A 144,179-nucleotide genomic window follows, 5' to 3' on the forward strand; every position below is an offset into this window, starting at 1 on the left:
GCACAATAAAACTTGCTCAGGTTAGTCGCAAAACTGTCAAAAGGCTGAGCACAATCAGGTGTAAGAACTCATAGCTGATTGTGCTCAGCCTTTTAGCACTTTAGTATATGTAACTTTAGGTTAAAACGGACCTGAACTCAGAAGAACTTCCTTTCTGATAGCCAGGCTATTAGGGGCATAAAGAGCTAATTTGCATATTCAGTAGTGGTGCATTTTGGGTAACAACAGATGTTCACTTTAAGTTAAATTATTGTAAGTTCCTTCTGTTTTAAGAAGGCAAACCAACCTAAGCATTGCTTTTTAGAAGGAGGGCTTTTTGGTCTCTTTTAGTCCCCTATACTCTCCTTGTGGTTTTGGGTCACCCCAAGCTGCTTGGTTACTCTGTTTTACTGGTCCAAGCCCTATCCCATAGAACCATATCAATCCCTGCCATACACTGATGAGGACCAAAAGTCCAAAACAGGCTGTCTGCATGTGGGGAAGATCTATGACGGAGACGGAGCTGTAAAATGTAACCACTTGAGGACCGTAGGCTTACACCCCTTAGTGACCAGGCTATTTTTTACAATTCTATGCTGTACAGCTTTAATGGCTTGCTGCAGAGCCACACAACTAGGCATGCAAATAAATCCCCCCCTCCCACCCCACGCCATTCTGCCCAACAACAGAGCTTGCTGTTGGTGGGCTCTGATCGCTGCTGCACCTTTTTTATAAATTTATTTAATTATGATTATTTTTGTATTACACCAGCCAATGAGGCATCAACCTATGAGAGCCGATCACTCTTGAGCCTCCCTAGGGGACAGCCGAGTGACACGGCTGTCCACAGTACAGCACTGTCATAGATTGCAGCGCTGTACAGTGTAAATAGATGGTGGTTTTGCCATCTAATGGTCTCTTAGCGCCGTTCTTATTAGATCACCGCTGGTAGACTGATGACGGAGCTAAGCTCCGTCATTCAAGCGGGGATGTGCGTGCATCGGTGCGCGATACCCTGCAAAACCCCATCCCAGGACTTGACGCCTGTCGGCATTAGGCATTCCTGGGGCTGCCAGCTTCCTGACGCCTATCATCGTTAGGCAGTCGGGAATCAGTTAAAGCTATAGGCTTGCTAGACACCAGCAGTTCTGTATGCTAGCCTGGCTTTCAGGGACATAAAGAAATAATGTGCATATTCAGTAGTGGTGCATTGTGGTAACCACAGATGTTCACTTTAAGCTGAATTCCTATAAATTCCTTCTGTTTTAAGAAGGCAAACCAACCTATTAAAACACACAGGTTATTTTCACAGCATGGACAATTGCTTTGTGAGATTTGCACTTTCAAACACGTTATCCAGAAATTCACAGTAGAAAGTGCTTTACAAGACAGACATGTGAACATGGACAGTGTGCTCACACCCATCAATGCAACATGCTTTGTGAAAATAGTTTAGGTCCATTTCTGCACTTCATCTCACTACATTCAAGTTCTGTTTTTCCACAATTTTGGAGGAAGGGTATAGTGGTGAGAATTACGCGCTGCAGCTGCAAAATACGACTTAGTGTTCATATGAACAGTTTTAAAAATGCCAGCTTAGCAATAGCAAATCCTTGCAGAGGTTGATAGAAAAGCCTGTGTTATATTTTCCTGGAAACACATCAGTAACAAAGATGGAAATCAGAAACTGATCTTTTGATAAATCAAGGCATTCACAGGTTCCATGGAGTGAAGTTTCATGTCAAAATGATAGGCAGTTATTAGCATATGACATGCATATTGAAACAAGTTCTAGTAAAAATCTTCTGTCCCACCCTTTGAACTGACAAGCTTAGTTATTATATGCCATGCATGGCTTTAGGGATTCATATGCGATCGGCGGTAAACTGCAGCATGCCAACTAGAATAGCAACCGGCATGTGATTCGGATGGCATGCTATTGATGAAATAGGCAGCATTTCACTGCGCAACTCAGATGTGGGGAAACGCTGCATATTCCACACAAGTGGAAAGGGGCCCTTATACTTTCACTTCTACTCAGGCTGGAGCGTGCACAGGGCCATCTCTGCCAATAATCTAGCTTGTGAACAGCCCTTCTCCCCCTCAAGAGTTCTGGAATGCAGGACAGTGTTGGCCGAGCACATTGTTCCCCTTCTTACTTCTCCTGCTGGAAGACATTCTGTCATACGCCATGTCTCCTCCTCCTCCCTCAGTAGCAATGCAGCATAGGCTTGTTATGAGTCTGTACAGCACTCAGCCCTGAACTGCCACCCAAGTCCTGATCCCAGCTGAGGACAATATTAGTGCATGTGTTTGCATCTTAACTTTGGCAGTCTGTGTGGCATATTTACTGAATATATTTACTGAATACTGTAGTGCATGTTGCACAAGTTTTTTTTTCTCATTATATGGTCAGTTGCTGTTGACCACGATTGCAGCATGTTTACTTTAGAAGTGATACAGCACTGTGACTTCTATACATTAAGCATTACCGCATTTGTTAATGCTGAAAACAGCTGATTTTAAGGAGCATTTAGTAAAATGTTAATTCATAAAGGCTGTTACCGGATGGCAAGCTGAAATTACCAAGCAGTGAGGTAAATTATCGACTTGTGTGGTAAACACCTCAATAAATGTCAGTAAATGTCAATTCATGAAGATTAGAGCATGCGGTAAAGCCCAGTAACATGTGCTGTCATTACCTCCAGCTCTGATGTGTGTCGGAAACCAGCTTCATGCGCCATAACACATGACTGACAGAAGTAGAGAGGCAATAGGATCAGCCTTTCTCTCCTGCAAGTCCCTCTAATACACTACGATACCTTCTAGGGAGGGACAAGCTTCTCTACCACCCAGACAGTGGAGGAGAGAGCCGGCACAAAAGAGATTTCCCCTTGTAACCCTTCAGACGTTTAACTCTTTAGGTTCCTGTTTGAAGATGCCGAGGAGCAAGTGCTGAAATCACCTGAGCATGACATGTTTGATGTTTCTTGAAAGTTCATCTTAACTCTGACAATTAAATAAAATGTTACGAAAGACTAAGAACAAACATGTACATCTAAATAAATAAAGGGCTGTTGGGGATGCCTTTTACTATTGTAATGCCTGCAAAGAAGTGGGAGAACAGCATGTAACAAAACAGAGACAACTCCACACTCTTCTGCTGTTACTGAACAGGTTTTTGTGAATTCAAGCCCATTTTTCTTAAATTACCAAACTTCTACCACACCTGTGAAAATCTTAATGAGTTAGCAAAAAAAAACAACAACTCTAAAATACCGAATGCAGTATTGTCCTGATTTTTTTTTTTTTATCAAATAGCCCTTGATGTTGACTTGAAGCCTATGCGAGTTTGCAGTCCTCTATCCAGCATAGTGTACGGTATATAGTGGATGAATGTCAGTATCCCCAGCTGCTGGATGGTTGAGCTGTGCCATTACTATGCAGTTCAACTGCATATGTAAACTTGGCTTTATAGGTGACTATATTCGAATTCAGAAGGAACAGAATATAGTTTTTGCCAAGTAAAATCTGTGTTGAAAGGGAAGTCCTGGAAATGCATGCAGAGAGAAATAGTTTTGCACTGGGTAAGCCATTTTTTGACCTTTGCATAAATTACTTTGTTTGAAATAAAGATTATGTCAACGCAAGTAATAGAGTTTTAATGAGATCACCATTTTAGGAAAGGAAAAAAAGGCTAATTCAGTATGTATTTTTGAGTGGCATTTCAATGGCCCTGAAGCAATATGAAGGTTACCATCACCAATTTACCATATGACCTATCCAGGGGAAGAAATGTGTTACACCATTACCTAAGGGCTTAATGCCTAGATGGATAGGAGAACATGCAATCAGATTTTTAATTAATTTTCTTGTTGTATGACTTGGACTTACACAATGCCTTCTGGTAACTATAAAAGCCTGCAAAAAAAAATAAAAAAAAGATTTTTATATTATACAGGCTTTGTGTGCATGACATTGAAAAGTGAACAGAAGATTTTTTTTAAAAAAAATTCTGAAATAAGATTTGCCTTTGTAGCCCACAGCAACTAGTCTGGGTCTCCTGTCTGTTCTCACTGTCAATATGGGAAGAAGTCTTGAGGTGCGTACACACCTTTGATGGATGTTGCCTGTCGAGGATTGGCACCCAATCGCCTTGGGTGACATTGCTGGCCCGGGCTGCACAGTGATGACACGCTGTGTTGCTATGTGGGGGAGCAGAGGGATGCATGCGTGACCTCACGTGGTGGATGGGGGAGTAGCGTGCACAGTGAAGTTGCCCATCGCTGGAGGTGAGTTGATCCGCGGGCGGATTGCTCGTGCATCGTGGGTCGGTCGCCTCTGTACACACACCTGATTAGAATCAGAATCCTTTTATTTCGCCAAGCAAGAGGGGTCATGCCCGGAATTGTTTTTGGCACAGTACAAATAGCTTAGGAAGAGTACATAGAGAGAGACATAGCTAGGTAGCAGTGAACAACAGGCATCAGGTTAACAATACATTGTAATATACATCACATTCCCCAGTGTGTCACTGAGATGTCTAATAGTTAGTCTTGTGGGCTGGTTGACTGATCGGCCATAGCGCAGCCGGCCTCGCCGCTCGTTGGAGCTTGCTTTGATGGTAGAATGTGGAGGGAATTTAGGAGGCTGACTGCCGAGGGGAAGAACAAGTTCCTGTGTCTCGTGGTCTTAGTGGAGATGGCTCGTAGCCTCCGGCCCAAGGGCAGAAGGCTGAAGTAGCGGTGGCCTGGGTGTGAGGGATCATTTGCAATCCTTAGTGCCCTGGATCTAAGTCTTTTGTTGTGTAGTAGGGCAAGTGAGGGGAGGGGGCACCCAATGATCCTCTCCGCTGACCTGATGACCCTCTGTAGTTTGTCCTTGTCATCTACTGTGGCTCCAGCATACCACACCAAGATGGAAGAGCAGAGGATCGACTCAATGGTGGCGGAGTAAAAGCTGGTTAGAATTTCTTGAGTCATGCCGAACTTTCTCAGCTGGCAGAGGAAGAAGAGTCTCTGCTGGGCTTTCCGTTGGGTGGCAGTGATATTGGGCTTCCAGCTGAGGTTCCTGGAGATGGTAGTATCTGCTGAGGCTGTCGTTATTGGCTGACTCGGCTGACTTTAGTCAAGCGTGTGTACGAGGCTTTTGACTGGTGGTGTCAAGGTGTCAATTTTGCTATAACCTAGCAAGTTTATTGGGAGGAAAAAAGTTTTTTCTTGAAATACACCTAATCGGATATGTAAACCCCTTTTGTGGCTTATAAAATGCCCTCCCTTACTGGAGATGTATATGTCGTGCGCAACAGGTTACCGGGGGGAGCAAAACGATTTGGAGTGAATAGGTATATAGGTGGCCAGGTACAGTTATTGGGTATCTAGATATAGTTGCCCCCAGTATAGGTAGCCAGTATAGTTGCCCCTGTATAGGGGAGTATAGTTTCCCCAGTATAGGTAGTATAGTTACCCCAGTATAGCTAGTATAGTTGCCCCAGTTCAGGGAGTTTAATTTCCCCAGTATAGGTAGCATAGTTACCACAGTATAGGGAGTATAGTTGCCCCAGTATAGGGAGTATAGTTGCCCCAGTAATGCTAGTATAGTTGTTCCAGTATAGGGAGTATAGGGAGTATAGTTGCCCCAGTATAGGCACTATAGTTGCCCCAGTATAGCTAGTATAGTTGCCCTAGTATAGGTAGTATAGGTGTCCTAGTATAGGTAGTATAGTTACCCCAGTTTGCCATATAAATCCAAAATAATTATAAAAATCAACATATATTGATGGCAGCTAATGGGGCCATGCCCGAAGTAATGTTACAGCTTCCCAGTCAATCAATCAAAAACGCTGACGCCAGCGATTTTCAATTTTTTTGCGCAATTTTTTTCCTTGCTTGCTTACTTGCACGTTGCGCTTTTATGTAAAGCGCTTTTGAAGCACTTTTGCAGAGCGATTTGTTCATTCATTTCCTGACGCAAGCCAGGAAGTGAACTCTTTGACCGGAAAAGATTCAATATAATGCATTTATTCTTAAAAGCACTGGAGAAATCGCTATACCAAGCGCTGTTTCAAGAGTTTTGTGATTTCCCTATACCTGCCATTATAGGCAAATCGCCCCCAAAAATGGTACAGGCCGCTCTTTGGAGAGCGGATCGGAATTGAACCGCTCAGATGTGAACACTCTCATAGGGAATCATTGCATAAGCACTTTTAGGGCGATTTTCAAAATCACCGGCGAAAACCCCTTAGGTGTGAACAATCCCTCAATTTATATAACTTTATATACCTGGACTTCTTCACTTAGGCCGGTTTTACACTACTGCGCTGACAGGATCATGTGCATAGCGCCGCACCCCATTCAGTGACGTACTCCCTTCCTCGGCAGGAAATACGTCACTAGGATTCCCGTTGATTCACATGTGTGATGTGCTCCAATGTTTACACTTTCTTTGTCGCCCATAGATTTCCATTACCCAGAGCACTGTGCGTTAATTGCAGTGCTTGCAGTAACACGCTGCAGCAGTTGTGACCGATTGGATACTTCTGGTGCACCACAACAGACCACAATGGGTGTAAAAATCTCCATAGACTTGAATTGCTGTTGCTGCCCCTCGAGGTAAAATAGGGTAACACAACTCAGGTTTAACCTGCAAGTATAAAAGAGGCCCAAGAGTCACACAGAGCACCAGCATACCAGCAGAGGGTACAAAGGCTGCTAACTTGCCCAAGGCCCTCCTTCTGCCACTCTATTAGTTTTTCTTCGGTGCTATGATCACCTCTATTTGTCCTTTGAATAGTGGTAATCATCCTCATACTGTTCCCTTCCTCTGCAGCTGTCATTGGTGAGCAGAGTTTGTTGATCTTTATCATGCAAATATTATATATCCAGTGCCTGGCGGTTCCCACTACAGAAACCTCACTGGGGCTTATGGCTTGTAGATGTGCAACTGACACAACCCTATGATTGGTTGGGCAGAGGTAAGTAATCTTGTATATTAAAGATAAAAATAAAACTACTTTTTTGTTTCCAAAGTTCTACTTTTACTTTTTTGATATCCTTGTAATAAACCCAGAAAATTATATCAAGGATAATTATAGCTTACTTTCTAGCGAACTCTCAACATTGTTTAAGTTTGTTTTCACCTACCCCAGCCTCAAATATTAAATGTTTAAAGAAAACCTGAACTGAAAATTGAAAGTCAAAATCAACCTACATATATCATACTTACCTCCTGTGTAGTTCTATTCACTAATCTCTTTCTCCCCGTCTGTGTCCTGCTTGTCCACTGTGATCAATGGAATTCTATTTCCTCCATTTTAAAATTGGCGATGAACCCATAACAGCTTCCGGATTAGCACACTGTTAAACTGTAATATCCACTTGAGCCATAGAAAAACATGGACATTACCTTGCACACCAGTTGTCCTTTCAGTTATAACTGACAGCAACTGATATATTTCAGTTCTGACAAAATGTTAGTACTGGAATGAATCATTGTAAGAAGAGAATGGTGGGCTTCTGAGGGAAAATGAATGGCAAGGTAACTATGTAATATTCATTGTAGGTACATCATAGGTTTATGCTAAATAATTTGACTCAGTTCAGGTTCCCTTTACGAAGCCTACCTTTTCTGTTACAACAGCAGGTTAATGAATGCTAAAGGGAAACTTGTTAGTTTCTAGGAGAGGAACAGAATATGCAAAATGGATGAAAGAAACCCATACAAACAGCACCACTCAACTGATAAGTTTGAAAAAATATTTACATATAATCTTTATTATATATGATTGGTCAAAACTGACAAAAAACACACTTCATAATGGTTCAATCATAAAAACCACAATAAAATCATACCCCATAAATCACAATGCCAATCAATACGCCATATGCAAAAATAGTGTTATCAACTGCACATAGAGCATATGTATAAAATAGAATCATCAGCACTGGGGGGTCAATAGCTCCCAGGTGGATGAACCTGAGTTCAGTGATAATGTGAATTATGAAAAGTGATATGAGCCCCAATATAGAAAAATCGATGTGATAAAACTTAGTGACAACACACAAAAAATACAATCATATGCAGTGGCGTAGCTAAGGAGCTTTGGGCCCCGATGCAAGTTTTATATTGGGGCCGCCCAAGCACTCTATACATACAATTGATACGGCGCACCAAACCCTGCCAATGGCAACTACAGTGTCAGAGGTGCAAGAAGGGGATGGGGAACAGCCTGTTAATGATTACCACTATTAAAAGTATCTATAGAAGGGATTATTATGAGCACAGGACCAATAGAGAGCTAATATTGTGTTTGACGGGTGGGTCCCCCAGGGCTCCTCTGGCCCAAGGGCCCCGATGCGGTCGCTACCTCTGCAACCTCTATTGCTACGCCCCTGATCATATGTGCATATAAACCACATTAATACTGAAAAACAAAGTGTGAGTGATAAGATATTTGCATATAATGGAATGGCCTATAGAGTATAGTGAGTATATAATCATGATTTCAAATAGCAAAAGGGCTCCACGATTTTAGGTGGTATCACCAATGTTGTGGTTTCTACTATTGCTCTTGACGCTCCCGATCAAGAGGGCACATTTGCGCGCATGTGCAGAAGGCGCTATCTGTAGCACGTTTGACGTCTAGATCCTACTTTAGTGTGCTGCAGATTTGTGCAGCACACAGCTGAAAGCTAAGCCATGCACAGCATGAGGACCTCTGTTGTGAAAATCTTAAAATTTTAAATAGATGTAAACATATACAAATAGGAAGCATGTTTCTTCCAGAGTAAAATGAGCCATAAATTACTTTTCTCCTATTATTATTATTATTATTATTATTATTGATTTATAAAGCGCCAACATATTCCGTGGCGCTGTACAAAGTAAGAAACAAACATGGAGTACATAATAATACAGACAATGGTGTACACCAATATACAAGATACATAATTAGTGACAAAATACTAAGAATGATACAAAATACAAATTATCGAATTGGTAATGACAGTGATAAAATTAACATGATGAATAAAATGTATAATGGTTGCCAAGACACAAAAGGGGGAGAGAGCCCTGCCCTTGCAAGCTTACAATCTAAAGGGAATGGGGGGGGGGGGGGGGAAACAGGAGGAGGGGTAGTATGCAGCAAATATATAGAGGCTTTGTGTTTTAGGATACCTAGTAGGAGTGCAATTTGGTCTTAGTACAAAGGGAAGTGGCCTAAGGTAGAGCATATGCTTGTCGGAACAAGTGTGTTTTTAGAGAGCGTTTAAAGGTAACAAAGGTTGGCGAGTGACGGATGTGTTGTGGGAGGGCATTCCAGAGGAGGGGTGAAGCGCGTGCGAAGTCTTGTAAACGTGAATGTGAGGAGTTGATTCTAGAGGAGGACAACAGAAGATCATGTGCCGATCTGAGATTGCGATTGGGTTTGTATCTGGAGATTAATGAGGATATGTACCGGGGAGAGAGATCGTGGAGAGCTTTGTAGGTTAGGGTAAGGAGTTTGAACTGAATCCTCTGGTTAATTGGCAGCCAGTGAAGAGCTTGGCAAAGAGGGTCGGCAGAGGAAGATCGAGAAGAGAGATGAATGAGACGAGCAGCTGAGTTCAGTACTGACTGGAGCGGGGCCAGTTTGTTAGACGGTAGTCCACAAAGTAGTACGTTGCAGTAGTCCAGACGAGAAATTATGAGAGCATGTACTAACATTTTAGTTGTGTCTTGAGTGAGACTGCATGGAGAATTCACTTCTGATTTTGTCAATTTTATCAGTGAAGTATGTTGCAAATTCTTCAGCTGATAAGCAAGATGAAGGAGGAGGAGGAGGGGGATGGAGAACGGAGTTGAAGGTGCTGAACAAGCGTTTTGGATTGTGTAAATGGGCGGATATTAGGGAAGAAAAATAGGATTTTTTTGCCACAGAGAGTGCGTTTCTGAAGTTGTTCACGGCAATTTTATATAAGATGAAGTCCTCACTTGTGTTACTTTTCCTCCAGCGCCGTTCAGCTGCTCTAGAGCATCTTTTTAACTGTTTAGTGGTTTTGGTCATCCAGGGTTGGCGACAGACACGGTGAGGGCGGGCATTGACGAGGGGGGTGAAGTCATCCTTGACTTTTGTAATGGAGGTGTTGTAGTGTATGGCAGCCGAGTCTGGGTCAGTGAAGGATTGTTTGAGGAGAGGTGCCAGGGCATCAGAGACAGTTGCTGTCACTTACAGTTAGTAGTAGAAATCTGACAGATTTTGGACTAGCAAATACTTAATAGAGTATTCGGGGGATTTGTATAGGATGTTCCCTGAACAGGGTTAGGCCCCTAGCGCACTAAAACATAACTTTTATTAGTTCTATTAAAATCAGGTATATCAAAGGTACAGCATTTATAAAACAAAAAAAAACTGTGTTGGTGTTTGACACTATTGTGTCACATATGTATCATATCACTGTGATGGATCACTTTCGGGCAGATAAAGATTATACATCTATGTGCATGTGTTAATAGAACTAATAAAGGTTATGTTTTAGTGCGCTAGGGGCCTAACCCTGTTCAGGGAACGCGTATCCTAGATTTTGGACTAGCCCATCTTCTCATGGGGGGTTCTCAGGGGTTTCTATATTTTAAAAGCACTTAGGGCTCATTCACACTAGAAGCACTTTTCTGAACGTTTTGCGATTGATTAGCGTCTTTTAAAATATCTCCCATTCAGTTTCATTAAAATTGCGTTAAAAATCACAGAAAAATCGCCGCAATTTTTGCGTACACGATCGCAATGATTTTTCCCGCGATTTTAATGAAAGTGAATGGGAGCGATTTAAAAACCGCTAATCAATTGCAAAACGCTCAGAAAAGCGCTTCTAGTGTGAATGGACCCTTAGTGAATGGCAGTTGCTCCATCTAACTGCAGCGAGCAGGGAGGCTAGCCAGCATTGCATTTGTGGGGTTTCTATACTGCCCTGGCATTTTAGGGGCCCTAAACCGTGAGGAGTAGTCTTGAAACCAAATGTCTCAAAATGACCTGTGAAATCCTAAAGGTACTCATTGGACTTTGGGCCCTTCAGGGCAGTTAGGGTGCAAAAAAGTGCCACACATGTGGTTTCGCCGTACTCGGGAGAAGTAGTATAATGTGTTTTGTGGTGTATTTTTACACATACATATGCTGGGTGGGAGAAATATCTCTGTAAATGGACAATTGTGTGTAAAAAAAATCAAAAAAATCTCATTTACAGAGATATTTCTCCCACCCAGCATGGGTATGTGTAAAAATACACCCTAAAACACATTATACTATTTCTCCTGAGTACGGCGATACCACACGTGTGACACTTTTTTGCAGCCTTGGTGCGCTAAGGGGCCCAAAGTCCAATGAGCACCTTTAGGCTTTACAGGGGTGCTTACAATTTAGCACCCCCCAAAATGCCAGGACAGTAAACACACCCCACAAATGACCCAATTTTGGAAAGTAGACACCCCAAAGTATTCAGAGAGGGGCATGGTGAGTCCGTAGCGGATTTATTTTTTTTTTGTCACAAGTTAGCAGAAATGGAAACTTTTTTTTATTTATTATTTCACAAAGTGTCATTTTTTCGCTAACGTGTGACAAAAAATAAAATCTTCTATGAACTCACCATGCCTCTTAGTGAATACTTTGGGATGTCTTCTTTCCAAAATGGGGTCATTTGGGGGGTATTTATACTATCCTGGAATTTTAGCACCTCATGAAACATGACAGGTGGTCAGAAAAGTCAGAGATGCTTCAAAATGGGAAAATTCACTTTTTGCACCATAGTTTGTAAACGCTATAATTTTACCCAAATCAATAAATATACACTTATTGGATTTTTTTTTATCAAGGACATGCAGCACAATAAATTTGGACAAAAATGTATATAGAAATTTTACTTTATTTGAAAAATGTCAGCACAGAAAGTTAAATAAATCATTTTGTTTACAAAATTCATGTCTTTTTTGATGAATATAATAAAAACAAAAAATCACAGCAGCAATCAAATAGCACCAAAAGAAAGCTGTATTAGGGACAAGAAAAGGAGGTAAAATTCATTTAGATGGTAGGTTGTATGACCGAGCAATAAACCGTCAAAGCTCCAGTGGTCTGAATGGAAAAACAGTGTCTGGTCCCAAAAATTGCATCCTGTTTTTTATCATCCTACAAGTTCCAAAAGCTATTCTAATGTGTTCTGGCTTACTGCAGCACTTTGTACTATCACAGTCTCTGTAATAAATCAACTTATCGCTCTCTTGTCAGACTTGTCAGCCTGTGTCTGGAAGGCTGCCAAGTTCTTCAGTGTTGTGGTTCTGCTATGAACTCCCCCTTCCAGGCCCCTCTATGCACACTGCCTGTGTGTTATTTAGATTAGAGCAGTTTCTCTCTTCTCTCATCTTTTACAAGCTGGATAAATCGTCCTCTGAGCTGGCTGGACTTTCACATAGTGAGGAATTACAGACAAGGGCAAAGCTGTTTGCAGGAAGAAAAGAGCAGCCTGAAACTTCAGTGCATGAGAGATGCAGGGGGAAATAAACACACAAATGATCTCTTGAGATTCAAAAGGAATGCTGTATACAGCCTGCTTGTGTATGGATGTATTTTCTATGTGTGGACATACTGTACATCAACCTACTTCCTGTTTTGGTGGCCATTTTGTTTGTTTATAAACAAACTTTTTAAAACTGTTTTTAACCACTTTTAATGTGGCGGGGAGCTGCGAAATTGTGACAGAGGGTAATAGGAGATGTCCCCTAACGCACTGGTATGTTTACTTTTGTGTGATTTTAACAATACAGATTCTCTTTAAATGGTCGCATAGGGTTGCTATTTTGGCTGGGAACGCGTAGTATCAGCCGCGTTCCGCAGCCTGACGGGTCCTGACGGCGAAACTGGAAGTGGCTGCCAGCGGGACCCGGAGCATCAGAGCGACTCGTCGTGGGCACTGTTCAGCTGCAGGGGGCTGAGGTAAGCCCCAGGTGAGTAAAACGCAATTTATTTTTTACACTTAAGGTTCACTTTAAGGGGTTTTATGACTGCAGTCCTTAAGTGGTTAAGCGATTCGGGCTGCAGCCGTTTAACGGGAGCCGCAGCAAAATCGGAAACGGTCACGACTCCCACTGGAAATAGGCTCTAAAACTACATAAATATGGGAGCCTCCATGTACCTCTGGCTTCAAATTCCAGGTTGCAATTTTCTTAAAAATAACACTTTGTTGCAGTCTTGCAGAGGTTTACACAGTTATGACTTCTGCACAGAAATCCGTTGTTGTCTATCCCTTGTCATTGCCCTGCCCGGTATAGAAGCTCCAGTCACTGTCTGTGGAGCTCAGCTGACATTTTATTGCAGTGTTGTGGTGGAGATAGCAGGAGCAGCAGCATGATTAGTGGTGTAGTGAGGCTGCCAGTGTTTGCAGAGGGAGCGGGGCTGAGTAAACAATGAATGGGAAGAGCCCTCGTTGTGCACATGAACAGCTCACAACAAGCAGCGCCTGGCAGAGTCACTGCAGCCAGACAGCGCCAAATCCACAGGCAGGGACGCCCCCCTCAGGGCACTTCCACGGGATGAGATCCTATCAGCACACAAGTACAGCAGATCTCTGGCACAGATAGGCAGCTGAGGAGGGAGATTAAACAAATGAGAGGGAAAACGGTTCAGGATATCCTAAACTGAAGAATCTCCACGTGGTTCAGTCACATAGAATTGTTGTTAACTGTGCTTTGTGTGGCAGTGCTTTATTAACATTCACATAGCATTACATGGCCCAATTTCAGGCCTCATTCACACCTAACAACGCAAACGCACGAGTTTTGCATTTTTGTGCACTTTTTCCCCCTCCCGGCGCTCCCCTGCGCTGCATTTTTGGTAAACGCTTTTGTAAGCGCTTTTCCAGAGCGGTTTTGTCATTCACTCCCTGACACAAGTGAGGAAGTGAACTCTTTGATCCGGAAAATAATAAATACAATATATGTATTCTAAAAAACGTGATCGCAATCACCGCATAAACGGTTTTGTGAGCATTTAGCGATCTTCCTATAACTTCCATTATAGCAAAAACGCCACAAAAATGGTCCAGGCACTGCTTTGCTGAACGCACAGTGCACGAACTGCGTTGATGTGAACCTTCCTATAGAGATTCATTGCACAAGCATTTTGTGGGCGACTTTAAAAATTGCCTGTGCTTGAAAAAAGGCTGAAAACACCCCTAGTGTGAACGAACCCTTACAGTGTTTCAGGTCCAGTTTATAGGTATGGTTTTCCAGCATTAACATGCCCCTCAGCTGGCACACTGGCATCAGTGACATCTCCAGTATACCCAAGAGCATTTGTATGATGCCACTACTGAGGGTGTGCAAGTTAAATGCTGGGAAGTGATGCCAAGCAATTCATGCCTCCAGCCATCCACTGAACACAATTACAGCATTTGCATATGGTGGTTATAGGTTTGTGTGTGTGTGTTTTGGCATTTGTTGGGGGAAGCAGTAGATTTGGGCGCATGAGACAAGTGGACAAAAAGGGCGCCCCATTCACTTTCATTATAAATATCGTTTAATGGGCGCTGAACGGGGAAAATAAGGCGCCGGAGATTTTTAAGGATTTATAACGGCGCCCGGAGATTTTTAAGGATTTATAACTATGTTTGTGATGATTTAAGTTTACAAAATGAGCCCGTGACGAATAACGTTTATGAAGATAATAAATCACTATTTTTAAAACATTTCTAACACATTATTATCCACCCAAAAAAATAATTTACATTTTTTTTCTTTACATTCTTTATTTATTCATGTCTGTAAAACATTATTATCCATAGGGGGTTTTAGGTTTAGGCACCAACAGGGGGGTCTTAGGTTTAGGCACCTACAGGGGGGTCTTAGGTTTAGGCACTAACAGGGGGGTCTTAGGTTTAGGCACCAACAGGGGGGTCTTAGGGTTAGGCACCTACAGGGGGGTCTTAGGGTTAGGCACCTACAGGGGGGTCTTAGGTTTAGGCACTAACAGGGGGGTCTTAGGTTTAGGCACTAACAGGGGGGTCTTAGGGTTAGGCACCAACAGGGGGGTCTTAGGGTTAGGCACCAACAGGGGGGTCTTAGGGTTAGGCACCAACAGGGGGGTCTTAGGGTTAGGCACCAACAGGGGGGTCTTAGGTTTAGGCACCAACAGGGGGTCTAGGGGTTAGGGATAGGTACAGGGAGGGTTTTTAATAAACGAAAATATAAGTTTCACTTTACAAACAGGGAAGATTAACGTTTTAAGAATTGCCGATCTCATACACATTATTTAGTGATTTATACATTTTTAAATCACTATTTATAAACGAAATTCTACACAATAATTTCTATAAACGATATTTCCATTTATCGTTTATACCACGCGCCCTTTTTTCCCGACGCCCTTTTCGTACGTACGCTTTGTTGGGGAGCCGTTTGTGACAGAAATCGATACACATGGGGTTATGTGCAAATCTATAAGATTATTCATAAGGTGGCCATTAATGATGTGATTCTTCAGACGATCGATTCTCCAATTCAATCATAATATCGATCGTTTGCGCCCTCTAACAGAAGTAAAGCTGCTATTCATTCGAATCGGAAAATCAATTGTCCGAAGAATCATATTGTTAATGGCCACCTATGTTCATACACCTGGTTTACACACAATGCTACCAGGCACAATAAACACTTAAAAAACAAGTGAAATGTGCTTTTCCAGGCATTTTAGAGCAGGTTCACATGGATGGCTGCACTGCCTAGTTATTGCATTGTTCAGCAGCCAGGGATTGAGCTGTTGGTTGCAACTGATTGTCGCCATCTATAAACACAGTTGGCAGGCAGTGAACAACCCCAAAGTTGAAACCATTGCATGTAACATCTGCTGGGTGGCTGCCTCTCTCTTATATGCTAGTTTAGGGCCTGGGCACACTGCTGTGTCATAATACAATACAACTGGTCATGCATTTTGCAGAAATACATTGCATCTCAATTGCAGTGCTGACCCCATTCAACTGTATGATAGGAGTGCAAATTACTGACCTGTCATACTACCCATATTTTATGCCGATTCTTAAAAAGGAACTTCATCGCCATGGTATCATGGTGGGTAAGATAAGGGATTTGTAAATCTTTGTAGCCCTTGTCTGTTGCATGACTGGATGCACTCCTTCATCACTTCCTGTCTGTGCACCAGAAGTGGTTGTATGCAGAACACTAGGATGCAGGGATTTAAACCAGAGGGATCTTGTAACAATCTCCAGAAATCACTTCTTCAGCAGGCATTCACAGCATGTGCGGCTGACTGACACTCAGGCACTTGGTCCATAGGTGCTGGTTATAATTCTGGTGGCTCAGCAGCCCGGAATCCTTTCAGCCACGCTTTGGAATCCCCCGGTGATTAAAAAAAACAAACAAACAAACGCTAGGCTGATGAAAATGGATGGAGGTGGAGCCACAGGAGCGATTGCTATTATTCCAAATTGCAATTGCGAAGCATTTTTGGAAGGTTTGCTCCAATGAAATTGGCTCCTGACCGATGCACGGGCTGCTGCGATGACAGAACGCCGCAAACGGCAAGAACAATGGGATCACATCTCTAGAGTGATTGATATCTATGCCCTGGCAGCAATAACTGCTCCCAAACAAGGCGTAGATTTCAATCACTCCCTTTCAGAAGAGCTTAAGCACTTTTGTTTAGTTTTTTGAAAAGTGCACATATAGTATATGTGTTTTGTTTACTGTACAGGGGAAGAGGGGAGCACAACAAGGCGAGAGAAGCATTTTTGCATGTAAATGGTAATTAATTAATACATTTTTCGATGTACTGGGAAATGTACAGCTTGCATGGAGTGGCAGTAAAAGTCTGGCTATAGGTGGTCAGAGGCCCCAGAAACTATGTCATATCCAATAGGCGATATGTCCCCGAAGCAGTTCATTGCGCCCAGCGTAACAGTAATTCAGGGCTCCGGAGGTAGCCAGACCCTGAATTACATCTCCCTCTGGACTGGATAGGGCCTGATCTGCTATGCTGATGTGGAAGAGCGCTGCAATGTGATAGTCTGTGCCTGTGTAGCCGTAAATTGGGTGCTGGTGATAGACCATGAATTAGGTGCATGAACCCCCCCCCCACCACCCAACTGACTGGTGGTGTACTAATACGTGTGTGACTAATACATATGCGACCCCTTAGGGCCCTCCCCAGTAACATCATAATCTCTTTACTGATGCTGTTACTGTACTGAAAAGACTCACCTCTGTATGTGCTCTGAATAGAGGTTCATTTGTGCTCATAAGTTTTCACACCGCGCTAGAATTTATGATTTTTGTAATGGATACATGAGAAAAAAAAAAATGCTGATCTACTTACCTGGGGATTCCTCCAGCCGTTTGAAGTCTCTGAGTCCCTCATCGCAGCTTTGCTGGAATCCACTCTTCTGTGGTCACCTCCATAGCAGGTTGGTGGCTTCTGCGCATGCGATGCTCTGGGCCGTGCTCACGTGACCGGGAACATTCTGCGCAGGCGCAGTAATCCTGGCTGTCAGTGTATCTACTCACACTTAGCGACGCCAATCCCATTGTTTGTGCCAATCCCCCACCCGCTACGTGACATCACACGCATCCTTCACGCATGACATCACACGCATCCGTTGCGCATGTGTACACACCTTATCCAAAACCTTGCCTAATCTCAAATGTTAATATTTAAAGTGAACCTGAGACGAGAAGCATTTCAGCTTCTATACTACCCTGGGGCTTCGCAGGCGCAGATCACTCCCAGGGACAGGAGTGCAGCGGAGGAGCGCGCCTAACCGGCCCGCGCATGTGTGATGGAGCGCTACTCAACCAGGCTTTTAGGGGGCAATTGCAGGTGACAGGAGTCACCCAGGGAGATGCCGAGGGAAAAGCAGCCCTAATGGGGCTTAACGTGATCCAGAGATGAAGAAAAAAAAATCTGTGAAAGATTTTTACTTACCTTACCCGGGGCTTCCTCCAGCCCCATAAGCATGGATACGTCCCTCGCCGTCCTCCCACGTGCCTCCATTAAGCCATGATCAGCTCCTGGTATTTGTCTCAGTTGGGCCCAGTCTGACTTAGTGACGTCAGTCGTGGTCTTCTGCACTTGCGCAGAAGGCCCCCTGCTGACGTCACTGAGCCGATTACCGGAGCTGATTGCCGCTTAACGGAGCCACTCAGGAGGACGGCAAGGGACGCATCAGTGCTTATGGAGCTGGAGGAAGTCCCGGATAAGTAAAAATCTTTAATACCGGTGGTCTCTGGAAGCCCCAGGTAAGTATTGTACCAGAGACGCTTCTCGTCTCTGGTACACTTTAAGGTAGAAAAGTTATTACCAGCCTGATTTACAAAAACGAATAAAGCAATATTTGGCCTCTGAATTCTTCATGCTCCCTGTCTGGAGGTGTGGTGGGGAGTGTCTTTAGCCAAATATTTTTGCACTGAAAGATGTCCTTCCTCCTCATCTCATTTTACTGTTGGCTAATTGCTCTCGTCTCACATAATCGAGAGATAGGATACCTCTGTGCAGGATTATTTTGAGAGATAAATGAATGTCTTCACTATTTTACACCTGTTTTCAGTACACAACAACTACCATATCATAGTGCAGTCATTTGTAAAATTATGATGCTATTGTGCTGCAGAGAGTGAAAGTAGTAAAAAGCACGAGTATTAAAAGCACGGGTATTAATGGCATAAGCCTTCCCGATAGAGCAGCACTCTTTGCTGCATGCGCTATGGCGCTGTATAAACAGACAGCAGCAGCGATGGGTGTGGCCGGGGCCGGGGTGTGGTTAGGCTAATACATAACACATACAGCAGCAGTGGGAGGCGTGGTCAGGGTGTGGTTAGGGTAATACACCACACACAGTAGCAGCAGAGGGAGGAGTGGTCGGGGTGTGGTTAGGATAATCACGCTGAACTATACCTTGTCTGCTGAGAGTGAGAGGAGGTCAGTTGTATTACTGAAGCTCTGTGGACAAGTGAGAGAGATTTGTGTCAGGACTATCCAGGGTGCTGAGAGGGAAGCCCCCCTCCTGTGCCTCTACCATGGGCTGGGATGTGCTGTGTTTGCTGCTGCTTGTCACCTATCACACAGGTCAGAATGGGAACTGTTTACTTTTTTATTTCAATATTCTAGCATCAGATGTTTGTGAGTTGTAAAGTTAGTTGTATGTAGTGCTCACATCACTAGATTGCATTGCCCCTTGGGCTGTGTTCACTGAATGTGGATGTGTTCACTGAATGTGGATTCTGTGCATTCCTAGTAGCAGGATGTCCTGCATGGCAGATCTGCAATCACCTCGTGTCCTGGTGTCATTTATAGGCTATAGATGTGTTGTCTTGTATGCCTTGCCACGTCTTCCTCTTATGGGACTTTCATTATGATAGGACACAGTCATGGGAAATATTATGCTGTGTGTGATCTTGAATGTTGGATTGTGGGAAAGCCCTTCCCAGCAAGCAAAGGGTTATATTAATAAACTGATCTCACTATCTAGGCATAGACTGTTTACACCTCCCTGTAATTATTAACGTGATGCAGGTGCTGCTGGCACAGTAGTTGTTTTATGTCAGACAACCCCCTGGCTCTCCAGCTGCCTCAGAACTACAAGTCACAAGAACTCTTCTTCCCAGCCAGTGCTGCCATCACACTTTTCAGTGGTCATCATTTCATGGAACTTTGAATCTAAAAGAAGGGTGGCATCTGTGCAAAAAATCGAATTGAAAAGTTAAGAGGAAATTTAAGGGTTGTTTCACGACAATCGATAGCCGTTTAAAAAAGTCCTAGGTTAATAAAATTAAATGGGCTATTACATTCTGGGATTATGTGTTTTTTAAAAAATCACAAAAGCGCAGAAAGTATAGAAAAGCAAAATTGCTGTGTAAATCAAATTGATTGCATATCGCTCCAAAATTGCAAAATGTTGCAACTGGCTTCTATAATATCTGCCTGGAGCTGCTGGGCATTGTAGTTCCAGGGCAGGAGGCAGATAATGTGATAGGTACAGGACATGAGATAAATGCCAGGTAATGGAGAAGCACTAGGATACTGGAGATGTTAGTAGAGTCAGACTGGTACTTTAGATGCTGTTAGAACTGCCAGGCAGGTGACCAATCGGTGGGGAGGATTGCAGAAGAAACATTGTAACCGATGCCAGGGGGCAGTTAGCTTCATTCTGTACTATTGATGACACACAATACCACAAGTATGCCAATATCCTGCTGATGTCTCAGACACGACTCTGTCATTTGCATGCTGAAACAACTTCACATTAGCTGCCAGAGAAAGCATTGAATTCGCTGTGTGAGGGTCACTACTGGCTGTAGAGGAAAGACAATACATTTGTGTTTGTGTTTGTGTGTGAACTTATCTGTAGTAGAGGATTGGTGGTCATTAGCCTGAATGACCAATATCTTCTTATTAATTGTCAGTAGTGTGCTCAGACTTGGCAGGTCATGATGTACACATGGTTATAGAAGGGGTTAAGTCTTGTATGTTTAGCAATTACAAGTCTCTGTGATAATTTGCATAGTGACGGTTATTATTAGCATTGATTTATATTACAGGAGATTCTAATAATATTGCATTGTGTAGTCGTTCAGTTTTAATAACACCGTGTACTGTGTGAGATAGATATTAGATTAATAGCACTATACTATTTCTTGTTCCACTTTTACACACACCTGTAGCGGAATGGTATATATCATGTCATTAGAGATGGAATGTCGCGAGCAGTTTGTAAATAGATCTGTTGGTGTTTTCTTGCTGTGTCACTTTGGTGCCTTGGAAGGTTGCCGTGGAACTGAATGAAAACTTGCCTGAAACCCTAGACATGCCTTTGTACAAGGTGCTGCAAAATGAGTGCCTTAACTAGTTGTTAAGGTTACAAGACTGGAGATAAGGGAGGCTGAGACAACAACACAAGTGGCCCCACAGATAACCTTCTTCAATAGATACTTGCAGAGCAAATAAACATTTAAGAGGACACTTCTGTGAATGTGGGTACCGCTTAATTATACCACAGCCATAAAGAGTTTAAAATGTGTTGAGGCTGCCATGGAGATTGCCCACTAAAAGAAATGAGCAGCCAGAGGTCACTTCTGAATAGAATGTTAACAGAACCCACCATAACTTTTCTCTGTGGCTTGATGGGTGAACTAGACCAATGCACTGCACTCTCTGACTAAAGGTTCATATTGACGGCACAGTTTTTCACACTATTCTTTGCGATGAACGATTGTTTTTGCGATATCGGGCAACAGCACTTAATGAAAATGTGTAAAATCATTTTAATGACAGTAGATTACCTGCTACTATTGTTCGTTTTGAACGACCGTCATGTCAGATCGCCGTGCAACTAAATCGGTCAAATTTTATTGGCTTTAGTGAGAATTTGCGCTGTTGCGAAAAATTTTGTGTGTGTCCCGTTGTTCATTTTTGCGACCCACGATTTTAAATGAATGACTGTCGCCACAGATACCCCAATTCATCTTTCAGTGGGTACTTAACTTTAGGAGCCGGTCCGTAGATATTCCAGCAAGCATACTAGCATATTATAGCTATAAGGTGTTTAGCAAACTTGTGTGCCAACTTGGGGTCATAAATTTGAATCCTACGTGCTCATTGTATGGAATTCCGGTAGTTCATATGGGTGCCATCACCAAAACATTCTAGGCTAACTGGCATCTGAACAAACTGACCCTAGAAACTAGGACAGTGCTACTTTAAATCATTAGCTCCTGGGGACAGGGACATATGTAAATGGAACCTTGTACTCTAGAGGAGAGAAATAAATAATTATATATAGTATTGAGCACTAAATTGAGCTCCATTTTTTTTTTAATGTGACAATCACAAAAAGTAGTCTTGTGAATTCAAAGTCGGTTTGAAAGTTGAACTTACCAGTTTGGATACTTGTCTCATTCCCCACTTGAGTGCAATGCAAGTCTTATACCTTTTTATATACCTGTGTGATAGAGACTGGAGGATACATGACCAATATCAGACATTGGTAGAAGTTTAGCAAACTAACTTGACTGCAAATTTAGTTCTAAAACTGTAGAGCGTGGCAATGAAATAATAAAGCAAACCGAACTTACAGAAAGGTGTACTTAGACTGCACAGCATAAGGAGTCATTTTGTTGTATTGTAAGGTTCTCCATCATGATAACACTGCAGTCATGCTGTCCATGTGTTATCACAAACTTCCATTAGTAAACCATTGGGAGGAAGAGTTATCATCCACATTGGAATTCAGCAGACAGTTTGTCGTTATTGCACAGATTTGTGTCTCAATACATTTCCATTAGTAGTAAGAAAGATCTGTAGCCCTTCACTCCATGGGTGCACGCCATACCTTTTTTTTCAATGTTATTTTCAATTCAAGAATTACAATACATGTTTCTGATTGATTCAATCAGATTTCTTAAACAAATAAAAACAAAATCAGTTGTTCTGTACAACTGGTGGTTTCAATCAAATTGCCATAAAATTGGATAATTTTATTATATCGTATGTGTGTGGTCGCATTTATAGCTATTTCAGTCATGTTTGCAGTGTTGCTTCTTTCATCCTGTTAAAGAGGTCTGTTAGTGCAGATAACAATGCAAAATGCACTGAAGACTACTGGTGTCTGCTCATGGACAGTTAATGTATTCTTCTTCTCATCATATTTACCAGAAACTCAGAGCCTGGCTTGCTTTGTGCAGACACCTACAATTCTGCATATTGTATTTTTCCAGGTAGTTATAAGGGGGTTGTCAGTGATTATAAGGTGCCATAAGATGCAGCTGAGGAACCCATTTTGGGTACTCGGAGTTGGAGTCAGTGGTTTTATAAAATTGAGGAGTTGGAGTTGGATGATTTTTGTTTCGACTCCACAGCCCTGGATTAGAAGGATAGAGCTTGTGTTTTTTAATCTTCCTAAAGGACTATTTCAGCTATACATTTGTACCCCTGCTCAACATGCCATACACTAAAAGTGTAAGTTGCATTGTTTTATATAGGGTCATTCCCCATATGTGCTGTACACCAGTGGTTTCTAGGATTGTACTTCAGTGTATTCTCTTGGCTTGGCTGTGCTCCACAGTATAACACATGGACTCCTGGGTTGCATAGTGCAGACGGACCCCTAAAATGCTGAAACATTTTTTTGGGTGAATGCAAAGAACTGTAATGGCAACTGAAGTCAGGGAACCCTGTGCAGTCCAGCACTCCCGCCAGCAGATGGCAGGTATACGGGCTGACTGGGGGATGCAAGTAGCGCCTATATGAGTTCTGAGGCGTTGATGCAGGGATCAGCAACAGGGGCCCATATGCAAGTCACTTTTTATCCTGGATTTTCTCCCAGGAGATATTTGTTCAACTTCTTTTTAAAATATCTTTTCAACACCTTGCAATTGAAAAAGTACCAAAAAGTAGTTGAAAAGTACTATTCAAATTATACTGAGTATTTTCATGCTTGGTGGTGGTTTAAAACGCATTTTCTGACAAGGTATGAAAACATCACCTAGGAGAAAACCGAGAGAAAAAGTCATTTGCATATGGGCCCATGTGTTACACGTGTTTCAGGGTACTGACCCAGTTTTGTGTCCAGGTAATAGGCACAATATACATAGGTAATCAATCATTTTTTTAGGCTTGCAGAACGTCTTGTTTTGTGAAAACTACAAATTTATTTTATAGTTTTAATTGAAAATCCTAAATTCAGAAAGTATCAGAATTAGAAAATATTGCCAGTTTTGGAGCTTTAGTTTGCCAAATCAGTTGGAATCATGTTAGTTTCCCAAGAAAAACCTCTACATATATTGTGATTCTGTAGAGAGACTAAATAAAAGGTGTTGTGAGCTGCTGTCTGAATCAATCATTCCAGTCACAGCTTTTACAGCATAGACTGTACACTCACCATGAGGTAGATGCTATTGTTAGATGGTTGCTCTGATATTCATCACATCCCTCCTGCAGGGGGCATTTGATGCTCAGCAGAGATCATTGACCTCTTTTCCATGCTCCCCTGCAGTCAGTGGGAAGTTGCCCTTTACTAGGGACAAACCTGAGGTACTCATACAATATACCAGTTTACGTGATATGGTAAACATGGATTTTTCCCTCAGGCCCCTTTGCGGTACTCTCTCCCGCTGCAGCTCATACCAGTGGCCATTAGTCTCTATGAGACAGGCCACAGTACCTGCAGTAAGTGCTTCGAGCTAATTTTTTTAAATGCTAATTTTTGTGCTAATTTTTTTAAATGGTCGCACCACGGCTATAATGTGTGGTGCGACTTTCCTAGGCCATTGCTAACACTGGATGATCGCACCATGTACAACCAACCTCAATTAATAGTGATTGTTTCCCTACTATGCATCACTTGATGTCATTGTTATTGATTCACCGTGGCATTTCTTGTTGCCTTGTGATACCTGAAGTAGTACAAAGCTGCACAGATGTTGAGCACATGAGGAACCCCATAGCCACTCAACTGATAAAATAAATATCCTTTCCTAATCAATGTTTGCGCAGCATTTTGGCAAAATAAATTCAGAGCACACCTAGTTATTTACAGTATGTCTAATAGTGTGTGGGTTCCTTAAAGTGACTCTGTAACAAAAATTACAACGTTTTTTCTACCATCCTACAAGTTCCTAAACTTATTCTAATCTGTTCTGGCTCACTGCAGCACTTTGTACTATCACGGTCTCTGTAATAAATCAATGTATCTTTCCCCTGTCAGACTTGTCAGCCTGTGTCTGGAAGGCTGCCAACTCTTCTGTGCTGGTCTGTTCCTCTATGCACACTCCAGTGTGTGTTTTATTTACATAAGCCAGCAGCTTCTCTGCTATCTTATCAGTGATAGAAGAGAGCTGGATAAAAACCCTCCTCTGTTATAGGCTGTGAAAGTAGCTGGCTGACACATACTGAGGGATTACAAACACAGCCAGAGCTGTCTGCAGGAAGCCTGTAATGTTCAGTGCATGAGAGAAGAAGGGGACAGAAGGTAAACACACAAATGATCTTTTGAGATTCAAAAGGAAAGCTGTATACAGCCTGCTTGTGTGTATGGATGTATTTTCTATGTGTGGACATATTGTACATCAATCTACTTCCTGTTTTGGTGGCCATTTTGTTTGTTTATAAACAAACTTTTTAAAACTGTTTTTGACTACTTTTAATGCGGTGGGGAGCGGCGAAATTGTGACAGAGGGTAATAGGAGATGTCTCCTAACACACTGGTATGTTTACTTTTGTGCGATTTTAACAATACAGATTCTCTTTAAAGGGAAGATCAGAGGTCAAAAAAAAAAATACAACTTACCCAGGACTTCCTCCATTCCCTTGCCACAGCTTCGCTCCCAGCCAGTGGCCCAGGGTCCCCTTCATTGGAGATGCTTCTCCAGGTCGGCATCTTTGGCACCTGAGCGAGTGCCACGCTGCTGGTGATTGCACTAACATGGGCTGGAGCGTTCTGCGCAGTACACTCCAAGCCACGTGTGCGCAATTGTGAGCAGCACGGCCACATGCTGGTGCACGTGCAGAAGATGCTGACCTGGAGAGGTCAGCATCTCCAACGGAGGGGACCCTGGGCCACTGCCTGGGAGCGAAGCTGTTGCTAGGGACATATCGGCTGCAAGGGGGCTGGAGGAAGCCCCAGGTAAGTTTAACTTTTTTATTTTTTTGACCTGGGGTCTTCCCTTTATGAGCTAATCCGATGATGTGATAAGTTTCTCAATTGCTTCCAATAATGCACAAAAGCGTAATGTTGGGAACACACGATGCAATTTTCCACCTGATTAATGGGTGATCGGACAGGAAGTCGTACCGTGTGTACAAGTCCAAACTGCTCCCAATCGACAAAGGAATTGATTTTCCAATGATAACTTCGCAAAATCAATTTCTTTCTCGATCGGAAACAGGACATGTCGGACATAATCGTCCGATTCTCATCGATTGAATGGGAAATTGCATCATGTGTTCCCAGCATAAAACAGGCTTTGAACCCATATGTTTGCCTTTAGTAACAATACACTTGTGCTGAATGCAAAAAAAGCGTCTTTATTTTACCGTTCCCCATTTCCTTTGTGGTGCCCAGGTTAATAAGGGCATAAAACACAAGTTAAATCCTGTATGGATGGCTAGCTAATGGAGGCATCAAAGGCTAATAGCCAGTCAACTGTTGTTTGTATGCTATAGTCTTCTAAAAGCAAATATGGATTGGAATTTACAAGCAAGCTTTGTACATACACATACCTATTGTGCATTCAGGTAATGGGAATTGGTTGTATGCATGGATTAAACACATACCTGTACGTCTTGTTAGTTAGACCACAAGACTTTTTTCCTGCTCGCGTAATGAAGGTAGTAAATGTAAACAGGAACCACATGACAAGCCTGCGATTGCTTAAAGAGAGAGATTTAATATGGTGATTTAATAAGTTAATTAGAGCTCTGGGTAACCTAGGTATATGTGCTGCTTAATAGATTGTGATTGTAAAGTATGTTTCAGCTCAGAGCTCCATTGTGTTGTGTTGGTTTTACTGCCTGTAGATGTAAAGTGTCTGTAGATGTAAAGACCTGCTATTAATATAGCTTCTTCTACTCACTCCATCAACTCCAGTGTAGGAAAGGGACAGACTGCTTACTGACATGTTACAAAACTGATTTCAGCACTAAATAGTGTTTTGCTTGCGCATGCCTGTTATTACTTGTAAGGTTGCCCCTGACGTTAAAGGGAACCAAAGTGAGAGGATTATGGAGGCTGACATGTTTATTTCCTTTTAAGTAATGGACATTCCCTGGCTGTCCTGCTGATCCTCTGCCTTTAATACTTTAAGCCATAGAACCTGAGCAAGTATGCAGATCAGATGTCTATGACAAAGCTGACTAGATTAGCTGTATACATGTTTCAGGTGTGTGATTTAGACCCTGCTGACCAGCAAGATCAGCAGGCTAGCCAGGCAACTGGTATTGTATAAAACGAAATAAATATGGCAGCTTCCATAGGTTTCACACCACGGGTTCCTTATATCAGTTCTTGATGACAATGCTGGTAAAATTGGGCAACATCTGACTTCCAGGTACTAGAAGGACAGCGATCCTTCTGTATTAAGTGTCTGACTCTGTGCCTGTCCTAGCAACTAGTCAGTTTCTTATTTTACTGTTTCTTGGGCTAGAGGATGTTAATGGGATGGATCTGCAGTTTTGCAGCTAAAGTCTGTCATCCGGATTAGTCCATGGCCAGTCTTTCTAGAGATATCTGTAAAGCTTATGTGCACATACTAGACTCTCATTGCCAAAAAGGATTGTTCACGGCAGTCTGTTATGTGTACATGTGACCTCATTTTCAGCAATGTGGGTTGGAAAATCCTTGGCCACAATGGCCAGTTGTACCCTTGTTTGCCCCCTAAAGATCTCCAGCTCCTTATCCTCTCTCCACAGGACAGAGGAGGCTGCTCAACAGAGAGCCCATCTTCAGGTGTGTACAGTGATCATGGGTAAATGATTACAAAAGACCTTCTCAGGTGATCTATATCAATCATGTGTGGTTTTATCCAGGGCTGTGTTACGAGCAGGGCTATGGAGTCGTAGTCGAGGAGTTGGAGCAATATTGGGGTACCTGGAGTTGGTGGTTTCATCAACTGAGAAGTTGGAGTCAGATGATTTTTGCACCGACTCCCCAGCTCTGGTTACAAGGTGTATTGACATCTGTATCTAAAGACACCTGTTGCTTTAAAGAGGAACTGTAGCCAAAGATTAAACTCCATCCCAATCAGTAGCTATTACCCCCTTTCCCATGAAAACTCTTTACCTTTTCTCAAATAGATCATCAGGGGAATCTGTATTTCTGCTATTGTGTTGAAATCCCTCCCACAGTGTGATGTCATGACCAAGGTCCTTACAATTTGCTGTCTGTGAACCTTGTTGCATTGTGGGAAACAGCTTTTTCCAACTGTCAAGCAAGCAATTGTTCCCTCTGTGCATAGAACTCTTAGCAAACGTATAGATTACACAGAGGTGGGTTTGTGTAGCTCAAGCCTGTACTATTATCACAGGAAATCATAGTTCCCCAAAGTGACTGCTGGTATCTGGGTTGTTACAACTGGCTTACTGGTTCCATCTTTCTTTATGCTGTTTTCTATCAAATGGAGATGAATCAATGAACTGATTGCAAAATAGGAAACTGCTCTTGTCTAAGTCCCATTTCCAGCTGAGGAAAATTTGTCTTGGCTGGAATAATCCCTTTCACTAGAAATCTTCATCATTTTCTAATGACTTGCTTCTTAAAGCCTTTTAGTGTTATAACATGTTCTGTTAATCTCTAACCACAGAGCAAGTTGGGCATAGTTCTGTATAGCCATAGGCAACTGGACAGCCTGCTTTTGTTCTGGACAGCTGGAAAACCACAGGCTCTGCCCTTTATGTAACCTTTGTTTATAGGCTTGATGTCCAGTTGTTTTGGAGAGACAGTAATTCTTATGAGATGTTTCATCCATGTTGAAGGAAGGTCTCTAAGATTAAACAGTCTGGTCCACACAGTATTATCATCAATATCCTATTACAACCTAAGAACAAAATCAAGGCACAGACCTGGCAAACAGTGCTCACAATCTAGCAGCACTTGCTTAAAGCGGAATATAACCCTGCATTTCAACTTTGCTCTAAAACATTATTTACAGTATATTATGTGCAACCAGCATTTTTTCTTTACTAGACCAGCATTGGAAGGGTTACACAGAGCTTTAAAGTTCCTCGACAGAACTGCAGACACATCTGAAGCTGACATAGATACATTTTGTTTACATAAATGTATCTAAGTGTGGCATGTGACTCACTCTCTCTGACTGAGAAGGAGCTGGAGGACAGCCAAAGAGTGTGTAACATTTATCACTTGTTACATTTTATGTAGTTAAATGTATCTATCTGAACTTCTGCATATCTCTCCACGGAACTTTAAACCTCTGTGTTTAACCCTTCCAATGCTGGTCTAGTAAAAAAAAAATGTTGGTTGCATATAATATGCTGTAAATAATGTTTTAGAGCAAAGTTGAAATGCAGGGTTATAATCCGCTTTAAAGAGAACCCGAGGTGTGTTTAAAGAATGTTATCTGCATACAGAGGCTGGATCTGCCTATACAGCCCAGCCTCTGTTGCTATCCCAAACCCCACTAAGGTCCCCCTGCACTCTGCAATCCCTCATAAATCACAGCCATGCTGTGAGGCTGTGTTTACATCTGTAGTGTCAGTCTCAGCTGCTCCCCCGCCTCCTGCATAGCTCCGGTCCCTTCCCCCGTCCCTTCCCTCCAATTAGCAGGGAGGGAAGGGATGCAGGCGGGGACCGGAGTTCTGCAGGAGGCGGGGAGAGCAGCAGACTGACACTATAGTGATAAACACAGCCAGCTCTGACAAGCTGTTTGTCAGCAGCGTGGCTGTGATTTATGAGGGATTGCAGAGTGCAGGGGGACCTTAGGAGGGTTTGGGATAGCAACAGAGGCTGGGCTGTATAGGCAGATCCAGCCTCTGTATGCAGATAATATTCTTCAAACCCACCTCGGGTTCTCTGTAAAGAGAATCTGTACTCTAAAATTCTTACAATAAAAAGCATACCATTCTAGTCATTATGCTCTCCTGGGCCCCTCTGTGCTGTTTTTGCCTCTCCCTGCTGCAATCCTGGCTTATAATAGCCATTTTTATCCAGTGTTTACAAACAAAAGACAGAGCAAGTGATACGCTGAGAGTAAGCTCAGTGTGTGAGTCATACAGAGTGTGCAGGGGGCTTGGAGAGGGTGTGTATAGCTTCTATCCAATCACAAGCAGCACAGCACATTCCAGCCTGGCTGCCTCAGCCCGACAGAGTCGACAGAGGAGAGAAGATTAGAACATATAACAGAGATAACACAGCCACTGTGTAAATAGGAAAGTCTGCAGTTAGACAGAGCACATTAGAACAGGTATAGGAACTTAAAGGATAGCAGAAATAAGGATGAACATTTTGTTACAGAGTCTCTTTAAAAGTAGCAAAACAATTCAGAGGGTGGCCACAGAAACCACTATCTGGTTGGAAGTGCAACATGTAAGAACTATGCCTGTTCTGTCATTTATGTGATGGGTTTGGTAAAGGAGGACCCATTTGAGTTACAGAAGTAGGGTCCGCTCATCACTGGTACAGTTAGTGATTAATTTTTTTCTAGCAGGAACACCGGTTTCAATAAAAATCCAAGAGAAGATCTAACACTTTCCTGCTCTGTCAGTAACTACATTTAGGGCGCATTTCCACTTGAGCGGAAACCGCAGCGAATCCGCAGAGTTTCTCTGCAGGTGAATAGTGCGGGGAAACTCTGCCATAGGGTGCAATGGTAACGCCGGCCGAATCGCTACCGCTAGCGATTCGGCTGGCTTTTCCATCCGAATCGGCGCGGGAGGCTGCGGATCCCATAGCCGTGCATGGCACGGCTGATGGGATTCGTCTGCTTTCCCCGCAGACCTGGAAGAGCCGGCGCGCGTCTCGCAGACGCGCGCCGCTCTAGTGGAATCACGCCCTTAAGATTTCAGCAGGAGTTTAAAAATTCAACTTGCAAACCATGTAGTTACTTGTCATTTTAGTCTCCTGAAATGTTTAGTCATTTTTGGGGCTCTTTTAGACTGCGCTGCATTTTGCAGACATCAAACCAACAAACTTTGATTCCAGTGAACTAACTGTACGTACGCTGCATTTTGCAATCTGATTCTGATTGCTGAAACATTACAAAACACAGGGTACAGTTAAACCAATGGAAATGGCGGCGACCACTTCCATAAGTGCGATCCGTTTGCTGCACAATTTTTCCCGAGTGCAATTTATGTCCTGCTGTGCTTTGGGTGGGATTGCGGTCCTATACTGAGTATAGTAGCTCAATTGCAGTAGTGAATTTTCCAAATGCATGCAAATCGCAAGTAGGCAAAATAAAGAAAATTGCAGGAGCCCTTTTATTCTAGTGCGAAGCAACTGCGATCCGATTTTACCTGATTACATAAGTCCTGAATGCTGCATTTTTTTCTGCCTTTCTCCTTGTATTCCTGCCATCCATTGAACATCACAACAACATCGTATTGTGTTTGTGTTTTGTGATTTACAGTATAAAAAAAGCCTTCCTTTGTCAAAACTCTTTTCCAAGCATTTTGCACAAGTAATGTAAACCATGAGGTCATTGTTTTCTAGATAATGCTAGTTGGCCAGGTCACTGTGCAAAACGTTTACTATGGGTACTTGAGGCGTCTCATGCTTTAAAGGGACACTTAAGTCAAACAAAAAAAAATGAGTATTACTCACCCATGGCTTCCAATAGCCCCCTGCAGCTGTCCGGTGCCCTCGCCGTCTCCCTTCGATCCTCCTGGCCCCGCCGGCAGCCACTTCCTGTTTCGGTGACAGGCTGGGGACGCGAGTGATTCTTCGCGTTCCCAGACACATTAGCACCCTCTATGCTGCTATATGGTATATGATATATGCTATAGCAGCATAGATGGTGCTATTGTGGCCAGGAACGCGAAGAATCACTCGCGTCCCTAGCCTGTCAGCTCCTGTCACCGAAACAGGAAGTGGCTGCCGGCGGGGCCACGAGGATCGGGGGGAGATGGCGAGGGCACCGGACAGCTGCAGGGGGCTATTGGAAGCCCTAGGTGAGTAAAACTCATTTTTTTTGTTTGACTTAAGTGTCCCTTTAAGGTTCACACACACCGTCCAACTATCTGTCCAACTATCTACCAAACTTGTCTGTTAAGCCCCATTCACACACTCGCGGTCTTTTATGCAGCACAACTGTCAAACAGCTTTTGTTGTGAAACAAGTTGAAAAGACAAAAAAAAAGTATTTTGCCATTGTTCAAAAAGCTGATAAGACTGATAAGAAGTCAATCCAACTGTTGGATTGACTTCTTATCAGTCTTATCAGCTGTTTGAACAATAGCAAAATACTTTTTTTTAGTTGTTTCAACTTGTTTCACAACACAAGTTGTATGGGGCTTAACAGACAAGTTTGGTAGATAGTTGGACAAATAGTCAGTAGGTGTGTATGAACCTTTAGGCTATCTGCAGCTGCAGCACTTGTATTGGCTTGAAGAAGTGGGGGCAGTTGACCCACGAAAAGCATTGCCTGTGCAATTACATTTTTAATGAGCTTGTCAATATTAAGGGAAGCCACCACACCGTGTTGATTTCAGTGTTTTTTAACTATATATACCTTTTTACCCTTTATATTTACTATGAGTAGTATGTCCGGTAGCCAGTTCCTTCTCTCCCATCTCTGCCCAGTGCAGGAATGATTTGCATATCCCTGTTCTTTCTGTATAGTAGCTGATTGCCTGATTTCTGCTTTCTGATGCAGATTGCAGGTGTGAATTTATTGAGGAGTTCTGACAGCACAGAAGACAAGAGGCTTGATTTACAGTTTACTTGTAATCACAAGCAGTGTTGGTGTTAATGGTTGCTTGGGCTTCACTGGTATTTTTGGAATCATGACCCCAGTTAAGCGTAAAGAATCGTTCTCTTTTAGTTAAGAAAGATGATGCTGTTTTATTTTTAATGCTGAAGTAAGTTGCACTGCTCTGTCTCTTGAATGCTATTATGGGTAGTAATTGGGTAGTAATTGAGCATCGGTTTAATGACATAATTTGACTTTGGGGGAGCTGGCCTCAGTCTGAAACCACTAAGCGTCTCCACTGTGCAATCAAGAGGGGTTTAAGTGGACAGTAAATGTTAATTGGTCCTTGAAAACCTCTTGTTATTAGACATTCCTGCACTGACCATACATGTATACTAGCCTTTTATGTGTCTTGCCTTGCCTGCGGTCCAGGATTGTAAACTGCAGAGCACAATCTAGCAGAAGGGACTCTGCGCTGGCAGAAAGCTATGCACGCGCTAACTGAACAGTCAATAAGTGTTGGCTTAGACAGAAACACTATTCTTTATTTCCGTGTGATGATTATGAGGTAACATTGTTGCTGTGGGTAAAAATCATTTCCTACACATACCTGGTTTGCCAGCACTCTACCTGCAGCCTGCCTTCTCCCAGCCTGAAAAGATTGCTGGCATGAAAAAATAGAAAAGACTCAAATGCTAAAACAATGTTAAAGTTACATACTTGTGTAAGGAGAGGGAAGCCTCTGGATCCTAATAAGGCTTACCTCGCTGTCCTTTGATCCCCTGTTGCCAAGCATGGACCTTTTAAAGATTACCGACAAGGGCTTGTCAGTAATCTGATCAGCTTTGCGCTCCTCTTTGAGCAGAAGCGCGGCTATATTATGCCTGTGTGAGTACGGTTCTCCACGTGATCACTCCTCCCTACAGCTGACTGCTGCTGCCTCCCACGTGATCAATCCTCCCTACAGCTGACTGCTGCTGCCTCCCACGTGATCATTCCTCTCTACAGCTGACTGCTGCAGCCTCCCACGTGATCATTCCTCCCTACAGCTGACTGCTGCTGCCTCCCACGTGATCATTCCTCTCTACAGCTGACTGCTGCTGCCTCCCACGTGATCAATCCTCCCTACAGCTGACTGCTGCTGCCTCCCACGTGATCATTCCTCTCTACAGCTGACTGCTGCTGCCTCTCACGTGATCATTCCTCCCTACAGCTGACTGCTGCAGCCTCCCACGTGATCATTCCTCCCTACAGCTGACTGCTGCTGCCTCCCACGTGATTATTCCTCCCTACAGCTGACTGCTGCAGCCTCCCACGTGATCATTCCTCCCTACAGCTGACTGCTGCAGCCTCCCACGTGATCATTCCTCCCTACAGCTGACTGCTGCTTCCTCCCATGTGATCACTTCTCCCCCACAGCTGACTGCAGCTGCCTCCCATCAGATCACTCCTCTCCACAGCTGCTGCCTCCCACATGATCACTCCTCCCCAGAGCTGACTGCTGCTGCCTCCCATGTGATCACTTCTCACCACAGCTGACTGCTGCTGCCTCCCACGTGATCACTCCTCCCCAAAGCTGACTGCTCCTGCCTCCCATGTGATCACTCCTCACCACAGCTGACTGCTGCTGCCTCCCACGTGATCACTCCTCCACAGAGCTGACTGCTGCTGTCTCCCTCATGATCACTCCCCCCCCCCCCCCCCCCCCCACACCTAACTGCTGCTACCTCCCATGTGATCATTCCTACCCACAGCCTTCTGATGACTCATGCTGTCAGCTTTCTAGAGAAGAGAGCATGATTCATCAGCATGAAGTGGACAAGCAGTAAAATCACAGGGGTGCAAGTTGAGTTGAGCTGCACAGTTTTATTGCAATTTTGAGTACAAAAAGGCAAGAAAAGTGGCGCTATGGTTTTAAGCAGTAGATAACAGCATACAGCGTGTGCAAATTGGCAGCAAACAAGTACAATGCAAAATAAAAAGTGCTATACTTATGCTTGCGGGCTGTGGATGGGTGATGGGGAGGCAGCTGTGGGTGCCAGAGGGTGCACGGCTCTACAATGTTTCACAGGGTAACTGCCAAGCTTCTACTGAGGCCGGTGTGCACAGTTTTTATTGCAGTTTTGATTTGAATTGATAAAAGAGAACAAAACACCAAAGGAAGAGGCAGCATCTGGACTTTCATTCAACATTTCTGTGTCAGGAGATAACTGTGAGTTTGCATGCACAGATCCGCTACAGGATCACTTTAATTGTTGCTCCTTCCTGTGGAACTTTAGGCCGCTTTCAGCTGCTCGTGTCTGATGCATAACCTGATTATTCTCTTTTTGGCAGAGTATTTCTTGGCTTGATTGACTGTATTGCTTCCTTGACATGTTGTAGAGCAGCTCGGATTCCCATATACTGCCATTGTCCTTTTGGCAACAAGTGGAGTGGAAGCCGCCTAGACATCCAGCGCACAGCAGTCCTAAGAACTGCCTCCGTTATACACTTATGAATAAATAGTGGCAGCGGTTTTCAGAGAAAATGTCTTCAGTGGCTTGTGAGCAGCAGACAGCAGTGATCACAATTACTGTAAACCATTAGGCATTTCTACAGAAAACCAGCAGCACCCACAGACCTCAGCTGGCACATAGACTTGCCACTATGTTTTTACACCTTTTGTTCATACCATACAGACACATGGCACATATCAGCAACGTGACTCATTTCCTCCAACAAGACATCAGGAAACGGCATTCATAACATCCTGGATGCTCATTGGCTGATCCACGCTGGTGCACATTAGCAGGGAAATGTCTGTCACTTTGTTTCATTAGAAGCCCGTTTTACATAGGCAGATCATCTGGGGGGAAACAGAGAAAATACAGTTTTTTTCAATTGTTAATCTTTCATTGGAGATACGGTGTACTCGTTAATGCGGCTAAATCATCAGGGCAGATAAGTTGTTCTCCGAATAACACTGTGCTCAGTACTTCTTGTATCCTGTGTGCTTTTTTCATTTGGTTGTGACTAGATTCTAACTGATTAGGAGAACCGACTAATTGTTATTGCACGGGTATGTCTGAACATGACTGGACTTTTCTATGATAAGCTGAGGTCACTTCCAAGATGTCTGGCTTTCTGCATTGTGAAGACATCACATGACACTTGGCCTAAACCCCTTCCCGCTTTTGCAATAGCTGTACAATATATGCAAATGTTACAGCACAGCTCCTTATACTCTTTAATAGTAATGGAAGTTGGAACTGTAACTCAAGGAGTAGGCAGAGCGGGTAGGTGGCTTTGGCAGAGGTGCCACATACTTTGTCACAGGTGAGAGAGTGCCGTCACTGTTATAGCTGTGTGCTGTGGGGCCCTTTCTAACGCCTTTTCAGCATTTTAGAAAAGGCATTGTACAGAGCCACACTAATCCAACATGCATATAGACTGTTTCAGACTGGTTGGTCCTCATCAGTGCATGGCATGGATTAATGTGGCCAAATAGCCTCATTTTGAAACAGACTCCAGACATTACAGCAGAAAACCTGATTAGGCTTGTGCACCAGCCGGGTAGCCATACATCTCACAGAAGAGCAGATGCGTTGTTGAGTTAAGGTGTGTAAGAACGCTGTTCAAGTATCAGAGAGCATTCCTAATTTCTTGACCTGGAACTGTTGGGACTGGTCTGGAATACCTTTCATAGAACTCAGATTTAGCGCCATGTGGCCATTCTGGGCCCTCCCAGAGCTGAAAAAAACAACTATGCAGAAAGTATTTCTACTGAGATGATGAAATGAAAAACGCCACAGGAGCAATACTAAAAGTGATGGTTTAAAACTGTCCATTGCTTATCTTTGAGTTATTTTTGTATTCAATGTGAAGAACACTAAAAGAAAGAAAAAAATGTTGCGTAATCCAATTCTTAGTTAAAGATTGAATCACAATACTTTTCAATTAGTCGTCGTACCTCCACCTTTGTTTTGTTAGACACGACCCTTCGTAACTATCCATTATAACTTTTTTGTTTACAACAAAATCCGTTTATTCTAACTTTTCTAGAGCTCAAGAAGTCATGTATGAAGATTCTCTATAGCCGCTCACAGCAGGATTGTACAAATATTGGCCAGCCCTCATCATTGAAAAAACTGACGATACCTACACACCTCTCTTTTGCTTATTATTCTTTGTCTTGATGGTTCTTAAGACACCAGAAAATCTTGTGTCGAGACAGCTGTGAAGAGTCTTCTCTTACTATGAAAGGCAGGGAGGAACTTTTCATAGACAACTTGTAGAATATAAACAGTGGGGAAGGGAGGTGCGGCGTGCGTAGGAATTGGCTGTCAGGGTTTATTAACTTGAAAAGATGGAGGGATCTGAAAACAGGACGTTCAGGTGTAACACCATACAAAGCTCATTAAGGCTTTTACGGATCAGCCGCATTGCAAATGTGCGACAAGCAAGAATAGTGTAGGCATTATTTGTAGTAAAAGTCTAGTTGAAAAACCAAATCTGACATTTTCGCTAAGAATAGAAAATATGTTTTGTCCTCTGTATACCTCCCATCTTATGACACGTACACGCATCACACTCTGATTATCACGCAAAGAAAACAATCTTCAGTCTTGTCCAAAGAGGTTTACAGAACACGGCTTGTGTTACTTACTCGGAATTTGATGCATATCCTATAAATTGATTAAAATGGAATTCTGTATGAAGGGTCATGAAAGAGACAGTGAAGAGGAGAACAAAAGGCATGTTCACTAACTCAGATTAACGTTTACTGTTGCTTATCTCCGGAAAAGGGAACTTGTGATCCATCGGGTGTCAGCTTTACATAAACAGTTATGCTTTTATCCTTCACTAGTTAATGTGATACAAGAGACTGCACTTTCTTGTTGCCCTGCTATAGTCACTGATCATATACTTTTTGTTGATGTTGTTTTAGTGTCAGAGCTTTTGTTAGACCTTTATTGCTGCGAGTGCCCTGTTGGAGAGAGATTTCCTTGTTTCCTGTTCTTGGTGACTCTGTCTCTCTGGGCCAGGAAGTAAGGAGAGGATTTCAGTGATCAATCAGAAAGCTGCAAGAACCATACAGATGTTGTGCCCATACACTAGACAACAAGACACAGAACATTTATAGCACACTTTTCTCCTGGCGGACTCTAAGCTCTGGAGCTGCAGCCACTAGGGTGCGCTCTATAGGCAGTAGCCGTGCTAGGGAGTCTTGCCAGAGGGGTTGTCACTGAATAGGTGATGGCTTACTGAACAGGAAGAAGCAAGGTTCAAACTCTGGTCTCCTGAGTCAGAGTACACAGGAGCACATCTGTACACTATGCAGCCACTAGGCGATGCATCAGCAGATAGACCATGAGATAGACTTCACTCTGATCAAATCAGCCTACGCATACACCACAAACCAATTTTCAATAGATCAGAAATCGACCTAGCGCCACTGTATGCCTTGCAGTATATAATGTCCCATAGGATGCTTAAAGGAGTCATCAGGGGGATATGAGGACAATAAGTGCTACTTACCCGGGGCTTCGCCCAGCCCCAAGCTTCCAGCATGTCTCTCGCTGCAGCTCCGCGGTGAGCCGTTCGCCTGTGAAGCCTCCCGCTCCCCGGCGATGGCGCCAGATCGACCTGGAGGTCGCCTGCGCGAGCGGTGCTGTCAATCACTGCCACCTGGACCGGAGGGTACTGCGCCTGGGACCGGGAAGCTTCACAGATGACTCCTTTAAAAAAGTTATTTTAGGAGTAGGAGGATAAATATAATTGTTTATCTCATCAGTTTTCATCTCGGGTTCACTTTAAGTGAGCAACTGTGGTTTCTCAGAATGCATCACTCCTGAATATGCAAATTAATTCTTTATGCCCTTGAAGCCAGGCTTACATCCAGATCCGCTGGTGTATAAAGCGTATAGCTTATACATTTGCAGTCTCATCATCCCAACATGCAGACAGCCTGTTTCTGACTTTTGTTCCTCATCAGTGAATGGCAGGGATCGATATTACTCTATGGGATAGGGCTTTGACGAGTACAACAGAATACCCAAGCAGCTCAGGGTGACCCAGAACCACTAGGAAAGTATAGGGGACCAAAAGAGACCAAAAAGCCCTCCTACTAAAAAGCCCTCCTAATTTGCCTTCCTAAAACAGAAGGTATTTGCGATGTTTCAGCAACTGTGGTTTCCCATGATTAAATCTTACTTATGCTGGGTACACACGTTGCGATTTCCCGCGGGATCGATTGGATCAATTCAATTATTTCCAACATGTTCGATCGGGTTTCGATGGATACAGCCGTCGATTTTGTATACTTAATATCCAAAATCGACGGCTGCATCCATCGAAACCCGATCGAACATGTTGGAAATAATCGAATCGACCCAATCGATCCCGCGGATCGAAAGGGAAATCGCAATGTGTGTACCCAGCATAAGACTTATCTTTAAATAACATCTTCCCTGAGGTCATCTTGTACTTGGCCATCATTTCATACGTGTAGTATTTCCACACAAAGAACATTCCTGGTACACATATTCCTCAGCAGTGTATGGGATGCAAAATACAATGAAACGTGTAAGCTACCTGTGTACGATATTATAGTAAGAACTTTATCATTGTTCCCAAATTAAACATGGCAAAATCCTGGTACCTGTTTGCTCGTCACATGATTGTTTGCCAGTGCGCTGCCTGTGTGTACTGAGCCAACATGGCAGAGTCATGAGGTGAAGTCTGCATGGGCGGAGTACAAGTTGTTCTGTAGCCATCATTTCATCATTTTGGACTTTATGGTTATTAACTGTGTGAATTCTATAAACCTACTGTGTTTTCAGCAGGCAAATCATAAGAGAGAGGCAGAGTTACTGCATGGAGTGCTGATGTCACGGTGCTAGTGCATTTTGTATGTGAACTTGTCATCTAAAATGACAGCTTCACTTACATTTCATCATATGGTAAGAGAATCCATCGCTTCTGATACTCAGAGGAGTTTGTAATGCTACAGAGAGGGAATCAATAATAGAAAAGATGTTTTGACACTTCACGCATGCATTCCAATACTATGGAGGCCGCCATAATGTCATCATTTGTATGCACTGGGACTTTTACATTCAAATAGGGTAGATAAAGAAGGATAATAATGTAGCACAGTGTAATGCTGTGAAATGGATCTTAAAAGCTTTGGCTAATTCATCTTAATATATATAATATTCTTAAGGGGTGTTTTTAAAGTCCCACCGCAGTCACTAATCCTGCCTTAGTTATGTGTAGGTACTCAGTTGCAGAACTTATTCTTTCTGTATAGAAGCTCCTTGATAAGCTGTAAATTACCTAGTCAGGAGCCCAGACTTTGGCCTTGACACGTTCCACAAACTGGCATTGCTATAGGCTGCCGTTTTCTCTGAGACATTCAGTCTGTGCCTACCACACTTAAGGTGGCCACTAATGATCCAACCTTTTTCATCCAATCTTACCATTTCTATGTAATATAAGGTAACTGCCTGAAGTATCCATTCAGTATATTTACTCAATGTACCCTTATAGTACATAGATTTGGTAAGATTGGATGAAAAAGATTGGATCATTAGTGGCCACCATAAGCAGGATAACACTATCCAAACAGCAGTGCCATGCACAAAGCCTATAATTCTCCTACTCACCTTACCCATTCCATTATTTTCCATGCCCTAAATGGTGTAACTATAGCAACCATGGGAAGCCCACTACTTCCCTTTCTGCAGAGTACCCCACTGGAGTAGTTTAATATTTACCTTCTCCATTACTTCTTTGGGTCACCTATGACCAGCCACATGCTCTGTTCTGCACACCTCTGGCTCCTGAGGCATGTCACGTGATCGGGAGAAGGTGGTATGGTAGCACAGAGCGTCACTGCCAGGAAGAACAGAAGAGACACAACGCATCACCGGAGCAGATAAATATCACACTACTCCACTACGCTAGTCTGCTATTTGGGGATATGGTGTTGGGGGGGTGGGGGGGGTTGGATCCCTGAAGGGGGCCCCATGCTAATTTTGCTAGGGAGATCCATTGGGTTGTTAATGCACCCACGCTCAAACTGACAATATTTCAGCCAGAAACACTGTAACTGCACTGGTGTGCTCCGCTGGATGGGAAGGCAGTGTTATCTGCGGTACTTTTACTGTTTTCAATGATACACATTTAAAGTTCCCAAGGGCCAGATCAAATAGTAAGAAGGGCCACATTCGTCCCTTTGAGTTTGACACCTGTGATCTAGGCTAAGAAGCTTTGCTCATTGTCTTTACAAACACTCTTTACAGCTATTTGTATAAGATTGATATACTCTCTCCTTCCCATGTGCTTTGGGATACAAACACAGAGTTAAAAGAGAATTGCATACATAAGTACCATGGAAGTGAGAAGCTGGGACAACCTGTACTGTTTTCAGTAGTCTGAATCTGCATATGGAGTATCTGTTCTCTATGCATACTAATGCTACAATATGCAGTGCTACAAAAAAATGGTTTTTTTTATATTTAAAGGGAATCTGAAGTGAAAATAAACTTATGATATAATGATTTGTATGTGTAGTACAGCTAAGAAATAAAACATTAGCAGCAGAAATATGAGTCTAATATTGTTTCCTCCAGTACAAGAAGAGTTAAGAAACTCCAGTTGTTATCTTTGCAAAAGAGCTTCTCTGATCTCTCCAACTTTTAAAGTTGCAGAGAGCTCTGTCTTCTGAAGCTTATCATCTCAAGTGTCTATCAGTGTATCTTGTTTTTTCTACAGAGAAAAGTTCAAAAAATCTTTAGCCTGCTCTGCGAAATCATTTAGAATGCGTATTGTAGTGTGTAAACTACAAATATTAGAGATTGATGCAATGTTATAAAAAAAAGCGATATAACTGAAAATTAAAATGAGGCTAATTTCTTTGCTACTAATACTCTATTAAGTATCCATCCTACACAACCAATTCATTATATCATATTTTTTTTTCGCTTCAGTGTCATTTGAAGCAGATCAGATCACAAGATAAGACCAGTAGTAGGAAGTGAGGGATCAAAGAATTTCTCTTTTAAAACGATGCAATCACAACTAACATGAGAGTGTTCCAAATAAACAACATTTTCCTAAAAATTTTGTTTCTGAGTTCTTAAAACACAGACGTTAAACTGACCCCCCAGCTTGAAACAAAAAACTGCTGAAGTAGAATAAGTATTTTCCCACATGTTGTGTTTGAAGACCTTCATTTTAGACGTGAATTTGAGGGATTTGTTGATTGGTCTAGGGTTACATAATATTAAATAGCAGAGGTATTCTGTGTACGCCTGCAAATTTATTGCTGGCTTAGAACACCTGTTGAGAGCGTGACACTTTCAATTATGTGTAATTTTACAGTGCATCAGTGTAATTCATTATTTGCTTTTCTTTTCCTCATCTGTGTGTTTCTGAACTATGAGTTATGGCGCCCAGCATTAGGGTGCAGTACAACTATCGTTTCTCTTCATCAACATCTTTGTTTCTTGAAAGGATTTTCTTTCATTAAAGGGTGACTCCACATGACATGGACAAATGGTGAAAGGGGTTAGCAGGAATGTGGTGCAGCCATTCATTGCAGTGCCATCTCCTGATCTCCATGTCACAAGCTACAGTTCAGACTCTTCCTATACCCAGGAACAGCTCTTCTGTGTCCGGGAGTAGGAGGAATATGGTGCAGCCAGCATTGCAGTGCCATCTCCCACTCTGCTGATCTCCATCTCACAAGCTGCAGTTCAAGTTCTTCCTATACGCTGGGACAGTTCTTCTATGTCCAGCGCTGGGAGGAATGTGGTGCAGCCATTCATTGCAGTTCCATCTCCTGATTTCCGTCTCACAAGCTGCAGTTCAGACTCTTCCTATACCCTGGGACAGCTCCTCTATGTCCGGAGCTAGGAGGAATGTGGTGCAGCCATTTATTGCAGTGCCATCTCCCACTCTCCTTATCTCCATCTCACAAGCTGCAGTTCAGGCTCTTCCTATACCCTGGGACAGCTCCTCTATGTCCGGAGCTAGGAGGAATGTGGTGCAGCCATTTATTGCAGTGCCATCTCCCACTCTCCTTATCTCCATCTCACAAGCTGCAGTTCAGGCTCTTCCTATACCCTGGGACAGCTCTTCTATGTCCGGAGCTAGGAGGAATGTGGTGCAGCCATTTATTGCAGTGCCATCTCCCACTCTCCTTATCTCCATCTCACAAGCTGCAGTTCAGGCTCTTCCTATACCCTGGGACAGCTCCTCTATGTCCGGAGCTAGGAGGAATGTAGTGCAGCCATTTATTGCAGTGCCATCTCCCACGCTCCTTATCTTCATCTCACAAGCTGCAGTTGAGGCTCTTCCTATACGCTGGGACAGCTCTTCTATGTCTGGTGCTAGGAGGAATGTGGTGCAGCCATTCATTGCAGTGCCATCTCCTGATTTCCGTCTCACAAGCTGCAGTTCAGACTCTTCCTATACCCTGGGACAGCTCCTCTATGTCCGGAGCTAGGAGGAATGTGGTGCAGCCATTTATTGCAGTGCCATCTCCCACTCTCCTTATCTCCATCTCACAAGCTGCAGTTCAGGCTCTTCCTATACCCTGGGACAGCTCTTCTATGTCCGGAGCTAGGAGGAATGTGGTGCAGCCATTTATTGCAGTGCCATCTCCCACTCTCCTTATCTCCATCTCACAAGCTGCAGTTCAGGCTCTTCCTATACCCTGGGACAGCTCCTCTATGTCCGGAGCTAGGAGGAATGTAGTGCAGCCATTTATTGCAGTGCCATCTCCCACGCTCCTTATCTTCATCTCACAAGCTGCAGTTGAGGCTCTTCCTATACGCTGGGACAGCTCTTCTATGTCTGGTGCTAGGAGGAATGTGGTGCAGCCATTCATTGCAGTGCCATCTCCTGATTTCCATCTCACAAGCTGCAGTTCAGGCACTTCCTATACTCGGGGACAGCTCTTCTATGTCCATGAGTGTTAGCCACAATACACTAAAAAAGTATCTTTAGATATCTGAAAACCCGATCCTCAAGCACTGTAGGTTTTTGTCACTTTATTTAGGGAGGAGCATTGTGTAAGTATGGCAGTTCCACCCAATTATACATGGAGAAACCTGATTCTCCCCTGCGTTCACACACCTTCGTCCAAAGCTTGTTGGCTGGAATAGCTTGGCCCTATTTCAGGAGACATTGGTCTTCAGTGTCTGTGGGGTGGTCTGCAGATTGTAGGTGAGCTGTAGATGCTTGTAGGCCTACCATACACAGAATTAAGGCTACCATAACCAATATATCACTAACCTTGTAGACAATCAATACTTCCCTGATTGAAAACCGAAAGGGGAATACAGTAGCTATCATTATGCAGCTCTACATCACTTGATATCAATTCGTTTTCAGCAGAAATTTGATCGAATAACCATTGTAATGCCAGCACTGCTCAATGCAGTGCAAAGCTATGCAGCTGTCAGTCACCACCCCACTCCTGGCCACGGATCCCTACACTGCCCCACTCGCCTGATAAATGACTGAACCTTTACAGTTAAGTTTTAATATTTTGTTCATAATCTATTAAAGATATTTTTTATGGAATTGTACTTTCAATCCCATCTATTTAAAAGGTCTAATAGTTTGTGGTAATCTTAAAGCTTTAATTGGGTGGCTACCTTTTTTAGAGACCACCTTTTCTTGTGTTTGATACATTACAGAGGAACATGATCTGTTCCTATGCAAACTAGAACTTTGGCACAACAGAACCAAGGAAGACAGGAAGTGTGTAATTTGCACACCATACTTACCGTCCTCCCTCTCAGTGTCCCCAGCATATGGCAGGTGTGTGTGTGCGTGTGTGGCACGTTGGTATGCCAATTGTTTGTCTTACGTCTTCAGCAATTAACTTAATGTGCCTTGCTCTTTGTATTTATCTTGGAATATCCCTTGTTTACTTACAGTTATAAATGAGTGGTTCAGACGCCTAGCGTTATTATAATGTCCCGGAACTGAAAATGTTTTCATTCAAATGTCGAATACATTTCCTGTAGTAATTTTAGTAACACCCCCCCCCTCTCCTTGTTGGCTGCCACCCCCATCCTCCTTCCATTGTTGGTGTGTTTGACAAAAGGGCCGAGTGCCAGAATAGGCTATTCAGGTCTTTCCAGGTTTCTGAATATGCTGGAGATGCAGTCTGAAGATTCTGAATGAAAAATCAGCTTTCAAAACCAAACAAGTGACAGGTGTTATATTTTGCACTAATTTTGGTTTGTCTGCATAGAAGGTTTTTTTGAAATGACTTGGCAGTCGAGATTCTGTGCTCTTTGTTGTGGATGGTAATGATGTGTAATGGATGATTACACATAGCTTACCAGAGGCAAGCATGGGAACAGTGTAGCACACTACTTGCTACCCCTTTCTGGGAGGTGGAGAAATACACCTGCAGTATATTTGCTAGAAGCAATGGTTGTGGTATTAAATAAAGCCTTTTATTCATCGATTTTGGTTGGCTATATGCAGCTGTACTGCTGGTTTTAGTCATACCGATTTATACAACTCTGAAAATCGGTCATATTTTTAAGCCGGTTTCACACTATAAACTAGCGTCATCGCTGTGCCGCACCGCCAATAACAGGCCTTCAGGGAACACTGCATATTAATGCGCAGTTCTCTGAAGGCCTGTTTTTGGTGGTGTGGCCACCAGCCAAGCAGGAAGTGACACGCGCTTGTGGTCACTTCCTGCTTCGGGAATGTGGAAGTGCACAGAAGCATATTGTAAAAATACGCTTTCATGCATGCGTGTCATAACGTCGACGTCAGTATTTTTAAAATCTCTGCGTCGCCCTAAACTAACATGACTTCCGGGCCACCACAGATCGCCGCAGAAGCTGCACGGTAATATAGTTTTGCGCTGTTAGATCGGGCACTTTCGGCCTAGCATACCGCAACGTGGGGATTGTGAACTCCCCTATAGGGATACACTAGGCTGAGGTAGCAGTGCACCACGCCAGTGCAAAGGAGCCCTTAAGCCTAATTATAGGAGGAAAATAATTTTGGTTTTGAATAGCATACTAAGTGGATAGAGACTCTTAATGCTGTCTTTACTCTCCATGTGTGAGAATTTCCTTCACTTTCTCAGAAAGGAAGTGGGAACATCTCTCCAAGAGTCACAGTTACAAACTTTTTCTTGTAGACTAATTCTGCCTTCCTCTGGGACTGCTAGTTGTCATATTAAAGAGAACCCGAGGTGTGTTTAAAGAATGTTCTCTGCATACAGAGGCTGGATCTGCCTATACAGCCCAGCCTCTGTTGCTATCCCAAACCCCACTAAGGTCCCCCTGCACTCTGCAATCCCTCATAAATCACAGCCGTGCTGTGGGGCTGTGTTTACATCTGTAGTGTCAGTCTCAGCTGCTCCCCGCCTCCTGCATAGCTCCGGGCCCTGCCCCCGTCCCTTCCCTCCAATCAGCAGGGAGGGAAGAGATGCAGGCGGGGACCGGAGTTCTGCAGGAGGCGGGGAGAGCAGCAGACTGACACTTTAGAGATAAACACAGCCAGCTCTGACAAGCTGTTTGTCAGCAGCGTGGCTGTGATTTATGAGGGATTGCAGAGTGCAGGGGGACCTTAGGGGGGTTTGGGATAGCAACAGAGGCTGGGCTGTATAGGCAGATCCAGCCTCTGTATGCAGATAATATTCTTCAAACCCACCTCGGGTTCTCTTTAAAGCCACAAAGCTCTGCGTGGCCCCAGAGACAGGAAGCCAAAGAAAATATCTGCAATAGGGACATGGGCAGCAATTATTGCCCCCCTTAAAAAAAATCTAACCCTGTTCTTCACTGTTTAAAACTGGGAAACAGGCCTAGATTTGGGCTGCTAATCAACCACAAAGTTGGCAGTAAATACATTACTGGCAGATTGATTGAACATTCCCAATCATGGCTACCTTAATATGGAATCTAGAGCCAGTTCTTTATAATCTGAACTCAGGAATTCATACAGTCATTTAATTGGGGAGAAACAGATTGGCAATTCAGAGGGCTGTCTTGAGACGTAGGGTGGGGATGAGGAGACACAAGATTATTATTTGGAAGTAATCTAAAAGAGTAATCGAGCACTCAGTACAGCACAGCTGCAGTATAGCCAACAGTCTTATGGTGTGGAGTGCCAAAGGTAGAATCAAATGCATAATGCCACTCCTGATGTAGATCCGTCAAATATAAACTGAAGACCTCCTCAGTTAATTGTAGCAACTTTATTGCGATGAGTAAAACCTGCCAAAGTTTGGAGACCTTGCAGAGGTCCAAACAGGTAGGATCATGGACTGCGTGAGTGCACCGCTGCATTTTAACTATGTGCACTGCTCATGGTATTCAGAGGTGAATTCACCCCATCCATGATCCTACCTGATTGAAGCTGTTTTGATCCTACCTTATTGGAGCTTTTATGATCCTACCCAATTGGAGCTTTTCTAGTCCTACCTGATTGGAGTTTTTTTGATCCTACTTGATTGGAGTTTTTCTGATCCTACTTGATTGGAGCTTTTCTGATCCTACCTTATTGGAGCTTTTTTTGGTCCTATCTGATTGGAGCTTTTTTACTCTACCTAATTGGAGCTTTTCTGGTCCTACCTGATTGGAGCTTTTTTTTTACTGTACCTAATTGGAGCTTTTCTGGTCCTACCTGATTGGTGCTTTTCTGATACTACCTGATTGGAGTTGTGGGGATGACTAAAGGTGCCCATTAATGGTACAAGATTTTTATCAGATGCAATCTTTTGATGCAATATTTACAATCGAATTGTACACAAAACAGAGCAGTGTTTGGTGAAAATTGAAGTGAAATGATTCTTTGGTCACTTGGAACTGAAAATTCAGTTAATCTGAAAGTTGGATTTTACGGTTGCATCTGAAGAGTGACTGGATAGAGTACTGGTTAAGGGCTCTGCCTTTGACATGGGAGACCAGGGTTCGAATCCTGGCTAGGTCAAGTACCTATTCAGTAGGGAGTTCAAGGCAAGACTCCCTAACACTGCAGGGTGGCCTCTTGAGCGCGTCCCAGTGGCTGCAGCTCTTGAGCGCTTTGAGTCCGACAGGAGAAAAGCGCTATATAAATGTTCAGATTATTATTTATTATTAAGAGAGAAAATGTCCTAATACCTGTTTATGGAAATAATCGAGTATTGCTTCCTGATTGCTTTTGATTGTAAAAATCACATCAAAAGATCACATCTGATGAAAAAATGGTAGCGTTAATGGGCAAGTTTAGGTTAGTGGCTGCCCATCTTGTCACTGTACAGCAGAGCATGGCTGGAGGACTTTGCTGTAGTGCTTGGGTGGGAAGGCCGTGTTACTGTCCCTAAACCTTTCCCAGTACATTCAACTCTGATGGGAGTTAGGACAGTAAACGTGAAATTGTTACACTGACAGTGTTCTAAACATATCTTTTTATTTGTAATTACGGCAATATTGTAGTAAAATGCTGCCCTTTTATTGCATTCAGCTGTGCATAAATCATTGCCATTGTCATTAAAAATGTTTTATGGTGACACACAATCATTCTCTGTGTCCAGGGCTTCCATCTAGAGAGCAGGAAGGGGTAGCACGACTGTTCCAGGTAGTAAAAAAAACTTTACAGCATATTGCTGCTGTATTCCAGCATATGTTTCTGTGCATCCGTGTCTTTTTTAAAATTTCATGCAATTAAAATGGTAATTGATTTGCATGTCACGGATCTTTCATAAGGCAGTAGCATGAATTGCTGGTTCACTTTTCTACTACAGGAATGGGAACTGGGCTGCCAATATATGGTATGCTGTGGTTTGTTTTTCCATTTAAAGTTTGCAAGAAAGCTAAACAGTACACAGAGCAGTAATGTACAGAAATAACTGCCAAATTACTACTTAACAGGGCAGGTGAACTGCTGGAAAGCAATAATTAGCCGGGTGACCTACATCAATTTACCTGAAACAGTTAGCTTTTATGTTTTTCCTCAGTGCTGCAGGGAGAATGATCTACTGGCAGGATTGTCACCATAAAAATCAAATTTCAACAGCAGCTGGTCCGGAGTGTATTAAGTGATAAAGATGCTAATCCTGCAGTCAAATCTTTCAAAACTTTGTCTGCTGTTGTGATTTGGAGTTATAACATACCTTAGGAGCACTGGCCCTTTAATTGCCATTGGCTGGTAAAACAGTTGCATGCTGGGGGATCTTTTTATCTATAATATATTCCTCCTCTTCTCTTTATTTCCCACTCCTAATGACATAAGACAGTGCACTTCCTAGTATAGACCTCAGTGGGAGTGTCTGAATACACTGGAAGGAGGGCGGATAACAAATACACAGTTAGCAAGAGGAGAAAAAAGTGAAGGAGGAAATGATGTCAGGATTAGCTTCATTCAAAGGTAACCAAGATGGAAACTGTCTAGAATAGGATTCTCTGCTTTTCCTTTGTAAAATTCAGAAGAATCATAAGGTGGACAGTGCAATACATCTGTTATGTAAGTAGAACTAGTATTTATCTACTTATATATGTGTTTTTTAATTCTAGGTTAGCATCGGTGTCACTTGTTTTTTAAAGCATGAAGTTTTAAATCAGGATGATACCATTTATTGGCTAACTACAAATGAATAAGAATAAACAAGCTTTCGGCCTTGCAGCCTTCGTCAGGTTTATATCCTGTTAGTTTGCAAGCTGGTGGTACAGACAGCTTATATACATGCAACATCAAAAGGAAAAACAGATATTTTTTTCAAGCATAAATACATCATTAAGATGCCTTAATACAAACAGACCATCTAAATGGGGTAAGATAAGGATCCTTGTTTACTTTATTGCTCCCAGACCTGGTATTAGGATTGACCCAGAGGTATCGTAAATTCTTAGTTCACAAGTTCAGCTAGGGTGGCTGAGACAGTTCATATATCATCCATCTCATACCAATATAGAAAGTTGTTGTCCTTATTCAGACCCTTCTGCACAGCTTTGAAACAATTTATAAATTTTGTTTCTGCTATTAATCGGTCATTTGACGTTTTGAAGCCGCCCTTCAGGGCAGTGACACGAAGATCATCCATGCTGTGTCCGTTGGACCGAAAGTGTGTAGCAACTGGGAGTCCAGATTTGGTATCATTAATAGTGTGCCTGTGTCCATTCATACGTTTGCGCAGAGTTTGTCCAGTTTCTCCCACGTACATAACATTGGGGCATTTAGCACACATGATCAGATATACCAGATTGGTGGACCCACAAGAAAATTTACCTTGTATTCTGTACTCCTGTTGTGAACCTGGTATCGTTACCCTGTCAGTGGAGTAAATGTGTCTGCAGGTCCCACATATTTTTTGTCGGCAGGGTGATGTTCCGTTTTGTTGAGGCCTATTCAAAGAGCTCCTGACAATCATCTGTTTTAGATTGTGTGGTTGCCGATATGACAAGAGTGGAGGTTTAGGGAATATCGTTCTCAGTCTGTGATCCTTGTGTAAAATGGGATGAAGTTCCTTAGCAATCCTCCTTAAGATTTCCAGGTGTGGGTTGTAGGTGACAACCAAAGGGACACGTTCCTCTTTCTGGTTTTGCTTATATTTCAGGAGTTCAGTCCTGGGGATGTTGCTGGCTTTCCTGATTTGGGCCTCAGCCATGGGAGGACTGTAACCTTGTTTAATGAAAGTGCTCTTAAGGTGATCCAGGTGCTTGTCTCTGTCCATCCTGTCAGAACAAATCCGGTTGTACCTTATAGCTTGGCTGTAAATTATAGAGTTCTTAATGTGCTTGGGATGAAAACTGTCATATCTTAGGTATGTGGGACGGTCTGTAGGTTTGCGATACACAGAGGTTTGTATGTTGTTACCCCTGATGTATATGGTGGTGTCCAGAAAGTTAATCTCTGTGTGAGAGTAGGTAAGTTTCAATTTGATTGTAGGATGGAAGGCATTGAAGTTCCTGTGGAACTGGAGAAGATCATCCTCACTTGCGGACCAGATGATTAAAATATCATCAATGAAGCGGAAGTAGGCCAAGGGTTTTATGCCACATGCATTGAGGTATTCCTCTTCGATTTTGGCCATGAATAGATTTGCATACTGTGGAGCGAATCGCGAACCCATTGCCACGCCCATCTGCTGTAAATAGAGGTCCTGTCCAAAAGTGAAATAATTATGAGTGAGAATGAATTTGATCAGTCCAGTAATAGGCTTTACAGGTATGCCCTGACCCTGAAGATATTTACGGCAGGCCGCAATACCATCATCATGGGGAATGTTCGTGTACAGGGACTCCACGTCCATCGTGGCCAGTATGGTTCCCTCAGGTACTGGGCCGATGGCTGACAGTTTGTTCAGGAGGTGGGTGGTATCCTGTAAGTAGCTGGGTCTTTTACAGACAAGAGGTTTCAAAATGTTTTCCAGCCACCCTGAGATGTTCTCTGTAAGAGTTCCGCTCCCTGAGATTATGGGCCTGCCAGGGTTTCCCTCTTTGTGGATCTTGGGAAGCATGTAAAAGCAGGCTGTTCTAGGCTCTTCAGGGATAAGGGTCCTTACATGTAGTCTGATGTTTGCAGGCAATCTGTTAACCATCCTATTAAGTGCCATCCTGTAGCCTTTTGTGAGGTCCCCCTGTAATTTGGCATAGTGAGCGGTGTTGGATAATTGTCTTTGTGCCTCCTGGATGTAGTCACTGGTGTTCATTATGACTATGGCACCACCTTTATCCGCTGGTTTAATAATAATGTCCTTATTCTCCTTAAGGGATCTGATGGCCTGTCGCTCCTGTGGTGTTACGTTCTGGGCCAGTGTCTTTCTTTTGCTCAGGATCCTGTCAGAGATTCTGCGTCTGAATTTGTTTATGTATTTATCCAGGGCCGGGTTTTTTCCTTCTTTGGGGGTCCATCTTTTTTTCTTGCACAACTGGACAGCGACATCTTTTTCTTGACTACATGCAAAAAGGAAAAACTTATACCTCAAGGACTAAGGATACAGAATCCCACCCTGCATACATACAATAGCAGGTTTGCAGAAGAAATCTGCAGGAGGAGCTCGGAGAGAATACGGAATAACCTTTTAAGAGTCTGCTATAACCGTAAGAGGATTACAAAGGATGAGATACAGAGCCTGAAACTGTCTCTGAATGATGACCACACTGGATATACATGGGATCAACTACAGACCTTCTATGTGAAACTACAGAGATTCCTAATTAACAACAAAAAGAAAAAACTTCAGAGACTTAGAATTAAGAGTGGACGCCTGGATGCACAAGCAGCAGAAAAAGAGCAACCCACAGGTGTAATGAATCTTTCCTCTTATCAGGCTACTGAAGCTGAAATGTCAGTACTCTCCAAAGGCCTGTCATTCTGCCCTGCGAGACCCATAGACAGGATTGCACTCTGTGGAGATATGGAGGAATTTTTCAGAAAGCTGCGACTCAAGGAACACTACCATGATAAGGAAGCCTGTGATACAATGGATAATGGACCAAAACGCACCAGATCTAAAAAGAAAAAAAAGAAAAAAAGATGGACCCCCAAAGAAGGAAAAAACCCGGCCCTGGATAAATACATAAACAAATTCAGACGCAGAATCTCTGACAGGATCCTGAGCAAAAGAAAGACACTGGCCCAGAACGTAACACCACAGGAGCGACAGGCCATCAGATCCCTTAAGGAGAATAAGGACATTATTATTAAACCAGCGGATAAAGGTGGTGCCATAGTCATAATGAACACCAGTGACTACATCCAGGAGGCACAAAGACAATTATCCAACACCGCTCACTATGCCAAATTACAGGGGGACCCCACAAAAGGCTACAGGATGGCACTTAATAGGATGGTTAACAGATTGCCTGCAAACATCAGACTACATGTAAGGACCCTTATCCCTGAAGAGCCTAGAACAGCCTGCTTTTACATGCTTCCCAAGATCCACAAAGAGGGAAACCCTGGCAGGCCCATAATCTCAGGGAGCGGAACTCTTACAGAGAACATCTCAGGGTGGCTGGAAAACATTTTGAAACCTCTTGTCTGTAAAAGACCCAGCTACTTACAGGATACCACCCACCTCCTGAACAAACTGTCAGCCATCGGCCCAGTACCTGAGGGAACCATACTGGCCACGATGGACGTGGAGTCCCTGTACACGAACATTCCCCATGATGATGGTATTGCGGCCTGCCGTAAATATCTTCAGGGTCAGGGCATACCTGTAAAGCCTATTACTGGACTGATCAAATTCATTCTCACTCATAATTATTTCACTTTTGGACAGGACCTCTATTTACAGCAGATGGGCGTGGCAATGGGTTCGCGATTCGCTCCACAGTATGCAAATCTATTCATGGCCAAAATCGAAGAGGAATACCTCAATGCATGTGGCATAAAACCCTTGGCCTACTTCCGCTTCATTGATGATATTTTAATCATCTGGTCCGCAAGTGAGGATGATCTTCTCCAGTTCCACAGGAACTTCAATGCCTTCCATCCTACAATCAAATTGAAACTTACCTACTCTCACACAGAGATTAACTTTCTGGACACCACCATATACATCAGGGGTAACAACATACAAACCTCTGTGTATCGCAAACCTACAGACCGTCCCACATACCTAAGATATGACAGTTTTCATCCCAAGCACATTAAGAACTCTATAATTTACAGCCAAGCTATAAGGTACAACCGGATTTGTTCTGACAGGATGGACAGAGACAAGCACCTGGATCACCTTAAGAGCACTTTCATTAAACAAGGTTACAGTCCTCCCATGGCTGAGGCCCAAATCAGGAAAGCCAGCAACATCCCCAGGACTGAACTCCTGAAATATAAGCAAAACCAGAAAGAGGAACGTGTCCCTTTGGTTGTCACCTACAACCCACACCTGGAAATCTTAAGGAGGATTGCTAAGGAACTTCATCCCATTTTACACAAGGATCACAGACTGAGAACGATATTCCCTAAACCTCCACTCTTGTCATATCGGCAACCACACAATCTAAAACAGATGATTGTCAGGAGCTCTTTGAATAGGCCTCAACAAAACGGAACATCACCCTGCCGACAAAAAATATGTGGGACCTGCAGACACATTTACTCCACTGACAGGGTAACGATACCAGGTTCACAACAGGAGTACAGAATACAAGGTAAATTTTCTTGTGGGTCCACCAATCTGGTATATCTGATCATGTGTGCTAAATGCCCCAATGTTATGTACGTGGGAGAAACTGGACAAACTCTGCGCAAACGTATGAATGGACACAGGCACACTATTAATGATACCAAATCTGGACTCCCAGTTGCTACACACTTTCGGTCCAACGGACACAGCATGGATGATCTTCGTGTCACTGCCCTGAAGGGCGGCTTCAAAACGTCAAATGACCGATTAATAGCAGAAACAAAATTTATAAATTGTTTCAAAGCTGTGCAGAAGGGTCTGAATAAGGACAACAACTTTCTATATTGGTATGAGATGGATGATATATGAACTGTCTCAGCCACCCTAGCTGAACTTGTGAACTAAGAATTTACGATACCTCTGGGTCAATCCTAATACCAGGTCTGGGAGCAATAAAGTAAACAAGGATCCTTATCTTACCCCATTTAGATGGTCTGTTTGTATTAAGGCATCTTAATGATGTATTTATGCTTGAAAAAAATATCTGTTTTTCCTTTTGATGTTGCATGTATATAAGCTGTCTGTACCACCAGCTTGCAAACTAACAGGATATAAACCTGACGAAGGCTGCAAGGCCGAAAGCTTGTTTATTCTTATTCATTTGTAGTTAGCCAATAAATGGTATCATCCTGATTTAAAACTTCTTGCTTTTACTGATGGCTAACACGGTACAATACCCTACTGCTACTTTTTAAAGCATGAGTCTAGCCATAGGATATATATATAAATTTAAATTATATATGAAAAAGATTTGTTAAAATGTGTAGTGTTTTTTAAAATAAAAAATACTGCACCAATTCATAGACTGTCCTCTTCTCTTCAGCAGTCTATACTCTAGTCGGTCTGAAACACTCCTCCCTTAGTCACATGATCATGAAGGGGGCAGCGAACGGTCTAATGCTTCCTTGCCTAATGCATGTAATGCCTCTATGGCTGTCAGGCGTTGTATGTTGTGCTTGATATTATCAGTGTCCAATAAAACGACCAAATCATTTCAGAATTAAAAGTGAATTCTTCAGCATGCCGGGAAGAAATAGCTGATCACTGAGTCTTGCATCAATTTTGGCTCGGACGTGCTGGTAAATATGGATGGATTGAACGCTTGTCTCACTGAATGCATGTGTGAATTGTGATTGACACGCAAGGAGGACGTTGGGAATCTATCATGTGTACTGGAACCTCCTGACATCACCTAAAGATCCAGCAGAGTCTGTAGACTAGTAACACGGTTGTATAGCACTTGACCCCAAAATGACATCCAGGGGGTCAAATCCTGCTCCCTGTGGGCGACAGTGTATGTTCGTACCTTCAGAGCCTGATTTATCACAGTCCAACCCTGACCCTCATAGACTGTGTGATATGAGACGGAGAAGATCAGAAACTTAGGTGTGATACACAACATACAATTTTCCGTCAGATTGATGTGTCAAATCAATAATTTCCGATAGGTCCGATCAGCTCTCGATGACGGGATCGATTTTGTGCAGTAGTGATCAGAAAATGGATCCCGTTGTCGATTTGCACCTGTCGGAAATTATTGGTTCGACCCACCAATCTGATGTTGAAATTGCATGGCCTTTAAACGAAAATGAAACTTCTAATTGGCATCTTCAGCAATTGATTGCAAGGGCATTTCAGGTTTCTGACCACTACTACTGTCACACCATGCAAGGATTACATGATTTGACACCAAGATATATAGTCTGGTAGTTTACCGGCGAATGTGTGCCTTCAGTAACTCTACGCTGAGCACAGTACTGAGTTTTATTACTGGTGATCTTTTCAGAGTTCTGCTTTAAAATAATTCTCCTCACAGTATGCTCAATGCTCACAGCTGATGTTATGATGTCTGAAGGCTGCTCTATAGTCACGCTTTTGTATTCGTTCTACTTTGATGCCCTAAAGCTGACCAGACGAATTTATATATACATTATCCTGTATGTGAAAAGTTTAATTGTAAATGTTGTACAAACCAAATAAAGCTGTTTTCATCTGGAGAATAATGCTCTGTATTGTATGTATTCAGCCAGTATTGCATGGTTCTTATATGTGGCCAGACTTGCTAAATGCATTTTTTTTTCACATTTTAACTTTTGTGTCTCTTCGCTATTTCTCTTTCTTTGGGAGATCATTTTTATATATAAACCAAAAATTGATTTTCACAATGCAGCAATTAATTCAATCATACCTTAAAGTGGACCTGAACTCTTGCACAGGACAGAAGGAAAACAGAGACAGATGCACCCTGTGTGTATATAGAGCGAAGTGTAGTTTAGCCTGTCTAATCCCCCCTCGTCTGTGACTAATCACTACTGTAAATTGATCCCTGTGTCAGCTGGCTGCCTCTGCAGAGCAACTAATCTGTAAAAACAGGATGTTAACCCCATGTCTGCTTCCATAAAAGTTGGAAGTAGACACAGTGCAGATTTATTGTAGGATTTGTGTCAGTTGTATGAAAGAAATGTTTTTCTTTAAAAGTTATTATGCTGCTGCTTATCTTTTAGAGCAGAGAGGAAGTTCTCAGCTCAGGTCCACTTTAACCTGCTGCTATAGAAGTGCTTCATATAAATGACCACTGAGTTTTGTGAATATTGTAGGATTTTATTAAAGGAGCATAGCTTGTTGAGTAAGAATGGAAGGCCTTTGATTGGACCATTTCCGAGCTGCATCACTTTGCATTAAATTAGCGTGAAACTTGAATCAACCTGATATTATTAGCATCTCCTTGACCATTGCTGTTGGTGGATGATATATGTTTTGTCAGCAGCGGAGCCCCCAAACTGATGCTGTTTCTAACGCATTGCATTGTTGCAACCATAAGGGCTCGTTTCCACTATTGCGGTGCGGAATCCACCGCTGACGAAATCGCATGCGGATGCGATTCCGCATGCGTTTTTTGCCGCGAATTCGCATAGGTGAGTGTATATGCGATTTTAACCATGTCACTGCCTGTGTGAATTTACATTGGTACCTATGCGAATTCGCATGCGAATTCGCGGCAAAAAACGCATGGGAAAAACGCATGCGATTTCCCTATTAAATACATTGTGTGCGATTCGCCTGCATTCCACATGCAGGCGAATTCTGAGGGCTCTGCCGTGCAGAAAAAACCTGCACAGAAAAACGCACAGCAAAACTGACAAGTGGAAACAGGCCCATCCACTTGTATTGGCTGTGCGAATCTGCATGCAGGAAACGCATGCAGATTCACGATAGTGGAAACGGGCCCTCAAGGGCTTAAGCCATATAATGATTTGCAAATCAGTGGGCCCCATACCACTACTATTTTCCTAGTGATCCACTAATCCAAGTGAGTGGAGTTTGCAGGGCTGTGGAGTCGGAGTTGAGGAGTCAGAGAAACAGAGTTGGTGGTTTCATGAACTGAGGAGTCGGAGTCAGATGATTTTTGTACCAACTCCACAGCCATGGGAGTTTGACATTGCCACTGTAGGATAATTTTGGTATGGCGAACAAAGCATTTATTGGCATCATAGAAGATCTGCTCACCCACTTATTTTTCTTTCATCTCTAAATGATGCAGTTTTAAAACAGAAGCCTGAAGAAGTGGCAATGAGATAACTTGGCAATATAGGCCCCCTATATAGAGGATATACCTTTTAATGTGTTTTCTCCAATAGTTCCAGAAATAAAGAAACATTTCAAACTCCTGGCAGTGCCACTAGTGACCTCTGCACTGTGGCTGGTGTGTGTAGCACCCCTCTCCAAACTCCTGCCTGCAGCTGTTTGGGGGTGTTTTAAATGAAGTACAGGGATCAGTGTCCTCCTAGGTGACCTTGTCATGACATGTAAGTTTGTGCGAGTCCTTAACCTCCTTAGTGGTAAACCCCGAGTTAGGCTCGGGACGGAAATCCTGTGCCTGAGTGCTGCAGATCCATCTGTGGTATGTTTTTTTTTTCCTTCTTGTTTTTAGGGTCTAAAAGCTTGTGAAAAAATTACACGGCTTTTAGACCCTAAATCTGGAAATAATTATAATGCCAGGAAGGTTAAAGTCATCAGTATTGTGTATTAATATAGTGCTGACATCTTGTGATGCACTTTTACAGAAAATAGATAGTGATGTCACTAACTGTCCCTCAGAGGAGCTCACAATCTAATAGTTATCCCTGTCATATGCCCCTATCGTAGATGGAGGATCATTTTTAGGGGAGAACAAATGTTGTCAGTCTCCATATTCACTTAAAAATATATGAAATGGTTGGTGCTAGATTGGAACTGGAAAAAGTGTGGCTGACTTTTGATTGTGCTTTTTTCAATGGATGGCATCAAGCACTCTTATGGTGGCCACTAATGTTCCAATATTTTTCATCCAATTTTACCAAATCTGTGTAGTATAAGGGTAAAATGAGTGGATATATTGAATGGATAATTTCGGCAGTTCCCTTCTATTACATAGAAATGGTAAGATAGGATGAAAAAGATTGGATCATTAGTGGCCACCATTAGAGGTTTCACTGTACAGAGTATTCATTGTCTTTCGCATGCCAGTATTTCCATCACAGTGGAGACATTTGAACATTTTATTTTCTATTTTGCAGCCTATTCTTCTCCTGTGATTTCTGGTGCTAAAGAAAGGGAGGCGGTGAAGTCCGGGATGCGGTTTGAAGTGAGCTGTACTGGCTCTTCTCAGCTGGAATGGCTTTACCAAAAACCAGGAAATCCCAGGAGGCAGAAACCTACGCGTGGCTTGATACGGAGAAACGGCGATGTGCTCCTTCTCAGTTTCACCAAAGTGGAGCGCAAGTATGCCGGGAAGTATATCTGCTTTGATAGAAAGACCAGCAGCAACGCCTCCTTTCATCTCGCTGTTAAAGGTGAGATTCCTTTAAATGCATTTGTGCCATTATGAAGAGAAGCGCTCGAGTGTAAAGTGAAATGTTACAGAATACAGATTGAAAAGATCAGTTCAAATCGGCTCATAAATTTGTCCAACTAAACTCTAAACCAGACAACTTTTTAAAGTTCAAAACTCCCTGATTGAAGCTGGGTTTGCCTGCAGCTGTACACCTATTCATACTGGCTTATAGAAGATCATCCAGCCAAAATTCCTTGCGGATGATAGCTTCCATTGTTCTCCTAAGATCAGGCTGCTGTTGGGGATTTCTGAGAAACCAAAGATGCAAATTCATAAAACATCTCTTCATGTTTGCTAAACAGTTGCATCCAGTTTCCAATTAATGTCTTAACTGAAAGAGGAGCTGCAGCGAAAATAATGTTCTGGAAAAGTGCTTAATTTTTATGATAATTATTTATAAATGATTTAGTCAGTGTTTGCCCATTGTAAAATCTTTCCTCTCCCTGATTTACATTCTAACTTTTATCACATGGCGACATTTTCACTGCTGGCAGGCAATGTCTGTGGAAAGAGATAATTTATTTTTGGCAGTTGGTAAAAGCTGTTATTTCCCACAATGCAACAAGGCTCCCACAGTGTGATGTCAGCACTCTGGTGCTGACATCACACCGTGGGAGGAGTTTCTCCACAATATCAGCCATACAGAGCCCCCTGATGATCTGTTTGTGAAAAGGAAAAGATTTCTCTTGGGTAAGAGGGTATCCGCTACTGATTGGGATGAAGTTCAATCCTTGCTTACGGTTGCATATTGTAATGGGCACCTTAACTTTAGCCCTCACCAGTGAAATACTAATGAAGAGTTAAAGAAACGCCTTACTGTATTATATTAGTTGTAGAACTAAATTGTTGTGCACTGGGGTAGGGCATATATACTGGGCAACAATGGGGAAGCATGATCCCTTTAAGTGTAGCTTGTAGAATCACTGTTTTTGCTATAAATTGATAGGTTACGCTTGTTTAAATCAGCCTAAAGGATTCAATGAACTAACACTAATGCAAGCTCTAAGCAAATTATAGATAGAGTATTTGTGAATCATACTGTAGCCAAAGAATATTAGAATGCTACACTGCTACAGAACATACTACAGCCAATATCTGTAACCAAATAATACACTATGTAAGAGCAAAATACAAACAGTTGTTCTAAATTGAGTAATTCCAAATTGAGAGAAATTAAAATTTGAGAATATGCTCATGATTTGGATCTCCGATGAAGCGGCTTTCAATCACAAAATGCGTCAGGACAGGTGTATTAACTTGCAGCTGTCAGTAGCTGGTATTACTGTCTCCTGCATTGCTATATACCGGTATGTACATTGTATAACTTTGCATTGTTATACATTATATAACACAATGGGCCAGATTTATCAAAGCATTACCGACAGTTTTTTCTTCTAAAGCTGTTCTAACCAGCAGAAGAACAGTTCTGCATGTTAGTAAGAACCTTCCCAAAGCCTATGTAATAGCGGCAGCTTAGCGTGGATTTCTAGAGCTACACTGCAGTTAAGAAAAGTGTAAATCAATTCCTTAACTGCTGCAGATTAAGAAGTGCTCATTAGCAGTTCTTCAGATAGTGCAGGCTAGATGTGATTTGTGAAGGGCTCCTCCCCCCCTCACTCAGAGCTTGCTGGCAGCAGGTGTGTTGGTTACCTCAGCAACAGCAATTTCCCTCACACACTGCACTGCCTGAGAGACCTTCCTAACTCCTTCTATTCCTAACAGGGTAAGAAGGAATCTGCACTATCTAGCGATTTTTTTAGGCTGTCTGAGACAGTTCTGCACGGATTTCTAAAAACCTACTAATATTTTGTCTTAGACCCTCTTGATAAATCTGGCCCTATGTTTTCTGTATTCCATCTGACAAGAGTTCATTTTACAGAGCGCAAATATTTCAGTGCTCTCACCTGTTTAAGAATAATTGTTTCTATATATGACCTATTATACTGTATATTCGCTGTGTCACATCATTGATTTTATACTGATTTTCAGTAAAACTGTGTTGCATTTTTAAAATAGCCATGTGTCAGTTGATACATTTTTAGTAAGAGGCTACTTGTATATACAATTTGTAATACAATGTTTCTCTTCACCAATACACTGCTTTATAGTTTTATAGCTAGTTTAGAACTTCTTAGCTCACTTAACTATTTCTGTTACGTAGTATATATTTCTTCTTCAGATATCACCCCATTCTTCGAGGTGCTATACTACTTTGATGCCAAAGAAGGCCAGGATGCCACTGGTGTCTGTCCCCTCTCTGATCCAGATGTTTCTGACTACATCATTAGAAAGTGTGACTACTCAAATCTACCTGCTGGCTTTACCTACGAAAGCAATACTGAGAATGGCATCACCATAAAGAATATTAGGACTACATTCAATGGTTGTTACGTCTGCTCTGTAACTCAAAATGGGGAGTTGAAGACGACTGTTAACTTTGAATTGATGGTCACACCTGGTAAGGAAACAAGATGCATTCTATTTGTCTGAGCAAAGGTGACTGGACACCATTAGATGACAATCACATAAAGAGGAATTTTACTGAACAGACACACACACACACACACAACCACACACACGGAGATGCTGCTTGCTTGACAGTTTGAAACGGCTGTTACTTCTCACAATGCAGTGAGGTTCACAGGCCGGAATCTTTTAGGGCCATGGTCATGACATCACACCGTGGGAGGGGTTTCACCACAATATCAGCCACACAGATCCCTCTGATGATCTATTCCAGAAAAGGTAAAGATTTTTCGTGGGAAAAGGGGTACCAGCTACTTATTGGGATGAAGTTCAATCCTGAGTTAAAGCTTGCTGATCAGAAATGGCCTGTGTGTGGCCTGACGAAATAAAGCAACCGGCATTGGCCAGGATAACAGATTCAGTTAATGGTGGCCACAGAAGGTCATGTGTGTAGTTCTCGAGTATTTGGTTCCATTGTTTTTCTAATGATGTGGGTATGTTCAGACTGCCCACATCTGTCAGACGTGAGCATCATTGTAGAGAGCTAAACGTCCTGCAGATCTGCCAGTTCACAGCTGAGTAGGAGAAAGGTTAAACAGTCTAAAGTGCACCTGTATGGGCAGCGGAAATGCTGCACTAGTAATGCAAGAAATACTAAAATACTTATTATTAAAGTGGTCCTTAACTCTTGCACAGGACAAAAGGAAAACATAGAGAAATGTACTCTGCATGTATCTAGAGAGTTTAGCATGTCTAATTCCCCTTCATTTGTGTCTAATCACAAGTTGTAATGTGATCTCTCCCCTGTGTCACTTGACTGCCATGGCGAATAAGGCAGATAAGCTCATTTGAAAGCACAGAGTGTTAACAGTATGTCTGCTTTCATGAAAGCCAGAAATAGAAACAGTGTAGATTTATTGCAGAATTTGTATCACCACAAAGAAACGTTTTTCTTTAAAGGTTATTATGCTGTTGCATATCTTTTAGAGCAGAGAAGAAGTTCTGAGTTCAGGTCCGCTTTAAAGTAAAATCTCATTATGCTGTCTGCTGCTAGCAATGGGAATGTCACTATTTGTTTATTTATTGTATTTATAAAGCGCCACCATATTACGTAGCGCTGAATGCCTTACCACTCGAAATTTTTCCCCTAAAGGGAGTCGTTTCTGCTCAGTTTTTTTTACAGAAATGCGCTCTCCCTCTTACTCTCTCTCTCCCATTTTAACATGGAACATAACACCGTAACATGGTATATCTTATTTTAAAGAACACATTATAACATTTAATTTAATACCTTATTTGGACAGTTTGGCTTCTTCTATTGGCTGTTAGGCCTAGGGCACACCAGAGCGGTTCTGCTGCGGTTTGAGATCCGCTTGCGGGTGCGGATCCACTAGGGTAATGTATTTCAATGGGCTGGTGCACACCAGAGCGGGAGGCGTTTTGCAGAAACGCATACTCCCGGGCTGCTGCAGATTTTGGATTGCGGATGCGTTTCTGCCTCAATGTTAAGTATAGGAAAAATGCAAACCGCTCTGAAAAACGGCACTTCAGAGCGGTTTGCCAGGCGGTTTTTGTTACAGTAGCTGTTCAGTAACAGCTTTACTGTAAGAATACATGAAATCTACTACACCAAAAACGCTTCCCAAAATCGCAAAATGCTAGCTGAAACGCTACACAAAAAGAAGAAAAAGCGTTTCAAAATCTGCTAGCATTTTGCGGATCTGCTAGCGTTTTTTGGTGTGCACCAGGCCTTAGAGAGGAAAGCCAAGGTATGGTAAATTTTACAGCAATTTCCTGGGTGTAATCCTGGCTTGCATGAGCAAGTTTTGCAATAATAGGTGGTTTTATGCCCGCCACCCGGTGTCTTCATGTCACTACACACGATGCAATCTTTGGTATTGAAAATTAGAGCAATGAAATGCTGGCTACTATTTAGACGCTCCTCCACGTCCATTACATAAGATGCCATTGCTCCTCTATGCAACTTTGCAAGCAATCTGCAAGAAATCTGCAATGGAATCTGCAAGGAATCTGCAAAAAGGAATCTGCAAATAATCTGCAAGGAAAATGCAAGGAAATTTCAATGCATTTGTCACTTCCTGGTAGCGCAGATTGCGCACTTCCGGTTTGGGGCAGGGGGGGTACCACCTATGTGGGCATGTAGTCTTACATGCCCACTAAATATGGGGAGAGAGATTGGGCTTTGCTGGGGGCCATATGCGCTGCAAACCGCCGCTGAAAAAATGTCCCGCATAGTGCAACAGGACATTCGCAATGTCCCACAATGCGGGACATACGAGTGGAAAGGGTTAAGTTATGATGGCATCTTCAGTTATTATAGATGGATAGATTCCATATAATTTTTAATAGGCCTCTTTTAGGAAAACGGCAGATAGCTATACGCACTCATTCAGGACATTTACCTAGCCCAAATCACAACTGTTGGTAGAGAAATGTGTCTTATGTTCATGTGTGTGTTTAGTGTTACTTCTGTCTAATGCTCCCTTTATGCTGGTGTTGAATGGCAGATAGCCTATCTTTCCATAGGATAGGTGATGAGCTTCTAAATATAATCAGTGCCTGTACTCCCAAGCTGCCAGCACAATAGCTTCTCTTACAGTTCATGTAATGAAGTCATGATGCTGTAGTCACTGTAGCTCGGTCTTATCATCCATTAACACGTGACCCCCAGTTACTAATGATCCTAAATTTCTCCCAGGGGTATAGAGCAGTCTCTACTCTCTAGCAATGGGCACACAGAGACTGAGTTATCTTTCCAGGCACTTGTGAGCAAAACATGTTACAAGAACATGTTGCTTTTCACCTATCTAGCTTACTGAATCAATATTTGTTTCATTTTTCTGGCTCAGGAAGGGTATGGTGCACTTTATAGTATTCCAGAGGTCCATGTGGCCGTGGCAGGGACTTGTTTGTCCTTCTTGTGTTATTATTGTTGTTATTTAAAATGAACCTAAGGTGAAAATAAACTGATGAGATAAGCAATTGTATTCATCCTCCTACTCCTAAAAATTAACTTTTTTAGATATCCCATGGTTTTATTTTATTTTTAGGCCCGGTTCACATTTGCGTTTTTAACCAAAACGGACTAGATGTCCGGATCCGTTCCGTCCATATCCGGTCCAGATGCATCCGGTTGCAATCAGGATCCGGTCCGTTTGCATCCGGATTTTCATCCGTTACGGATCCGGTTGCTAACCGGATCCATTTTTTAAAGAGATATCAGACTATATAAATGACTGGGGTCTGGGAGGTCTGCAGAAGCCCTGGAGTCATTGTTGGAGACAGCCTGACGTAAAATACATGACAATTAAACAAAGCACAAATGAAAAGCCACAAGCCCCCCCAAACAACACTTGTAGTCAACATACCCCATGCCGTTTTCTCTTTGCAGGGCAGGTCGTCAAACCCCTCGACATAGGACTTGGCTATCTGCTCCCCCAGTCTTTTGCACAGCCTGACATTGCTGTGGTCTTGGTGCCCCTTGTCCCACAGGGCAGGTAGCTGCTGCACCTGTTGAATCAGGTCCTCAGGTGTGAAAGTCCTCACCTCTTCTTGTGACATGTCCCAAATAGCTCCAGCAAGAACTCACTGCTGCTCCACTCCTTAAATGCTGGGCCCATGTGTCACCATCCAAAATGGCCGCTATCACCATAGAAAACGCTACGGAAGTGGGGTACATAGGCCGGATTTTATAGCCAGTGTGTTGTGTGATTTCAGTTTCTCATTGGTTTCTGCTGTGCGGATGGTGTAGTCAGGATCCGGTCCGGGTGCGGCGGCCAGATGAAACGTACCGCAAAAATAGAGCAGGTTGGAAAAATCCGGACCGTAGCCAAGAGTCCAGATCCGGTCAGGATCCGGTCAGTGAGGAACGGACGAGTGTGTACGGATCCATAGTTACATTGGATCGCCGAATGTCCGTTCCGTTTGTACAGTATACGGTCCGGATCCGGTCCGGAAAATCCTGACGGCGAACGCCAATGTGAACCAGGCCTTCAACATTTACAAAGCAGGTTCAATGTTTTGTTGTCTCTGCTCAGTTGCAGCCTATTAAGTGTCCCTAAATGAAAATACATGAACTATTGACCTTTTTTTATCTCTCCCTGCTCTCAAGTTGAATTCTGCCAGGAAAACTTTGCTTATCAGTAATGTTTACTATATTCCCGACAAGGTGCTAAAAAGAAAAAAGCTGTCACTTCCATGCCTAGAAATTAACTCTTTCAAGCAAGTAAAACAGCCTGGTTATTAAGTTTTGCAATGTACATACACATGTTTATCTCATCATGTCACATGTCACCTTGGGTACACTTTAATGGAGTATAAAGTTGGAGCTACAAGCTCCTCATGCTGCACTAACTGCAAATAGCACAGAGTGCACCCGAACAGCCTGATTTACCGCTGTAGATGGTGAAGAAACGTCAGACCCTGACTGGCTGTTTTGTCATTTGACAGAAGGGCTGATGTGTCTCTGGGTATCTGCAGGCGTTGTTAGGATTCACAGCTGCTCAGTCTCCTATATTGCTGTATAAGCAAAACTATAAAACACAATTCAGCTGTGTCCCTTTTTGCTAATATCTTACTCAAGCAAATGGGACACATTATGGATACTGTATTATTGATCTAAGGGGCTCGTGTACCTTGGTCTAGTATTAGCTGTAGGCTTTCGGTAACAGGACTGATTTTCAATCCCTATCCTAGTCCCTGTGTGTGTAGCCATGGTAACTGCTGCTTCCAAGGCCTCAGTCATGTGATTAGCAGAGAGGTGGAGTCCAACTGCTAAGCTACTGTATATCCCATTTATAGGAGGGTTCCATGAACTTTAATTGGATTGGGAATTATTTTGAATTACAGTTTTAAATTAAACGCTTTATAAAAGTTTTTGTAGCCAGTTGGACGACTTGCTATAAAAAATCCATAGATATAGATGAGTGTTACACAAGTCTCTTTGCAGTTTGCTGTTATTAATAAATAAACATTGTTATTTACAACCATGGTAACAGCGTTCTGTTTGAAGTACTGTTGCCATAAAATTGTGCAGAAACTCCAGCACATGGCAGCTGCCATTGTTACGTATTTCAACGCCTGGACTAATATACTGACTGTCAGTAATCTATGACGGAAAAAAAAAAGTTTCAATAGAAATGCTGTTTCAGCAGTATTCTAGAGCCTAGGTTCTCAACGTGTGGTACGTGTACCCCACGGGGTACTTCTGATGGTTCCAGGGGGTACTCGGGCTTCATATACTTAGCCTAGAATAGTAATAGTTTTAGAAAATTACAAATCTCATATAAACAACTCCAAATTAGTATTTTAGCTAATTAAAAGCAATATGAAATGCTTGGAAATTGTTTAGAACCAATTATCATGTACTATTAAATATATATTTCTCAAGGGGTACTTGTGATAATGTTTACTATGCTAGGGGGTACTTGGTTAGTACAGGGTGTTAAAAGGGGTACATACTGATAAAATGTTGAGAAACACTGTTCTAGAGCATCTTATAGGCAATGGATAAAACAGACACTGAAGCGGAAAAAAAATATATGATATAGTGAATTGGTTGTGTACTATGAATAATTACTAGAAGATTAGCAGCAAAGAAAATATTCTCATATTTTTATTTTCAGGTATATAGTGTTTTTTTCTAACATTGCATCATTCTCTAATATGTGCAGATTACACAACACTCAGCATTCAAAATGATTCTTTCAGAGCAGTCTGTGAACTAATGACCTCTCCTCTGCTAGAGGAAATTAAATAGTTCAGGAACAGTTGAGATAATAAAAGTCAGAAAACAGCCCTCTCCACGACTTTCAAAGTCGTAGAGCTTAATAGCTTTTTTGTATAGAGATAACAACTGGAGTTTCTTAAGTCTTCCTGTACTGGAAACAATTAGACTGATGTATCTGATCGTAATGTTTTGTTTCTTAGCTGTACTACAAATACAAATCATAATATCATAATTTTTTTTTCGATTCAGTGTCTCTTTAAAGATTATTAAAATAAAATAATTTGTGGGCTTTTGGTTTGTAATGGTTTATGATTTGGTCTGTGAAGATATAAACTGACTATATCCTGTTGTTTAGGGTGAACCTGAACTCTTGCACAGGACAGAAGGAAAACATAGAGAAATGCACCCTGTATGCATTTAGAGAGTTTAGCCTGTCTAATTACCCCCCATCTGTGACTAATCACAAGTTGTAATTTGATCTCTTTCCTGTGTCAGCTGGCTACCACGGCAGATAAGCGATAAGCTCATTTGAAAGTTCAGGATGTTAACAGTATGCCTGCTTCCATGAAAGCAGGAAGTAGAAACACTGGGGATTTATTTCAGGATTTGTATCATCTATAACTAAGAAATTTTTCTCTTTACCTGCTCTACCTGTTCAGTAAGCCAGCACCTATTCAGTAGGAGACCTTGGGCCAGTCTCCCTAACACTGCTACTGCCTATAGAGCGCGTCCTAGTGGCTGCTGCTCTGGCGCTTTGAGTCCGCCAGGAGAAAAGCGCGATATAAGTGTTCTGTGTTTGCTTGTTTGTTTGTCAAAGTTTATTAACGTATCTCTTAGATTTAGAGCACAGAGGAAGTTCTCAGTTCAGGTCTACTTTAAAAGTTATCAGTATGCAGATGTTGCTGGCAATAACTATGGTATGATTGTTTTTTATGTCACCCTTATTTTTTATTGTTGTTTTATTTATTTCATTATCAGTACAAAAAAAATTACCGGTGGTTTTCTTAACCAAGTCCAAGCTGGTTGTGAAGACCGGCGAGGCGTTCCAGGTGACCTGCGCGGCAAAGGACGTTAACACGTTAGAGGTGGACTGGATGGATGCGCCGAACATGGTGAGTGGCGTCTTACCGTTATATTCCTCCTCTGACTTCGATTCAAATTGGATGTGACATTTCCCACAACGTATCAATCACGCTGCCTTTGTCAACAACATCTCATGTTGTATCACGGAATGAAAACACTTCTTTGAATAATGGCCTGCAAACAGTGCTAAATTATTAAAGCGTGGTTGTGGCGCTTACGTATTAATTTGCTGCTTTGGCCACATAAAAGCTTTTGTGATGTGAAAGGACCCTGTAATGGAGGGAGGGACGGCAGTGTGGTAACAGCTGCTGGGTGTCTCAAATTCTCAGTGCACTATAAACACCAGTCTGCAGATTTAGTGCTGGGCGCCCTGGAGTGTACTTACATGTGAAAACAACACTTACTTTTGTCAGGTCTGTTTATTGTCCGCTATGCTTGGGAAAAGTTATTAGAGAAAAATGCAAGTCTGTACATAAGTAATGGCATGGTGATATTCCATTAATCTGATCGTTTCTGAGGAAGAAAACACAACCCAATCTGAATTTCCATTTTCAAATTGTGTGAACGGTAATGAGAACCTGTCTGCTTTGCTCAGATGGATCTCCGCTTTGTCAGCATCTAGCTGAGTTTTCATATTGTGATTGGTGTGTATGTATCCTAAAGCACAGATTTCATCAGCAGAATAAAAAAAAGGTTGGGTTGATGAATTTAGATGCCTAAACCTACATATAGATGCTCGATAACTGTCACCTGGGATGATCGTTAGTGACAATGCTGGTTGACAGTTTTCAGAATGATTGCTGCACAGGTTGTCGCTGACTGGCTTGTGCTGTTCTATAGAGAAAGGAGGAGGAGAGCAATTAGAAAAGGAAGAACAGGATCTCCTGCTTGCAGCGCTAGTGTCCCAGGCTCAGATGTGGGCTAGGATGCTATCTGCATGGAGTTTGTATATTTTTCTCCATGGGTTTCTTCCCACATCCAAAAAACAAACGGATAAGTTAAAATGGACCTAAACTCTTGCACAGGACACAAGGAAAGCATAGAGAAATGCACATTGTATATATTTAGAGAGTTTAGCTTGTCTAATTCCCTCTTATCTGTGTCTAATCACAAGTTGTAATTTTATCTCAGCTGAGTCAGCTGCCTGCCACGGCAGAGCAGTTAATTGGTAAACGCAGGATGTTAACAATGTATCTGCTTTCATGAAACAGGATGTAGACAAGCTGCAGATTTATTGGAGGATTTTATATCGGCTGTATTGCTGGGAATACACCATGAGATTTTTTGGCAGATAGATGGTTCGATAGATTAATATCCGACATGTCCAATCTGATTTTCGATCGTTTTTCTGATTGATTTCTCATAAAAGTCAATGGCAATCCAACAGAAAAATTATCAGAAAATCGATCAGAGAAACTATCGGAAAATCGATCGGACAGTAAATCTCCTGAAAAATCTCATTGTGTATTCCCAGCATAAGAAAGAAGTGTTTTTCTTTAACCTTCCTGGCGGTAACCCCGAATGTAGTTCGGGGTGAGCTGCGCAGGAAGTTTTCATTTTTTTTTTTTTGCTGAACGCAGCTAGCACTTTACTAGCTGCGTCAGCTATCCGTCGCGCCCCCCCCCCCCCCCCCAGACCCCGTGCGCTGCCTGGCCAATCAGTGCCAGGCAGCGCTGAGGGGTGGATCGGGACTCCCAATGAAGTCGCTGACGTCGGCGACGTCATCCCGCCCCATCGCCATGGCGACGGGGGAAGCCCTCCAGGAAATCCCGTTCTTTGAACGGGATTTCCTGATCATAGATCACCGAAGGCGATCGAAGCGGGCGGGGGGATGCCGCTGAGCAGCGGCTATCATGTAGCGAGCCTTGGGCTCGCTACATGATTTAAGAAAAAAACAAAACTGCGCTGCCTCCTGGCGGAAATCATTAGACCGCCAGGAGGGTTAAAGGTTATTGTGCTGTTGCTTATCTTTTAGAGCGGAGAGGAAGTTCTGAGTTCAGGTCCGCTTTAAGATATTCCCACAAAATTGGCATTAGGTAAATTTAGGAACATTAGGCTATGATAGGGATTAGATTGTGAGCTCTTCTGAGGCACAGTATAGGTCTATACCCATGTGTAGATTTTTTATCCGATTTTTTTTTTTGTTTTATTTTTTTTGTGATGTGCAATTGTTTTTCACAACATTGTTTAATGAAAAATCGTTAAACGATGTTTAAAGATGTCCAATTACCAAAGACGGATGTTTGTTTTGCATAATTGTCATTGCAGACAACAGTCATTAAGATTTACGCTAAAGTCGATGGACTTATGTGGAAATTTGAATAATCGTTTAAACAATCATTCACATCCCGTCATTTATTTTCGCAGTTGGCGATTATGAAAGATGGATTGGGGAATGATCATTCGTTGGTGCAAATTCCCTGATCCATCTTCCCATTGGTACTTAGCTTTACTGAGATGACTAGGTACTCTGTAAAGTGCTACTGAAGATGTCAATGCTATGTAAATGCATAATAGTAATAACAGTTCCTCATGTAGAATCAGTGATCTGTTACTACATAATGTTGTGGGATGCCGTAGTTACGGTAGATTAAAAACAAAAATCTATCGTTTGTTTCTAATTGAAAGTTTTCCTTATTTGGAAAAAAATAACTTGATAAAAATCTATCCATGTACACAAATGTCCTTAAAAAGACAAGTCAGACAGTTAGGGTTGTGTTGTAAGGTATGTTAAGTATAACGCATTGCCTCTTGTCCATTCATCTAGAGAGCTTATTGTTGTTGCTTGTAACAGATAGATATTTCAAGAAAAACCAGCGCGCGTGATGTGATCTCGTATGCCCGTTACTATGGCCATCTCCGTTTACAGCGTCGTGGTAACAGAGTTAAAAGGTTGCGCTCTTCAGAAGACAGATCTGCTCATTCCATTGTTCTGGCGGTCTGTCTAGCATGCATCTGACCTGTTATGCCTGGGGTCAGCCACTCATTTGTTTGCAAATATTTGGACAAGTTTCTGCTGCTCTCAGGGCAGACATAATTACTCTTCCAGTCTATAGGTGTTCAAATGTAATGCCTGGTACACACCATGCAATTTCCCATCAGATGGGTTGAATCGATTATTTCCGACAAGTCCGGTCTGATTTCCGATTTTTTTTTTCCTGATCGATTTTGTATAGAAGTGATCGAAAAATTGATCAAAAATCAGATCGGATCTGTTGGAAATAATCGATTCGACCTGTCTATCTGACGTGAAATTGCATGGTGTGTACCAGGCATTATGCATTATCATTGTTTTCTGTTTACTAATACTATGGGCCTGATTCACAAAGCGGTGCTACCCTAGTTAGCACGCCTAAAGACTTCGGGCGTGCTAACTCGGGTGCTAAGTTTAGCGCTCCCTGGTGCGCGCGAAAAGAAAACGGCACACCGGGTGCGATGGAAACTGTGCACCCCATGCACCCAAAACGGCGCATTGGATGCGCCCTAAACGTCGCATGGGTGTGACGTTTAGGGCACATCCAATGCAGCGTTTTGAGTGCATTGGGTGTGCCATTTCGCACGCACCAGGCAGCGCTAAACTTAGCGAGTGAACGCGAAACTTACCGCGCGAGCGCTAATTGGCGAGTGCAAGCTATGTTTAGGCGTGCTAAGGGTCTTTTCACGAGCATGCTAACAGTTAGCACCACTTTGTGAACTAAGCCCTATAACTTATTTGGCTAAATTAATAAGATACCACAGCTGACAAAGCACTGTATAACTACACCCTTGTATTTTTATTTATTTTCTCTCTGTGGGTAAAGCAGAGATGAGTTTTATTTTTTGTTTTTTCATTGTTTATTGAGATGTATATCAAGAAAAATGTGCAAGTCAGCAAACACCCCATACTGCGGCAAGCATGTGGGTTATACAATAATAGAGGATGAGTCATATCTGTAGTAACAGATTTTTTTCAAAGCGGTATATGTGATGACTTAATACCTGACACCTTCAGGGCTCGTTTCCACCATAGCGAATCCGCATGCGGCGATGAGATGCGGATTCGCTTGTTACACTGAAGTGGCCGGGGCTGTTTCCACATGTGCGGCGTGCAGGAGCGATTTGGCGGCGGGCCAAATCTGCACGACGGGACCCACAGAATTCGCCTGCGTCGGGAATCCGTGCGAATCGCCGCTAATGTATTTAATAGTAAAAACGCATGCGTTTGTTACATGCGTTTTTACCCGCGATTTCGCGTGCGATTTCGCACCTTTCTCAATGTTATTTTGCCCTGGCAGTGTCATGGTTAATTTCGCATGGCACCCTGCCATGCGAAATCGCACGCGAAATCGCGGGTAAAAACGCATGCGGAAACGCATCCGCATGCGTTTTTACAAGCGTCGGAATGCCGGCGAAATCGCGTCGCAACAGTGGAAACGGGCCCTAAAGAGGAACTGTAGTGAAAATAATTTAATAAATAAAATTACTTTTTTTTTTTTTTTTTTTTACAATATTCATTTATAAATGATTTAGGCCCCGTTCACACTTGCGTTTCTGTGCCAAATGGATCGGATCTGGATCGGAACCGTACAGTTCCGATCCGGATCCGGTCCGGATCCGGTCCGGTTGCATCAGGTATGTATACGGCTGCGATCCGGATCTGTTTGGTAAAAGTTATAAATAAAACTATATAATTGTTGGGGTCTGGGAGGTCAGCAGAAGGTGCACCTGTAGAATCAGGTCCTCCGCTGTTTAGGCCTCACCTCCACCATACTGCCAAACAGCTCCAGCACGTTAGTCACTGCTGCTCCACTCCAGACATGCTTGGCCCATGTGTCCCCATTTAAAATGGCCGCTAGAATACGCATAGGAAGTGGGGTAGAACGTCCGGTTTTTATAGCCAGTGTGTTCTGTGCTTTCCGTTTCCCATTGGTTTCTATTTCCGGATGGTGCAGTCAGGCTCCGGTCCGGGTGCGTGGGCCGGATGATCCGGACCCGAAAAATAGCGCATGTTGGAAAAGTGTCCAGAGTCCGGATCCGATCCGGCGTCCGCATAGACTTTGCATTGCTATGCGGAACGTACGTTCCGTTTGTACAGTATACGGTCCGGATCCGATCAGGCGAATCCGGACAGCGAACGCTAATGTGAACCAGGCCTAAGGTACGTTCCGCATAGCAATGCAAAGTCTATGCGGACGTTCACATGCGTCCGTTCCGTACAGAATGGAGCCGGATCGGATCCGGACTCCGGACACTTTTCCAACATGCGCTATTTTTCGGGTCTGGATCATCTGGCCCACGCACCCCGGGCCGGATCCTGACCTGAACATGCGGCCATGCTGTGCAATGAGAAAGGGATGTTTCTCATCACACTGGCAATAGGACCGGATGCTTTCAGCACCGGTCCTATGCCACTTGGGGGGTCCGGACTACACGCCGGTATCCCCCATGCTTGCGGTGCCTTTCTGGCACTGCAATGTATCTAGTTCAAGCTACTTTATTGTAGCCGGAACTGATACATTCTCGATCCGCAACTTGTGGCCACCGCAGACACCCGTACGGTCTCTTTGTGGGACCCGGACCCCTGGACACTTGCGGACTCGAACCGCAAGTGTGAACGGGGCCTTAGTCAGTGTTTGCCCATTGTAAAATCTTTCCTCTCCCTGATTAAAGGGGCCCATACACCTAACGATTTTCCCGCCGATATACAGCCGATTCGATCACTTTGATCGAATCGACTGTGAATTCGTTGTGCAAACGCTGACCGAACGATCGATTTCCATCCGAAATCAATCGTTCCCGTCGATCTGTCTGTGCGGAAGATTTCGCTCGATCGCCGGCGGGTCGGGAGTGCGTCGATAGCGGCGTTCGAATGCCCGATGACCGCCGCAATACAGCGGCAATACATTACCTGCTCCGCCAGCGCGTGTCCCTGCTGCTCCTTTTCCGCTGGGCTCCGAGTCCGGCAGGCTTCACTTCTTCCTGTCCGGACAGGAAGTTTAAACAGTAGAGCACTCTCTACTGTTTAAACTTCCCCCGGACAGGAAGTTCAGTGAAGCTGGAGCCCGGAGTGGAGAAGAAGACAGTGGAGACCGCGGGACTCGCAGGCAGCAGCGGCAACTTCACAGATTGTGATCGGTTTCATGCTGAAATTGATTCACAATCTGTTTGCAGTAAAGGCAGCCATACGATCCCTCTCTGATCAGATTGTATCAGAGAGGGATCTATCTGTTGGTTGATCGGATGACAAATTGACCAGTGTATGGCCACCTTTACAGTCTGAAATGTATCACTGGTGGCGACATCTTTAGTTCTGCCAGGTGATCTGTACGGAATTTTTGTTACTGAGAGGGAGATATTGCTTGCTGTGCAGTTGGAAAAAGCCGTTATTTCCCACAATGCAACAAGGTTCACAGACCTCACACTGTGGGAGGGATATCACCACATTATCAGCCATACAGACGTCACTGATAATCTATTCGAGAAAAGGTCACAATTTCTAGTGCGAAAGGGGGTATCGGCTACTGATTGGAATGAAGTTCAAACGTTGTTTAAAGTTCCTCTCAGAAAGATGAGATCTGTTTGCCACATCCCTTACGTGTTATACTTTCTGTAATGATGATAACAGTCCTCATTTGCCTCTCGCATTTCCTGCAATAATTAGCAGTGACATCTTAGGGAACTTCGCAGTGTTTGTGGAATCTTTCAGGCCCCCCTCTTCCTTCCTTCCTTCTCATGCCCAAATCCCTGCGGCATAGTCCTCTGCTTCCTATCCATAATCTCATTCTGTACCTTTTTGTCCGCACATAAAGATGTGGCGGGACGGTCCTGCGACATTACCATATTTTAATGAAGCTGCAAAGGTGAACTAATTATCCGCCGCACAGTAATAAACTCTTCTCCAGCGCTGGGTTCTGTCATTGTTGTCCTTATCGCTTAATCTGTCTTTCCCTCACTGTATGAAAACATATTGACTTTGGACAGCTTGCCAGACATCTTTTCCGAGCTGTCTGATTTGACGTAATGAATTGGTTCTTCATAATATTAGCTAATATTTTCATCTCATTACAGATAAAAACTGAGAAGAGCCGATTTTCTTCTTCCACCACTTTTGAGCGCAACATCACGCTAAGCAGCAGAGCCGTGCAGTATAATGAGTCTGGTACATACACCTGTCAAGCAAAGAACAGCGTTGGTGTAGTAAACGTCACATTTACACTGGAGGTTCTTGGTAAGCAACTCCCTGTCACTGCGGATACGGGAACCAGGGGTGAAAATAAACTGATGCGATAAACAATTATATTTATCCTCCTACACCTAAAAATGACTAAGTATCACATAGTTTTCTTTTATAGTTAAACATTTACAAAGTAGGTTGAATGTTTTACTATCTCTAATCAGTGGCAGCCTCTTAAAGGGGAACTGAAGTAAGAGGTATACAAAGGCTGCCATATTTATTTCCTTTTAATCAATACCAGTTGCCTGGCAGCCCTGCTGGTCTATTTCTCTGCAGTAGTATCTGAATAACACCAGAAACAAGCATGCAGCTAGTCTTGTCAGATCTGAGATTAATGTCAGAAACAGTATTATGATTGGAACTGAAGTTTTTCAATTTGTAAAAAAAAAAAAAAAAACAGTAGCTGTGCACCTGTTCATACAGGCTTAAAGGGAACCCAAGTGAGAGATATATGGAGGCTGACATATTTATTTCCTTTTAAACAATGCACATTGCCTGGCTGTCTTGCTGATCCTATGCCTCTAATGCTTTTAGCTGTAGACTCTGAACTAACTGTCTCTGACTGAAGTCTGACTGGATTAGCTGCATGCTTGTTTCAGATGTATGATTCAGACACTACTTATGCCAGAAAGATCAGCAGGACTGCCAGGCAACTGGTATTGTTTAAAAGAAAATAAATATAGCAGACTCCATATGTCTCCTGTTATGAGATTGAGATATTACAATGTTCAACACTTCTTCCTGTGAACAACAAGCCCTGCTACCTTTTGTATACACATGTGCCTTAAGTCACTAAATGCCAGTAAAATGACAGTGTGCTCTCAGTAATGCAGCATGGATTGCACACATAACACCACTGGTGTTATGTAGTTAATGCACGTGTTGCTTTTGTAATGCACGTAGCGCAAGTAGCGTAACACATGTTATAGTAGCAATGCACGTGTTACCTACTTAAAGTGGATCCGAGATAAACTTTTACTCATTGCATAATTGTGTTCCTTTCATATAGTTTATAGGGCATTCCTCAAGCCAAATACTTTTTTGTTTTGTTTTAATACTCTAATTCCCTATAAACTAAACTAGCCTCGCTCACAGCTCCTTTTGTGCCTTGGCACTGTAGCAAGGGATTATGGGAGCTCAGTCTGAGCAGGAGGACGAGGAGGTTACTAGCCATTGATTTCAGAGGCAGAGGGGAGGAGGAGAGGGGACTGAATTTACACACAGGCAAGCTGATAGCATCTCCAGCCCTCAGCCTGTGACAATGTGACAAACAGAACATGGCTGCCCTCATTGTATCACACTAATAAATAATCAAACTATTGAAGCTGTTTGCAGATAGATATGCTGTGTAAACTATCTAAACTTTAGATAAGATATATAGACAAGTTACTTGTTATAGTTAGTTTTTCATATCGGATCCGCTTTAATGCAAGTTGTACCCTGTGTACAATGCATGCTATACTGCTTGTTAATTTGCTGTACACACGGTCATTTCATTTGCGATTTAGTGAATAACGGCTCAAGTGAGACTGACATAGCAGAGTGTTCTGGGATTTGGGGTTCCAGGATCAGCTTCATTTTTTACACTACAGCTACAGTAGCAAATTCATTTGTGGTAAGAGACCATGCGTTACCCTGAAAATTGATGTACCATTGAATTCTGTATGTCATCATTACTCTGTTTCCTGCTCTACTGGAGGTAAGTATTGTTCTCTAGTATTCACAAAACAAGAGTGGGCACTTGGAGCTCCTTTCACTTTTATGCAGCTCCTTTCTTTGTATAATCAAAGTTGTTTTTTTATGCTATAATGTGTTTGTCCTTTATACTATAACCTTTGCTATAACTTGCTGATTTATATATCTGTTCCTTGTTTGTTAGAATTTGGCTACATTAACCTGGCTGTCACAGATAACACCACCATTGATGTACACGCTGGAGAGAATGTCATATTGCGGGTTTCTATCGATGCCTATCCTCGGCCAGATGAAGAATACTGGACTTACATGAATGAAACGCTGCTAAACACGTCCGACCATTTTGTAGAGTCCATAGATGAAGGCAATAATAGGTAAACAGATTATTTATTGTACTTCATGCCGGGAAAACACCATGCAATTTCCTGTCAGATAGACGGGTCAAATCGATTCTTTATGACTGGTCCGATCTGATTTACAAACGTTTTTCTGAACAATTTTCTGATCACTTCTGTATAAAAACGATTGGAAATCAGATCAGACCTGTCGGAAATAATGAATTTGAGCAGTCTATCTGACAGGAAACTTCATGGTGTGTGCAATGCATTAGTCATCATCAATCTAAGGCTTCATACCCACGATGCAATATTTACGGTGATTTTACCCGACATTAGGCAACATCGTTTAACAAAAGTATGTTAAACGATGTTTTCCCTGCGGCAATCGTACGGTGTAATGCGACAGACGCAGCGGATCTGATCTTTAAGATCCCCGACGACTCTGCGCTTTACTTCCCATTTGCACCTGTCGTGTAACGGCACTTGACGTCGCGAGTAGGAAGAGGTGACGCTTGACAACTGTGATCAAGGGGACGTCGCTGGACTCGTCGGGTGAGTACATAGCTTAACTGTCAAATAGAAACAATAATTTTATCACTAGTGGATTGAACAGTGCATGGATAGCTGGATTAAACTCAACCTATAAGCTGTTATATTCTCATTATATAAATTCTAATGTACTTAAACCCAGTACACACCTGGAACCTTGGTTGCCCAAAACAGATCATCCACTATAATCTTGGGTGACCAATACCCATAAAAATGTTCAGCTCTCTGTCAAGCAGCTGTTTCTGCCATATATTTTGGATGAGCAAACATTGAGGTGTACTCTAGCCTCCTGGGTATGGCATCTGATAGCCACTCCTACTGGTCACATGCTGGATAGTAACGATGCAGTATAACAAAAGGCCTAAACATCATCATGTGACTTTGAATGTATGTTTACATATTGGCTCTCATTGTGGAATCTTTTGGAATTCAAATAGTTTTTTTACTCTAAAGTTCTTCATAATATGTCGATAAATACGGTAAATAGCTTTGTGGGATGAACTTGAAAGTATATAATGGCATGTTATGGTTCTGTTTGTGATGAAGCACTGTTGTTTGATATGTTTTACTGCCCGGAGCTTCACTTTAATGTAAAGGCCAATAACTATCAGTCATTCAGCTCAGCCAATCAGATTTTTTTCTTTAGTCTGACTACAAAGGATTACTAGAACTGGTTACTGTACATTGTTACTATTTTTAGCTTGTTATTTATCACAGCGTGTTTTGTAATTGTAGCTGTTGTTTCTCTTGTTTGTAAGCTGCCTCCTCTGCTAATTTCCACCTTTGCTGCTGCCTGTAACTTTCATGCCACTATGTACTTCCTGCTACTGGCACTCCTGTCTTCACTCGGTCGCTGCGATGTTTAGACTCAGTGTGGCCATGACTTCTCATAATAAACCTGAATATAGCCGTATACATGAGCTGTTAGTAGCTGAGCAAGTGATGGAGTCCTTGTGGCTAGAGTTAGGAAAGACATGGGTATGTACAGTGCCCAGCACACAAATGACTGTGTTCCTTTTTTCTTTCTCTGCCTAAAAGAGTTAAATATCAGGTATGTAAGTGGCTGACTCAGTCCTGACTCAGACAGGAAGTGACTGCAGTGTGACCCTCACTGATAAGAAATTCCAACTATAAAACACTTTCCTAGCAGAAAATGGCTTCTGAGAGCAGGAAAGAGATATCAAGGGCCAATCGTTCATAGATTTTAGCTCTGGCGTACTACAATTAATGTGTCATTGAGCAAAAACAATAAAACAGTGTAAACTTAAAAAGTAGATTTAAATATAAAATAAAACTGTGGAATATCTTAAAAAGTCATTTTTAGGAGAAGAAAGATAGATACAATCGTTTATTTCATTAGTTTATCTTCTTCTCGGGTGTCCTTTAAGAGGAGGCAGTAATTGTGCATGTATAGTAGGTGGATCTCATACCAGCAGTATGCTAATGAATGGTACACACCATGCAATTTCTCGACAGATAGACGGGTCGAAACGATTATTTCCGACATGTCTTATCTGATTTCCGATTGATTTTGTGATTGATTTTGTGATTACTTCTATATAAAATTACATCAGAAAAATGATCCGAAATCAGACCGGACCTATCAGAAATAATCAATTCGACCCGTCTGTCTGACACAAAATTGTGTGGAGTGTACCAGGCATAAAAGGGAAGAATCCTAAAGTCTAGTCCACACGATGCAGTTTTTCATCAGATCGACGGATCGATCCGATAGGAAGATGCATCGTGTGTAGATGTCCAAACTGCTCAAGATCGATAATCATGCAATGGATTTCCTGTTGATAACTACCCAAAATCAATTGCAGTATCAATCGGGATCTAAACGGACCGGTTGGAAATGATCGGATCGATCTGTCAGTCTGACGGAAAATTGCATTGTGTGTACTAGGCTTAAAGCCTCAACTACACGGTACAATTTTCCATCAGATCGACCAGTGATCTGATAAGTAGATCGTGTGTAGACCGCCAATATGTTTGCAAATGCTTTTGCGATTGATTTTGCGTTAAGTACCCAAAATCGATCGCAAAATTGATTGGAAATTATCTAATAGATCCGTCAATCTGATGGAAAATTGTTCCGTGTAGATCAGGCTGAAAGGCGCGTACACAAGCCAGATTTTTGTAAACTACAGTCGTCAGACCCGCCCACGGGACGGTCATTCTAACAGCTGTTTGCATGTGAGTATAGGCTGTTGTCAGGCTGATAAGGCTGATTTTGACTGATCCGTAGTTTAAAAAAATCTGGCGTGTGTCGTGACCGGTCGTTTAAACTGGTCTTTTGGACGACAAATCAGACGTGTGTACAAACAATCGTTCAGGTGATGAGACTGGTTTTGACAGATCCAGATCTGTCAAAACCAGTATTATAACCTGAACAATCGTTTGTACACACGTCTGATTTGTCGTCTAAAGTAAACGACCGGTCGTTCGGAACAATCAGACGTGTGTATGTACATTTTAGAGGTGCATCATAAAGGCCAACTTGGCATACAGTCAATCAACTATTTGTTTTCTCGGGCAACAATGCAGACCTGTGAAAATACTCTAATAGGTTTATAGTCCAGTACATACGATACTGTATCTTGTTCTTTGAAATCTCACAATGTGATAGTGCATTGTGAGATTTCAAAGAACGAGGCAATTTTAGATGGACCTTTTTTGAAGCCCAGTTAAAGTTGTAGTTAAAGTTGACACTGTTCCTTTTCACTTACTATGAACTGGAATAATGATAACTTGCATAGATTGCATAGGTTCAGCTCATCCATAAGCACTAGAACCGTGATGCATACATAATAATAATAATCCGAACATTTGTATAGCGCTTTTCTCCTGTCGGACTCAAAGCGCTCAAGAGCTGCAGCCACTGGGACGCGCTCAGGAGGCCACCCTGCAGTGTTAGGGAGTCTTGCCTTGAACTCCTTACTGAATAGGTACTTGACCTAGCCAGGATTCGAACCCTGGTCTCCCATGTCAAAGGCGGAACCCTTAACCAGTACACTATCCAGCCACTCACCTAACTGCAGGACTTCCAGTTAGGGTGTTTTCCAGTTAGTAACCATTTACTTCCTCTCACACAGATATGTCAGCGAGTTGCATCTGATCCGCCTTAAAGGCAATGAAAAGGGCATTTACGCTTTTTATGCTATGAATTCCGACGCCAATGCCTCCGTCAGCTTTAACGTATTTGTCAAAAGTAAGTTTTCCTGATCTGCTTCTTACAATCACTTTTGTGTAATAACAGCAGGCAATAATCACATGTATTCCTGTGTTTTCCCACAGCAAGGCCAGAAATCCTGATTGCTGAGAGACTTAGCAATGGCATGCTGCAGTGTGTGGCCTCCGGGTTCCCTCTGCCCTCCATTGATTGGTACTTCTGTGAAGGATCTGAGCAGAGGTATGCAGTACTGCTCTGTACAGGGGGGCTTGCAGTACACCATTTACATGAAGCAACCATTGATAAAACTTGTGTGAAATCTTTTGCATTCACAATCATTTTAGAATTTTTAAAAGTGGTTTACTAACGTGATGTCCCAGGTAGTGCTTTTGCCTCACAGCACTGGAGTCTTTGGTTCATTTTTCAGCCTAGGCACTATCTGTATGGAGTTTGTATGTTCTCCCTGTGTTTGCACTGGTTTTACTTGGTTATCTTCCACATCCTAAAAGCATACTGATAGACTAATCGCATCCCCCAAACTGGCCTTAAGGTGCCCATACACTCGTCAGATTGGCAGCAGATAGATAAGAAATGCATCTGATGATCTATCTGATGCGTTTTTAGAACATTTTTTACCAGGATAGAATTCCAATAGATTTCAGTTTGAAATCTATTGAAATTCGATCTGATGGCATTTTTTTGCCATCAGATTTCCATTAAGGCCAATGCAAACTGATAAGCAATCTCATCAGATCGACCTAAATTTTCCACCCTGCAAGTTCGATGGAAATCCATCGAAATCGATCGAAATCGGCCGTCGATCGGTCGATTGGCCAACCGATTTGCAATCGATCGATCGATCGATCGATTGGGGTCGATCGGTCGGCCAGAAAATCGGCTGAGTGTATGGGCTGCTTTACAGTGGTAGGAGCCTTGGACTATGGCTGTGGTAGGGATTAGATAATGAGCTCCTCTGAGGGACAGTAAAGGGGCCCATACACTCAGCCGATTTTCTGGCCGACCGATCGATCGTTTGCAAATCGGTTGGCCAACCGACCGATCGATGGCCGATTTTGATCGATTTCGATGGATTTCCATCGACCTGGCAGGATGGAAAATTTAGGTCGATCTGATGAGATTGCTTATCAGTCTGCATTGGCCTTAATGGAAATCTAATGGGAAAAAAATGCCATCAGATCGAATTTCAATAGATTTCAAACTGAAATCTATTGGAATTCTATCCTGGTAAAAAATTTTCTAAAAACGCATCAGATAGATCATCAGATGCATTTCTTATCTATCTGCTGCCAATCTGACGGGTGTATGAGCACCTTTAGTCACATGACTGCAGAATATGTAGTGTGAGGAAGATATGAGCGCTGAGGAAGATATGAGCACAATATAAATACATGATCATTTCACTTCAAGATGCTCCTGTGCAAAACGCAGGACTAGCCAAACATATGTGTCTGAATTGAGGCCTACGCTCCCAGTGGGAGAGTTTGCTTTTTAGCTGTGGAAAAGCTGCTTGTTTGGCTAATGTGAAATAACACTAGCCACCTGCTCTAGTACAGATTTGTTTCTGTAGGGTGCCATATTCCTAGAACATTCAGTCTGTGCCTCTCCTCTATATAGTCTAATACAGCAGGATCAACTCCATCTGAAAAATTCATTTTTGACTGCATCAGCCTTGCTGCTTTAGGTCTTGTCATCACATTTTTAAGAATGGGTTTTTAGCTGCAGAAGCCACATTTCACACCACAGGTTACATGTGAGCACTCTGATTACTCTGCTCTTAGAATTGTTTTTTTTAGATTTGTGCTCACAGTTGGTTATTCAAATGGTCCATAAGAATTGGTCCTCTGTTGACAGTAAGCCTTGTGTTTTTTCATATGCAAGGTACACACGATGCAGTTTTCCGTCAGATCAACAGGTAATCTAAGTTGCATCATGTGTACATGTCCAAACTGCTTCCCATCAATAAGGCGATCAATTTTCAGATTATTGCTTCAGAAATCGATCCTGTTAACGATTTGGAGCAGATCAGACAAGTTGAAAATAATCGGTTCAACCTGTAAATCTGACAGGAAGTTGCCCGGTGTGTGCCTAGCATTATGCCTGAGAAGTGGGAGTATAGCGAGTATACTTGTGCTACCCGGCACCTCCTCAGCAGCGGTGGTCTGCCGCATCTATAGCCCAACCTGAGAAATTCACTGTAAAAATGACTTGATTTGAAAGTGCTTGAGAAATCAAAATAAATTTTTTTCGCCAAGTGTGACAAAATTATTTGTGGTACAGACAGAAAACATAGTGCAGATAAAACATGACATAAGAATATATGGCATATTGCAACAGGTGAAAGTCAAACATAAGGATATGCATGCGTATGCTAGGACATCGGAGGCACTGGAGGGACTGGGAGTTATCATTTGTGGGGGGATTTGAGTTCAGGCGGAGGACTGCTTGGGGAAGAAGGTGTTCCTGTGCCTGGAGGTTTGGCGGGACAGGTCCTATAGCGATGGCCTGAGGGAAGGAGGTTGAAGAAGTGACTGGTGGGAGGGGTTGTGCATTATCCTATTGACCCTGGACCTTATTCTAGATATGTGGAGGAGGTCCAGGGGAGGCATGGGTGACCCGATGATCTTCTCAGCATTGCTGATTACTCTCTGGAGTTTGTGCTTGTCCCTTGCATTTACCCCTTTGTACCAGACAATGCTAGAGGAGCAAAGGATAGATTCACTGGTGGGAGTGTAGAAACTGGTTAGCAGCTTATAACATTATGCTGAGAATACACAAAAAGTTTTTCGGCAGATTTACTGCCCGATCGATTTTCCAAATGTTTTTCTGATCGTTTTTCATTCATTTTTATTAGAACATCGATCAGAAAAACGATCAAATTCAGATCGGACCTATCTATTGAGCCATTTATTTGCAAAAAAAAAACTCATTGTGTATTCCTAGCATAAGCAATACTTATGTGTTCTATATGCAGCAGCAGTCCGACAGCCTTCCTAATTACAAGCTGATGTTACCCGGTACCATTTCCTAGTTAAATGCCTGCAGATACTGTATGTGGGATAAATATGTTTTATGGAAGCAGACTATTAGGTGTCCTCGCTGCTTTCTGACTGACAGCTAGACATTGTCTCTGCCTGCGGATCCATGCATTATTGACACGGGATCTCTTTAAGTACTGCATTGAGATTCTGTGCTAATGAGCTCACTTACTAATGTGTTATCCGGCATGGCGGAGGTGACACAATAAGCTGCTTTGCTACTGTCTCAGTTCAGCTGGTATTGTTTCATCTGTGACCTGTTTCAATGAACAGGAAAGTCACCGTGTCAAGGAGCTCTGTCTGTATTTTCCATGTTGTGTCACGACACCTGGGAATTTTCCATACGCTCCATGTCTGCGTATATTGCAGGAAGACCCTTTACAACAACAATAACACAGATCTGTTATTCCAGGTGTACAGATTCGCTAGTGATCCCTCCCTCCGACATCAAATTCAGCCAGGAGAATTCCTCTCTTGGCCGTATGATGGTAGAGAGCACCATTGATGTGTCCTCAATCAAGAAGAATGGTACGGTCCAGTGCATTGCAGCCAATGAAGTGGAGAGCATATCGTCTGTTTTCAGCTTTGCCATTAAAGGTAGTACATTTTACTAAGATTTTATTGCATACCTAGCGTTCATTGTCACATGTGGCAGAGCCCTGAGCCATTGTTGCATTTCTGATTTTCCACATTGCTGCTATAAGTTACTGCAGCATTTTCAGTTTAGGTGGCATAGTCTCTTGGCATGTCATTATCCTTACACTTAAAGAGAAACTCCGACCAAGAGTTGAACTTTATCCCAATCAGTAGCTTATACCCCCTTTTACATGAGAAATCTATTCCTTTTCACAAACAGACCATCAAGGGGCGCTGTATGGCTGATATTGTGGTGAAACCCCTCCCACAAAGAAACTCTTGAGTAGTACTCCTGGCAGTTTCCTGTCTGTGAACCCTGTTGCATTGTGGGAAATAGCTGTTTACAGCTGTTTCCAACTGCCAAAACAGCATACAGCAGCTACATCACTTGCCAGCAGTAAAAATGTCACCATGTGATAAATGTCGGAATATAAATCAGGGATTTAAAATATTTTACAATGGGCAAACACTGACTAAATCATTTATACATAATTATTGTAAAAATGAAGCACTTTTTATTACATTATTTTCATTGGAGTTCCTCTTTAAGCTGGGTACACACTTCTCAGCGTGGAAGATGCGCATGCTCTTTCAGGTGCGATTTTTGGGACACTATGCAAGTTTGTCTGCATTATTTGCCAAAGTAGCTTAAAGATTGGCAATAAGAAAGAGCACATGGTGTGTGGAATTATACTGTAGGGTTGGAAGCATTTTCCCGCATGGAGTTCAAAACCAGCATGTAAAGTGCACTCCAGCCAAAGCTCAGGTACAAAATCACATACTTACAGAAGAAGCCTTTGGATCCTAATGAGACTTCTCTCGCTGTCCTCTGGTTCAGCGTCCCTGAGCGTGGACCCTCCAAAGAGGGGTTTTTAGGTAATCTTATCACAGCTGCTATTCTCTTCAAGCATGAGCATGGCCATACTGCCCTGATCAGCAGGAGGGTCCACAAGCAGCAACAGGGAACCAAAGGGCGCTTCCTTCTCCTTAGGTAAGTGTGTGTTTCTAAACCTAAACTTTGGCTCAGGTTCTCTTTAAAGAGAACCCGAGGTGGGTTTGAAGAATATTATCTGCATACAGAGGCTGGATCTGCCTATACAGCCCAGCCTCTGTTGCTATCCCAAACCCCCCTAAGGTCCCCCTGCACTCTGCAATCCCTCATAAATCACAGCCACGCTGCTGACAAACAGCTTGTCAGAGCTGACTGTGTTTATCTCTATAGTGTCAGTCTGCTGCTCTCCCCGCCTCCTGCAGAACTCCGGTCCCCGCCTGCATCCCTTCCCTCCCTGCTGATTGGAGGGAAGGGACGGGGGCGGGGACCGGAGCTATGCAGGAGGCGGGGGAGCAGCTGAGACTGACACTACAGATGTAAACAAAGCCTCACAGCGTGGCTGTGATTTATGAGGGATTGCAGAGTGCAGGGGGACCTTAGTGGGGTTTGAGATAGCAACAGAGGCTGGGCTGTATGCAGATAACATTCTTTAAACACACCTCGGGTTCTCTTTAAGTGTGAATGATCCTATTAACTAAGATTGGTTTGTAAATTTGCATGGGGCAAAATGGCCCCTGAGTCAGAGTATAGCCAAAGAGTCTTCACAAGGATGCATGAAAGGGAGGCAACCTTTTGGCAGCCTATCAGTGGGAATTAGAGAATAGAAAGGTCCACAAACCTATTTCAAGGCAACTGGACATTTACTTTCAAAGCATTCTTTAGCGAATGCACTAAAAGCACTCCCTGATCAGAAATGAAATACTATACATTACTGATTTAGATCCCTGCAGCAATTCCACATAGAAGTGGCAGGATTACCTTTTATACGGCTGGTAATGCCTTAGATTAGAAACTCGAACCTGATCTTTCTGACGTTTTACGATTATTTGTAGTAAACCCAGAAAAGAGTACACAAGAGTACACAGGTTTTAAGGAGGTAGGGTTTAGACCTGGGCTCAGAAGAGTGACAGGAAGAAGACAGATGTGCTGAATGAGAGAAAAATGGCCTTTTTAGGTCTGTCTTATAAAAACTACATTATGTTTCCTGTAAAGGCAAAAAAGTTTAAAAGCAAACTTACGCTTTTCTGCTCTTTAAAGCAAAGAGCTGCTTTGCTCTGCTCTTTGAAGCGAAAATAAACCTATGAGATAATGAATTGTATGTGTAGTATGGATAATTAATAGAACATTTGTAGCAAAACACACCGTATTTTAAGCTGTAAAACAGAGCAGAGCTAATGACCCTTTGAACTGTCCTGCAGTAAAACCTTAACTCAAGCTGTCTCTTGCTGTTTCCTGGCTGTTTAAGCTCTTCAGAAAGCAGGACTGAGTTGGGGTGGAATAGCTCAGAGAAGCTTTTATATAGATAACAACTCGAGTTCTTCCTGTACTGGTAACATGAGACTTTTTTTCTTTGCTACTAATGTTCTATTTGTTATCTGTACTACACATACAATTCATTATCTCATAAGTTTATTTTCCCTTCAGATTTGCTCTAAGGTTTAACAGATGACTCATGTTCCCATTTTCTCTTAGAACAAGTGAGCGCCCACACTCTGTTCACTCCTCTGCTGATTGGATTCATAGTGGCTGCCGCAGTGATGTGCGTTGCCGTGGCAGTTCTCATGTACAAATATATGCAGGTAAGGACCTTCTAGCGACTTGCTTGTGTTGATTTTCCCTTCTGTTGTGGTGGCAGCAATAGCAGCAATCATCCTGTGTACACCTTTCTCTGTATTTACAGAAACCAAAGTATGAGATACAGTGGAAGGTAGTGGAAGAAATCAATGGAAATAATTACGTTTATATTGACCCGACACAACTTCCTTATGATAACAAATGGGAGTTCCCAAGAGATAGGCTGTGCTTTGGTAAGTGTATCATACCATAAAGGTACCGTACTTTATTATTACACAGCTCATCAGCCCTCCTGTATTTTGGCAAGGGAAAAATATCCAAACCTTGTCAGACATCACTCTGACTTTCAGCTATCTATAATATATACAAATATTCTGCTTGTGGCTCAGTATCTGATGAGGAGACAAATGTTACGTTCGCATATAACCATCGATCACATTGCTTCCATTTTCAAAACTGCTGCATAACAAATTGGATAAAAAAGTGGAAGTGTTTATAGTATTTAGCAGTTACTTAGATATGCAGTATGTGGTGATTAATTGGACAAAATTAACAGTTCCAAGAGGTAACTGATACTAGATCACATGACTGGTCTGTGCTGATACTAGATCACATGACTGGTCTGTGCTGATACTAGATCACATGACTGATCTGTACTGATTCTAAATCACATGACTGGTTAATGATGATACTAGATCACATGACTGGTCTGTGCTGATTCTAAATCACATGACTAGTCAATGATGATATTAGATCACATGACTGGTCTGTGCTGATTCTAGATCACATGACTGGTCTGTGCTGATTCTAGATCACATGACTGGTCTGTGCTGATTCTAGATCACATGACTGGTATGTGCTGATACTAGATCACATGACTGGTCAATGATACTAGATCACATGACTGGTCTGTGCTGATTCTAGATCACATGACTGGTCTGTGCTGATACTAGATCACGACTGAACTTTGCAAATACAGGATTGCATGACTGATCTGTGCTGATACTAGATCACATGACTAATCTTTGCTAATACCAGATTGCATGACTGATCTGTGCTGATGTACCATAGCAGGGCAGTGAAATTGGCAATGTGCCATAGTGGGGCTGTGAAATGGGACACTGCGCAATAGCGGGCAGTGAGATGGGCAATGTGTCATAGCGGGGCTGTGTAACATAGGTGGACATCTGTGCCGTAGTAGGGGATCTTCCGCTGGATTATGGGAAGAAGCATATGAGTGCATTTGGACCATAAGACACACCAACTTTGTTTCCTCACTTTTGGGGGAGAAAAAGTGCGTTGAATGGTCAGAAAAATATGGAAGGTTTTTTTTCTCCTTGTAGATCATTTTCCATCTTCTCTATAAAATAACTTTATAACACTTTGCAATTGAAAAAAGTATCAAAAAGTAGGTAGAAAAATACAAATTATTTACATTACAGTATTTTCTTGCTTTCTGGTGGTTTAACAGACATTTTATTGACATGGGGCCATAAGCCATTTACTTTTTCACCTGAGATTTCTCCTAGGTGATATTTTCACAACTTGTAAATAAAATTCCTTTAACACCACCAGCAAGCAAGAAATACTCCAAATATTTTTGGCAGTACTTTTTCATCTACTTTTTGGTACTTTTTCCATTGCAGAATGCTAAAACGTTATTTTAAATTAAAGATGAAAAATTGTCTCCTAGGAAAAAAAAGTGAATTGCATATGGATCACTCTTTTTGGCACACAGGGAGTTTACCCCTTTATAAATTCTTACTGGGATATGATCCTTTTCTAGAGGTGCCCTGCTGATAAGCAGTGGATGGCAAATATCCCTCTATGTAGCTCTCAGAGTGGGACCATTTGTCGCTCATATAGGCCAGTGGCACAGACCGCATACACAGCTTCTGTACATCTGGCTATGGGATGTACACAACACATAGAGGTCATTGGAGTGGAATATTATGACTTGAGTTGCTCTTTAATCTGCATTTTACAGAATCTTATCATTACTATGCATGCATAGTATTAATGGCTATGTACTATTAGTAGTTATTGCTAAATATTTTTGTTTATTTCAATAGGCAAGATCCTGGGTGCTGGAGCTTTTGGTAAAGTGGTGGAAGCAACTGCTTATGGCCTTTTTAAGGAAGACAATGCACTTACTGTTGCTGTGAAAATGTTAAAACGTAAGGTGTTTTTGTTTTAATTTGTTTGTGTTTGTATTTTGTATTGCTTCATGTTTTTGCATATGCTATAAAACCTTCTTCATTCATTGCAGCAAGCGCCCACGCCACAGAGAGGGAAGCCCTCATGTCTGAGCTGAAGGTCTTGAGCTATCTCGGCCATCACAAAAACATTGTGAATCTGCTTGGAGCTTGTACTGTTGGAGGTAAATGAGCATTCAGTGGTTAGCTATTCCAGGGGACTACTATCTGTAATTAACTGCAAGCAGTGTCTTTCTTCTACATTCTACATTCCATCACTTTAGAATAGAACAGGTGAAGCTGGTGGTAAAGACACAAAGCAGCTTCCCCATCATTCATTATATCATTAGCAAGCTTGCGGATTGCTTCACTAATCTTCATACAGTTCTCATGTGAGATTGCTTCTCCTGAATCTTATCAGTGGGATGGGGCTGGTGGGACTTCTCATATAAGAGCGGGCTGGGATTGCTTCTCTGCAGTCCTATTATCAGTGGGATGGGGCTTATGGGACTTCTCATGTGAGAGTGGGCTGGGATTGCTTCTCTGCAGTCTTATCAGTGGGATGGGGCTGATGGGACTTCTCATATGAGAGCGGGCTGGGATTGTTCCTCTCCAGATGTATCAGTCAGATAGGGCTGATGGGACTTCTCATGTGAGATCAGGCTGGGATTGCTCCTCTGCAGTCCTATCAGAGGGATGGGGCTGGTGATGGGACTTCTCATGTGAGATCAGGCTGGGATTGCTTCTCTGCAGTCTTATCAGTGGGATAGGGCTGATGGGACTTCTCATGTGAGATCAGGCTGGGATTGTTCCTCTCCAGATGTATCAGTCAGATAGGGCTGATGGGACTTCTCATGTGAGATCAGGCTGGCTGGGGATTGCTCCTCTGCAGTCCTATCAGAGGGATGGGGCTGGTGATGGGACTTCTCATGTGAGATCAGGCTGGGATTGCTTCTCTGCAGTCTTATCAGTGGGATGGGGCTGATGGGACTTCTCATGTGAGATCAGGCTGGGATTGTTCCTCTCCAGATGTATCAGTCAGATAGGGCTGATGGGACTTCTCATGTGAGATCAGGCTGGCTGGGGATTGCTCCTCTGCAGTCCTATCAGAGGGATGGGGCTGGTGATGGGACTTCTCATGTGAGATCAGGCTGGGATTGCTTCTCTGCAGTCTTATCAGTGGGATGGGGCTGATGGGACTTCTCATGTGAGATCAGGCTGGGATTGTTCCTCTCCAGATGTATCAGTCAGATAGGGCTGATGGGACTTCTCATGTGAGATCAGGCTGGCTGAGGATTGCTCCTCTGCAGTCTTATCAGTGGGATGGGGCTGATGGGACTTCTCATGTGAGATCAGGCTGGCTGGGGATTGCTCCTCTGCAGTCTTATCAGAGGGATGGAGCTGATGGGACTTCTCAAGTGAGATCAGGCTGGGATTTCTTCCCTGCAGTCTTATCAGTGGGATGGGGCTGATGGGACTTCTCAAGTGACATCCGTCTGGGATTTCTTCCCTGCAGTCTTATCAGTGGGATGGGGCTGATGGAACTTCTCATGTGAGATCAGGCTGGGATTGCTCCTCTGCAGTCTTATCAGAGGGATGGGGCTGGTGATGGGACTTCTCATGTGAGATCAGGCTGGGATTGCTCCTCTGCAGTCTTATCAGAGGGATGGGGCTGGTGATGGGACTTCTCATGTGAGATCAGGCTGGGATTGCTCCTCTGCAGTCTTATCAGAGGGATGGGGCTGGTGATGGGACTTCTCATGTGAGATCAGGCTGGGATTGCTCCTCTGCAGTCTTATCAGTGGGATAGGGCTGAAGGGACTTCCACATAAACAAGCCAAACATACCGGTGCTGTTGTGCGCCTTGAAACACTGGACATAACTTCCTGCATACGGCAAAACACTGAGTCAGTTTATTGTTACTGCATCAGCTGTAAACTTGGATTTCCTAAAGATAATAGGGGAAGCTGGACACAGACAAACAATATGCACTAAGATTACAATATTAGAAAGAGGGCTGTATTTCATCCAGTAAGATTAGTTAAAGGATACCTGAAGTGAGAAGAATATGGTGGCTGCCATATTTATTTCATTTTAACCAATACCAGTTGCCTGGCAGTCCTGCTGATCTTTCATATATCAGTAGTTTTTTGAATCGCCCACATGAAACAAGCATGCTGCAAATCCAGTCAGACTTCAGTCAAACACCTAATTGGCACACTTGTTCAGGGTCTGTGGCTAAAAGTATTAGAGGCGGAGGATCGGCAGGACAGCCAGACAATTTGCATTGTTTAAAAGGAAATAAATATGTCAGCCTCCATATTCCTCTCATTTCAGGTTTCCATTAATGCTCCTTATACCTTCAATACCTGTTGCTTCATACTGGATTTATGTTACCACCCATCAACTCATATTGCTTCAGTTAGGCGCCCGGTTATATATTGATATACAGTGTACCATATATAGTATTTAGTCATCCGTTGTTAATCAGGCTTCTAGGAGGTGGAACATAGAACTGTTCAAGGAGATTGCAGTCTGTAGCTCTTGAAGTCTATATATCAGAAAGTAGGTGAAGTGACTTCTGAACATGTGCTTTAAAAATGGCTTGTAATAATCAAGGAGTTTTGTACACAGATAAACGTTATCTCTGCCGATGAGTGGCTACACAGGTCTAGGAAAACATTTGCACCTGGAGATGGGCTTACAGCTTATCTGTTAAGGCTGTCATTGATAACCTCCGCCTTTCTTAAAATGCTAGTTTCCATTCTGCAATGCTGACCTTCTGGCTAAGATTCTCAGAAAGAAGTTGGCTATGACATTTGTTTTTTGTTTCATAGTATTATTGCTTTTATTATCCCTTTATCCCCTATTTTTGGGCAGTGCTGTTGTCCTTCCATACGCAACCTTTTGAGTTTGTTTTCAGAAAGTTGACAGCAGGAAGTTAGCTGTGTACACAAGGAATTTTCCGTCCACATATAAGACACTTATAAACACTAGAATCCCGTTGCCTGATACCTGTTATTTTGACAGGATCAGATGACAGTTGGGCTTTGTTGTACATGACTTGCCGGCCTGTTGCTTGCATTCAGGTGTGCGCACGAGAGTCTGAAGTAGGGAAAATCCCTCCGTAGTCCAATCAAATGAACTCGTAGCGTCTTACTGTCTTCTTACTCCTGAGGCCAGCTTTCCTGTCTTGTTTCAGATAACATTTCATTATCTTACCAAACATTTCCTGTAATTGCTTTTGCCTCTTGAAATTTTATATAAACCAACTTGCAGTTTAGGCTTACAGGTGTGGATGTGCTTTGCCTTGCAATGCCCATAAAATGGTTAAAACTTTGCTGTCACAGACAGATACGCGTAGTATATTAGCCACCTGGCTGCCTGAGGGGTTAATGATAATCGCTTAATTGCGAGGATAACTTAAGCCTTAATGTGTGACTAAGCCTATGTGGAGCCAGAGACAAGGGAAACACTGTTATGTGGGCTTGCGCTGTTCTTTGTGGAGCATAATGGATGCATGATGCATCATTCTCCTGCAAACATAAACACACAGGCTGTTCTGTATAGGTCAGGTTGTAAGGCACTTTCATTTGCCACCTTTATTTGGCGGATTGTGAGGTGAGCCAAAGTGCGGTCAGAGCGTGCTTTTATGTCACCAAGACTGTAGATAAATGGTTTAGTAAATAACTACATGCTGGCTGACTGGAATATGGAGTGTCTTCATCACTTTGTAAAGGAAACTTTTTGTTATTTTAAAGCAAAACTGTAGTGGAAATAATTAGATTAAATAATTGTATTTGCGGGATTGTTTCTCAACTTATTACATATTCAAATCTGAATTAATTGCACCGTATTGATCATCACTACTTAAAGATGCACTGTAATGAAATATAGCAGTGTGCAGTAAAATTATTCAGGGTATCCACTTTTATGGCAATTTACCTGGTTTTAGCATCAGAAACACTTTCTATAGCTATTTTTCGCTGTATAGTGTATGTAGCCCTCTTAGAGATGCTTTAGCCTAGGATGATTAGATATGCGGAATTCTTACCCCCAGAGCATTCTGGGAGACCAGAAATATTTTGTACTGGCCTCGGAACTCTCAGTAAACAAACATTCCTCACAGCTGCTCCTGACAGGATGAAAGATGTCGCCACCTGAGTTAAATTTTAGAATGTAAATCAGGGAGAGAAAATATTTTACAATGGGCAAACTCTGACTAAATCATTGATAAAGTAATAATGTAGAGGGGGGAAAAAAGCTATTTTATTAATTACCTTATTTTCACGGCAGTTACACTTTAAGACCTAGATGGCAGATATGGCTTGAAGATTACCTTTCTGGTGTATGTATGGTAGTCATTCAGGCACTTCTGCAATAGCCCAGTTATCTCTTAGAAGTTATATTACTAATTTACTGACTTTCAATATATTGCAGTGAGATGGGAAGTGCAGTGTTCTCCCCCACTGAATAATCCAAAACTACAACACCGTTCAGTAGCTAGATTCTGTATGATTCTATCGGTGTCACCATGTTTGTTAAGAATGTGGTCTGTACATGTTCCGTGGCCTTCAGTGGGACTCTAGTAATGAAACGTCCTTTAGTTTGCATTCTTTGGCTGTTAGTCATCAGATGTAGTGGTTATTGAGCTCCTATATAACAATCTTTTTCATCCAAACTTGCAGACAAGTTTCCAAGAAACCTACCTCTTGACCTATGTGTGTCTTTTTTATCTCTGATTCTCCAGAGTGGATTAGCCTGAACTTAACCTTTATATGTAAGCACTTAACATAAATAATATATTTATTAGATCTCAACCTGTGGTCCAAGAATAATATGTCACACATGAGTATGAAAGTAATTCCTTAAATATTTGTTACCTTCAATATAAAGTAATAGAACACTTGGCAGTCTTCATAGCTATGAGAAGTGTTCTCATGGGGTATAGAGACATGGCAGGTATTTAACACTTGCTGAAAATACACTAAGCGTTCTATAGGGAGCAAAGAACTACATATGGCTCATATAGCAGTGGGGTGGAGGATCCCTGCATTAGAAAAAATCCAGCACTGTCAGAGAAATCAGGATCAGTAGTGCAGCAAAATAACGATGCTCTGTTCTGAAAGTCAGATGTGATATCTTAAAATGGCAATTCACTATTTTTTTCCCCATTGATATCTGGTTGAATAGATCTTTCTGCTCGAATATGCCAGAAATTGATGCTGTGGCTGGGCTGATTGATCGACCCTTCGATTAATTCTCTAGAATCTACTGCACCCCTTAAGCCTTCTACAATCAGTTATAGTGGTAGTTTTATTGAGCCTCCTTTCTGCACATTATAGCATTGAGCCAGCAGCTGGCATGCTATCCAAACACAGGGCTGGGCTTCTGCATTATGGGCATATTACAGAAGACTACAGGAACCAGACAGAAGAGCTTGCTCATCCACAAAAGTCTGTATTTCACTATTTGTCAGTCCTTGGTGATTTTCACATCATGGAAAGTTAGTGTTGAGAACAAAGTTGAACAAGTAGTGAAGGAAACCAGGGATTGTAACTGGAGTAACCAATCAGTTTTTCATCTTCCAGATTCCAAACTGTTGACTTTCAACTGTAAATAAAATAAAATTACAAGAATTGGTGAATTTCCATTTAACCGGCCGTGTTTTAAAATCGGATGCCATTATTGTCATGTATATCACAAATTAAGTACATTGTAAAGATGTTGTTGTGTTTACTGTAAGAATCCTGAGCAGAGCAGAGACAAGGTCCTCCAGCACCCAAGGCTGAGACACCAAAGTGCGCCCCTCCATCGCTCCCACCCCAGCCGTCACACCCGGATTGCTATTAGACTAAGAAGGCCACAGGGCCCACAACCTCCCCAACACCTTAATATCTAGTTATCTGGCTTGCAGTCACTGCTATGTATCCCCTTTTCTTATTTCTTTCTGCTTCATACACAATTAGTAATGACAGCTGAATGAATTGTGCGCCCCCTCCTACACTGCGCCCTGAGGCTGGAGCCTCTCCAGCCTATGCCTCGGCCCTGATCCTGAGTATTGCACATTTGGAAATTGCAGCTCTGTAAAAACTGCACTTTTGTAGCTGAATTTCAAGTACAGTAGAATCCCTTTATAGTAAACTCCAAGGGACCAAGAAAAGTAGTTTTCTATATCAGACGTTTGGCTATACATTGTATATTTATACAGACGCATTTGATGGGACCCGAGGACTGAGTTACTATATTCAGAGGTTTACTATAACGGAATTCTACTGTATCATGATCCAATTAACTAAAGCAAGAATTCATCAGGAATATCAATTAGTTTTATGCTTTTTTCTGTTAAAATTTGGGACGTGTACTCAACAGATCTTGTGACCCAATACATTTGATCCCCGCTACTTGATTCAGAGTGAACTATGGTGATAAAAGTTCTTTCAAGCGCTTTTTCTTTATGTTCCTCATATCTGTGCATTATTCTCTATCCACCAGGCCCCACCCTTGTCATTACTGAGTATTGCTGCTATGGAGACCTTCTGAATTTTCTGAGGAGAAAGCGAGATGCCTTTATTTGCCCAAAATTTGAGGATCATTCTGAAACTGCTGTTTATAAGAATCTTCTCAATTCACGGGACAATGTTTGGTGAGCAGATATTGTTAAAGCGAACTAGTGTCCAAATCCTGTGATGTAAAACAAACCTGTGAAAATATGGTGCATGTTGTTGTCTTTTGCACTATGCCTGGCTGTAGTGTAAGTTTCCTTTGCTGTCAAATTACCTTTTTTATATGTGTATATATTACATGTGAGATGTGGTAAATTGTTGCCCCTTCCCTCTTCCTCATTAAGCTGCTCCCCATGTCCAAATGCCATCAACTCTAAGTAATGTTATAGCAGTGCCTGAAATACTTGTCTCAATTTTTGCTGTTCTTGCGATACTGATAAGACTGCAGATAAGGGCCTTATGTGTGGAAAGTATTTAAGCTTGTTGCCTATAGCAACCAGTTATATTATTCAATTTTAAAATATTCTGTGTAAAAATCATACTTGGAAGCATGACATGTTTCTGGTGGACACACAGTCATTCACACTTCATTGAGGAAGGCAAATCTAGGGGACTGACTGCCTGTTCTCATGTACACTAATGAGAGAATTACAACATTAATTAGAAATCCTACAGGCCTCCAAAAGGAAAAAAAGCAGTGAGTTTCTTATTACAGGTAACAATTTCCGCACGTGCATTTTAAGCAAATTTTGATACGGTTATACTTTAATATGTTTATGATGCTATGAGAAGATAAAAAAAGCCAACAACTTGGGAAGAGCACTCTCCCCCTGAACCCAATGGGGAATTAAAGCATACCTGAAATAACGTGTGATAACATGAGAAAAACCTAAACACATATAGTACTATTATGAAATTATGTAAAGTCCCTTTCTGTTTTCCAGTACAGCAAGAGTTATAAAACTTGACTTGCTATCTATGCAAAAGAGCTTGTCTGAGCTTGTTGAACAGCTCGTCGAATTCAATCCGGTTTCCTGAAAAGTAAATAGAAGCTAAAAGCCTGTTATCTGTCAGGGAGAGATTAAATAATAAGGTTTAACAGCAGGGAAGCGGAAAGAGTCATTACCGTACTTCTGCTTCCTTTTCAGCTTAAAAAGCAGAGTGTGGATTCTAAACAGTAGCGTTGTCAGTCTGGTGCAATCTTAAAACTAAAGCTATAAAACTGAAAATAAAAAGACGAGACTCTTTCTGTACTTCTTGCATTCTATTTATCATCCGTACTACACATAGAAATTATTCTCTCCTATGCTTACTTTCACTTCAGGTTTACTTTAAAGGATGTGGTACAATCACAGTAATGAAAGCAGAGCTGGGTTACTTGACATTGTGGAATAACTCCTGTTATCATCTATAATAATTGCTCTGCCTCTTATACAGCCATATCGCCCCTCTACAGGATAGGAGTACTCTGCCTTCCCTGTGACCTGTGAGCACTTCTGCAGCGGGTCAGGTTTCACGGAAACCACATTGGTGTAAAATTTCTCTAGAGACTAGTCCATTGTTCATCACTTACTATCTCCACTTCTCCACACAATCTAATTGTTAAAACTGCTGCTCCCGCCGTGCCATCTGTAATGACCTTAATGGGACAGCGGCTAAGACACTGCAACATTATATAAATACCATATGGTGCACAAGTGTGCAGAAAGTGTAGGTGTGATATCACATCACGTATGAAATAATGAGACCTTCCATAGGCTTTGTTGTTGATCACAGCACTGGCTCCTTGGTTGAGCTTCAGCAGTCAGTAATTAGACATGCATCCTGTGATGTAGTTGCTGAGGAATATGGATGTCAGGCTTTTTTTGTTATGCTTGTTTTCTTGCCAAATCACACAGCAGACATCCTTGGCTTTGTACTCGGAGTCTTCATTTATGGAGCTGTAAACAAGGACAATGTTTTGAATGCCATCTTTCCTCTTGTTTTACAGTAATGGGATGAGTGAGTACATGGACATGAAGCCAGGAGTACCTTATGTAGTGCCGACTAAGCCCGACAAGAGGAAGTCAGGTGAGCTCCACTCAGAATCTATGCCTCATTTAAAAAGGCATTCATGGGTACTCGTCTGTTTGTTGAAAATCTAAAAGAAGGAAACTCACTCTGTTTCATACTTACCTAAGTAGAGGGAAGACACCCAATAGTCCCTCCATCCAGCCCATGGTTCCAGCACCGTCCCCGGACGTAACTATTCAACGCCGAGTAGGTTGGAGGACGAGCATATCTATATTTGCGCGAGTCCACACTCACTCATGCGTACGTAGTAGTGATGCGCAAGTCCTTGAAACTTCTCAGGGGCGCAGGTAGTTCTGAAGGTTACCCAAGTACTTATGAAGAGCTATTCGGTGATATAGTTATACCTGGTGACAGCACTGGAATGACGGACCAGACAGAGGAACAGTAAGGCTCTATGCTATATAGAGTCTTCCCTCTACTTAAGCTTCAAACTCACTTCAGTTTGATTGAAATGACAACTATGACAACAATTATCAAATTTAGAACGCATTAAATACCAGATGTACATTTGTCCCAGAGTAGGATGCACTGTAAATGACTTCTTTCCTATGAAGCTTTTCACTTACCGGTACATTAAGCATTTTAATCTGGCAACTTTGAAACTCTTCCCAATGGGCTTTGTACTTCTTCATCTCCTCGTAGATTTCTATAATTTTTTTAAAAGCAGGCCCCGTTATTAAACCTTACAAAGATGTGGACTGATCTTCCTACTTACACACACACTATCGTGGCAGGTGGATTGTGCCACTTCTGCTCAGGAAGTGCTTTGCAAAAAATAAAGGACAATTTGAGAATCCCCCATGAAGATGTGTAGGAGTCTAAAACCTGCCTGTAAGAGGTTCGGGGTTGTCAGAATAAAATACCTACTGTAAGTGACTGTTAAGTTTATTTATTATGTACAAAATGCATTATTTGTATAGCAGGCAGACAGACATCATTTGTATATATCAGCATCAAACTACTGAAACCTTGAATCTGATTAGTTGGTGTGGATTAATGCCAAAGTCAATGGCACATTGTCATTATGCTTGGCACTATTGAGTTGGTCAGTCTTTTTCGAAGTGATATTTGAAAATGTGATGAATATCAATTTTGGCACAGTCATATTTCTTCCTTTGCATACACATGCCATTCTTCTGGTTAGTAGCGCAGTACTGTGGTTACCATTCACTCAGTGCATGTCTACAGACACAACTCAGTGCATGCCTACAGACAGAGCACTGTCAATAAACTTCCTCTGAAAACAATGCGTCAGACAAGCAGCTTATTGTGTTTTTGAAGATCTTACAGCATCCTGTCCATCCTGCATAGATAACAAATACAAACGATGACACAAGCAAAGACTGTGGGCCAATTAAGCTCACATTTTAAGAAAAGAGGAATATTGTGTACAATATGTCGGGGAAATGAGATTTTGCTTAAATGGTAATGAAGGAATAAGAGTGGAGGATGGGTGGGCAAGTCTGAAGAAGAGCAAACGTTTTTAATGTATTAAACGTGGGTCCAAGCCTAATAGGACAAGGGAAGGGGTTTCAGAGAGTGGGAGCAACCCTATAGAAAGTCTTGGAGCCACACTTAGGAAAATGTTTTAAATAAGGAAGTCATTTAAAGATCATTGGACAAGCATAGACAGCAGTGAAGGGTATATATATATATGTATATATATATATATATATATATATATATATATATATATATATATATATATATATATATGGAAAGATATGTAAGTTAAAAAGTTTTGAATCAATTTAAAGACAAAACATAGTATCTGGAAAATGTTTCTGAGATTTCCGGGGAGGGGCAGCAGGTGTTCTCCCTTATTGCAGAGCTCATGCACAGCAGGGTGTGCAGGGAGGGAGTGTAAAGCTATCTCTCTGCATTCCAAGTTGTCTGGCTCCTCTCTTCAGTTGATGCCAATCCAGAGTGAAGCTGGAGACACGCCGGCTATTCACACCATACAGGGACATCACGTCTACAGAGAGGACAGAAGAGAAGAGGGAGGCACTGGCTGCACATATAACCCCGATTACTTGGAATGCAGGAAAGGTAGTCATACATTACCTCTCCAGTATACTGCAGTAAGAGACAAGACAAATAACATTTATATTGCGCTTTTCTCCTGGCGGACTCAAAGCGCCAGAGCTGCAGCCACAAGGACGCGCTCTATAGGCAGTAGCAGTGTTAGGGAGACTTGCCTAAGGTCTCCTACTGAATAGGTGCTGGCTTACTGAACAGGCAGAGAGCCGAGATTCGAACCCTGGTCTCCTGTGTCAGAGGCAGAGCCCTTAACCATTACACTATCCATCCAAGAGGAACACTATGGGGGATCCTTAACCAGTGGGGGTAAGGGGGGGAGAAGGTGTTAGCTTCCATCTACATAAACACTAGATATAACTATAATGTTAAAACATACATATTATTTCTGACAATACAATTAAACCCAATGGGTGATGGTAGATCGGCAGGTTAAACCCCCATAGAAGTGATAAGGCAGACACTGGCACGGGGACAGACAAAGGAATGGCATATCTGCAGTGTGACAGTGGAGGGTGGCACGCTTCGAAGCAGAACCAATAGGCGCCGGCAAATTTGGGCGCACCATGTGCTGCCATAGGCTGTAATGTGAATTATGGCTATAGCGGTGCTCAGAAGGGCGCTGGCAAAGGTCGGCCTGGAGGGGGAATAGTAATTAACGCCACCTGGACTTTTGCAGGAGCAGGGTAAGCCATTTTTTTGGCTTCACTCTGCGCCCCAATTTTTTTTTCATGTGTTGGCCTATAGTCAAGTCAACCATTTTTATCAGTTGGGGCGTTCGGTTTACATTTGAATCTGTTTATAATAGAGTATATACAATGATAACAAGTCTATTTCAGAATGAATGCTGACTGAAAATCTGCAGATTTTTTTTCTATTAAATGCAGAAACTTTAGGGTCGGGCTAACGTTAGTCCATGCATCATTTGAAACAAACAGTTTATACCAGTGTGAAGGCTGAAAGAATTGCATTTATGCAAGCTGTACTATTTTCTTTCAAACTTGGCATTTTTGTTTTGGTTTTGCATTGCTTGAATCTCAGTAGCAAAGTTCTTGTTTGCCTGTGCAGTGGATTACACTCTGAAAGCTTAGCTTTGAGTCATGTTTGTTTGAAAATGTGTTAGAACTGTTTATATGGTTTATCTTGTGCAGGGTCCTATGTTGATCAGGATGTCACCATCGCAATGCCTGAAGATGATGATTTAGCGCTAGATACGGATGATCTGATTAGCTTCTCATATCAGGTTGCACAAGGGATGAACTTCCTGGCGTCCAAAAACGTGAGTTAATTCACGCAGGCTTCCACTCATTTCTACTTGATGGACACTTGACTCTCGCGCTGGTTTCCACTAGAAGCATGCAAATTTGCATGTTTTTTCTGACTTAAATTGGCATGCTAATGCGAATTCGCATATCTATACATCCAGTTTAATATGCAAATTTACATGTGTTAACGCTACTTTTGTTTGTCTGTTTTTATGCTTGTGCGAAAAAGTATGCGAAAACGCATAAACATGTGAAAATGTCATGCGGCATGTAGAAACTAACAGCACTGCTGTGCAGATCTTGTCTGCATACAGACTCTGGATACAATGGAAACAGGCCAATTGAAATACAATGCTATGCCAATTTGTTTGCAGAATATTTGTTTGCAGAAAATGCACACCAATTCGTTTGTAGTGGAAACGGGCCCTGATTCCGTTGCTTTATTCTTTGTGAGAACGTACAAAAACTCTTTAATAACTATTAATGCAGAAATAAAGTTTAAGTACCCCGGCAGATAATCATTCTAATAAAAATGTTCAATGTTTTGCCTTTTCAATTTAAACGTTTTGAACATAATAGGGGAATATTTATGAATGATTTATTTTGTTAAAGAGCACACAATTATTATTATTTTTTTACATATTTCATTATGTGCTTCGCAAGTTCCTCTTTACATGCACAAAACATGCTCTTTACATTCACACCCTTTCCCTTGCCTACCCCTGGTGTTACGCCCCTGCTCTCAAGTCACATTAGATACTTGCTTAAAAATTTGGATAACTCTTAAAACGGTAGAATAGGCAAACAAGAGACAGACTAGGCATGGCATCCCTGTATGATATGTATTTCCATTTGTGGAACCAATGTATTTATTTTTTATATTAAAGATACTTTAGTTGTTTTCAGTTCCTGCTATGTTTGTGCTTGGGTACAGTACGCAGCATTTGCCTTAAATTGGGCGGCTGAGAAGCATTCCCCTGCAGCGCTACATACGTGCGCTTAGCATTTCAATTTGTTTCAATTGCTCTGAACTTAAACCAGTCAAAGCAAATCTGTAGTTAAAAAAAGTCAGATACTTACCTATGGAGAGGGAACGCTCTGGGTCCTAACAAGCCTTCCCATTCATCCCTCTGTGTTTTGGCTCCAGCCCTGTCACCCCTGTTTGAATTTGCCACCTCTGTGAGCTCTCATATGGCATCAGGAGCACTCTTGTTCCCAAGGTCACCCAAAGACAGGAAGCTGCAGTATAGAGCCGCCCTTCTTCAGGAGCTCTAGGGGCCACAAGTGCTACCAAAGCTTTCTGAGGGGATACAGGGGTGTATTCAAACAGTTGATCGAACAGCTCTAATGGGGATGACAGCGCTGGAACAAGGGGACCGAGAGGGGACAGGGAAGGCTCCATAGGATCCAGAGCCTTCCCTGTCCATAGGAATCTGACTTTTAATTTCACTTTTACTTTAATATGTTCCAAAGTTGTTTTATTCTTCTAAAAATATGTCTTCCATTCTAATGATAGTATTTTCCCTACAGTGCATTCACCGAGACCTGGCGGCCAGGAACATTCTCCTTACTCATGGCCGAATAACAAAAATTTGTGACTTCGGCCTTGCCCGAGATATCAAGAATGACTCAAATTATGTGGTTAAAGGAAATGTAAGTCAAAGCAGGTGTAATTCAGTTACCGTCTATCAGCCTTCTCAAATTCACTTAGAAAACACTGAGAAGATGGCAAATTACATCAGGGCACTCTCTCTCTCTCATAGAGTACATAATGATTTGGTGATATAATGTAAGATTTCATGTAAAAATTACACTCTAGTAGACCTGGGAGACACATTTTTGATGTTCATAATCGATGGATTGTACATAATGTACTTTTTAGTGAAAAATATAAAATCTATCGATTGCCTTAAACTGATTAACAAAATACAAAAAAAGGTAATATATCTCGTATATGAGATGGTAATATAGCTGAACATATAGTACAAAACATATTCTTCTTCTTAGATATTCTAAACTGAAAAAAAGTTACCTTTAAAGGGATCCTTAAGCAAAATGAAAGTGGCCAGTTTAACTTGCGTAGGGCGCTTTCACTGAAATGAGAACTGCTAGACGCAATTGCCAGAATAGCACGTTGCAAAATCGCAATCCCTAGGTGATTGCGATCACTTTTTGCTTTTGAACGGGGCCTAACAAATTTTGAGTATCACTCCTTCAAGCGGATCCTAGATGAAAAACTAACTATAACAAGTAACTGTCTATGGGCTTGATTTACTATGCGGTGCTAACCTACTTAGCACGTCTAAAGTCTTTAGGCGCGCTAACCAGGGTGCTAAGTAGGTTAGCACCGGTTTTCTCAATCAGATTGCGCGGTAAGTACCGCACGCAAAGTCCTATGCGCGCGCTAAGTCCCATAGGCTTTAGTGGGCACTTCGCGCGGAGCGCCCTGCGCTCTGTGCAGTGCGCGCGCAAAACTTTGCATGCGGTACTTTGCGCACGATCACTACTTCTCACATTTAAACTGAGGTTAGACGTGCTAAGGGCCAGTGCTAAAGTTAGCACCGTTTTGTAAATCGAGCCCTATATATCTTATCTAAAGTTTAAATAGTTTACACAGCACATCTAGCTGCAAACAGCTTCAACAGTATATGATTATTTATTCCTGTGATACAATAACAGGAGCCATGTTCTGTTTGTCACATTACACACAGGCAAGCTGATCTGTATCTCCAGCCCTCAGCCTGTGAAAACTTCACTCCCTTCTCCTCCTCCCTCCTCCCCTCTGCCTCTGAAATCTCTGGCTAGTAAACTCCTCCTCCTCCTGCCCAGACTGAGCTCCCATAAGCCCTTTCTACTAAGGCTGAGAGTGCCAAGGCATTCTGGAGAAGCTGTGGACGAGGTTTGTTTAGTTTATAGGAAATTTCAGTATTAAAACAAAACAAAAAAAAGTATTTGGCTTGAGGAATGCCCTATAAACTATATGAAAAGAACACAATTATGCAATGAGTAAAAGTTTATCTCGGATCCACTTTCAGTAAACAGACAGATTTGGGTTTGTAGCCACAATCAGAGCAGACTCAATTTGGTTGACTTTATTGGATTCTGCGGTAGACACATGAGAACAATCCCAGTACTTGTCACATTCTGTGGCAGATATTTGCATAGCTTCAAAAAGAACAGACCTACTTTGTCAATTCATTTTTATATTTGTTTGATACTTTTTATTTGAAATTCTATTCTTCCAAGCCAAGTGATTTAAAAGTAGGAAAACATTTTTTGCCTGCTTTATCTCTGGGAAATAGATTGATTGTAGAAGCATAACTCAGTGGAGCCACAAACCGTGTTAAAATGTCATTAAATTCCACCGGCGTTAAACAGAGACGTAGCAGATGAGACCAAAACTGTAATAGTGATGTGAATGTTTGAGCAGCAGTGTGATTTGATCTGTCTGGTAATGTAAGCAAACACTGAAGTAAAATTGCTCAGACTATCTGAAATGCAATCTGTTACAACAGACCATTTCAGAATAGTAAATGAAGATGAACAGTAATCTCGTGTTGGGTAAGGTGTATGGGAGCACACTTCTGTGGTCTGGCCTTTCTTGTATCTAGGTCAGCGTAGATCTCAGTTAAGAGATTAGTAAGGATGTTTTGTAGGTCACTAAATATTTACTATGTTACCTTAACCTTTTGCGGACATAGGTAATAGCAGTGGCTGGATAGTGTAGAATTAGTATCAGATTGATTATTCCCAACAGGTCCGATCTGATTTCTGATCGATTTTCCATTCACTTCTATGATCGGATCTCAGATCGGACCTGTTGGAAACAATCGATCTGACAGTAAATCTGTCAGAAAATTGTATTGTTTGTTCCTAGCATAAGGGTTCTGCCTCTGACACAGGAAACTTGGGTTTGGATTTTGGCTCTTCCTGTTCAGTAAGCCTGCACCTATTCAGTGAGGAGTCCTTGGGCAAGACTCCCTAACACTGCTACTGCCTATAGAGCGCATCCTAGTGACTACAGCTCTGACACTTTGAGTCCACCAGGAGAAAAGCGCAATATAAATGTTCTGTGTCTGGTCTAATTGAAATCTACGCCCTGTTAACGGCCTCATATCCCTGCCAGGGCATTGACATCAATTACCTGTCGACACGCGGTCCTGGCACTCTGTTGCCGCTTCAGTCCGCTTGTTCAGCTGTCATTAGACAGCTGAGCTCCGTATGCCAGTCAGGAGACAATTTCATTGGCTGCTGACCCTGTGTTCAGCATAAAATCTGGCAAAAAAGACTCTGGTCCTTAAAGGGCCAGAGCCTGCCGGTGCTGAATAAAAACATTCATTTTCTAATTAAAGCCCATTACCAGACTTAAATGTTTTCCTACTCACAGGTTACCACTCTATAGAAGAGCTTGTTTCTTTTTGTTTTCTTTTTTTTCAACAAGATTTTATTGACAGAAAAAAATAAACAAGCATATCACATTTGCTATAGAGCAAAGCACTGTATAACAGCAAGATAAAACAAAAAACAAACAATAAGAAACAAAAATTTAAAAAAAGACATTATGAGCTTACAAGAGCAGCTGGGGACCAGCAAGAATATTAGGAGAGCTTGTTTCTATCTGTGTTTGTCCCTTACCAGCCATTTCCTGTAACACAGCGTTCTAACACCGCAGAATGCAGTCTATTGTGAGAACTCCAATTTTCTTGCATCAAACAGTGTTCCTGGTTACAGAGCCTGCTGTTATTATCTTCAGCTGGGCTACTTCAGATTAACACAACCACATTACTAGAACTTTGAGAGGGTAACTAAACAGGGGCGTGGCATACCTAAATCTGTGCCTGGAGAAGGAGAAATCTGTGTGCCCCTCCTATACCCTAGATTTGGGGAAATTAGGTGTGTTACTGGTAAATCTTGAGGCAATGGTTAAGTTTTCAGAGCTGCCTTTTCCGCTGTGTGCTGTGCAGTCCATGAACCCTGATAACCTTATTTCCTTTAGAGTTGTTATGAAGATAGGTCAGTGAAAGGATACTCAGGGAAATGAACCATAGGATTGTGATTTGCCAGAAGAGATTAGCATTGCCTGACTCATGGATGGATTTGCTCACTGCTAGTACTTACAATGTGATCACCAGCACTGAGCTTCATAATGAGCGCTCTTTACATTGTTTCCATAGGCCCGGCTCCCAGTGAAGTGGATGGCACCGGAAAGTATATTCCATTGTGTCTATACGTTTGAAAGTGATGTCTGGTCATATGGCATACTCCTGTGGGAGATCTTCTCTTTAGGTATGCTGTTACTATTTCTTTACCGTTGTAATATTCACAAGGTGAATTGAAAATATGTTACTATTGCTATTTATGCCACAAATTTTATATCCCTGTACTAGTAGGGTCTAGCATTTAAATGGGAGAAGTGATGCTGAGGGGAATGGTCAACATACAAACAATCAATAACCCTCTGCACTCAGACACTCACAACACGTACTGCTGTCAGTGGCATAGCTACAGACCTCAGGGCCACTATGCGGAATTTGGACATGCCCCCCCATTACTTGTTACTGCCCTTACTATATATTGTTTCAAGTGATTTGGAAGGTGACAGCAATATAGATGCATAATGATGCAGGCCAGTGTCCTCTGCAAACAGGTGTGTGTAACACCATGTGACACCAGTAGTATTGGAGAAGGAGTTGTAGACGCCCCTACCTCCCCCCTTCCGCCAGGAGCATGGGGCCCATTCTCCTGGCGGAAGGGGGGAGGTGGGGGCGTCTACAACTCCGTCTCCAATACTACTGGTGTCACATGGTGTTACACACACCTGTTTGCAGAGGACACTGGCCTGCATCATTATGCATCTATATGCATGGTCGCTGCACCTGTGCCACTGTTATTACGGGTGCTAGGGGTTAGTTGGAAAAGAGATAGGGGCTAGGGATCGTGAGAAAAAGAGTGAGGGATACTGAAAGTGATGGAGGTGGGTGGGAAGAGAGAGGGACTTATTGAGGGTCTGTGGGAGACAGTGAGGGCTAATGAGAGTGCTGTAAGTGGGAAGACACAGGACCATGTTGTGGGTGCTGGAGGGTGAGGCTAGAGGCGGGCTTATTTAGGGTTTGGGGGTGAGGAAAACATATATATATATATATATATATATATATATTACACATAGAGTGAAACACATACATTATGTAGTGTACAGATGTGTTAATTTACTTCCTGCCCTAGTGAGTGGTTTCTTCCAGTATTCCTGGATGTGTTGTAACTCTGCAATGTTTGATTTATGGACAGGAAGCAGCCCTTACCCTCATATACCGGTGGATTCCAAGTTCTACAGAATGATAAAGGATGGTTACCGCATGTTTAGCCCAGAGTGTGCACCAGCTGAGCTGTAAGTAACCACAGAGGTCATTACATTTCATTAACAATGAAAGCCTTTTGGTTAAAGTTGAAAGAAAAATGAACTGTGTGTCTTGGTTAAAAGTTTTCAAAAAGTCAAACTTTCCTCATATAGTCACTCCTTCATTAGAGTAGATTCTAAAAGAGAAGATAGTTGTCACTAATAGCAACAACATTTTCTTATTTCCCTACATCCTTTAGCAGATTAAATAGAAATTGTATTGGAAGAGATGCAGCATTTTAAATTGTAAAAGTAACTGGTAAATGGTACATGTACATGTATGTACAGTCGCACTCCTGCAAGGAACTAGGCTGCGCTCCTTTATTATTTTTTTTCCCCTCACAGTAAAGGTTAAGAATTCAGGTATGCAAATTACACTTTCTCTTTGCAGCTCTCACTTATAAGAGGTCATTTATACAAGATTTTTGTTGTGAAGAAGTTCATGGCTGTGTAATTTAGCTGAGGAACCGTAAACTTTTTTTAAAAAAAAATCTTTTTAACACAAGATAAAAAGGTGATCTTTAAATGTTTGTGCACACGCCTAACTTAAAGAGAACCCGAGGTGGCATTTCATTACGTTAGTGGGGCACAGAGGCTGGTTGTGCACACTAACACCAGCCTCTGTTGCCCCATCGTGTGCCTCAAAGACCCCCCTGCTCGCCACTATAGCCCCCGCAGTGCTGGCGACACGCAGCGCGTCGCCAGCACAATGTTTACCCTAGCGCTGTCTGTCAGCGCCGCTCCCCCGCCTCCTCCGCATCACCGCTACTCGCCCGTGTCCTTTCCCTTCAATCAGCGGGAGTGCAACGCGTTTCGCAGGCCCAGCCCGCTTCATCAGGCAATAAACATGGGGACAAGACAGAATTTCAGCAATAGCAGGTGTAGCGCCTCAGTTAGTGAGGCGCTACACCTGCTATTGCTGAAATTCTGTCTTGTCCCCATGTTTATTGCCTGATGAAGCGGGCTGGGCCTGCGAAACGCATTGCACTGTTTTGGGGTACTAGTTAATAAATGTGATTGCTACTATTCAGACAGTCTTTCGTGTCTGCTTTATGGAGGTAAGTCCACCGCTTCCTCCCAGCAAATTTTAAAGTTTTTATCCTGCTGGCACCTCTGTTCTCCTACTGCTGTAAAGCTACTTGCTCACACTTGTCAGCTGAAACCACATGTAGGATGTGTACAGCCTTCCGCAGATGTCTGATCTCACCCCTTCAGTGATCTACTGACTTGCTTGTCCTCCCCCTTCCCATAGGAGTGGATTCATTTATTTGGGGCTTGCTAGCATACAGTAGCATTAAATAATTGTGGTAGCGCACATTACAAACTGTATGCATTTCAGGACATACTTGAAACTAGTAGTCGGTGGGACTTAAATTGGCCCAAACTTGGTAGAGGATTTATTAATTTGTGTTGCTCTGGTCTTAGCTGTGAATTATAGTATTTTCAAAACCCAGGGACAATTTCTATTTTACCAGTCATATCTAGGACTGTATTGCACAATTATATTGTGTTTTAACTTGAAAATGTTTTGTTCCACCAGATACGAAATAATGAAGAGTTGCTGGAACGCAGACCCGGTGAAGAGACCGACCTTCAAGCAGATTGTTCAGATGGTGGAACAACAAATGCCAGATGGCAAAGGACATGTAAGTACAACCACTTGTCACTTCCTATAGGTGCTTGTACAGGATGTTGAAGGCTGACTGCTACACAAAGTACTTTACAAATAACTAAAGCACACCTGACCTGATGCACAGTTCATTCTGGATCCACATACCTCTATGCATTGTTGGTTCTTCTCCTTGTTTCTGCCAGTTACTGTAACCACTCCTTGAGCTCAAGACAAATTAGAAGAGTCAGGCTTGCTACAATGTTCCCTCCTATCATCCTCCTCTGCCCCGCCCCATACACTCCCCTTAAAGTAGACCAGAACTTACTCTCTGCTCTAAAGGATACGGTAAGCAACAGCATAAGAACCTTTAAAGAAAAAGCAAATCTTAGTTACAGCAATAAATCTGCAGTGTGTCTACTTCCTGGTTTCATGGAAGCAGAGAAAGGGTTAACCTCCTGTGTTTACATATTAGCTGTGTTTGCCGAGACTACTGAATTACTGTGCTGACACAGCTAAGAGATCAAATTACACTTGTGATTACTTGAAGACGAGGGGGAATTAGGCAGGCTGTGTCTTCCTTGTGTGTTTTCCTTGTGTACTGAGCAATAGTTCAGGTCCACTTTAAAAGGAAGAAAGTGGGAGTGTGAGGGGAGGGAACAAATCAGCAAGCCTGCTTTTTTCTTTTGGAAAATTTCACTTGAGCTAAATGTCAAAAAAAATTTCCACTGAGTGATTTCAGGAACCATGGGAGCAAGGGGGGGGGGGGGCTTACAATGCACAGACGTGTGCAGATCCGGCAGGAACGTACCTGTACTTACCTTAAAGGACTTCCAAGGCGAGGAGGTCTAAACACCTGGGGCTTCTTTAAGCCCCTAGCAGCAGTCTCAGTCTCCCGCCACAGTCCCAGTCCTCCGCTTTGCCCCGCTGGGTGCTGGTAAAGGTTGCGATCCCACCAGCGGGTCGGCTCTTCTGCGCCTGCGCAGGCATTCGTGCCTGCGCGTTTATGTCATCTGTTGTGTACTGCTCCTGCGCACAACTACTGCACACGTGCAGTATGTGCTAGGTGACGTGGCCGCACGAATGCCGGCGCAGAAGAGCTAGCCCGCCGGCGGGGTCGCGATCATTATGGGCGGCCAGCGGGATAACTCGGAGGACTGGGGCTGCGGCGAAAGACTGAGAGGGCTGCTAGGGGCTGAAAGAAGCCCCAGGTGAGTAAAACCTGTTTAGACCCCCCTCACCTCTGAAGTTCTTTAAGGTAGGTACAGGTATGTTCATAACGTGCGCAAAGCCTTATGCACATGGCCGGATTTCAACAAAAGCATTAAAGGCCATGGCCTAGGGCGCCTGGGAGCATGGGGCGCATGCAGTTAAACCTCCAAGCAAGTAAATAATCACCAACCCGATCCGTGGCGGCCCTGCATCCTCTGTCTGCGCACCACGGTGTGCGGCTGTTCAGAGGGTTGGGGGATGGAGGGAGGACAGGCAGACGGTTATTAGTAGCCCCAGTAAAATGGCCGCCAGGCGCCAGACCTATTGTCTGGACTACAATAAGATGTCGGGCGCATGTTTGCACAAGGCATGCTGGTGTGTTTACACTTCATACTCCCAACTCCACCCCCTCACATACAGTACTGAATAGCAGCGGGAAGATCAAAAAACCTCTTCCTCCTCTCCAATTGGAAATGCTGCCCGGCATAGCTCTCTCCCTGCTTATTGCTGCTAACTAAGCAATAACAAGAAGATTGATGAGGACATGGTGATCAGTATCTCTAGGGAGCTATGGGGACTGAGCTGAACGGAGGTTTTACACAGAAGTTTTACACGGAGCTGAATGGAGGTTTCACGCCTCAGTCAGAGATGACCAGATTTAAGTAAGAAAACAAACAGCTGCAATATATACTGTCCGTATACAAGCTGACTTGGCAGCAGCTGCAGCCGTGTGCTTTATCTCACAACCTGCCTGATTTATTGCCTCCATGTAAATGTCTCACTTCCTCCTTCACTCTTTTCACTTTCCTTCACAGTCTCCCTCTTTTCCTATCCTATCTCCAGAGGCGTAGCTAGGGTTTTCAGCGCCCGGGGACAAAGACTATTAATGCGCCCCCTAAGGTGAAGGGTCGTGACCAAATGTGGGCGTGGTTATGGGTGCTCCACATTTCGTCATGCCCCTTCAAATGTACATGGAGGTTAGCAGGCTCACGCTCACCCACCCTCCCTCAGTATGTACCTTCCAGCATGTTCCAAGACAAATTCAGCAATCATGAGCCCCCCCATCAAGACAAATTCCGCAATCACGAGCAAACATGAGGCCCCCAACATGACCAACTCCGCAATCATGAGGCCCCCAACAAGACAAATTCAGCAATCCTGAGGCCCCCAACAAGACAAATTCAGCAATCATGAGGCCCCTAACAAGACAAATTCAGCAATCATGAGGCCCCTAACAAGACAAATTCAGCGATCTTGAGGCCCCCAACAAATCACGAGGCCCCCAACAAGACAAATTCAGTAACCATGAGGCCCCCAACAAGACAGATTCAGCAGTCATGAGGCACATAAATAGACAGCATTTCACATAAATAGGCAGAATGCCCCCTTAATATGATAGACACCTCTCACCTGGCAGCAGTTCCCCAAAATACACTCAATCTGACAGCAGTGCTTCCCCAAAAATAGGTAGCCCCAGGTCTATAGGTGTCCCCAGAATAGGTGGCCAGCAGTATATATGTCCCCAGAACAGGTAGCCAGGGGTAGAAATGTCCACAGAACAGGTAGCCAGGGGTATATGTGCCCAGTATATGTAGGCAGGGGTATGTGTCCCCAGTATATGTAGCCAAAGGTATATGTGCCCGGTATATGTAGCCAGGGGTATATGTGCCCAGTATATATAGTCAGGGGTATATGTGCCCAGTATATATAGCCAGGGGTATATGTGCCCAGTATATGTAGCCGGGGGTATATGTGCCCAGTATATGTAGCCAGGGGTATAATATGTGCCCAGTATATATAGTCAGGGGTATATGTGCCCAGTATATGTAGCCAGGGGTATATATGCCCAGTATATGTAGCCAGGGGTATATGTGCCCAGTATATGTAGCCAGGGGTATATATGCCCAGTATATGTAGCCAGGGGTATATGTACCCAGTATATGTAGTTAGGGGTATATGTGCCCAGTATATGTAGGCAGGGGTATGTGTGCCTAGAGTAGGTAGCCAGGGGTATATGTGCCCAGAGTAGGTAGCCAGGGGTATATGTGCCCAATATATGTAGGCAGGGGTATATGTGCCCAGAGTAGGTAGCCAGGGGTATATGCCCAGTATATGTAGTTAGGGGTATATGTGCCCAGAGTAGGTAGCCAGGTGTCCCCCTCCCCAGCAGGAGGGGAGCAGCGCAGAGAAGAGGAAGAGCTGCTCTCCCTCCCTCGCTCTCCCCTCCAATGTCCGGGTGGCTGGCAGCGGCGGGCGGAACTTACCTCCGTCTCGTCGCAGCGCCGGATGGATCTGCCACTACTCTGGTCTGGTCCAGACCAGAGCAGCGGCTGCGCACCCGAACTTCCGGCTGGCGCTGGAGCGAGACGGAGGTGAGTTCCGCCCGCCGCTGCCAGCCACCCGGACATTGGAGGGGACAGCGAGGGAGGGAGAGCACCTAAGGTGAGGGAAGGAGGGGGGAGATGGCCCCCCTTCCCCACCGTCCGCACAGCTCTCCCTCCACTGCGCTGCTCCCCTCACCCCCCGCAAAAAAAAAAAAACCCTGAAGCTCAGCTGGGCGCCCTTGGGGACCAGGCGCCCCGGGGCACTTGTCCTACCCCGACCCTCCCTAGCTCCGCGCCTGCCTATCTCTTGCTTTATCTGTCTCTTCCCTTTCCTCTCAATCTTTGTCCTTTTCTTCTCTATTGTTCCTCTTTCTCTCCCCTTTTCTCTCAATTTTGTATTTTAGGGAGAAAGTACAATATGTAGCAAAGGATGAGAAACTTCCCTGATATCTCCTCTCTCTCTTTTGTCCCCCAACCCCTCACTCTATCTCCTCTCATATGCTTTGTATCATCATTCGTTCCCCCTCTTGCTACTCTAATTTTTTTCCCCTTTTCACCATAATTGCCCCCTTTCTTGCTCTTTTTCTAATCCTCCCTTCTCTTATTCACTCTCCCCTTCCCTCCCTTATATTGTCCTTAACCTCCATTTCTCCACTCTTTCGCTCCCCACCCCCCCCCCCCCTATCTCTCCTCACAGCTTCCCCTCTCTCCCTCTCTAAAAGCGGTTAAAGCAAACCTCTGAGGTTTGCGAAGGACACATTTAGATACCTCGGGAGGGGGAACCCTCTGGATCCCAAAGAGGCTTCCCCTGTCCTTTGCCGCAAGTACAATCCATCGTTGTGACCCCCAAAGTGCAGCTGCACTGCATTTGCATAGCAGCACACACCTGCTCAGGCTCAGGTGGAAAAAAATGAGCTAAGGCGGTTTCGTTCTACAGTGCAGGCTCAGATGGCTCGCACATGCACACTAGCACAGACACGTGTAATCTAGTGTTGACATCTAACACAGTACATATTCATGTCACTGGCTGTCCTCAGAGGAGCTCACAATCTAATCCCTACCATAGTCATAGTCTAATGTCCTACCATATTATTATTATGTATTTATATAGCACTGACATCTCCTGCAGCACTTTACAGAGTACATAGTCATGTCACTGACTGTCCTCAGAGGAGCTTACACTCTAATCCTACAATAGTCATAGTCTAATGTCCTACCATATTATTATTATTATTGTGTATTTATATAGCGCTGACATCTTCTGCAGCACATTAGAGTACATAGTCATGTAACTGACTGTCTGTCCTCAGAGGAGCTCACAGTCTAATCCTATCATAGTCTAATGTCCCCCCATATTATTATTATTATGTATTTATATAGCACTGACATCTTCTGCAGCACATTACAGAGTACATAGTCATGTCACTGACTGTCTGTCCTCAGAGGAGCTCACAGTCTAATCCAATCATAGTCTAATGTCCCCCCATATTATTATTATATATTTATATAGCACTGACATCTTCTGCAGCACATTACAGAGTACATAGTCATGTCACTGACTGTCCTCAGAGGAGCTCACAGTCTAATCCTACCATAGTCAATCTAATGTCCTACCATATTATTAGTATGTATTTATATAGCACTGACATCTTCTGCAGCATATTACAGAGTACATAGTCATGTCACTGGCTTTACTCAGAGGAGCTCACCATCTGATCCTACCATAGTCATAGTCTAATCTCTTACCATATTATTATTATTATTATGTATTTATATAGCACTGACATCTTCTGCAGCACTTTACAGAGTACACAGTCATGTCACTGACTGTCCTCAGAGGAGATCACAATCTAATCCCTGCTTTAGTCATAGTCTTATGTCCGACCATATTATTATTATATAGTTATATAGCACTGACATCTTCCGCAGAACTTTACAGAGTACATAGTCATGTTACTGATTGTCCTCAGAGGAGCTCACAATCTTATCCTACCATAGTCATAGTCTAATGCCCTACCATATTATTATTATTATTATGTATTTATATAGCACTGGCATCTTCTGTAGCACTTTGCAGAGTACATAGTCATGTCACTGACTGTCCTCAGAGAAGCTCACAATCTAATCCCACCATAGTCTAATGACCTACCATATTATTATGTATTTATATAGCACTGACATCCTCTGCAGCACTTTGCAGAGTACATAGTCATGTCACGGACTGTCCTCAAACGAGCTTACAATTCACAAGTCACAGTGTAATGACTGGTACACAGCATGCAATTTCCCAGATGGATGGGTCGAATCAATAATCTCCAAGTCCAATCTGCTCCCAATCGATAACTGGATGGATTTTGTGCAGTAATACTCTGAAAATTGATCTCATTATCAATCCTGAGCAGATTAGATGTGTCAGACAATATCTACTCGACCCATCGATCTAGTGGGAAGTGGTGGTTTAATATATTGTGTGTGTGTGTGTGTGTGTAGTGTGTGTGTGTGACTGTGTGTGTGTGTGTGTGTGTGTGTGTAGTGTGTGTGTGTGACTGTGTGTGTGTGTGTGTGTGTGTAGTGTGTGTGTGTGTAGTGTGTGTGTGTGTAGTGTGTGTGTGTAGTGTGTGTGTGTAGTGTGTGTGTGTGTGACTGTGTGTGTGTGTAGTGTGTGTGTGTAGTGTGTGTGTGTGTGTGTGTGTGTGTGTGTGTGTGTGTGTGTGTGTGTGTGTGTGTGTGTGTGTGTGTGTGTGTGTGACTGTGTGTGTGTGTGACTGTGTGTGTGTGTGACTGTGTGTGTGTGTGTGTGTGACTGTGTGTGTAGTGTGTGTGTAGTGTGTGTGTAGTGTGTGTGTGTGACTGTGTGTGTGTGTGTGTGTGTAGTGTGTGTGTGTGACTGTGTGTGTGTGTGTGTGTGTGTGTAAATGTTTTTTTTTTTTGGGGGGGGGGGGGGGAGGGCGGTTGTTGACAGTTGGCCTAGGGAGGTAAAAAGTATAAATCCGGCCCTGCTTATGCACAATAAGTAATGCATTGCATGCTATTTATTGCATTACGTTCTACTCATCGCTCCGTAAGACTTAACTCACATTACTCTGCTTACCGCAGTTTAGCGAATACACCCCCTCATATATCTAAATATGTATATTAGGTATACATTATTCAGTATATATTAATACTTAGAGTCTTGAACTTGCTATCAGTAATGTAGGCTAATTGTAGTCTTATTCTTGTCTGTCTTTGTATACCATCAGCTTGTGGGAACGCTGTAGATAATGGATGATCTGTGGTTTTATCATTCTGACCACTTTCTCCTTATTTTTATTCTCATTTTTTTCCCCTTTAGAAACAAACCTATTCTAACACATCTGTGTGTCCGAACCACGCTCCAGTGGATCATTCAGTGAGGATCAATTCAGTAGGAAGCAGCACCTCCTCCACACAACCTTTATTAGCACACAGGGATCACTGAAGGACTACTTGTGACACACCAAGCTGCTTGTGAAGTCTCTACATTTTCATTCACATTGCTACCATGAAACCACTTTCTGCGCAACGGGGGTGGACACCGTGAGTCAGTGGAGCTGCTGAACCACTAACCAGCCTAGACACTGCCAGGGGGGAAGCGGACATTTCACAGAATGACAAGATAGTAGCAAGAACCCCTGCAAGCAATGTGACACCTGAACACATAGTGACCTCTGTTCCTTTTCAGATACTTTCATGTGTTGTGACTTTGTTCTGCTGAAAAGATCAGCGTTTCACAATGACCAATGACAATGCTGGACTTCAGGTCTAAGATCCATGCTTTAAGCCTGCTTCTAAAACATATGTGAGAGTTGTTGAAGACCCTAAGGCTGGGCGCACACTTGAGTGTGAGAAATTGCAGCCGTTTTTTGTTTTTTTTCAGTGCACTGCGATCACATTTTCCTCCTCCTCCTCCAAAAATTGCTGCAAAAAAAATGTATATTTGACACGCATGCAAAAAATTGTTATTTAAAACGATACAGAAATGCAACAATTGTAGAAGCCTCTGCAGCCCACAGAAAGTAACTGCATCGTTCTGCGTTTGACACTACTGTGCCCAACTTAAGAGTTCATTACGGTTGCTAGGAAATGAAATGCCAACATTACCATATATTGCTGTTGCAGAGTGCAAAACCAGAAACTCGCTGCATGACTTACAATAAAAAGTTTTCACTAAACCCAGTGAAACTTTGACTTTCCAGGCATATGCTTGTTAACAAGCAATCTCCTGCACATGACTACATGTCAGAAATGAATACTCCTTCCTGAGCTCAGTGAAAGATTTTCATTCATTCGTTTTCATTAGTATATAGAGCTTTAGCTATATGTGGCTTTTACATCTACAAACCGGTTATAAACCTTTTTGACTAAAAAAAAAAAAGTAAAATATTGTCCAATGCTAGACATAAATGGAGCTGTGCAAAGTATAGGACAAACTCAGCTCTGGAAAGGATAATTCCACACTGTCACTCAATGCCCTTCCTCCTAGGGAAGGAGCTTGTAATGGTCACACAACCACTGCTTAAAGGATAAGCCCACCAGTATCTGCTTCTCCCTCACCCACATGCAACAAGGCCAAGGGAACAGGCGGGTCTTCCAATGTTTATATCCAGCACTATCACTGTGTCCTGGTGTTGGGTCTACTGTTCAATAGAAAGTAGTCTCCACTAAAACAAATAGGGCCCGATCCAGTTTACCAGGTAACCTAAGTTTTCTCCTAGGAGACAATTTTACATCTCTGTTTAAAATAACTTTTTAGCACTCTGCAACTGAAAAAGTAGGTGAACAGCACTGTCAAAATTATTCTTGCTTGATTGTGACTTAAAAGGCATTCTTGATAAGATGTGAAAATATCACCTAGGAGAAAACTAAGGAGAACAAGTGAATTGGAGCAGGCCCTTAGAGTTTGCTTCCAACTAAACAGTGCCAACTAGTGGCTGGAGGGATGGATCTCACTGGATATAAAGTCTAAATTTTTCAGATCACATGATCACAGTGGGGTGCTAGTGGGTGTGGACAGTCAAGCAGTTATCAGGGGTTTGAGATTTTATGATCTATATCCTTATTAAAAAAAAGTATGCATTCCCTTTTTTTTTCGTTCCAATGTACTTCCATTTCTTGCTACAACATTTATGTTCAGTTTTTTCCTGCATATATTTATTGAGCGTTCTCATGGACTTATGAGAGATATGATAGTTGTTTGTTAGCTATCAGTTATTGGGCTGTGCTACCTTTTTATAGTACCTCAGGGATGTCATGCCTGATGTCAGCAATGTTGGCGTATCAGAATACAGGGAACCTATATGTGTAAGTTTGAGTTGTGTTCAGAAGTTAGAAGACTGGAGCCCATATTTTATTTATAAGTGATGGATTACTGATGGAGCTTACAGACACTGTGAAACACCACTGCTTTTCTAGCCCAGCCAACAAATCGCACATTATTTCTAGAGAGGGTTCTTGGAAGATGGACAGGCAGCTTGTCAGTGCTTTGTATGTATAAAATAAATCATGGGCAGCTTTAACTACCCCAAACACACAGCTGTAGGAATCATTATTTGAATGTCTGTGACATCACAAGTCCCATATAACTGCAATCCATGGACAGACATCACACTGACTGCAGCTTAGAGTGGATGTATTAATGAAGAATGAAGTCATTGGAGTTACCGCGGTTACTGTAGCACAGCCTCCTCTTTGCATTCTGTAGCAAATAAAGTCCATAAGTGGACCGTCTTATTGTGTGTATACAGGTTTTTTTGTAGTATTTGAGCTCTGATTAGACAAAATGGCAGCATCACATGGTTGTATGCTAGCACATTTGTACTATTAATACTGCTTGGCTTTGTATTATTATAAGCTCTTTTAGAAAGCCTTCAGTTCCTTGTAATAGAGGTGCTAAAAGGCACCGCCCCTTATTTGCACTGCATTTGCCTTTGCTGTTTTTGCACCTTTTAAAAATGTAAAATGTTGATCTTTCCTTAAAATTGCAAAAAGAAAAAAAAAGGAACAAAAAAAATGTTTTGGGTGGCATAGGTATAGACGAGAACCTGCGTGAGGGTGTTATGGCCTGCAAGCCACTTGAAGAGGTTTTGTCTTCCTTCCTTTTCTGTGACAGTCTTACCTATACAGAAATTAAGATGAATATTACAATTTTACAGTGTTTCATAGAACAGCGATTTGTGTTAAAGAGGCTATAGAGTCTATAATGCATATGGTGGCATGGCGTTGTTCTAAAAAGCTATACTGACTTTGCCGGTGCTTTCGGTATAACTCACCCTTGGAGACCCTCTGCACGGTGACCTCCGGCATTTAACCCCGCCCCCTTGGAGCCAATACAGAGAACGGCATGACACTTGGCTGTTAACCACCGGAAGATGTCACACTGGTGAGTTATACTGAAAGCACCACTGAAGTCGATATAACATTTTAGAAGAGAGACATGCACACCATGTGCTATATAGTCTCTTTAAGATTTTTTTTTTTGTGAGAAACCTTATTTGAATCAGGGCTTCTGAGGCAGAAAGGAAGGAGAAATCTCAACAGCGACAAAAACAGAAGTTACAATCTGGCAGGATTTCTAAGCATTAAGGATGAACAATGAGATGCCAATATTTCCGAGTTCATGCAGATTTATGTAAAATTGTATGTTAATATATGCAGCTTGAAAATGGACCAATCAAGTCCCACCCAGGTTTAAATTGATTGGTCCATTTTCAAACTGCATATATTTGCATACAAATTTACATACATCTGCATGAACTTGGAAATATTTGCATGTCATTGATCATCCCTACTAACCATTGCCTTCTGTATCCAAAGCATAAAAAAGTATAATGTAGAGTTCCACATTATGCCGAAAATTACTTTGAAAAATCTTGGTTTAGTAATTTAAATATCCTTCTCAACCAAATCATTAATATTAAGGTACTACTTTGGGGGCACTTAGTCTGACACTTTTATTTTGATGGTTTAAGATGTTATATTTTTGTATATTTTTTTACTGCAGTTGTTGTGTTCAATGTTACTGGATGTTGGCATTCCTTCTTGTGTTGTTTTGTTTCTGTACATACAAGAATGTAGCAAAACTATCTTGCCCCCCATCATTTCTTCCCCCAACTATCCAAAGTATTTTTGTATGTATGTAAATAGATGTAAGTAGTGTTGCAAGTTTCCATTATAATTGAGACTATGTTGCCTGACAAAGGTTAATAATAAACAGTTCTGTGATGTTAATTTGTTCTTGTATTATTGTTTTATATCCTTTTCCATTATCACTCATGTAAAAAGTAATAGATTGCCCCTCAAGCTCATGGTGAGCCAGATCGCTTAGGAGTGTGTAAGGAGCTGAACAAGTTCAGAAAGCCTCCTTACTAAAACGCTATGCAAATGTTTTCCTTCTTAAAGGGATACTGTAGGGGTCCAGGGAAAATGAGTTAAACTTACCCGATGCTTCTAATGGTCCCCCGCAGACATCCTGTGCCCACGCAGCCACTCACCGATGCTCCGGCCTCGCCTCCGGTTCACTTCTGGAATTTCAGACTTTAAAGTCTGAAAACCACTGCACCTGCGTTGTCATGTCCTCAATCCTGCTGATGTCACCAGGAGCGTACTGCTCAGACACAGACCATACTGGGCCTTCGCAGTATGCTCCTGGTGACATCAGCAGGATTGAGGACACAGCAACGCAGGCACAGTGGTTTTCAGACTTTAAAGTCTGAAATTCCAGAAGTGAACTGGAGGCGGGGCCGGAGCATCGGTGAGTGGCTGCGTGGGCACAGGATGTCTGCGGGGGACCATTAAAAGCCCCGGGTAAGTTTAACTCATTTTCCCCCGACCCCCTACAGTATCCCTTTAAAAGAGAATGTATTTGCAATTATTCAGGTTGGAGGGATCATTTGATGTCTCCCAGTGCATCACTGATGAATATGCAGATCATCCTTTGTTGTCCCCAATAGCTAAACACACCTCCAGAACCGCTGGAATGCAATCAACTGTCTGCTTGTTAATATTACAGATATTAACCACTTGAGGACCCACCCTTTACCCCCCCCTTAAGGACCAGCGCTGTGCTGAGTGATCTGTGCTGGGTGGGCTCTGCAGCCCCCAGCACAGATCATGTAGCAGGCAGAGAGATCAGATCACCCCCCTTTTTTCCCCACTAGGGGGATGATGTGCTGGGGGGGTCCGATCTCTCATGCCTGCATGTGGCTGGCGGGGGGGGCAGCTCAAAGCCCCCCTCCGCGGCGAAATTCCCCCCTCCCTCTCCTACCTGCTCCCCCCCCCCGGAGATCAGGGCTGCACAGGACGCTATCCGTCCTGTGCAGCCAGTGACGGGACGTCCCCTGTCACATGGCGGCGATCCCCGGCCGCTGATTGGCCGGGGATCGCCGATCTGCCTTACGGCGCTGCTGCGCAGCAGCGCCGTACAAATGTAAACAAAGCGGATTATTTCCGCTTGTGTTTACATTTAGCCTGCGAGCCGCCATCGGCGGCCCGCAGGCTATTCACGGAGCCCCCCGCCGTGAATTGACAGGAAGCAGCCGCTCGCGCGAGCGGCTGCTTCCTGATTAATCAGCCTGCAGCTGTCCTGCAGCTGCCACTTTGCCGACGCGCGGTATGAGTGCGCGGTCGGCAAGTGGTTAAAGAAGAACTCCAGTGAAAATAATGTAATAAAAAAGTGCTTAATTTTACATTAATTATGTATAAATGATTTAGTCAGTGTTTGCCCATTGTAAAATCTTTCCTCTCCCTGATATACATTCTGACATTTATCACATGGCGACATCTTTACTGCTGGCAGGTTATGTCAGTGAAAGGAGATGCTGCTTGCTTTTTTTTGGCAGTTGGAAACAGCTGTTATTTCCCACAATGCAACAAGGCTCCAACAGTGTGATGTCAGAACCATGGTCCTGATATCACACTGTGGAAGGGGGTTCACCACAATATCAGCCATACAGAGCCCCCTGATGATCTGTTTGTGAAAAGGAAAACATTTTTCATGGGAAAGGGGGTATCAGTTACTGATTGGAATTTAGTTCAATTCTTGGTTATGGGTTTTCTTAAATATTATTATTAACACGCTGACACATCATTGCATTTCAGCGGTTCTGGAGGTGTGTTTAGCTATCAGGGACAACAAGGAGACGATTTGCATATTAAGCAGTGATGCATTATGGGACACCTCAAATCTCAAACCTGAATATTCACAATTACCCTCTGTTTTAAGAAGGCAAACTTCTGTTTTGTAAAAAGTTATAATACCTAATAAAGTGGAACTAAACTTCCTCTCTGCTCTAAAAAGATAAGCCACAGCATGATAACCTTTAGGAGAAAAAAAATGTTCATTACTATTTATGTAAATCCTATAAAGGCCTAAAGTTAACTTCCTTCACTTTCCTGGGAGCACAGAAAAGGTTAAGCCTCAGTTTTTACTTTAAAACAGAGGGCCATAGCACACAGCTCCGATTTATAGCTGCTGATGAGAGCTAATTAGACAAGCTGATCTGCCTATAAACCGGGGCTGTGGAGTCGGTACAAAAATCTTCAGACTCCTCAGTTTATGAAACCATGACTCCGACTCCGGGTACCCAAAATGGCCAAGACTCCGACTCCTTACTCTAATAATTAACAGGGCTGTGGATTTTGTACAAAAATAATCCGACTCTTGACTCCCAACTCCTCAGTTTATAAAATCGACGACTCCGACTCCGGGTGCCCAAAATTGCCTCAACTCCGACTCCAACTCCGACTCCAAAGCCCTGCTAAAAACAAACAGAACATATATCTTTCCATGCTGGGTTTGTGTTTTTTAGATTGGTGACCAGTTTTGTTAGGGAGGAGAGGTATCCCTAGACTCAATACTGACAACACATATCGCAAGCTTATCAGGCAATGAATGAGCAAACTTACTATCATGCATGTAATGCAGTGGTGTACCCTAGCTGTCTATTTCATGCATATTGAATTTGTTCTACTATTATCCTAAATAGAAGTTGGCAATCTTATCCAAAGTTGCTCAACAACATTGCAATTCTTGTAACATTTATTAGGTGATCAATTATAAGAAAATTATCTACACAGTGAGCACTCATATATATTGCAGTAGAGACCCCACATGTATCTATGACTCATCACAATAGACTAGTATGACCCTACTGGACATATTAAATAACCTCTAATACCAGAGTGCCTTGTAATACAAAGGGAAGCACAAAGAAACCAGTGGAGGCACATACAGCCTAGCAACGAAATATTCCATTGTCTGGGGTTATTTCCACAACAAACTCCTGTTTGTGACGTTATGGCTTAGAGCTGGAACATGCAAGACTCCAATAAAGAATATTACTGCATTTCATTCTGTGTGTAAAGAAGTTTACCATACGGCTATGAAATTATCTCCTCCAGATGGGCATCATAAAAATAGCACCGATCACTAACTGTGCAATCAATGGCGACACCCATAGTGTTCAATACTATAAGGTTGATTTATTGTAGGGTGGTATTTTTCAGCTTAATGGATATATGCACTATTCTGTAGCAGTAAACATAAATCATTAGTAGATGCTACTATAATTTACCTACACTTGCAGTTCCCCATCAGTGTTGTTTAGAAACCTCTGCTTCCTTTACTGTCATGTTCATCTGACATTGTCGGCTCTTCGTGAATACCATGGAACAAGTATGCAGCTGGGTCTTTCAACAGAACGTCATACAGTCAAAAAGGTCTGACCTGTTTGCTTGTTCTAGGTCAGCTTTCTTCAAACCTGTCTCAAGTCTCCCACCATCATTGTATGTTTTCAATGTTACGTCTCCATAATATTTCATACGTGCTTTACTCCCAGAGGACTCAGAGTGTATGGCATGTTTCAGATCATTAGTGGCAAGCGGATTATGTCACATAGGAAAATGCTACATGTCCGTAAATGCCAGACTAAACAGGTGGCCTGTCAATCTGGACTAAAACACCTCCAGGAAGCTGTCCTGTCCCAGTGGTTTTTAAGTTGAGAGGACCAAATTATTAGATCTGTTGTTCTGAGGTTATGGGAGATGTGTTCCATTTGCAGTAAATCCTTCAGATGGCCAGAGCCTTAATTGTATAATGATTAAAACATTAGAAGGCCAGACCTTATTAATGTGGATTAACTACTTGCATGGATTTCCACAGAACATGCACGGATGATTGGACTTAAGGTTTTTGTTTGAATATGAATTAGAAATCCCATAAAAATGAGCTGGATGAGATAGGAATCCCATGAGTGAAGCGCAGTGAATAAGCTACAGGAGTGAGGAGGGCCATGAATAATCTATAGCACTGAATTGCACCGTGAATAAGCTAAAGTAATATGCAGGGCCATGAAGATGAGCCACATGAGAGGAGTGCTATAAAGAAGCATTAGGAGTGAGAAGGGGCCATAAATAAGAGATAGGAGTGAGGAGGGCCATCAATGAGCTATAAGAATGAGGAGGGACATGCATATGAGGGAGGAGGGCCATGATTAAGCTATAGGAGTGAGGAGGACTATGAATAAGCTATAGGAGTGAGGAGCACCATAAATAAGCTATAGGAGTGAAGAGGACCATGAATAAACTATAGGAGCAAGGAGGGCCATAAATATGAGTGAGGGGGGCCACGAATAAGCTATAAGAGTGAGGAGGGCCATGAATAAGCTATAGTAGTCAGGAGTGCCATGATTAAGCTATAGGAGTGAAGAGGACCATGAATAAGCTATGGGAGCAAGGAGGGCCATGGATAAGCTATAGGAGTGAGGAGGACTATGAATAAGCTATAGGAGTGTAGAGAGCCATAGATAAGCTATAGGTGTGAGGAGGACTATGAACAAGCTATAGGAGTGAAGACCATGAATAAGCTATAGGAGTGTACAGGACTATGAATAAGGTATAGGAAAGAAGAGGACCACAAATAAGCTATAGGAGTGAAGAGGACCATGAATAAGCTATAAGGGAGAAGACCATACATAAGCTATAGGAGTGAAGAAGGACATGAATAAATTACAGGCACGAGATGGGGCATGGATATGAGTAACATGAGTGAGGAGAGCCATGGATATGAGTAATATGAGTGAGGGGACCATGGATATGAGTAACATGAGTAAGGGGTCCATGAATATGAGTAACATGAGTGAGGAGAGCCATGGATATGAGTTACATGAGTGAGGAGAGCCATGGATATGAGTAACATGAATGAGGGGGGCCATGGATATGAGTAACATGAGTGAGGGGGCCATGGATATGAGTAACATGAGTGAGGGGGGCTATGGATATGAGTAAGGGGTCCATGAATATGAGTAACATGAGTGAGGAGAGCCATGGATATGAGTAACATGAGTGAGGGGGGCCATGGATATGAGTAACATGAATGAGGGGGGCCATGGATATGACTAACATGAGTGAGGGGGCCATGGATATGAGTAACATGAATGAGGGGGGCCATGGATATGAGTAACATGAGTGAGGGGGCCATGGATATGAGTAACATGAGTAAGGGGTCCATGAATATGCGTAACATGAGTGAGCAGACCCATGGATATGAGTAACATGAATGAGGGGGGCCATGGATATGAGTAACATGAATGAGGAGGGCCATGGATATGAGTAACGTGAGTGAGGAGAGCCATGGATATGAGTAACATGAATGAGGGGGGCCATGGATATGAGTAACATGAATGAGGAGGGCCATGGATATGAGTAACGTGAGTGAGGGGGCCATGGATATGAGTAACATGAGTGAGGAGAGTCATGGATATGAGTAACATGAGTGAGGAGGGCCATGGATATGAGTAACATGAGTGAGGAGGGCCATGGATATGAGTAACATGAGTAAAGGGTCCATGAATATGAGTAACATGAGTGAGGAGAGCCATGGATATGAGTAACATGAGTGAGGAGGGCCATGGATATGAGTAACATGAGTAAGGGGTCCATGGATATGAGTAACATGAGTGAGGAGGGCCATGGATATGAGTAACATGAGTAAGGGGTCCATGAATATGAGTAACATGAGTGAGGAGAGCCATGGATATGAGTAACATGAGTGAGGAGGGCCATGGATATGAGTAACATGAGTAAGGGGTCCATGGATATGAGTAACATGAGTGAGGAGGGCCATGGATATGAGTAACGTGAGTGAGGGGTCTATGGATATGAGTAACATGAGTGAGGGGGGCCATGGATATGAGTAACATGAGTAAGGGGTCCATGAATATGAGTAACATGAGTGAGGAGAGCCATGGATATGAGTAACATGAGTGAGGAGGGCCATGGATATGAGTAACGTGAGTGAGGGGGCCATGGATATGAGTAACATGAGTGAGGGGGGCCATGGATATGAGTAACATGAGTGAGGGGGGCCATGGATATGAGTAACATGAGTGAGGAGGGCCATGGATATGAGTAACGTGAGTGAGGAGAGTCATGGATATGAGTAACATGGGTGAGGGGGGCCATGAATATGAGTAACATGAGTGAGGGGGGCCATGGATATGAGTAACATGAGTGAGGAGAGCCATGAATATGAGTAACATGGGTGAGGGGGGCCATGAATATGAGTAACATGAGTGAGGGGGGCCATGGATATGAGTAACATGAGTGAGGAGAGCCATGGATATGAGTAACATGAGTGAGGGGGGCCATGGATATGAGTAACATGAGTGAGGGGGGCCATGGATATGAGTAACATGAGTGAGGGGGGCCATGGATATGAGTAACATGAGTGAGGAGGGCCATGAATATGAGTAACATGGGTGAGGGGGGCCATGAATATGAGTAACATGGGTGAGGAGAGTCATGGATATGAGTAACATGAGTGAGGAGAGCCATGGATATGAGTAACATGAGTGAGGAGAGTCATGAATATGAGTAACATGAGTGAGGGGGGCCATGGATATGAGTAACATGAGTGAGGAGGGCCATGAATATGAGTAACATGAGTGAGGAGAGCCATGGATATGCGTAACATGAGTGAGGAGAGTCATGGATATGAGTAACATGAGTGAGGAGAGCCATGGATATGCGTAACATGAGTGAGGAGAGCCATGAATATGAGTAACATGAGTGAGGAGGGCCATGAATATGAGTAACATGGGTGAGGGGGGGGCATGGATATGAGTAACATGAGTGAGGAGAGCCATGGATATGAGTAACATGAGTGAGGGGGGCCATGGATATGAGTAACATGAGTGAGGAGGGCCATGAATATGAGTAACATGAGTGAGGGGGGCCATGGATATGAGTAACATGGGTGAGGAGGGCCATGAATATGAGTAACATGAGTGAGGGGGGCCATGGATATGAGTAAAAGAGTGAGGAGAGCCATGGATATGAGTAACATGGGTAAGGGGGGCCATGAATATGAGTAACATTAGTGAGGAGAGCCATGGATATGAGTAACATGGGTGAGGGGGGCAATGGATATGAGTAGCATGGGTGTGTGTGTGTGTGTGGGGGGGGGGGGGGGGGGCTATGGATATATAGGAACTGAATTAAAGAAAATTAAAGAAGAGCTTTGAATATATTGCACCTACAGTAATATAAATAGAAAATACAACAATACTATCAAGCTAAACCTCACCCACTGTTGACATTTCTTGATAAGTGGGTTTGTGAATGAAATTCCGGCTACCACAATCTTGAAAAACTCAAACTCATGTGACTATGCAATTTTCTTTGTGTTTGCAAGAAGTTTTGAATCAGGATAATACCATTTACTCCAATAAGCAGTCCCTTCAGTTCAGCTTTATACTTTGCTAGGAATAGTAGCAAACTTTATTTCCACTTGCTTTGCTGATTTCTGTACATGGATAGCATTCTCCCCTTCAGTCACTGGTTTGAATCCCAGGCAGGAGACTATCTGCGTGGGGTTTGTATGTTCTCCCTGTGTCTGCGTGGGGTTCCTCCGGGCACTCCAGATTCCTCCCACATCCCAAAAACATACAGATACGTTAATTGGTATCCCCATAAATTGTCTCTAGAAAAAATACAGCCATAATTCACAATGATCCTAACAGTGACGGTCAGATTGGGATAGGAACTAATGTTAGCAATAAATGTCCCCTCTTCTTATATTTATACCCATTTTGTCTATATTGTCATCACTAGTCTGTCACCAATAATCTTGTGCAAAGGTATTATTAATACACTGAAGGTCATACAGGGGCGTAGCAATAGTGGGTGCAGAGGTTGCAACCGCATCGGGGCCCTTGGCTGAGAGGGGCCCCAAGGGGCCCTCCCTCAACCGCACTATTAGCTTTCTATTGGTCCTGTGATTGTAATAATCACTTCTATTGATACTTTGAATAGTGGTAATTATTACCAATCTGTTCCCCATCCCCTTCTTGCACCTCTGACACTGTAGTTGTCCTTGGCAGGTTTTGGTGCGCCCTATCAGTTGTTATGTATAGAGCGCTTGGGGGGGGGGGCATGTACAACTTGCATCAGTGCCCATAGCACCTTAGCTACGCCACTGAGGTCATAGTGTGTTGTAAGGGCAGTATGTGTATTTGTAAACATTTATTATTTATTACAGTAGTGTCGGTGTCATGAAAAATACACCCTCTTTAGAGTTTGCCTATCAGGACATAGTAAAAAAATCTTTTTAGCAGATCTTAAAAGTAAATACAGCCTCAGATGAACAACCACACACAGCATATCACACATTGTCAATATTTATTTAAGAAAGACTAAGAAAAAATGCAGTGTATGAAAAATGAAGTACAGCATATCACCTCCATAGGAATCCAAAGGGTAAGTAGCAACCAGGTTTTCCTAATCAAATGCACTCGATTAACTCTTCCCCAGCAAGTGTGACCAGTTTGGTGGTCTAGAGAGTATTTAGGAATGTGTTTACACTATGCAAGGACAACAAACATCAGCAATGAGCTTAGTGAACCAATTTTTGATGTCCATCTATCTTGGGGTTATAAGGCTATTTCTAAATAATTTAAAGTCCCATTCTACAGTGAGAAAGATGATTCATCGGTGGGCATACACTCGTTAGATTAGCAGCAGATAGATTATCAGATAGATTTCTGATTTATCTGATGTGTTTAGGAACATTTTTTTACTATGAACTACTAGATTTGAAAATCGATCTGATGGCATTTTTTTGCCATCAGATTTCCATTAGGTCCAATGCATAATGATAAGCAATCTCAACAGATCGACCTAGATTTTCCAGCATGTCAGATCGATTAAAATCGATCAAAATCGTCCGCCAATCGGTCAATCGATTTGAAAACGATCGATTTCGATCAATCGATCGGCCGCTGATTGGCTCAGTATATGTGCCCCTTTAGTCTTCCTAAGAGTAGATGTCACAGGAAATTCACCTCATGGTCAGGCTGTAAAATGCTCAGAGAAGTAAAAAAAAAAAACTACACAGACTCGTTAAGTTCATGACAGTACAATTACTGTATAAAAAATGTGTGTTTATCAAAAAAACAATAGTGTATCAGCACAAACACCTCATTTCAGCTGTTAGCCAGGGTTGTGGAGGGTAGTGCTGGCTAAGCCACTTAAATCATTTTCAAGTGGCTAAATGAAGGCGAAATCTTAATATGCAGAGCAGCCTCAGAGGAGCACAGTTATCTGGTTCATCGCTAGGACGTCTCTTCAGCACTGCAGCCTATCACCATGCTCAGCATCTCTCTGTAGGCTCTGTAGCGGCTGTTCAGCATATTTAGATGAGGAGAGAGGCCACACTTCTCTCTTAGGGGCAGAGATTCTTTCCCTAGGGGGAGGGGGAGAGAGACAGATATTGGCTGCACTTCTTGTCTGACAGGTGAGGGGAGCACTTAGTAGAAATAACTTTAGGCAGCAAAAACACCAGCCCAGGTGGAATGCTGATATTTGGGTTTGTTTAACAGTCACAGCACCTGGGCTCCTTGCAGTCACTGAATTGACCGTGAACTTGTCTATATACAGAACAAAAGTATTGTAGAATTAAATGTGAAGCTGTGTGAGTGACAGATAAAGCTTACCCAACATGGGATCATGCAACAGGACAATGATTCCAAGCACAGCAATACATGTGCAACAGAATAGATGGAAAATAATTAAGACAGGCGTGTCAAACTCAAACTGCTGGAAAAAAAAAACTTGGACCAGGCAAAGTGATTAAAATGTTGAACTTTTTTTTACTTTACAACCCAATGTAAAACACGTGGCACCTCTTAACATGCTGCCCCAGGTATTCAGCACATCTCCAAGTGCATCTCCGGTGTCCAGCAAATCTCCAAATAACAACCCAGGTGACCAGCACCTCTAAGCATGTCACCGCAGGTGCCCAGCACCTCTAAATATGTAGCCACATGTGCCCAGCAACTCTAAATATGTCACCACGGGTGCCCAGCACCACTAAACGTCACCACGGGTGCCCAGCAACGCTAAGTATGTAGCCACATGTGCCCAGCACCTCTAAATATGTCACCATGAATGCCCAGCACCTCTAAATGTCACCATGGGTGCCCAGCACCTCACAAATATGTCACAACATGTGCCCAGCAGCGCTAAATATGTCACCACATGCGCCCAGCAGCGCTAAATATGTCACCACATGTGCCCAGCAGCGCTCAACATATGCCTGCTGCTCTTACCAATTTAGCTGACAGAGCTTTGTCCGGCGGTAACATGTGGCATTGGGCTGCCAGCAGTAACACGTCAGCATTGGATGGAGAGCGATCCCAGACGTCGGGAGGTGGAGCAACAGATTGATAGAGCGTAGCCACGTTCTATCACTCATACGCAGAGGAGGAGGGCAGAGCAAGTGTGAATATAGGAAAGGGGCCAGCCACCTGTAAGTTAAAACATGACGGGTCGGATTGGGGCAGAGCTGCTAGCGCAGCAGGCCAGACTTAAAGCGCCGCAGGCCACAACTAATGTTAATTTAAAAAAGCAATGGCGGGCCAAGTTTCCCGACGCTGCAGGTCAAATTTGGCCAGTGGGTCAGAGTTTGACAATATGAATCAAGGTGTTACAATAGCCTAATTGACGTTTAAACCTTATAGGATGCCTAATACCTATTTTTACATTTCTTACCCCAACAGCTGAATAGTACAGGTTACAGATCACATTAAAGGTGGAAACAGATTTTAAATTATTTAATGTGGTCCATTTTTTAAATTCACAAACCTAGCATTTCAATAAAGTGGTTTGTACATTTTTTAAACATTTTTTATGTATAGAGGTAATCTTACTAAGAACTATTCTATGTTTTATAATTAATTTTTTTTTGCCAGGGTTAGTAAATCAGTGCTTTACTGTATTTATGCAACTGAGGCAACCTGTCATACTTACAGGCCACAGCTCCGTGTATGGCGTCCAAACCCCCCCCCCCCCTCCCCCCCGCGCGCGCTCTCCGTGTGTGCTCTTTCTGCTGCCCGTGGTTTATTAATTATGGCCAGGGGCGTCGGCTTCCTGTACTCAGATGCAGGCCATTTGCGCAAAATTATGCGCAAACGCGTGGGTTTGGTTTTTGCGCCAAACGCGCTATATAAGGCCAGCCTTCCCAAAGGGTCAATGCTGTTCGTGCTGACAGCTGAGTGGTTGCACTAGCCTTGTGCTCCCAGCCAGTCTTACTGTTTTAATTCTGATTCTGGTTTTGACCTGGCCTGCCTCGGACTGCCCTTGATCTGTACCCCTCGTCTGACTCAGATTGAGACCCGGATTCTGCCATTGCCTGCTGCCTGCTCTTGACTCGGATTGTGACCTGAATTCTTCTATTGCCTGCTGCCTGCCCTTGACTCGGATTGTGACGCTGAAGGCCCATACACACGTCAGATTTTTCCAAACGACGGGTCGTTTGAACGTCCCGTCGTTCAGTCGTCCGCACGCCAAATCCGAATATCACCCGAACGATGGACTGTACACACGCCCGTCGTTCGGAAAAATCTGACGTGTGTATGGGCCTTAATTCTCCTATTGTCTGCTGCCTGCCCTTGACTCGGATTGTGACCCTGATTCTGCTATTGTCTGCTGCCTGCCCTTGACTCAAATTGTGACCTGGATTCTATTGTATGCTGCCTGCCTCTGACTTAGATTGTGATCTGGACCCTTCTATTGTCTGCCGCCTGCCTCTGACCCGGATTGTTACTTGGACTCCGATACTCACCTGAAGTCTCCACAGAGTGGTGTCGCTCTCAACCACTTCCTGAGGCTTCTAGATTGTAAGCCTTTGGGCAGGGTCCTCCTCCTTTTGTGTCCTACCTGATCATGCACCTCCATTACTGTGAACCCATGCTATGCACTTGAGTGAACCTAACTTGCCTACTCTCCATACTCCATCCAGTGACTGACTAAGCATTACCTTATGCTCATATTTTCTTGTATTCCTGTATTGTCATTTTGCTGTATGTCACCCCTAAATATTGTCTGTAACCTAAATTAATGTTCAGCGCTGCGTAATATGTTGGCTGTAATGATCAGTGGTACTCTGCTGATCAGAGTGAGCTCAATCAGAATAGTCAGTTGTATCAAAAAGTAACAGCTCAAGTAAACACAAATGTCAGTATTTTAACCTTTTCGGGACCACGTGCATTAGATTCTACGCCGCACTTGTGGCTGTTCTAGCCTGATGCGGCGTAGAATCTACGCCGGCCCGCAATTTCCACTCCCGACGCGATCGTGCGCACCCGGAGGGGGAGATTAAGCTGTCATATGACAGCCGACATCTCCCCCGAGTGATCAGCAGCCATCGCGTATGGCTGCTGATCACATGATCACTACGATCGCCGTCGGATCGTAGTGATCATCTTGACAGCTGCGGCGGCAGGGGGGGAAAGAAGAGGATCCACTCACCTCCCTGCCGTTCCAGCGACGATCGGCGCCCCCCTCCGCTCTGGCCGGCATCTCAGCTCCATCTGACGTCAGCGCCGGGTCTCGGCTTGATGACGTCATCAAGCCGCGACCCGGAACTGATCGTCAGACAGAACGGAGATGCCGGCCGGAGAAGAGGGTCCCGTGCGGCTCATCGCTGGAGCCTGGAAGGTAAGTGAAGGCTGCTGGCAGAAGGGGGGGGCCAGGCCACCAAGGGGGGACACAATTCCAGGCAGCCACACAAGGGATCCGGCCGCCTGACCCCCCCAAACGCGCGCACCCCCTTCCCGCGCAAAATGCCTGGTCCTTAAGGGGGGGTAGGTGGCCGGTCCCGAAAAGGTTAATAAAGGTGTGATCACACATGTTTTGGTGCACAATAACTCAGGAGTACTCCTAGGTGATAGCCCTTGGCTGTAGGGACTATCACTAGTGCTAGAGAGGTCGTACAGGCAGGGTCGGTAACAGGTTGGTCAGGTCGCAGTACAAAATCGTAAGACAAAATCGTAGTGAGTAGTAAGCCTGGTTCGGCAACAATCAGATAGGCGGAAGTACAGAATCAGAAGGCAAGGACAGAGTCGAAGTCGGGCCGAGGTCGGCAACAAACAGACAGGCAGAGTACAGAATCGAGAGGCTGAAGGATCGTCAGAAGTTCAGGCAAAGTTCACACACAATAAGGCATACAATGAATAATAATATATGAATATTACTATTACGAATTATCAATAATAATAACTCTAGCTATGTGTGAATCCCCGGGGTCCTGCCGGATCAAACACTTGGAACTAACTAAGGTCTGAGAGCTTAACCGCAAAGTTTCAGCAACAGCAGACAACGATCTACAGACAGCCTGGGTCTTAAATGCAAGAGGTAATACCCGCGGCTCCGCCCACTCGCCTCAGCCAATCAGAGGCAAGAGTCAGACCAGAGTGTGTGACTCGCCTCCTTAATGCATAAAGGTCCTGTCTCTGGGTACGCACGTGCGCTCTTCTGTCCTGATGTACCCTGGAGAGACCTGACCTGCTGGGAAGAGATGCCGGGGAGGTGGCGGCGGAATCCGCCGTGACGTCAGACGCGGGAGCGGCGGTTGCGCCGCTCTCCGCTGCAGAGGTAACTTTGACATTACTGACATTGGCGCTTTATAAATACAATAAATAATAATAATAATATCCTAATTGTGACCTGGTAGGCACTAGGCTGCAAAGTCCATCATCCCTTGCGGGCGCGCTGGAAAAGACCAATGGTCACTTAGATTCCACATCTAGGTAACCCCTTGGGTTTAGTGGTAGGGTCAACAGTGTCCGAAGACTTAGCATAATCTGACTATCATTTGAATACAGGGGCACCCAAAATTATGCCAAATTACTTATATCAGGCTGAATAATACAGTCCTTATAACAGAATAGTACTAAAAGTTCCGAAAGCAATTACTCTCTGTGTTTGAGCTGAATGATCTAGATTTTACGTCACACTGATATGGCTGCTGTTTACACTTCACATTAGAATTGCAGCCTTTAAATTGCAAATAAAAATGTCTCCCACAAACTTCTGTTTGCCATTAATACTACACATACAATTATCTCACAGAGCCACTGTGGAAGTTATTCATTTGATACATCCACATATTCATTTGCTGGTTTAGTATATTTAATACTTTTTAATCTACTGTATAAATTACATGTTTGCCTGTGCAAACACAAACTGTCGGAAATGTAGGAATTAACAGAGAATAAAGCCTTATTTTCCCACCATTATATGGAAGATCACAGTGAAATATGACAATGGTAACGATTTTGTGTGCCATGCAGTCACTGCTAGGTCAGGTCAGGAGAAGTGAAATACTTGAAAGAGTTTATGGCCCTTATGAAATGTGATCCTGGACAGTTGTCAAGAATGGAGTTGTTCATTTTTGTGCAAACAACTAAAAGATTAACAAGTTCTTTGTTTATTACACAAAAGCCCACTCAGGATTTCACTAAACAACCAGCAATCTATTCCCTTAGCAGGATTTCATTTGCATCCAGATTTTTCCCCCTCTTTCTCAAAGGAGACATCCAACTATGTTAAAGCGGACCTGAACTTCCTCTTTGCTCTAAAAGATACACAAGAGCATAATAACTGTTAAAGAAAAGTATTTCTTTGCTACAACTGTAACTGTAAATCCTACAATAAATCTGCAGTGATTCTACTTCCTGCTTTCATGGAAGCTGACATATTGTTAACATCCCGTGCTTTCAAATTAGCTTATCTGCCATGGCAGTCAGCTGACACAGGGTAGAGATCAAATTACAACTTGTGATAAGACACAGATGAGGGGGAATAAGACAGGCTAAACTCTCTAAATATATACTGGGTGGATTTCTGAATGTTTTCCTTCTGGTCAGTGCAAAAGATCACGTCCACTGTAAAGGGAGAACTTCATAAGATAATTAATTATTCATACATACAGCATGTGTCCTCTGCTTATGCCACTATACTTTATGTGTCCATCATGTTCTACTTTCCTGTACCAAGCTATATATAGTGTTGATAAATAATTATGCTTTTCTCAATAAACTTTTTTTGGGGAAAAAAATACTTTATAATGTTTCAGTGGATTTGGCAGCAAACATTATTATTATTTAGTATTACTGTACATAGCACCTACATCTTCTGCTGCTCTATACAGAGTGTGTAAATATACTTTTTTTTATTTCTTAAAGGACCACTAAAATGCTTGTGTATGCATATGTATAACATGTACATTTGTTCCAATCAAGTGCAATATAAATGTATTTTTTCCTTTGTTGCTGTCACTTAAAATAGGTTGTAAAAATATGACAGATATTGTATAGTTTTGGACTACTTCTTCTTCTCATGGTGAAGTCTCACAATTTTCTTTATTTTCAAAAGTGCTTACTGAATGGTAGTTACTCAGCCCACCTGCTAAAATAGTATGTGTATAAGTAGGGAGGGCAGTTGACATGTTTGTGTACATCATTTTCAGGGACTGCAACTGTAAACAATAAAGAAAATCCATGCCAGAAAAAAATCGGTTGTCATCAATGACAACCTAACTTTTTTCCACAACACCTTTTCTTAAGGGTTTCATCCTTTGTGATCTACCAGTGATGTTGTGGACACTCTGATGTTATTGTACAGGTTCCTCACAATGTGAAGGACATCCTGAGAGGATCCTTTCTGCTCTCACAACAACATGCGTTTATGAGCTTGACCTGTTTCCTGTGGTTTGTGGCCTGGCACAATGTAAGTGAGTGGAGTCTTCAGACTTGGGATAACCACAAATAACTTCACTACGTTTTTCTCTTGTAACCGTCTTCATCTTCTTGACACATTTCAGCATGAGAGACGAGATAGACCTCTTATGTTGTGCAATAAACGACAACAGCATCAACAACATAGGTTAAAGGAAAAGTCTCTGGAGGGTAACTGTATATTAAATATTACCCTTGCATGAGGTCTTGCTATGTGTCCTTAGAAGTCCTGTCTTTAGGAGTTCCAATACTAAAGTTTATACATTTCCCAAAACCTATTAAACAATATCTAAACTTTCTAAACAGAATTGTATTTGGTAAATGGGGTTCATATTAAAAGAATATGTAGAGCTGCCTAAGTAAATTTACACTCCACCCAGGGAAATTGGTTTGCTGTAAACGCCTAAATTGATAAAGGCAACGAACTGCTTCCCCCCCCCCCCAATTAGTGGTCTCATGACCTGTACCCATTTCACAACACACCTCAAATGCTGCGGAATCAAATTCAAACTGTCAGAATCAAATTCAAACTGATGTCTGTTTGCCCTTAAAGGACACCTGAAGTGAGCATACATTTGAAAAAGTTGCGAACTACTTTTGGCGCAACGTTAAATAACAATATTACTAGCAATATCGGTAAATAACAATTTAAGCACAAACTTAAACAAAAATGGTAAATTATGATTTAATTGCGGTACTACATTATTGGTAAATTTACCGATAATGTTGAACCTAACTATAACCTAACCACAACCCTACTCTCCCACAGAATCCTCCCCTGGTGGTGTCTAACCCCAAGACCCCCCTCGTGGTTCCTAACCCTAAGACCCCCTGCTGGTGCCTAACCCCAAGACCCCCTTGGTGGTGCCTAACCCTAAAACCACCCTGGTGGTGCCTAACTCTAATCCCCCGTCGGTGGTGCCTAACCCAAAGACCCCCCTGGTGGTGCCTAACCCTAAAACCCCCTGGTGATGCTTAACCCTAAGACCCCCCTAGTGGTGCCTAACCCTAAGACCCCCCAGTGGTGCCTAACCTTATATGTAGTGCCGCTAACAATAATATTTATTTCAAAGACTTCTCAAGACTTCTCTAGGGCTGCCTCCACAATTTGGAATTGCCTCCCATGTCTTGTTAAGCTTGCGTCTACTTTTAATGCATTTAAGTAAGCCCCCAAGACCCACCTCTTCAAACTCTCCTACCCATCTTCCTCTCTCTCCTAACCATCTTCACCTTTCCATAATTCCCCTTTATGTTGTATGCATGCTATGTGGTGGCTGGATAGTGTAATGGTTAAGGGCTCTGCCTCTGACACAGGAGACCTGGGTTCGAATCTCTGCTCTGCCTGTTCAGTAAGCCAGCATCTATTCAGTAGGAGACCTTGAGCAAGACTCCCTAACACTGCTACTGCCTATAGAGCGCGTCCTAGTGGCTGCCGCTCTAGCGCTTTGAGTCCACCAGGAGAAAAGCGCAATATAAATGTTCTGTGGGTTTTTTTGGGGTTTTTTTTTTTGTATGTGTCTTTGCCCAACTTCATAGATTGTAAACCCAATTGGACAGGACCCTTTCTTCCTCCTTGTAATTGCTATAAATAGTGGTTTGTCATCTGCGCCCTATTTTTAGTAGTAAGTACTGTGCAATATGTTGGTGTTTTATAAATAAAAACAAAAATAAGAATCTACAATTATATGAAACAAAGCTAGAAATATGCCTCTGACCTTCAAATTAAATAGCCCAAGCAGCGGCAAGAGAACATGGCTTAGCAGTGGTGTACATCTGTTTAGGAACAAATGCAAGGTGTAATTAAAACTATTAGTTGTGTTGGTGTGTTGTGTTTTTAATCAGAGCAATCAATTAGAAAATAGAAGTGAACTGTTTAAAGTGGTCTGAAACTCAGCATTTCTTCTTTGCTCTAAAAGATTATTTACAGCCTTAAACCTACATTAAAATATAAAAAACATTTGTAGCAGAACAACATTCAGTAAAGCAGGCCATACACTGGCTCGATTCCCGGCCGTTTCGACAGCAGATTCGATTCTGGGATCGAATCTGCTGCCAATCGTTCGCGGTAAATGCAGCCGCCGATCCGATTTCCTCCCGAAATCGGATCGGTCCGTCGATCGCGCCGTGCGGGAAATTACCCTCGATCGCCCGCGGGTAAAGTGCGCGTCGCTAGCGGCGGCCGATCCGATCAAGTATACATTACCTGAGGCTGGCTCCCGGGCGTCTTCTCCGCACTGCACGGCTCTGTTCTGGCTCCATCCATCCCGGCGCTTCCTGTGTCACTGCAGTGACCAGGAAGTTCAAATAGAGGGCGCTCTATTTGAACTTCCTGGTCACGGAGTAACACAGGAAGCGCCGTAATGGAGCCGGAACAGAGCCGGAACAGAGCCGTGCAATGCGGAGAAGAGGACCCGGAGCCAGCATCAGGTAATGTATACGGGGGGGGGGGGACAGGCGGCAGGAGCAGCTCAGCAGATGGTGAATCGGTTTCAGGCTGAAATCGATTCACAATCTGTTTGCAGTAAAGGCAGCCATACGATCCCTCTCTGATCAGATTCGATCAGATAGGGATCTGTCAGCTGGTCGATCTAATGGCACATCGACCAGTGTATGGCCACCTTTAAACACGGCACTTTGTTGTGCACTGGAAAGCTCCTTCAGCCTGTGCATCTAAAGAGGTGATAACATTATCTTTTATTTACATGGCTCTTTTGCTACAATTAGTTACAGCCATCCATGTGGTGAAACGGAACTGTACTAAGCTGACAAGCAGAGACAGGTGAGACATTTTCACTAGATAGCTGCTGTATTCAGCTTTCAGAGCAGATAAACTGTACTTTGGGAACTTGTCATTTTTAACAAGGCAATATTAGGCCTCTTGCACACTGCAAGCAATTCAGATTCAGATTCCGCTTTTTAATCTGTTTTTACTTCCGATTCAGATTCAGATTTGCAGTTTGCTCCTTGCACACTGCAAATCTGAATCTGAATCGGAGGTAAAAACTGATTAAAAAGCGGAATCTGAATCTGAATTGCTTGCAGTGTGCAAGAGGCCTTACTTGTGCACAAAAGCAAATAAGGTAACTGAATGGGTAATAAAAAGTAGGAAAACAGAGAAAAGAGTTTTATTCCAGTTTAACGTATTTAAATGCATCAAGGGGCAATATAATAACAGATCACATCATTTGGCAGTTAAAACACTCGACATACATGTGTATTATGTTGTTTGCCTGTAGATTGCTTTTATTGGCTCCCATTATGATACCATCATTATGGAGAAGCAGATGTAACCGTCTATAGTCTGTAGATAGCATAGGCCGGCCCCAGCACTTGACTTTCAAGATACTTTATTAATTCATCTCTACTAGAATTTCAAAAAGCTCAAGTCATTTTCTGTCTAGCATTCCGAACATTATTACTTTAACTAAAGTATGTCAGGGAACAGCCGTCTCTACTCTGATATTTAACAAGAAGCGTGTTCTCAGCAAACATCTGAAGTTAGCATTCTGTGAATCAGAAAATGTATGTATTCATATAGGAATGTACATGTCTTTGTGTTTTGTATTAGACTACTGTTGCTTGGACAAGGCTGAGTTCCTAAGATGGGAGGTTTGTCAAGAGTAGAATGACTTTATTAGGAGCAAGGGTAGGAAGATGGCTGATGTATAATAGGTTTTGTATAGCTGTCTTAGAAGGATATCATGAATTTGGAGTATTTTGTTTCACTGGCTCTCATCATTTCCTTCATTTACCACTTAAATAGCTGCTCTGCGCCCGGACCAGCGAAATTACTCTGGCATTCCCGTAAAACCAAATGTGGCATTTTCATATCCCATATTAGAGTAAATTGCCCATCTGCTATTTCTTCAAGTATGAATCGTGACTGTGTAAAGTACAAATATATTGTCATATGATAGCCATGTGGGCAGCCACTATAGCTCCGCTGTATGAATTATATTTACAGACTGATTAGCGCGCCTTCTCACTGTAACGCTGAATGATTGCAGCTAGAATATACAAGTTAAAATATTTTCCAAAGCTTTATTGGTAAATTTACTATTATTATTAGTCACTCAATGGCCCAATCAATAGAGGGGCTTAAAGAGAGTCTGAAGCTAAGTTCAAAATAAAAAACAGATACTTACCTAAGGAGAGGGAAGGCTCTGGGTCCCATAGAGCCTTCCTGTCCCTCTCCTTATTCCCGCGCTCCACTGCTGGCTCCTCCATTAGCAGTCTCCAACTGATGGTTCGGAGATTGCTCTCTGCAGCTGTCCGAGGCTTCGGAAGTCTTTGGGACCCCGAGTGCTCCCGAAGATGGGCTGCTCCGTAATGCGCATGTGCGAGCACACTCTCTCGCGCAGGCGTAGTGCAGAGCCGCCCATCTTCAGGAGCACTTGGGTTTCTAAAGACTTTCGAATCCTCCCACTGTGGGAGACTTGAACAGAAGAGAGGAAAGTGCTTTAAGATGCAGAGCCTTCCCTCTCCATAGGTAAGTATCTGTTATTTTTCCCTCCCCATAGGTAAGTATCTTTTTTTTTTATTGCAGCTTAAAGGAGTAATCAGGGTAAATATAGTAAAATGAGTGGTACTTACCGGGGCTTCCTCTAGCACCAAGCTCCCAGGACCTCCCTCGCCTCAGCTCTGCCCTTAGCCGTTCGCCGGAGCTCCGACCCGGTCACCGGCGATGACGTCAGAGCGACCTGGAGGTCGCTCTGTACTGCGCCTGCACGATCGGCGTTGTCAATCACTACCACATGGGCCGGAGCGGACTGCGCGGACTGAGCGGACCTGATGACTCCTTTAAGATTCTCTTTAAAGGACTCCTAAACTGAAGGGTGGGGGGAGGGGGGTGCAATCAAAGTTTTGCAATTATGCCTCTACATATTATATAGATATTCTCCGTAACAAAAATAATGTTTATAAAGCAGTATCGCTGACTATCACAGCCACTACTGGCTGGAGCATAAAGCTCTTTAGCAATGGAATCATATGGTGAATTCCAAAGATGACACCGGGGGTTGCATGGGTGCGGGCATGATCATGGCCTTTTCCAAAGTTTCACAGGGAGGCCCAGTGATTTCTAGTCATGCCTTGCCGCAATAGCAGCATAGAGGGAGATATTGTGGCTGGGAACACGAAGAATCACTCGCGTTCCCAGCCTGTCGGGTCCTGACGGCGAAACCGGAAGTAGCCGCCGGAGGCAACCGGAGGATCGGAGAGACACGGCAAGGGCACCGATCAGCTGCAGGGGGCTGAGGGAAGCCATAGGTGAGTAAAACTCTTTTTTTTTTGCCTTAAATGCCTCTTTAAATTCAAACTCAAAGAATTATTCCTCAAAGTCAAAGTTTTCACAGGTTATTGGAATGCATTTTTAAACACATTTTTCCCTTGGAATAATTAACTTTGAAAAAACACTTTTTGAGCCACTGAAATGTAAAGCCTCATGCACACGCTCAACAAAAGTCTTTAAAAGTTGTTTGATAATTGTGCATTTAAAAGACTTTTGTTGAGCGTGTGTATGAGCCTTTAGTGTGTCTTGGCCTGAGTTTAAAGTGTACCTGACATGGGGGGGACAAGATGAATTTTTATCACCTAGTTGTCAGGCAAATTAAAGTTGGGGGCTGCTGCGCTCATGCTCCTGACTATGGGGCCTCTTTTTCACAGACTATTGATAGGCAGTGAAATGCCTCTCACAACTGCTCACTGCTGCCTGGTAACTGCTTGTTGCTGCCTGGTAACTGCTTACGGCTGCCTGGTAACTGATTGACGAGTACACAGCTCAACAGTCCATGGAAAAGAGGCCTGAAACTCCTACTTTTTGTCTAAATTGCACACATTCGCCCACCTGCACTACAGGGTCAGGAGTGAATGGGTTAATTTCAAATGCTCAGTACCAATCAATAATTAACACTTGCCTAGCTGCCAAGAGAGTTCTCTTCAACCTGTCCACCGCATCCATGTAAATTGTCATTTGGCTACACCATTTAAAAAGCAATTATCACAGTATATGCAAGATATAACCATTAATAATTGACGTGCTGCTCAGTTAAAGACAGATACATTAATTGACAATATTCTCTCAAAGACACTTCATATATACCCACGTGTAAAGGAAACATAATGAAATATACACAAGGAGACTTTTACGCTTTACAATTCATAATTAAATACTTTATTTTGGCTCTGATTTGTGAGAAGGAACCCAGAATAGAATGTAAATTAATATGCATGAAGGAAACAAAACAGGCCGCATATATCTGCAGCTGCAGCTCTGACAGAGAAATGTTCCATAGTGCTAACAAAACAAAATAGGCCCTTTTTTTCATTTTGCAATGCAAGATGGGAGGAGTAGCCCCTATTGTGGTACAATATGTAGTGAGTGAAGGTAAGTAATAGGAACAGTCTTACCTTTTGATTAGGGGTTAAGATTGTTATTGTTAGACATCATTAATGAGACAACGCGTTTCTCGGGACTTGCCCGCTTCCTCAGGTCAATACAAGACAGTGTCTGAGCTGTGTATCTCTGTTTCAGAGCGCCAAAGTACGAAGTAAGACTGTGAACTTTATCTCAAGCAGTAGCTGATACTTACCCATTAGAAATCTATTTGTTTTCTCAAACGGCTCATCAGGGGGCTCTCTACGGCTGATATTGTGGTGAAACCCCTCCCACAGTGTGATGTCAGGACCATGGTCCTGACATCACACTGTGGGAGCCTTGTTGCATTGTGGGAAATAACAGCTGTTTCCAACTGCCAAAAAAGCAAGCAGCATCTCCATCCACTGACATCACCTGCCAGCAGTAAAAATGTCACCATGTGATAAATGTCAGAATGCAAATCAGGGAGAGGAAAGATTTCACAATGGGCAAACACTAACCTAATCATTTATACATAATTATTGTAAAAATGAAGCACTTTTTTATTACATTATTTTCACTGGAGTTCCTCTTTCACCCACTTCATATTGTATCACAATTGGAGCACCTTGCAAATTGGATGTGAATAAATTGCTAGAGTTTTTAATGAGAGTTTTGTAAGCAATTTCATGAGTGTTTTCTAGCGATTTTGGTACCGATTTTAAAAAGTGTAAGCTTTTTGCCAGAAATTGTGTAGCGATTTATGATTAGCGTTTTTAATTAAGATCGGTCCTTTTCAATTACTTTTAATTTTTTTTACAGTGAGCGGTAATTTAAAAACACAAGGAAATCGCTCTGTATAGCGATTCATGAGCAATTACTCAAGCTTTTATACGTTACATTGCAGAAACACTAATGCTAACTAGTGTTGGGCGAACATCTAGATGTTCGGGTTCGGGCCGAACAGGCCGAACATGGCCGCGATGTTCGGGTGTTCGACCCGAACTCCGAACATAATGGAAGTCAATGGGGACCCGAACTTTTGTGGTTTGTAAAGCCTCCTTACATGCTACATACCCCAAATTTACAGGAAAAAAAAATTTAGCAAAAAGAGCTTATAGTTTTTGAGAAAATCGATTTTAAAGTTTCAAAGGGAAAACTGTCTTTTAAATGCGGGAAATGTCTGTTTTCTTTGCACAGGTAACATGCTTTTTGTCGGCATGCAGTCATAAATGTAATACATATAAGAGGTTCCAGGAAAAGGGACCGGTAATGCTAATCCAGCAGCAGCACACGTGATGGAACAGGAGGAGGGTGGCGCAGGAGGAGAAGGCCACGCTTTGAGACACAACAACCCAGGCCTTGCATGAGGACAAGAAGCGTGCGGATAGCATGCTTTGTACCACCATGCAGTCATAAATGTAATAAAGATAAGTGGTTCAATAAACAGGGACCACGCGGCAACGCTAACCCAGCAGCAGCACACGTGATGGAACAGGAGGAGGCGCAGGAGGAGAAGGCCACGCTTTGTGAGACACAACAACCCAGGCCTTGCATGAGGACAAAAAGCGTGCGGATAGCATGCTTTGTACCGCCATGTAGTCATAAATGTAATAAAGATAAGAGGTTCAATAAACAGGGACCACGCGGCAACGCTAACCCAGCAGCAGCAGCAGCAGCAGCACACGTGATGGAACAGGAGGAGGCGCAGGAGGAGAAGGCCACGCTTTGTGAGACACAACAACCCAGGCCTTGCATGAGGACAAAAAGCGTGCGGATAGCATGCTTTGTACCGCCATGTAGTCATAAATGTAATAAAGATAAGAGGTTCAATAAACAGGGACCACGCGGCAACGCTAACCCAGCAGCAGCAGCAGCACACGTGATGGAACAGGAGGAGGCGCAGGAGGAGAAGGCCACGCTTTGTGAGACACAACAACCCAGGCCTTGCATGAGGACAAAAAGCGTGCGGATAGCATGCTTTGTACCGCCATGTAGTCATAAATGTAATAAAGATAAGAGGTTCAATAAACAGGGACCACGCGGCAACGCTAACCCAGCAGCAGCAGCAGCAGCAGCACACGTGATGGAACAGGAGGAGGCGCAGGAGGAGAAGGCCACGCTTTGTGAGACACAACAACCCAGG

At 42.9% G+C, this 144,179-nt stretch overlaps 1 protein-coding gene across 1 annotated transcript; it reads left to right on the plus strand.

Annotated features, from left to right (window-relative positions):
• The first annotated feature begins 18,941 nt into the window (after positions 1-18,941).
• Positions 18,942-119,833, plus strand: KIT (KIT proto-oncogene, receptor tyrosine kinase). The gene is made up of 21 exons (XM_068278570.1): positions 18,942-19,078; positions 58,068-58,343; positions 60,564-60,842; positions 67,578-67,711; positions 74,730-74,889; positions 76,775-76,964; positions 80,576-80,691; positions 80,778-80,892; positions 84,121-84,305; positions 86,869-86,975; positions 87,077-87,203; positions 89,043-89,147; positions 89,240-89,350; positions 95,661-95,811; positions 97,662-97,741; positions 100,933-101,060; positions 102,577-102,699; positions 106,221-106,332; positions 107,332-107,431; positions 108,981-109,086; positions 115,920-119,833. Exons 1-21 carry the CDS (start codon positions 19,030-19,032, stop codon positions 116,043-116,045), a joined length of 2,880 nt encoding a protein of 959 aa, XP_068134671.1. The 5' UTR covers positions 18,942-19,029; the 3' UTR covers positions 116,046-119,833.
• Positions 119,834-144,179: the final 24,346 nt, after the last annotated feature.

Source organism: Hyperolius riggenbachi, chromosome 1 (assembly GCF_040937935.1).
Source record: "Hyperolius riggenbachi isolate aHypRig1 chromosome 1, aHypRig1.pri, whole genome shotgun sequence".
Classification (NCBI taxonomy): domain Eukaryota; kingdom Metazoa; phylum Chordata; class Amphibia; order Anura; family Hyperoliidae; genus Hyperolius; species Hyperolius riggenbachi.

What these genes read in the sequence shown, in the direction of transcription:
- KIT (XM_068278570.1), top strand. Translation starts at nt 19,030, where the DNA reads ATGGGCTGGGATGTGCTGTGTTTGCTGCTGCTTGTCACCTATCACACA. An exon ending in CTTTCATCTCGCTGTTAAAG is followed by an intron (nt 58,344 to 60,563) that starts GTGAGATTCCTT and finishes TTTCTTCTTCAG; the next exon opens with ATATCACCCCATTCTTCGAG. An exon ending in ATTTACACTGGAGGTTCTTG is followed by an intron (nt 74,890 to 76,774) that starts GTAAGCAACTCC and finishes CTTGTTTGTTAG; the next exon opens with AATTTGGCTACATTAACCTG.